General features: G+C 42.3%; 4 protein-coding genes and 2 long non-coding RNA genes across 6 annotated transcripts; 3 read left to right on the top strand and 3 right to left on the bottom strand.

The window, feature by feature from the left end:
* Positions 1-33,054: 33,054 nt before the first annotated feature.
* On the top strand, positions 33,055-43,281 carry LOC136793301 (uncharacterized). Its single transcript, XR_010838431.1, has 2 exons — positions 33,055-33,198; positions 43,138-43,281. It is a non-coding gene; the product is annotated as an uncharacterized lncRNA (long non-coding RNA).
* Positions 43,282-52,081: 8,800 nt separating this feature from the next.
* Positions 52,082-67,504, bottom strand: LOC131747359 (uncharacterized). Its single transcript, XR_010838430.1, has 4 exons — positions 67,357-67,504; positions 59,950-60,095; positions 54,793-54,901; positions 52,082-52,214 (listed from the first exon to the last, which is right to left on the bottom strand). It is a non-coding gene; the product is annotated as an uncharacterized lncRNA (long non-coding RNA).
* A 4,750-nt stretch (positions 67,505-72,254) lies between these two features.
* On the bottom strand, positions 72,255-95,045 carry DCTN6 (dynactin subunit 6). The gene is made up of 7 exons (XM_059049310.2): positions 94,939-95,045; positions 88,350-88,414; positions 79,262-79,367; positions 77,215-77,303; positions 75,911-75,958; positions 74,380-74,522; positions 72,255-72,544 (listed from the first exon to the last, which is right to left on the bottom strand). Exons 1-7 carry the CDS (start codon positions 94,959-94,961, stop codon positions 72,446-72,448), a joined length of 573 nt encoding a protein of 190 aa, XP_058905293.1. The 5' UTR covers positions 94,962-95,045; the 3' UTR covers positions 72,255-72,445.
* Positions 95,046-100,213: 5,168 nt separating this feature from the next.
* On the top strand, positions 100,214-104,947 carry MBOAT4 (membrane bound O-acyltransferase domain containing 4). The gene is given in 5 exon segments (XM_059049537.1): positions 100,214-100,296; positions 101,368-101,433; positions 101,435-101,572; positions 103,985-104,088; positions 104,091-104,947. Coding segments are annotated over 5 exon segments (1,248 nt in total).
* A 7,725-nt stretch (positions 104,948-112,672) lies between these two features.
* LEPROTL1 (leptin receptor overlapping transcript like 1) lies at positions 112,673-122,510 on the bottom strand. Its single transcript, XM_059049259.2, has 4 exons — positions 122,172-122,510; positions 116,344-116,419; positions 113,806-113,992; positions 112,673-112,987 (listed from the first exon to the last, which is right to left on the bottom strand). The coding sequence occupies exons 1-4, from the start codon at positions 122,185-122,187 to the stop codon at positions 112,871-112,873; spliced, it is 396 nt and encodes a 131-aa protein (XP_058905242.1). The 5' UTR covers positions 122,188-122,510; the 3' UTR covers positions 112,673-112,870.
* SARAF (store-operated calcium entry associated regulatory factor) lies at positions 122,295-143,959 on the top strand. Its single transcript, XM_059049266.2, has 7 exons — positions 122,295-122,581; positions 124,836-125,286; positions 134,111-134,289; positions 137,474-137,891; positions 140,172-140,301; positions 141,163-141,317; positions 143,136-143,959. Exons 2-7 carry the CDS (start codon positions 125,184-125,186, stop codon positions 143,159-143,161), a joined length of 1,011 nt encoding a protein of 336 aa, XP_058905249.1. The 5' UTR covers positions 122,295-122,581; positions 124,836-125,183; the 3' UTR covers positions 143,162-143,959.
* The last annotated feature ends 220 nt before the right edge of the window (positions 143,960-144,179 follow it).

Below are 144,179 nucleotides of genomic sequence, written 5' to 3'. Positions count from 1 at the left end.
AACATGACCAGGATGATAAGTAGGGCTGAAACACATGATAGCAGCAGCTCAGAAAAAATATCTATGAGCTTTGGCTCCTGAGGTTCCTGGAGGAGCCCTGGTCCCTGTCCCCCTGTTCTTTCCAAGGCCTAGCTGGCCAGCTCTTCCTTTGAGTTGGTGAGCTCTCCCATGTGCTTCCAAGACAGTCTCCCATCAATCCGTTCCCCCACATCCTCCTTTTTTGTCTTGCTTAATCGGCCTTGATTTGCTTAAAACAAAAGAAACTTAACTGATGCCAAGAACCATTATGGATTATGCCAGAAGTATCTTCGCTCTCTTACAGAAAAATCCAAATGTTTGGCATGGATGGTGGGGTTGTCTTCTTAGCAACAACTTAATCTGAACTGCAGCTGGGTTCTTTAACTTAAACATGTAAGATGAACATTCCCAAGATGTAACCCAGATGGGTGGACCTCCCGTGGGGGCCTGTGGCTCTTACTCTACACTCACTTTGAGGCCATACTCACCACTTTGTCATATCCTCCAAAACACACCCAATACAACAACGTACTAATGAGAAAACTGGTGCCTTATTGAAGATTCTTTGAAGCTGAAAGAGGGATCGCATCTCACACACATCACTGGGCAGAAACTGAATCCATCACGCCAGCGGACATCTTTTCTCTTCCCACCGAAGAGCCCAGCTCTGCGGGTTGTCTCTTCCCTCTTCTTTCTTTTCTCCCACTTAACTTTAGAATTTCTCTTCGTTATCCTAAGAGAGTCAGTCTTTGCCCTCAGCTTGTATATTCCACCCAGCAAGACAGAAACCCTGGTATTTAGCAGACCACATATCGCTTGGGACTGGGGATCTTGGTTTATTTTACCACCTTATCGAACATGTTCTTCCTCAATAAACTTAGTCCCTCTATAGCACTCCTAGCACCTTTCTTTTCCCTCTTTTAAAATTTTTATTTATTAAAAATTTTTTATTGGCGTATAGTTGGTTTACAATGTTGTGTTAGTTTCTGCTGTGCAGCAAAGTGAGTCAGTTATACATACACATATAGCCACTCTTTTTTAGATTCTATTCCCATATAGGTCATTACAGAGTATCGAAGAGAGTTCCCTGTGCTCTACAGTAGGTCCTTATTAGTTATCCTATATACAGTAGTGTGTATCCGTCAATCCCAATCTCCCGGTTTATCCCTCCCCGCTTCACCCCTAGTAACCACAGGTTTGTTTTCTACAGCTGTGCTCCTGCACTTTGAATAGTGTCTGGCACAACAGGCTTTTCAGAGAGCCACTGAATGAATTGTATACATCTTTGTAAATCTCATAGAGCCCAGGAAGGTGCATCACAGGGACTATGTGCTTGAGAATTAGTCCTTGAATAGATGACTGCATCACCACTATTTAGGAGATTGTAAGAGGACTAAAGGTTGTGACACTTGCCTAAGCACTACAATGTATTCAAAGTAAGAGGCAATCAAATTAACAATGGGCATACTAACAATATTAACTCAATTTATCTATTGATTAAACTGTGATGCTTTAGGGTTCCAGCTAAGGATGTGAGCCATATAGAATAAAATTTGGAATTGAGAAGAGCAGTTGAAATTTCCATTTCAAAGATAATGGAAAGGTAAATAAACCATGGGAAAGGCTTCTTTTCAATGGATATATATCTTTTAAAAAAAACTATGGGACTTCCCTGGTGGTCCAGCGGTTAAGACTCCATGCTCCCAATGCAGAGGGCTGGGGTTTGATCCCTGGTCAGGGAACTAGATCCTGCATGCTGCAGCTGAAGATCCCTCATGCCGCATTGAAGATCCAGCACTCAGCAAGGACAATCCCGTGTGCCACAACTAAGACCCAGTGCAGCCAAATAAATAAATAAATGTTTTTAAAAAAATTTTAAAAACCATTATTGGCCTAAAAGTAAAATTCAGACTGTGTCTATACAAGGCCAAAGCATCTATCCTAAGTAGAATTACCAGATAAAATACAGGACACTTGGTTAAATTTGAATCTCAGATAAACTACAAATAATCTTTTAGTATAAGTTTGTCCTAAGTATCACACGGGAAATACTTATACTAAAAAAAGAAAAAAGGAAAATCATTGTTTATTTCAAATTCAAATTTAAATGGGCATCATTTTTTTTTTCTTTTTTTTTTTCTGCTAAGTCTGGCAACTCCAAATCTATGGAAAAAGATATTCAGTCCATGGTCTAGACATTTGACCTGTCATCTGGGTAAATGAATCTCCTTTTCATATAGATGTTAAATATGTTCTGCTACCGTGTATAAAGTGTTAAAAGCTCACTTTCTCCCATCCTTACATCTCTTTGCTCCTTTCTTCTCTTAACCATAAGTGTTGGTTGAAACAAAAGATCTTTCTTGCCATTCCCCCAACTTTCAAGGACTCAAGGAACAGAGGTTCTGGGTAATTCAGTTATTATTGACTTTCGGTGGAGGTGACATTGATAAAAGGGGTCAAAATGACTACTCTGGATATTAAAGATCTCAAAGTGTGAAAAAGCTCAAAGTGAGAAAACCAACTCATCCTTGACATACTTTCTAATCTCAGTCTCACAGCCCTGGCCGTAAGGGGCCATGCCAGAAAAGCCAATCTAAAGAAACATGTTCATAATTTTTCATAATGAATAATGATTAATATGGGCAAAAGAAACAAAGACGCCTTCCACATAGCAAAACCACAAGTGCTGGGATTCAAGGTATAGGATGTTGATGAAAGTGGAAAAGAGGAAACTGGTCAAAATACAAGGAATTTGTACAACCGAAAGCTATGAGGCTTGATGCCTTTTTTTTCACCGGGGGCCAGATATATACACATGGAAATTTCATCAACCAATTTTAGTTGGAGGTAATGTTTATCTAGGTTAGAGGAAAGTTTGATTTTAAGGGTCCTTTAAGAAACAATCAATTTTCTTCCCTTCAAGTATATATTCTCATTGGAATGAGGTTGACCACGTGGAATTATTAAAAATCCTACTTTGATGAACTGGTAAGAAAAAGGTACATGGTTAAAATGACAAAGAACCACCCTAAGTGGTGATTGACTTCTTATGGCACTACTACATAATTCTTTTTGATTAACAAAAATATTAATAACACAGGTTTGTTATAAATTTATTAGATACAAGAGTGTTATACTACTCAGCCATAAAAAAGAATGAAATAATGCCATATGCAGCAACATGGTTGGACTTAGAGACTATCATAAATCAGACAGAGAAAGACAAATATCATATGATATCATTTATATGTGGAATCTAAAATATGATACAAATGGACTCATTTACAGAACAGAAACAGACTCACAGACATGGAAAATAAACTTATGGTTACCAAAGGGGAAAGCTGGGGGAGGGATAAATTAGCAGTTTAGGACTGACATATACACACTACTATATATATAATAGATAAACATCAAGGTCCTACTGTATAGCACAGGGAACTATATTCAAAATCTTATAATAACCTATAATGAAAATGAAGATGAAAAAGAATATGTATGTAAATATATGTATAACTGAATCACTTTGCTGTACACCAGAATCTAACACAACACTGTAAACCAACTATACTTCAATTTAAAAAAAAAAGAGTGCTATAATTCTTGGGGTACCTGCCTGGCTCACGAAGATTCCTCTTTTCTAAAAACGGCTCCAGAACTCAGGGGTGAGCTTCTACTAGAGTCATCCCATTCCCTGGCCAAGCTGATTGGTCCAGGGCAGACCCCTGACCTAGGCTGGACCAATCAGAGTACTTCTCTAAGACTTTTTTCAAACTGCAACTTGAAATCCAGCCCTCTTTGGAGGTGGAAGCCTGGTACGTGAGTATTGGGAGCTAAGTGCCATGCAGAAGGATCTTGACTGCAGCAGGAGAATTAATGTAGAGAGGAGCAAATTTATAGAGCTTGCGTCCTGCTGAGTTCTGGTCCCTGGTTCCAGCTGTCCCCCAGGCCCAGCTGTTCTCCTGTACCTCCCACTGCTGTGTGACCTGCTGTGTTTGTTTATCTAATACATTCTCTCTTTGTTTTTTTTTGCCTGTTAGCTATGTTCCTGTCATTTGTAATAAAAGCATCCCTAACAGTCCAGCATTGTGTGTCATGAGCTGTGCTGCTCCCAGGGGGCATGCAGAGGTGTGTAGACTCGAACCTGTACCCTTCAAAGAACTTACAGTTTTGTGTGTCAACTACAATACAGGGTGGAAAGTTACAAATGTTGCAAGAGGACTCAAAAGCTGTAAGAAAGCAAATGTGGGAGAAATCACTTCTACTGGGAGGGCTTAGGGACAATTTCTTATCTGAGATGGCTTTTGAACTTGCCTCTTAGGTAAGATTAAGATTTGCTCATGTGGCCATGAAGGAGAGAAGGCCCTCAAGACAGAGAAAAGAACGTGAGCAAAGATTTAGCAGCAGCCAGCGTGGGGTATGTGTGGGAAAGAGCCATGCCTAGCAGGTCAAAGCATTCAGCGGCAGTGGGGAAACATGAAGAGTTTTAAGCAAGACAGGAATGTGGTCTTTGGAATAAAAAATCCAACAGTGGGTTGGAATGGAAGAGATGAGGGGCTTATGCAGCTAGGAGGTTATTACAGTGTGCCGAGTGGAAAATAATAAATGTTATTTAAAAAAATTTTTTTTTAATTTATTTATTTAGCTGCTCCGGGTCTTTAGCTGCAGGACGTGGGATCTTCGTTGCAGCACGCGGGATCTGGTTCCCTGACCAGGGATCGAACCCAGGCCCACTGTATTGAGAGCCCGGAGTCTTATACACTGGACCACCAGGGAAGTCCCTAATAAATGTCCTAACGAGGAGAAGGCCAATAGGGAGTGGGGGACAATGAGGAAACTCCTCACTTCAGATAATCACAATATTTTCTGTCCAGAAGGGCATCTGAAGAGCAGGGGACAGGTATGGGCTGGTGGCTCATGGAGTGAAGTAAAGGTATGAGGAGTGAAGAAGGGTTGCAAAGGGTCACTGACATCTTCCTCCAGGCTAAGTAATAAGAAGTAGAAGAAAAACCAGGAACCAGCCTCCTCGGTGGTGGCCTCACAGCAGAGGAGAGAAAGAGGAAGGTGCAGGCTCCCCATAGCAGGGACCTCATGAGGTCTGTGAAAGAGAAACGCACAAGAATCAAAGAACGGGAATGCGGAGGAAGAACCTTGTAGAAATGGTGGAGGCTGGGAACTGCTAACCCGGGGCCTAGCTCAGAAGTGGGGAGTCTCCAGCCTGGGTGAGGATGCAAGGCCAGCCAGCAGGACACTCAGAAAACAGTGAGAAGGGTTTGGTAGGACGGAGGGAATGTAAGATCCAGCCGAGCCGAAAGCAGAATGCCAGGGTTCCAGAATGTGGGCCGGGAGCGATCCTGGATGATTATCTGCTTGTGTCTTGATGACATAAAAGCGGTGGAGATAAAGGTCTACTAGCCCCGAGGAGGCTGAAGAACTGTAAGAAAAGGATATCTCTGGATGTTTCCAGAATGGGGAGGAGCAAGAGACAACTCCCTACAGAGTGGGAGGCAGGAAGAAGGATCGGGAAAGGTGAGGAAACGGAACGGCGTGGACTTCCTTAGAGGCTGCTGAGAGCTCGTGATGCACAAAATAGTCAGGAAAAGGAACTGGGGATTGAGGAATCAGGAGACGCACGTCAGTTTGGAATGGGGAGGGCGGGGAAGGGAGGTATGTGTGTGGAATGCTGTGCAAAGAGAGGAGGAAAGTATCCTCCTGCCGATAAAGTCAGATTTTCATGAAAGTGAGGGGATGAAACGAGCATTCGAAGCAAAGATTAAGGATATCAGATGGTTTATTTCCAAGACATGACTGGTTGCCCCAGGGGCCCAGAGGAGAGCTCAGACTGAGCTGCACAGAACCAAGAATGCAGGAAAAAAGATGAGCACGGCTGATAATTTTTTATAGTAAGTTTAATGAAGTGAGAGGTAGCTCAAGACTCACGGTAATGATAAAGAAGCAGACATAGGAAGGAGTGGGGGAGGGGAGCTGGATGGAGGGTCAAAGGTACAAACTTCTAGTTACAAGGTAAATAAGTTAAGTACTAGGGATGAGATGCACAACATGATAAATATAACTAGCCCTGCCGTTCGTTACGTATGAAAGCTAAGGGAGTAAACCCTAAGAGTGCTCATCACAAGGAAAACAAAATTCCTATTTCTTTAATTTCACATCTATGTGAGATGATGCATGTTCACTAAATTTATCATGATAATCACTTCATGATGTAAGTCAAATCGTTATGCTGTACACCTTAAGCTTATACAGTGCTGTGTGTCAATTACATCTCAATAAAACTAGAAGTGAAAAAAGAAATCAACTCTTTAAAAACTCATAAACATCATTTTTTTTAAAAAAGAAGCAGATGTAGGAAGATGGGTTCTCCCAAAACTTCTTTTAAAAAGATTGTTTTCACGAGTATGGACACAGTCCACCCCCGCCATGCTTGAGCCCTTTATTGGCTTGGGAAAATCACGTGTGTGTACATACGCATGTGTGTGCGTGCAAGATAACAAGAGCTCACCGGACCTTTGCTATGTTTGGAGATAAGGGACCTGTGTCCCCGCCCCCCCTTTTGATCACTGCAGTAGACAGATGAGCATAAAAGATTCCAGAGCAAATAGATGTTTCCCTGACTCTCTTTTTCAGTCTTGTAGCAAAAAAAAAAAAAAAAAAGGGAATGCCAGGGCTGAAAGTGGAAGCAAAGGTTATCTAGGGCCACCTTCTGAGATAAGCCCATTTTCCCTTAATGGCTTGTCTTTCCCAAAGCCTCAGGATCTGAAGATTATCAGCCCTTTTGTCTTCTCGCAGCAGCATGGATGTAAATTAACCCTGCTCCACTCATTCTGAAACCCCCGCGGCAATGCTCTGGGGAGGCTCCAGCTCCCGCATCCCAGATGCAGGGAACCTGCTGGGTGAGGGTAGAGTCCTACATACGGGGAATTAGGTGTGGGTTTCAGAGCTGTGCCGAGTCCACAAAGCACTCTTCCGATCCCTCCTAGCATCTGCCACCTGTGTCACTACTGGGGTGGCAACACCGTGCAATGCTTAGGTTCCTCAGCTTCATCCCCGTTGACTGACCTTTGGCAAGGTTTGGCTCTCAGAGCCTTGCTCCCCTCACCTGGACCGCAGTTACCATGGTCGTCTACCTCATTTGCGTTGACTAATGGACATGGAATACCTACTGAGCACAGCGCCGAGGGGGAGTGAGCAGGTGGTGGTGGTTACTATTATGGATGCAATAAATTTTCAGTGGGAAGCAGGAGGCATGGCGAGCGTGGTGTACCCGGTCCTTGAGTAGTACAAGGACAGGGATGTAGAGCAGGAGCACCGGGGCGGCCGGAAGAGCCCGAGTCCACGGAGAACACGAGGAGTCCTACAAACCCACGGGGGCAGAGGACAAAGTGTTCAGGTGTGCCCCGGGTGGCTCTGTGTTTCTATAACAAGGTCCCCCGGGGCCTCGATACTCAGAGGGTTGTGTGGACCGGAGCACTGGTGTCCCCTGGTTAGAAATACCGACTCTCAGGCCCCACCCCCGGCCGCAGGAATCAGCATCTGCATTTTCAACAAGATGTTTGGGTGATTCGTGCGCACTTCGGAGTTCAGAACTGAGGGACTCTACTGGCTCCGTTTATTAACCACAGCACAACCTTCCCACGAAGGTGGGCGAGCTCACAGCCTCACGCTGCTTCTGGGCTGGGGTGACTGAGAGAAGGTGCTGGTCAAAGAAGAAACCTCTAGGCTAGCTGCCCCCTACTCAAATACCTCTCAGCGGCCCCTCTCCAGGAAGACCATTCATATGGAAAAAGAGTGGGACAGACCCTTTGGAACACTCAGTAGTGCCTGGTGAGCTGAGGCATTGAAATACGTTACAAATTAATGTAGTGGCGAGATTGAAAGCACCACAGCCTAGGTCAGCCTCCAGAGGCTGTGTCTGAAAAGTGCCTAGCCTTACGCCTCTGTGTGTGTGTGTGTGTGTGTGTGTGTGTGTGTGTGTGTGTGTGTGTGTGTTTTGTAAACAGTCCGCTCCACTATACGCATGGCGAGGAGAAAGGTGTGTTTTCTTTCATACACAGAAACACTGTGCCTGTGTACAAGGAAAGAGCGATACTATTTGATTAAGACATCTTCTGAGGGTACAGAACCCTCTCTCTCCAAAGTTTTTTTTTGCTGTGAAGTATAACGGGTCTCTGAACCCAGCTTTCTCTTTCTCACTGCCCTGTTCACAAGAGTTATTCTTTCTGTTTTGGTTTTTTTTTTTTGCGGTAAGTGGGCCTCTCACTGTTGTGGCCTCTCCTGTTGCGGAGCACAGGCTCCGGACGCGCAGGCTCAGCGGCCACGGCTCACGGGCCCAGCCGCTCCGCGGCATGTGGGATCTTCCCGGACCAGGGCACGAACCTGCGTCCCCCGCATCAGCAGGCGGACTCTCAACCACTACGCCACCAGGGAAGCCCCTCTGTTATTATTTTTTAACAGAGAACCTACATTTCCAGTTGACAGAGTACGGGGTCAGCCCCTTCACTGAACATTGCACAAGGGACACAGACCTCTGGCTGTCCCCATAAACAAAAAGGGCGAGGGGACACCAGAGTGTCCCAGCAGCAGCGCTACCCCAGCCCGGTCCCTCCCCAATGCCCCTGCAAGGCACGAGGCCCTTCCTAAGGGTCCTCCTCCAGGGAGCGGTCCTGGTGGGACCTGGTGGGACCCCTGAGCCCGGGGCCAGCCCTTTGTGCTGTCAGCAGAGGCCCCATCCATCAGCATTCCTCTGGGATCTGTCCTGTTTTAGTCAGGAATGTCCCTCAGATAAAGAACCCAGCGGAATGCAGGCCTTCAATCAAAGTGACCCAAGGACAGCGGGTCTTTATCATGCACTGGGCAAGGGCAGGCAGCCACTCAGTGCGAAACCCCGAAACAAGGATGACACTGACTCGGGGAACTGAATCGCAGGAAAAGAGGGTGCCACTGATGCTTCCTCCAGCACACCTTTGACCTGGAGCTGCAAACACCCACTTCTTTCCCGGCCTAGCTCCTCCCCTGAGCCTGACCCCCCCGGGACCGCGGATTACTTAACAGTTATATTTAGCAAGCCCATGGAAGGGATGAGCCTTTCCAGCCAGCCAACAGCCAACGAGTCCTCTTCCTTCAGAGCCCAGGCTTCTTTTGTCTTCTCCCTTCCCCTCCCCTCCTATTCCTTCCGGCAGCTGACTCTTAACCCCTTCGTGGCTTGCGGGTTCACCTGCAGGCCTCACCCTTAGGCAGAACAGACTACGAGAGGTGCCACCCAAGTGCCCTGGGGCCCAAACTCCTGCCTCGGCGGCCTGAAACTCGGCTCCACAAACCTCTCTTGGAGCCTGGATATTTTTTATCATCTGGTGTTTCCTCATAAAATTATGCAAGTACCCTTGGGAAGGGAAATGACTTAAGCTTTTCTTGTATGGGCTCACAGACTCTGAAGAATGGGCACAAGTCAAGGCTTTGGAGGAGAGAAGGCCGACTGGAGACCAAGAAAGCCGACTTCTGGTGAAAAGAAGATTGATGGTTCCCCCAAATCCACTAGCATGGAGTGAAGGAGTGAAAAAAACAAAACAAACCAAAAAAAAAAACCCCATAAATCCACGAGGACCAAGTCAATGGAGGAGAGCTCAGAGTACGTGACTTTGCCTCAGCTGTGAATAAAATGAAAGGTATCAGAATGGAAACCCTAAATATGGATTTAACCAAAATGTGTGAGTCGGCTGAGGGGGGCTGCTGGGTGTGTGGAAGGCAGAGGAAGAGCCCTAGATCTTGCTCTTCCACTTGAAAGGCAAGAGGCAATATCTAAAGCCGAAAACTCAATAGCAGGCTAGGCTTAGATTTTTAACATACGGAGTAAATACCAGAAAAAAACAACTGAAAAGTACAGGCATCAGAAGTGCAGAGGACCACAGCAGAGATTCTTGCTTTTCCTTCCAATTCCCTCAGTATTTAGTTTTTCAACAATTGAACGTGCTTTTACAATACACATAAAATTCAACTTTTTTCAAAATGAGAGAAATAAGAAGGAATAAAAGAGAAATGCCCCCGATTTCAGGTTTCTCCCCGGGGCTGGCTCAGCGAGGTTGTTCTGACGCTTGAGCCATTCAGAGGCTGACTTGGTTGAATTCTCTCCACCGCACCCCTGGGAGGGTATCAGGGAGCCCTGCCAGTGTTTTCCTGAAGAAATGTGACGGACAAGACAGAATTCTGCTTTCTTCCTGTTTGGTTTGAAAGGGGGCGAACCAGGGGTGAATTTATAGGCTGCAGGTCGGGGGGAAAGGCCAATTCCGAAGAAAGGATTTGTATCTCCTTTGCTTCCCAGGGGTTTCCGTTTTCCGTGTTCGCGGACTCACACGCACACACCAGACGGACCTGGCCTTGCTGTCTAATACGTGAGGGCTCAGCCGGCACTTGGAGGCCGGCATCGGGGCGGCTACCAGCTGCGCCCGCAGCCCAGCGAGGACCCGACACGCCGCTTTCCTGGGCGGCTGCGGATCCCCGGCCTGGGTGTGTGAACCGACCTTTGATCTGCAAACCCAGCTCCCCCGTTTGACCTGCGCAGTCCCCTTAACATGCTTGGAAGCGCCATAAAACCCAGGACCTGGCTGCTAGGATCCCCAAACAATAACTCCGAGGCCCCCATCCCGCAGGGTCATCGCACCCACCTGGCTGGCAGGATGTTTAGCAGAGAAAAAAATTGAAACACTCTGTATGGGCAAACCTTGCAAAATGTGTTCAATGAGAATAAAATACGTAAGATGGTATGAACCACTTGGGAAAGCCCCTGACATGCAGTCAGCATTCATATAAAATATCAGTTATTACTCTGATCATAACCGCTATCACCTACTTTGCCCAGGAAATGTGCTAGAAACTGAGATAAATTTACACTGTGTCTCTCACCACAAAAGGTGTTTCATTTCTTAATTAAAAAATAGTTTAATAGGGCTCCCCTGGTGGCGCAGTGGTTGAGAGTCTGCCTGCCGATGCAGGGGACACGGGTTCGTGCCCCGGTCCGGGAAGATCCCACATGCCGTGGAGTGGCTGGGCCCGTGAGCCATGGGCGCTGGGCCTGCGCGTCCGGAGCCTGTGCTCCGCAACGGGAGAGGCCACAGCAGTGAGAGGCCCGCGTACCGCAAAAAAAAAAAAAAAAAAGGTTTAATAACTCCATTGTTTGATGATACACAAATCCCTGGATTCCAGAGGTTTCAGCTTTGTAATGTTGTATGTAAAGCAAAACAGCCAATCCTGCCCAGGCAAACTGTAACCTTCTCCCACCCTCTCCATCTTTGTCCTAAGAAAGGCAGCTGGGAATTCCCTGGCGGTCCACTGGTTAGGACTCCACACTTTCACCGCTGGGGCTTCAGGCCTGAGCTCGATCCCTGGCCTGGGAATTAAGATCCTGCAAGCTGCGGGGCGCAGCCAAAAAAAAAAAAAGAAAGAAAAAAGAACGCAGCTAACTAGACTATCTAATGTTCTGCTGAGTGAACCTGTCACAATTTTTGTAACCATTCCCCAAGTGCTGGATATTTGATTGTTTCTTACTTTTCATTACTTATGATGCTGGCTGAGCATTTTTATTCAAAAGGCTTCTTCCATATTTAAGATTATTTCCTTGTGTTAGCGTCACTACAGGGAAATATTAAAGGGGAATGAAGATTTTTAAAGGCTCTTGAATTTTATTCCCTAGGACTTGTACTAATTTATAGTCTCACTGGGAGTATTCCCATTTTATTGAACTCATTTAAAAACTAATTTTAATTGTTTGAAAATATAGGTATGGCAATTTCTTTTAAGTTGGAAGTATTTATTAGGCTAGCAAGATTGAACATTTTCTTATATGTCTGCTAAGTAGTTGTATGTCTCTGTGAATTTTGTTTTCATATCTTTAAGGCACTTGTGTCTATTTAGGAACAAATATGATAAACATAAATATTGATTATCCAGACACTAAAACATCGTGCTTTTAATTACTTGGGGTTTTTGCATTTTTTGACTCCTGGAAGCAAGTGGTAGATTGTAGGCTATATGGGTGAAGTTGATAGACATATTGTTGACTCAAAGAAGCCAGACACAAAAGAGTACTACTGTTTGCTTCCATTCATATAAATTTCAAGAGCAGGCAAAACTCATCTCTGGTGACAGAGCTCTGAGTAGTAACTCATTGACGGGGTATTGGGCGTGAGGGGGCAAGTAAGTATTTAGGAGGCTGAAAGTTTTCTATGTCTTGATCTGTATGATGGATATATATATATATATATATATATATACACATATACATATATACATACATATATATATTACCCTAAGATTAGAACATTTTACTGTGTCTATATTCCCCTTCCCCCCTACTCATCTCTCTCTCTCTGTCTCTCTGTCTCTCTCTCTCTCTCTCTCTATATATATATATATATATATATATACACATACACATACCTATATGCATGCACTTTTTTTTCCTCATAAACTTACTTTTAGAACTTCCATAAATCATCCTAAGGTCAAAACTCTAAGGATCCTACACTTACGTAGCCCAAGGGCTTGGCTGTGCCATGCAGAGTTTGAGGAAGAGGCAGCAGACAGCTTCCTGGGTTTTTCCCACTGGGTGAGAAACTAAGCAACAAAAGGTCTGTTGTGAACACAGAGGGGAAAAAAAGCTAGATTTTCACGAGGCTGTGAACCAGGAAATATTATGAGGGCTACAAAGTTCCAGTGCTCACCGACCACAAACTAGATCTGGAGTAAATGTGAAGTTAGAACAGACTAGAAAGGGCTGGGAAGAGAGGTGTAGAGCTGGGTGTCATAGACCTGGGTGCCTATGGAAGATCTCAGGTTGGTCTTCCAGGACCTCTCCTGAAAGGAAGCATGCAAGATGCAAATACTCCTCTAGGACATGAGAATGAATGTTTAGAATAATGACCCCCTCGACCCCGCAAGATCCTCCATTAGAGGATCAAAGATTCATTTTGTTAGATTTAGGCAAGGAAAGTAATTTAAATATTTTAGGGGTTTTCGTTGATAAATATTGAAGTCAAGTTTTTTTAAAAAAATTATTTAATTTGTTTATTTTTGGCTGCATTGGGTCTTCATTGCTGTGCGCAGGCTTTCTCTAGTTGTGGTGAGTGGGCGCTACTCTTCGCTGCAGTACGTGGGCTTCTCTTGTTGCAGGTCATGGGCTCTAGGCGCGGGCTTCAGTAGTTGCGGCTCGCAGGCTCTAGAGCGCAGGCTCAGCAGTTGTGCTGCACGGGCTTCGTTGATCCGTGGCATGTGGGATCTTCCCAGACCACGGCTTGAACCCATATCTTCTGCATTAGCAGGTGGATTCTTTTTTTTTTTTTTTTTTTTTTGCGGTACGCGGGCCTCTCACTGTTGTGGCCTCTCCCGTTGCAGAGCACAGGCTCCAGACATGCAGGCGCAGCGGCCATGGCTCACGGGCCCAGCCGCTCTGCGGCATGCGGGATCTTCCCAGACTGGGGCACAAACCCGCATCCCCTGCCTCGGCAGGCAGACTCTCAACCACTGTGCCACCAGGGAAGCCCCTGGCAGGTGGACTCTCAACCACTGCGCCACCAGGGAAGCCCCTGGCAGGTGGATTCTTAACCACTGCGCCACCAGGGAAGCCCTGAAGTCAAGTTTGACCCAAGAGTTCAGTTTGCCAGAGAACTGGAAGGCACCCTTTCCTAAACGTTTGGATCTGCAGGATCTGGGTCTATGTTCGACTGGCAAGAGTCTAAATTTGAGCAGCTGCTTTACACTTGGGCCTTCTTGCCTTCATGAGTAAAATGAGGGGTTTGGACCAAATGAGCTCTCAGATTTTTCTCCATCTCTTGGCATTCTGTGGTTTTATGCAACACATTCTTGAAGAGTATACAGATACAAGGATATGGTGTGTATGAACTTTTTGTCCCAGGAACAGCAGTGTATTTTATAACTGTGATCCAAGTTGTTCTAAAAGTTCTGGGTGGTAAAGGCAGGGATGAAACAGTCCTGGTTTCCAATGAGCTATTTTTCCGATGGCCTCCAGTTTAACTTGTTGTTGTGGTTTAAAAAGAAAAGTTGGAAGGGAGGTTGCAGTTCTTGGCTTTGATGAGAACTGTAGACACTCTCCATAAACAAAAGCAAACATTCACATATTCCAAATTTCATATAAAATTTCAGCCATTCATTGATCCCTAGAGGTCTGTCCACAGAGCCAAGTTAAAAACCCCTTCGACTTGGTGACGGGTGTTAGAATTTATTAATCTCAGTTTCTACTTACCTCCATTTCTGCTCTGTGTATCAATTATAGGCCAGAAAACAATATTGTTTCAACATGCACACTGTCAGGTGAGTCTTTTTTTTTTTTAACATCTTTGAGTATAACTGTTTTACAATAGTGTGTTAGTTTCTCCTTTACAACAAAGTGAATCAGTTATACATATACATATGTTTCTATATCTCTTCCCACTTGCGTCACCCTCCCTCCCACCCTCCCTATCCCACCCCTCTAGGTGGTCACAGAGCACAGAGGTGATCTCCTTGTGCTATGCGGCAGCTTCCTACTAGTCAGGTGAGTCTTTAGAGACATTATTTTGTATATATAAATTAAACACTGCTGGTTGGGGGATGAATTACCACATTGTTACTGGGTAATATAAGAAGGATCAAAATACTTTAAAATCTTTAAGAATTTTGACTTTTGTCCCAATATCCCTTTTGGGGGGAATTTACCTTAAAGATAAACAATTATGGATATGGCCAGTGATTTACCTATAGATAATTTTATTTCTTCTCTAAAATCTTGACAAATTGGAAGTAATATATATGTGTAAAAATAATAGATTGGTTAATGAAAGTATGGGGTCTTCATCTGAAAGAATATTATGCAGTGGTGAAAAGTCATACCAAAGTCTTTCACATTGCTCTCTTTGGGGTCCCTTTAGTTGGTGACTGGTGGGAAAGAGGGCAGAGGTGGAAGAACTGGAGAACATGTACACAGGGCTCTGGACTCCATAAACCTGCTTCAATAAGATGAGCCCCACTGTTCTGTGCTGTAAATATTGTGAATGTGCATAAAATTTTATTAGGAAAAAAGAAAGGATTTTGTAGCTTAAAACGATTTTAAAAATACAAAGTAATAGAATATTTCATGATGTGGATAAAATGATATACTAATGTGGTAAAATGATATACTGATAAGTAAAAAGGCAGCTCTTAAAATAGCATTGTAAAATTCTAGCAAACTGAATTCAACAGCATATTGAAAGAATTATACACCCTGACCAAATGCAATTTATCCCTGGAATTCAAGGATGGTTCAACATACAAAAATATCAATCAATGTCATATAATACATTAACAAAATGAAGGGGAAAAAACCTACATGATCATCTCAATTGATGGAGAAAAAGCATTTGACAAAATTCAACATGTTATCATGATAAAAACACTCCACCAACTAGGAAGAAAGGGGAACTTTCTCAACATAATGAAGGCTATGTAGAAAACCCCTGCAGCTAACATTATACTTAATGGTGAAAGACTGAAATCTTTTCCGTGAATATTAGGAATAAACAAGGGTGCCTGTTTTCACCACTTCTTTTTTTAACATAGTACTGGAAGTTTTAGCCAGAGCAATTAGGCAAGAAAAAGGAAAAAAATATTCAAATTGGAGAGGAAGTAGTAAAATTATCTGTGATTGCAGATGATGTGATCTTACATGTAGAAAACCCTAAAGATTCCACCCAAAAAACCCTATTAGAGCTGATAAACAAATTCAGCGAAGTGGCAGAATACAACGTCAATGTAAAAATCAGTAGCATTTTTATATAATAGCAATGAACAATCTGAAAAGGAAGGTATAAAAACAATTTCATTTACAATAGTATCAAAAAGAATAAAATAGTTCAGAATAAATTTAACGATGGAGATGAAAGACTTATACATCAAAAACCACAAAATGCTGAAAGAAATTAAAGACCTCAATAGAAAGACAGCCATTGTTCATGGGCTGGAAGATTTAATCTTGTTAAGATGACAATACTACCCAAAGCAGTCTACACATTCCCTATCAAAATTCAATAGTTTTTTTGCAGAAATAGAAAACTTTATTCTAATATTCATACAGAATCTCAAGAGGGACCCTGAGTAGCCAAAACAATCTTAAAAAAGAACAAAGTTGGAGGACTCACACTTCCTGATTTCAAAGATTACTGCAGAGCTACTGTAATCAAAACAGTGTGGTACTGGCAGACATATAGATCAAGTCTTTTCAACAAATAGTGCTGCAAAACTGGCTATTCACATGCAAAAGGATGAAGCGGGACCTTATCTTATAAAACATACAAAAATTAACACAAAATGGATCAAAGACATAAACACAAAAGCTAAAACTATAAAGCTCTTAGAAGAAAATATAAGGGAAAATCTTCATAATATTGGATTTGGTCAATATTTCTTGGATACAACATCAAAAGCACAGGCAACAAAAGAAAAAAATAGATAAATTGGAGTTCAACAAAATTAAAAACTTTTGTACACTAAAGGACAATACCAAGAGAGTGAAAAGACAACAAACAGAGGGGGAGAAAATACTTGTAAAACATATATCTGCTAATGGATTGATAAGCAGAATATATAAAGAACTCCTACAACTCAACAACAACAAAAACTAATAATTAAAAAATGGGCAAAGGGCTAGAATAGATATTTCTCCAAAAAAGATATTCAAATGGATAATTAGCACATGAAAAGATGCTAAACATCATTAGTCATTAGGTAAATGCAAATCAATACCACAATGAGACACCATGCCACACCCATTAAAATGGCTAGTATCCAAAAAATGGAAAATAAGTGTTGGTGAGAATGTGAAGAAATTGGAATCCTTGATTATTGCTGGCAGGAATGTAAAATGGTACAGCCACTATGGAAAACAGCCTAGCAGTTTCTCAAAAAGTTAAACATAGAACTACCATTTAATCCATCAGTTTTATTCCTAGGTATAAACCCAAAATAATTGAAAGTAGGGACTGAAACAGATATCTGTAAACCAGCATTATTCACAATAGCCAAAAAGTAGAAGCAACCCATGTGTCCATCAACAGATGAATGGGTGAACAAAATGTGCTGTATCCATACAATGGAGAATAGTATTCAGCCTTAAAAAGGAATGAAATTCTGACACGTTACAACATGGTTGAACCTTGAAAACATTATGGTAAGTGAAATAAGCTATACAGAAAAGGACAAATCTTGTATAATTCCACTTATATGAGGTACCTAAAATAGGCAAATTCATAGAAATAGAAAGTAGAATAAATGTTACTAGGGTTTGGGGTAATGGAGGAATGTGGATTTAGTGTTTAATGGTCACAGAGCTTCTGTTTGGGATGATGCAAAAGTTCTGGAAATAGATAGTGGTGATAGTTCCACAACATTGTGAATGGACTTAATGCCACTTTATTATATACTTAAGCATGGTTAAAATGGTAAATTTTCTGTTATATATATATATTTCAACACAACAAATAAGCTTACAAAATAGCTTTGTGCAAAATAATTCTAAGTTTAAAAAATATGCTTGGAGAAAAGACTGGAACAATTTGGTACATCAAAATGTTAAAATAATACTAATTTTCTCTGAAGGTCAAACTATAATGATTTTTATTATGCTCTTTTCATTATTTTCCTACTTGACCTCAATGAACCCCTCTGGCTTGGCGATCGCAATTTTTAAAATTATGAAATACATCGCGTATAAAAAAGAATATATTATATGTGTATAAGGTATGAAGATTAATTTTAAAATATCACCAGGTTTTCACTTATAGCTATGATGGAATAGCAGGAACCAGACTACCTTAGACAAGTGAAAACCTGGGGAGAAAATATATGGGGAAAAACCCAATCAAACCAGTTTTCAGGCACTGGACAACAGACAGTGCATGACAGAGATTGCTGAGAGAATGCAAAGTCCTAAAATTGCCCGCCTTAGTACCTGGAGAGAATTTCCAGGCCACAGCATAGAGTTGGACACAGCCTGAGTTGAGGAGACAGAATTGAGAATTTGGGGAGGCCAAGGCTTCTGGAATGTTCAGAGGGGAGAGCTGAGTACTGTGAGATCGCTCTGAGATTGGCAGATGGTTCTTCTTTAGGTTTCTCCTGTTTGCTAATCATGGGGAAACACCACCTTATGCTGGGGGCAGGATACGAGGGAGTTCTTTTTATTATTCTTGCAGCTTCTCTGCAAATTTGAAATTGTTTAAAAACCGAAAGGTTTTTTTTTTTTAAGTAAATTGATGGTAAATGGTATATGACGCTAACATTCAACAAAAGAAAGCTAGAGTGTCTGTATTAATATCACACAAAGTAGACTTCAGGACAAAGAATATTACCAGAGATAGTGAGTCTGTTTTTATAATAATAATAATGGGGCAGTTCAAGAAGAGCACATAACTATCCTAATCATTTATGCACCTATAGATATTTAAGTGGTCCCAGTATTCTTACAGCATTTTTCTAGAGGGTACAGATTTTTTTAGATGACAAAATTCACATGAGCAATAAAAAGCAACTTTATTTTTCTGTAGGTGAATTTTGTGTCTCACTTGTCTCCATTCTTTCAGATGTCAAGAGACAGTGCACTCAAGTCTGGATGTTTTTAGTCATTTGAGATTTAAACTGAGTCATTTTACAATTTCCCTTCACTCATCGCCTCTACAGGGATGGCTCTAAGTTCTAGGGCGCTTGTGATATTGCCATAAGGTTGATGTGATAGTGGCAGCTTGACCTTTGTCATGGGTCCACCCAGGTCCCTTCTGAGGAGGACCATTGCCCGGCTGGTCTCGTTGTCAGCATCTATCTTCCTGGCATGCACTAAGCTGTCCATATCTTACCATGGTCTCTGATTGTTGGTCCACATACTCTACACCCTCATGGTCATGACCACGGGCCATTGATGCTGCAGAAAAATTGAAGGGTTACCTCTGACTTTCACTGCCTAATCCTCCCCCATTGGCTTCCAAGGTTCCAGTAGAAAGTGGGACAAAACACTTGTCTATTCTTAGATCTATCTATCTATCTATCTATCTATCTATCTATCTATCTATATATATATATATATACACACACACATATATGTGTGTGTGTGCATGTGTATATATATGGGATTCTATTGTTGCTTGAGCATAAAAAAGCAACAGAGTGCAAGGACCAGTTAAGAGATAAACAGCATCTTATTACCTTGTTGCCTCTCTAACTCTGTTTCCCTCTCCTAGGAAATCCTCATCTGGCCTCCCAGAGGACAAGGCAGTCCAATTCTTTATCTGCTGTCTTTTCACTCTATTGTTTATGACACAAATTTTATCATTCCTTCATGGTTTTGTTTTTGACACTGGAAAACCAAGCTTTTGGAACTAAAACCTCCTTTATCTCTCAAAATGCCTGTCATTTAAAATTTTGGGTTTCCAAATTGGGTCACTGATTTAGTTTCCTATGACTGCTATAACAAATGACCACATGCATAGTGGCTTAAAACAATACACATTTATTATCTTACAGTTCTAGAGATCAGAAGTCCACCACGGTCTCACTGGACTAAAGTCAAGGTGTTGGCAGGGCTGTGTTTCTTCTGGAGGCTCTAGGGGAGAAGCCCTTTCCTGCCTTTTGCAGCTTTTGGAAGCCACCCACACTCCTTGGCTGGTGGCCCCTTCCTCCATCTCCAAAGCCAGTGGCATGGAGCTGAGCCCTGCTCACACTGCCGTCTCTCTGGTTCTCTCTTTTGCCTCCCTTTTCCACTTGTAGGGATCCTTGTGATTTCATTGGGTCCACCAGGATAATCTCCTCCTTCCAAGATCCACTCATCACAAACTCAATTCCATCTGTAACTTTACTTCCCCTTTGCCCTGTAATCTAGCATCTTCACAAATTCCAGGAATTGGGATGTGGACATCTCTGGGGGGGGCGGGCATAATTTTACCTACCACAGTTACCCCTAGCTTCAGCCAATTAGCACAATCCATTCCCCTTACTGCAATCATAGGCAAATAGCCTAATCCAGTCCAATCAGAGTGAATGTCAACTCTAGCCGGAAATGCTGGGACAGAAGGACTCTCCCTCTTCTCTCGATCTGACCTGTCCAGTGCGGGAGCCACTAGGCACATGAGGCTATTGAGCCCTTGAAATGTGGCTACTGTGACTTAAGATGTTCTGCAAGCGTAAAACACACACTGAATTTTGAAGACTTAGTACAAAAAAATGAATGCAAAATAGGTTATTAAGTCTTAAATGATTACACATTGAGATAATGTTATGAATATATTGGGTTAAGTAGAGTATGTTGCTAGAATTAACTTCATCTTTTTCTTCTTTTATTTTTAATTAAAAAAAATTTATTTATTTATTTGGCTGCACCAGGTCTTAGTTGCGGCATGCATGCAGGATCTAGTTCCCTGACCAGAGATCAAACCCAGGCCCCCTGCATTGGGATCGCAGGGTCTTAACAGCTGGACCACCAGGGAAGTCCTACCCTTTTCCTCTTGCTTTTTAAAAATGTCACTACTAGAAAATTTTAAATCACACATAGGGCTTGCATTATATTTCTACTGGGCAGTGCTGTTCTAGATGGTGCAGGGAATAGGTATGAAGCCTGGAATCACTGTAGCAATTTGTGCCAGAAAGCGGGGAGTCAGCCTTGAATGAAGCTGAAACTGACAAAGGCAGAACAGAGAGGAAGAAATCAGCTCCTTCATAATATCGTTGAGTCACTGGTTCAAATGACCTAGACGTTTCCAACCATAATCTTTCCAGTCTAACATCCTCCCAGACTTTGTGTCCCCTCTCTTCAGCCCTACAGGTCAACACTTCCTCAGGCTGCATCTCCTCCCTTTAGTTTCAAATAGAATGTCTAAATACATCTTTGAGCAATAACAAACTTTTTTTTTTAAGTAGTGCTTTCTAAAATGTTAAAAGTAGCACTCATTCATTGTAGAGAGTTTGGTCAACACAGTAAAGTAAGAAGACAACATCCCTGACCTTACCGCTCAGAGATTGCCTCTGCTAATGTTTATTCTTCCTAAGTCAAGCAAATGTTCAATTCTGGAACGTGTAACTCAAATGGTGTTTAAGTCAGAAAAGATAACAATCATGACATCATCCAGTGACCAGCATCCAGAATGAGTTTGCTTGCAAGATGGAGCAGCAGGAGTGATTCCCCACTTCCTTCTTCTGGCACCTTCTCCTTTTCATGGTCCCTCTCTTCATCTCCAAGACTTCTGAGGATTTGGGGTCTCTCTCCTCAAACTATGTCATTGCCAACTCATCCTCATGGCACACAGCTGCCACCTCCTTGAAGATAAAGCTCTGAGGGTCCTCGGGGCTTCCCTGGTGGTGCAGTGGTTAAGAATCTGCCTGCCAATGCAGGGGACACGGGTTCGAGCCCTGGTCCGGGAAGATCCCATGTGCGGAGGAACTAAGCCCGAGCGTCACGACTACTGAGCCTGCGCTCTAGAGCCCGCGAGCCACAATTATTGAAGCCCACGCGCCTAGAGCCCATGCTCTGCAACACGAGAAGCCACCACTGCAATGAGAAGGCCACGCACTGCAATAAAGACCCAACACAGACAAAAATAAATAAAAATAAAATAAATAAATTTTTTTTAAAAAAGCTCTGAGGGTCCCCTTGTCCTTCTGTCTTTCCTTGGTCGTTCAACCCTTTCAGGCCTGTTCTGTGACTCTCATCATGTAGAATTCCATTTGTTGCTACGGGACACGGCAAGTTCATCAGCAGCTAAAGCTTCTCTGTAAGCCTACTGTTACTGATGCCTCCTTCGATTCCAATGGCCATAAAGCTTCGTCTGCTTGCACCTAAGCAAGGTTTAGGATGCCTTAGAAAATTGTAGTTGATTTTTCAAAATTGAAATAAAGTTTGCCAGTAATACAGAAATCCCATAGGCGTAGCGTGAGAATATGCCTCTCACAATTACAGAGACAGCATGAAGCTGAAAGCAAAATGCCCACTGGAGCCGCCTCCTGCTGTGTGCTCCTGCTTATAAGAGTTGTCCAAGCCCAGAAAGCTTCGTGTCTCCAACATAATGCAAAATTCTCTGTGTCTCTAAAATTGTATTATGCACCAGATTAACATTCACCCAGTTTACCAGTTTTTCTAGAGTGGCTTTTTTTTTTTTTTTTTTTTTTTTTTTTTTTTTTTTTTTTGCTGTATGCGGGCCTCTCACTGCTGTGGCCTCTCCCGTTGCGGAGCACAGGCTCCGGACGCGCAGGCCCAGCGGCCATGGCCCACGGGCCCAGCCGCTCCGCGGCATGTGGGATCTTCCCGGACCAGGGCACGAACCCGTGACCCCTGCATCGGCAGGCGGACTCTCAACCACTGCGCCACCAGGGAAGCCCTAGAGTGGCTTTTTTATGTGGGTGAGGGCAGGGTGAATCACAGATCTGAAATAAGGATAATCTAGGACATTTCTGTTCAGTTGCATGCTATTTTTTTTTTTTTTTTTTTTTTTTTGTGGTACACGGGCCTCTCACTGCTGTGGCCTCTCCCGTTGTGGAGCACAGGCTCCGGACGCGCAGGCTCAGCGGCCATGGCTCACGGGCCCAGCCGCTCCGCGGCACGTGGGATCCTCCCGGACCGGGGCACGAACCTGCGTCCCCTGCATCGGCAGGTGGACTCTCAACCACTGAACCACCAGGGAAGCCCTGCATGCTACTTTTTACTAAACATTTTGAGTTACTTTTTAACAACTCAGAGATTATTTCATTCAGAAATCAATTTATAACTAAAGTTATTGAAAGACTTTAGAAAGACTCTATATTACTTAAACAAAGGCAGTATTAGAAGTTGTTAGAAGTGGGAATTCCCTGATGGTCCAGTGGTTAGGACTCAGTGCTTTCACTGCCATGGGCCCGGGTTCGATCCCTGGTCGGGGAACTAAGATCCTGCAAGCCACACGGCATGGCCAAAAATAAAAAAGAAATTAAAAAAAAAAAAAAAAGTTAGAAATGAGATTTTTGCCAGTGTTTGATTGTATCAGGGCCAGGAACATAGGACGACCTCAGTCCTGTGGCCCACACCTCCACGGGGCTTATATGCAGGGAAGAATAGTTAAACGGGAAACAAAGCCCAACTTGGTAATAGTTGGCCAAGCCCTACTACCCCCAATTGTGGTTGCCTTGGGGGAAATGCAATGGGGACTGCGGCTGAGGCCGGAGACCACAGTGGGACTTTCTGCTCTCTGCCCTCTTGAATCCAAGAAGGCTGTCTGCAGAGCAACCTCGAGGTAGTTGATCCACCCCGCTGCAGGCAGCGAGGAGCCAGAACAGAGGCGTGGCCAGGCTTGACTGCTCAGAGGAACTGACCTTGACCCTTTCTGCTCACTATCTTAGGATGCAGGAGGCAGAGAGGGCATGAAGCTGCCTGGAAGATAAAGTCCCTGCAAGGGGTGCTCCCTGTGGGGGAGCAGAAAGGGGGAAGGGCAGCACCCTGGTACTGCCTTTGACCCTCACTAGTACCCCAGGAGAGAGAAAGTCCCAGTTAGAGGTGAAAAAACTGAAACAGAGAGGTTAAGTAATGTGATTGTTAATTTCACGTGTGAACCTGACTGGGCTAAGGCGTGCACAGAGAGCAGGCACACCGTGATTTCTGGGTGTGTCTATGAGGATGTTTTCCCATCAACCGATGGGGATGGAAGGAATCAGGCTGAGGATGAGCTAAGTAGAAAGAAAGGTACCAGCATAGCATCTTATAAGGGAAACGTACACTACATGCAGAGACATAAGTCCACTGAGAAACCAATGATTCCTCTATATGTGTTTGAGGAGGGAAAATGAACTCAGTTAAAAACATCTGCTCCAGGCTTCCCTGGTGGTGCAGTGGTTACGAATCCGCCTGCCAATGCAGGGGACACGGGTTCGAGCCCTGGTCCAGGAAGATCCCACATGCCGCGGAGCAACTAAACCCATGCGTCACAACTACTGAGCCTGCGTTCTAGTATGTAAGTCAGATCATCATGCTGTAAACCTTAACCTTAGCCAGTGCTGTATGTCAATTACACCTCAATAAAACTGCAAGGAAAAAGATGCTAAAGTTTATTTTCCAGAGTTTCTGAACTCTTTAAAACTAGTTGTGAAAATTAAGTCGTAACAGAACTATCACTAACTGGTTAAGTCCAAACTTTAATAACAATTCTCCTGCTACTCAGTTACGGTAAATACTTCTGGGGGCACATACAAAGTGCAAAAGCCACAGCTCCTCATCCTTTGGGAACTTCCCCTGGCAGCTGTGCTCCTATTACACGACCAGCCCCTTCCCTTGCTGTTGCTAATTAGACCAGAGGAGACACCGGGCCCCAAGGTGGGTCCCAGGTTCTCTCTCCTGGGAATTGAGAATTGGGACCAGGAAGATTCTTGTCAGTAGCGTCTCTTGGTTTCTCAAGCTGTGGAAATATTGGGGTGGCCATATTCCCATATTCCTCCTTGAGGGCCAGAGAAGCAGAAAAATCGTGTCTGAATTGAGAAACAGAAAGAAGACTAAAGCACATGCTCAGAGAGAAGCAGACACAAGAGCTGGAGGGGAAGAGTCCTGCTGGCTTCTGGTCCTAGGCTGGCTGCATTGCTCTCCCTTGGTTCCTTGAGACAACCTACGCTTTTCTTTATTCCTCCTGTTGGTTTCTGCTAGCCCAGATTTGTCTTTACCACCTGTTGCCAAGGAACTTCAGCGGATAAACCAGTAGGAAGAGGTAGCTTTTCTTGAGAAAAACTGGTTTAAAACTGCTCACTGATGCTTTACTATTTAATGCTTCTTCATCCAAACCAGAAAATTTGGTTTTGAAAAATTGCCTAGCCCTGTTACAAAATGGACATTCTCAAACTGCTAATATTGTATTTGTCTGATAGCAAGAATAAAACTACTTCCTTAGCATCAGTCTTTCTATGGCAAACCTGAACATTCTCATACAAAAAGACAATGAGTCACCAATGGCCTCACACTGGGGCCGTGAGCTTGACACATAAAGGTAGGGTTCAAGTCCCTACCATTTCCTATCTGTGCACCCTCGGATAAATGCGTACACTCTCTGGCCCTCAGTTACTCCATCTGTTAAGCAGAAACAATTCCTTCCATACAAAGTTGTTGTGATGTTTACATGAACTGCTCTATGCCAAAGCACTTTATAAATCATAAAGCTCTCTACCAATGTGAATTGTGAATACTGAATATTATGTCTGTGTTGAGATATAGAAGAAAACACACACAACAGAAGGAAGATAAAGGTAATACCGTCAGAGAAGGGGCTTCCAAGTGAACAGCGAAAAACTCACTGGAAAATTCGCTTTCCCCCCCAGTTAATCTAAAATAAGAGTGACTGAGATAACAGAAATGAACTCCTTCTTCACCTTTACACTAAGGCAGAGAAGTCATGTCATTCCGTCGCACAAGGCAATCGTGTGGACATGGGCATGAACAGAAACTCTAGCACAGACTTAGAAACACGTTCCTGTGGTTAGCTCCATGAGATGTGGCATGTCATCTAAATACACAAACACCTCTATGAATGTACATAACACCCTATATAGGGTGTACACATATTTACACAGAAAGTGGGGCTTCCAGAGTAACAGCCTAACTGGAGCATCCAGTGGGAATTGAGACATGTTCAGGCATGAAAGAAGGGCCAGATGTGAGGCCACCCAGGATCTATTTACATGAGGGCCTGAGGTGATGCAAGCAAGCGACAATGATGGGACATGCTGGGACAGAGAGCAGACCTCCCAAGGATCAGATCACCTGCCTTTGGGAAACAGAGAAATTTAAGGTGCTTTGCCATTTGGTAATGAAATGAAGGGCAGAAGATTTAAAAAAGGACATGTACCCAAACCTACAACAAACCAAAAATATACACGTGTCCAGTAGTCAGAGTCAAAGAGATCTTTTAAACCCTCCTTGCCCCAGACAAGTCTATGCGTCCTGGAACTTCAGGGTGCAAGGGAGAGCCAGTTCCCTGTAGCACGAATATGCTGCATTGGTGTCACCCAGACGTCCTCAGGGTCACTCTCCTGTGACCAAGAACTAAGAAGACGGCTACATCCCTAGAGTCTGGGCGGGTCAAGGAAGAGTGTAAGAAAATGCTGGTGGATGTCGTTGCCGTCCCCCCACTTCAATATGGTGCCTGATTATTAAAAGCAACGAAAACAAGAAAACAAGAGATGATTGGGAGCAGCACGTGTCACTGTGATGTGGCTCCACTGCCCTCTCTAGTTCACATGCATCTATCTCCTCGCACTGTATATCTGGCCTGTGCCCTTGGCAACTTCCTCCCCATCCAAGGGTGAGGCTGCTTGCACCCTCTAAAATACCCCTGTGACTCAACTCAAATGCAGAGATTTGCATTCACTGGGCCACAATGTCCTGATGTACCATGACCCCCTCACAGAGTGAAGCAGTCTTAACAGGACAGGTGCGTTATGCTTTACTGCCTGAGTCATGTCACCTCTCAATGGCACCTGTAGAAAATGAAAACCCTAATTTGAAAAGAAATATGCACATCACTGTTCATTGCTGCATTATTTACAATAGCCAAGACATGGAAGCAATGTAAATGTCCATCGACAGAGGAATGGATAAAGAAGATGTGGTACATATATACAATGGAATACGACTCAGACATAGAAAAGAATGGCTGAGAAAGACAAATAGTGTATGATCTCACTTATATGTGGAATCTAAAAAACAAAACAAACAAATGAACAAAACAAAATGAAAACAGACTCACAGACACAGAGAACAAACGGGTGGTTGCCAGAGTGCGTGTGGGACTGGGTGAGAGAAGTGAAGGGGATTAAGAATTACAAACCTCCGGTTATAAAATAAATAAGCCACAGGGATGTAAAAATATGCAGCATAAGGGATATGGTCAATAGTATTGTAATAACTTTATACGGGGACGGATGGTTACTAGACTTAGTGTGGTGATCATTTCCTAAAGTATGCAAATGTCAGACCCGCTATGTAGTACACCTGAAACTAACGTGATATTGTATGTTGACATTATTTCAATTAAAAAAAAAGAGTTACAGGGATGGGAGGTAGTGACGGGTGCACAATAACACAAACGTATTTAATATCCCTGAACTGCACACTTAAAAATTATAAAGAAGGTAAATTTTATGATATTGTATTTTACCACAATAAAAGAGAGAAAGAATTTTTCCTAAAAAAACTCACAAACCACTCTAATGGCTTTCTAGCTCACTCAGAGGAGAGTCACAGCTGCCTTTCTGTCTTCACCTCCTACTTTTTTGGTCTCTAGGAGGGGATCCAGTTTTTGAGGGGCCTGAAGCTTATACGATTTGGAGGACTTTTTAAGAGCTGTAATACAAAGTTATGCATGAACATGAATATTTCTTTACAATGAGAAAACAAATCACAATCGATTAAAAATCTTCCCAAGTCCATTTCCCCTTCCGGATCCCCAAAATATCAAATGTCAAATGGCCGACACCATCCAACTCGGGAGGAAGTGTAATGGAAGGGAAAGAGGGTAGAAGGAGATGGGAGTCCCAATCCATCTCAGCTGAATTATCTCAATTGCATAAATTACAAAGTGTGTGACAAGTGAACCCACTGCCAGGCTACTCTCAGGGCTTGGAGGGGACACCTGAGCCAGTGGGAGCCCTGATGCTCCACGGTGGCCCCAGCCCTGCCCATCTCCTATCCTGTCTTGCTCTGGCCATATGGGTCCCCTCTGTACGAACATAAGTCAGCCCCCTTCTCAAGCCTTTGCCCCTGCCAGTCTCTCAGCCTGGAACTCTCTTCCCTCAGATACCTGTATGGTTTCCTTCTGCATTTCCTTCAGGTCTCTGCTCAAATATCACTGTGTCGGAGAGCCTTTCGCAAGCATCCTATACGAAAGATAACCTCTGCCATTTCTATCCCCTCTCACCTGCTCTACTCCTCTCCCTGATATGATATCTACTTGTTTGCTATCTCCCCCACTAGATGTGACAGAAGAGACCCTGTTGCATTCACTGCCTTATCCCCAGTACCTATCACAGTGACAGGCACATGGTAAAAGGTCAGGAAATACTTGTTGAACCAGTAAATATTTTAATAATTGCGGGTATTACACTGCAGATACTTGTTGACAGGCTCTACTAGGTGGTATGATTCTTGAGAATAGGGGATTTATTTATTCTTTTTTTAAAAAGTGATTAATTAAAAAAATTTTTATTGGAGTATAGTTGATTTACAATGTTGTGTTAGTTTGTGCTATACAGCAAAGTGAATCAGTTACACACATACACATATCCACTCTTGTTTAGAGTCTATTCTCATATAGGTCATTACAGAGTATTGAGATGGTTTGATTTTTTTTAATATTTATTTATTTATTTATTTGGTAGTGCTGGGCCTTAGTTGCAGCTCTCAGGCTCCTTAGTTGCAGCAGGCGAACTCTTAGTTGCGGCATGCATGTGGGATCTAGTTCCCTGACCAGGGATTGAACCCTAGCCCACTGCACTGGGAGCACAGAGTCTTAACCACTGGACCACCAGGGAAGTTCTGGGACTTACTTATTCTTTCACTTATTTTTTTCCACAAAAGTTTGTGAGCACCCCATGGGTACTAGTCTGCTATAGGACTGCTATAACAAAATACCATGGACAACAGAAATTGTGGCTTAAACAACAGAAATTTAATTTCTCACAGTTCTGGAGGCTAGAAGTTCAGGATAAATCAGCCGTCAGGGTTGGTTTCTGGTGAGAGTTCTTTCTGACTTGCACATGGCTACTTTCTCCCTGTGCCCTCATGTGGCCTTTCCTTTGTGTACACACATGGGAGAGATCTCTGTTTCCCAGGGTGTTTCTTACTCTTCTTACAAGGATACCAATCCCATTGGATCAGGGCCCCACCCTTATGACTTCATTTATGACTTCACCCTTAATTACCTTCCTAAAGGCCTTAGCTCCAAATATAGTCACATGGAAGATTAGGGTTTCAACATATGATTTTTTGGAGGGACGCAATTCAGCCCATAACACCATGTTAGGCAGTAGAGATACAGCAACCACCAAAACAGTTCTGACCCCAACCTGCAGGGAGACTGCAGCATTTACTACAAAGAGTAAAATTTGACAAAAATGTTCCTAGTTGGGGCGTTGCTGAAGGTAGTGTCAGAAAGCACTGTAGGGGGACTTTCCTGGTGGCACAGTGGTTTAGAATCCACCTGGCAATGCAGGGGACACGGGTTCGAGCCCTGGTCCAGGAAGATCCCACATGCCACGGAGCAACTAAGCCCTCGAGCCACAACTACTGAAGCCTGTGCACCCTAGAGCCCGCATGCCGCAACTACTGAGCCTGCATGCTGCAACTACTGAAACCCACGCTCCTAGAGCCCGTGCTCCACAACAAGAGAAGCCACCGCAATTAGAAGCCTGCACACTGCAACAAAGAGTAGCCTCCACTTGCCGCAACTAGAGAAAGCCCACGCAGAAACAAAGAACCAACTCAGCCCAAGAAAGGAAGGAAGGAAGGAAGGAAGGGAGGGAGGACTGCAGGAAGCAGATGATACCAACAACAGCACCAATAACAATAGCTGATGTTTATTCTGTACATCCTATGGGCCAAGCAATGTTATAAACAAGAAACAACAGAGCGAGGTAGACACCACTATCTTTTGTCTACAGCAAAGGTGCAGAGAGGATACACACCTTGCCAAGTTCATACAACTAGTACTTGGCTGAGATGGGATTCAAACCCAGTCAGCCGGACCCCAGAGCCATGTTTTTAACAATTGTGCTATAGAAGCTTCGAGAACCATCCTGCCTCCTTCACCATATAGATGAAAACCACATGGTTCTTTTTCCATCTCCAGCGTCGGACATGTATGTCTGTTGGCTGAGTTGTGGCAATATCCCTACATGGTGCATAATCTACAAGCTCAGATACAGCCCCTCCTGTACCATTTGGTTACTCACGATCTTTTTATTCATAATAATAACTGGTATTAGTTCAGTACTAACCCGTTTGCAAAGCATTTTCATATGCCTTAGTTGACTTAATCGTCATAATAATACTTGTCGGTAGGTATTGTGACCCCATTTTATAGGAGAAGAAATTGAGAGTAAGAACGAGAGGATAATGATGCCAGAAAAAAAAAAAAAAGGGTTTTCCTTGAATGAGTGAGGGCTTTGGAACAGCCTCACTGGAATCCCTGGCCTTAGGCCTGGATTTCACTAGCTGTGAGGTCTTGAGCAAGCTGCTCTGGCAAGGGAGTGCTTTCCTAAGCCCAGGCTTCTTACCTTAAAGCAGGGTATCTCAGCCTTGTCACCACTAACATCTGGGGGCTGTCCTGTGTGTTGCAGGATATACAGCAGCATCCCTAGTCTCTACCCACTAGATGCTAGAGTGCCCTCCTTACCCCAGTTGTGACAACTCAGAATGCCTCTAAACATTGCCAAATGTCCCCTGAGGATAAAATTGCTCCTGGCTGAGAACCACCTTAGTGACAGGCCAGGGAGAGCCAAGAGTCATAGAAGCTCATCCCCTGAAACATGGCCATATGTAGAGAGGGGGCCCCCAGATCCCCGCAGCCCATCAAAGGCCGCCTTGATCTTCGAGGCAGGACTCCATCCTTTGTGCTCAGTATATGTCTTACTAATGTGTAACTTTATAAATATTTATACCTGGTCTGCCACAGTCCCCTGCACCCCTTGCCAACAGCGAGGGGTCTGTCATGGCTGCTGGGAGGGAGGTGAGGGACGTGACCAGGTGTGGAGTTCACAGAGCCAGCGATGGGCTGAAGGCCTGGTCAACTGGGGCCTCCAGGGATACTTGAATAGTTGAAGAACTGGGTTCTAGTCCTGGATTTGCCTCCAGTGTGGCTGTCACGAAGTCCTAGTTTGGTCTTCTCTAACCTCGGGTCACAGATACCTGTCTTACTTGCTCAGTTAAGATGAAGCCTATGGAGGCTCTTTTAAACTAAGTGTGCTGTGTGTCAGCTCTCAGTATAAAGAACACCTGCTCTGGTCCCACAGGCCTCTGACTGTCGCCAGAAATTGCGCCATAGAGACATTCCTTTGTGTGAAGGCAAGTCCAGAACTAACCTGAAATCCGTGCCAGCTTCCTGGAATTCTATCCCAGCCTCCCAGAATTTGTGACCATTCAGCTCTGCCTTTACTGACTGCTGGTCTACCTTCCCAAAGTTTTCCCAGGGAGAAAATCCACACGAGCTGCAGATCCTTCTAAAATAAGGTCAGGAAAATTTGGAACCAGGACTGGTTCCTGCCACCATAACCCGCCCAGGTGATCAGGAGACAGTGGGCAGCCCTTCCTGGCTTTACTTAGGACAACTGGAGAAGCTAAAGAAGCCGCACTGTTTGTGAATGAGCATACGCAGCATGAACTTAAGAAACAGTTCAAAACACACTTCTAACCTCTCTATATTTCACATGGATGTTAAATTACCCCTTTAAATCTTAGTGTTCTTTTCAGAATACTCAATGTGAATCTGTCCTTCCTTCCTTTCTTTGGAGATTCGTTCTTCTTTTCTTAGAAAACTCCACCAACACCACTTAAATATACCATTTGAAGACGGCTGGAGTGCTGCATTCAGTGAGCGGACTCACACTTACTTTTTTAAAGTTTATTTTTTTTTAAGTTAATTGTTGCTTTGCCCTTGTCCTTCACTGGGCCTGGTATCACCAGAGTGCAAACGCTTCATGGTTCAATATCCCTAGAGACGAAATCTCCCAACTCTTGCATTTTTAAACACATTTTTCTTTGGGACAATTTAATGCCAACTGGAGAAGAAAATTTAAATTCTTGAAATCAATGCTGAAAGGAGTAGAACAAGCAAGAGGAGAGAATCTGTGCTGTGGGGTAGGACTCCTCCCTGGGGACTTTTGAAATTGTTGGTAAAAAACTATGGAAAAAAAATCAACAAAGCAAAATGAAACTAACAAGCGGAATAGGTTGAAATGAATGAGAAATTTTCTAAGTGAAAAATACAACAAAGCTATTTAAAAGCACAAATTGATTTTAAGATTAGTCTTTAATTTCTTGAATTTTGACCTATTTGTTTAACCAAAACATCTGTTTCTCCGAACTCCTGCTTGTTATTCAGGTAACACACAGTTCATTGTTCATCACATTTAACGCTTCCCTCCCTGGATAGCCATTGATTCTCTTCAGAGTCCCTGGCAAAGTGTGAAAGAGTCCATCTTTGGCCTCCCTGACCTCTGCTCCCTCATTCATTCACTCAACAAACATTTGTTGAGAGTCTGCTGTGCTTCAGACCCTATACAAGGGAAAGTGGACCCAGACCAAGAAGAACTCATAATAAATGGGAAACAACAAATAGTACACAGGAAAGAGCTACAGTCGAGAATTACATATGAAATACTGAGTGACCACAGTTGAGGAACCATAAAACTTCCGTTGAGAGCATGGGATGGTTTGGCCATCGAGGTCACAAATGAACTATTTTAACATCTCCTCCACCCATGTTATCTGACTCATTCATCTTCTCCATTACATGCAAACAAAAATAAAGCTTACTTTGCTTCCCATTGTAATAAAAGCATGGGTTGGAGTTCTCTTGTGAGTTACATCTGTTCTTGTACTCCAGGTCTTCCCAGGAGGAGCCTGTAATTGAGTGGAAGGTCACAGACTTTGGAATCAGAAATTAGAATTTCCCACCACTTAATTGCTATGGACCTTGGGCAAGTATAAGTTACTTGACCTCTCTGGACCTTAGATCCTCATCTGTAAAAAGAGATGACAAGAAAAACTCGGTGGTAGCCTGCTGTCTGTCAGGATAGCAATAATGTATATGAAATTACAGACAGTTACACTGATTGCTCCCAGTGATTCAAGCCCACTGGTATTCATGGCATTTATGTCCTTGGGTAGTCTCCTCCTAAACTGACTTTGGGCTTGTCCTTATGAATTGCTTGGCTCATGGGACCTGTGACACAGCAGAGGCTGGATAAGCATGCGCACACTGGGGCTTACATTCTCAGAATCCACGTGCCAAGTAAAAAGAGAGGTCGCGGTTTCCCATCTGTCTCCGCCAAGTGAGACCTTCCAGCTCCAGGCAACCCACCTGCCGAATGCAGCTTCTTGATCAAGCCCAGGCAAGACCAGCAAAAGAACCACCCAGCCAAGCCACAAAATCATGAGAAGTAACAAATGTGTTTTTGTTTTGTTTGTTTTTCTTTTCTTTTTTTGGGGTGGGTTCTTTTTGTGCGGTTTTTTTGTTGTTGTTTTGTTTTTAAAAAATATTTATTTATTTATTTGGCTGCTCTGGGTCTTGGTTGCAGCATGCGGGATCTTTAGTTGTGGTATGAGTTGTGGCACGCATGTGGGATCTAGTTCTCTGACCAGGGATCGAACCAGGGGCCCCTGCATTGGAGCATGGAGTCTTAACCACTGGACCACCAGGGAAGTCCCTAAATCGTTTTGTTTTAAGCCACTAAGTTTTGGGATGGCTTGTTAAGCAGGAATACACAATGGATAAGTTAATTCCTACTACTACGATCTGTTTTTACTCAGAATACTTCTAATACCAAATATGTGAGGGTTTTCCGCACACCAACAAATTCTCCAACTCCCTGGACCCCAACTGCGTGTTTTATAATTTGATTCTGACACTAACTACCTCAATTTAGCACACACCTGATGGGTTAAAGGCTCAGTCCCAAAGAATGCCCCCACTTCAGAGACCAACTGCAAGTCCAAGCCTCCCAAACTTCTGACCAACCATCTGTAAAGTTGGGGGATGGGGTCCCACACCCCCTCCTCAGGCTCAATAATTTGCTAGAATGGCTCACAGAACTCAGGATACAACTCAGGAATAGCCAAATGAGAGATGCATTGGTAGCACACGCTCTTAGCATCTTGATGTGCTCGCCAACCTGGAAGTTCTCCAAACCCTGTAGTTCAGGGGTTTCATGGTGGTTTCATTATATAGGCATGATAGATCAAATCATTTGCCCTTGGTGATTAACTCAGTCTCCCCAGACGTCCAACCTTCTAATCACAAGATTTGTTCCTCTGCCATTTGGCTATCTAGGAACGAACAAGAGTTACCTCATTAGCATAAACTCAGATTTGGTTCAGAGTCTTATTATGAATAACAAAAAAACACTCCTCTCACACCTATCACTCAGAAAATTTCAAGGAATGTGTTATTTAATTTCTTTCCATTTGTAAATGTTCCAAATTTCCTTCTGTTATTCATTTACAATTTCATTCCATTGTGGTCAGAGAACACAAAGGTATATAGGTACTTTTAATGGTGTTCTTTATTTGTGTAGACTGGAGTTACTGTCTAGAGTCCTTTCATTTCAACTTGAGAACCTCCTTGGGCATTTCTTGTAATACAGGTTTGCTAACAATTCTCTTACTTTAAAAAAATCTGTGAATGTCTTCATATCACCTTCATTTTAAAGTATAGCTTTGCTGAATATAGAATTCTTGGTTGACAGTCCTTTTTCTCCCCCAGGACTTCGAATATGTCACTCCACTGCTATCTGGTCTCCATGGTTTTTGATGAGAAACTGTCTGTGAATCTTATTGATGATTCTTTGTGATGAGCCACTTGTCTCTTGCTATGTTCAAGATTCTTTCTTTGTCTTTAGCTTTCAATAGTTGGATTATGTGTCTAGGTGTTGATCTCTCTGACGTATTCCACTTGGAGTTTGCTAAGGTTCTTGGATGTATAGACACCCAAGGGACAGTTTTTATTAACTGCTTTTCCTCCATATTTTTCTGTTTCTTTCAAATCAGTAATTTTTTGTCAAAAACTGGACATTTTAAAGAATATAATGAGCAATGCTGGAAATCAGATTCTCCCCTTCAAGGTTTTTAAATTTTTTTCTTTCCTCTCTCTTTCTGTTTTGCTATTTGTTTGCTTACTGACTTTCCTGAACTAATCATGTAGAGTTTGTGTTTTTTGGTCATGCGTGGCCACTGAATTCTTTGTTCATTTAGCTTAGTGGGCATTTAGCTTAGCTAGTGATTGGATAGATATTTTCTTAAACTCCCTGAAGCAGTACATCTCCCAGTTTTGCGGAGCATTTCTACGTGCATGTTGGGGCTCACAATCAATGCTCCAGCAGTTTACAACTCTGCCTCATTTCCTGCTTGCGCAGAGCCTCAAGTTCAGCCAGAGTGAGAGATTAGGGTCTTCTCAGCTGTCTCCTGGGCATGCGCACAGCCCTGCACATGCCTCTGGCCTTTTAGATTTTTATTAGTATGTCAGAGCTTTTAAAATCTTCTTATGGACATCTCACTTTACAGCTTTTCCTTTTAAGATTTTGGTCAGCCTTTTTTTCTTCCAACTGTTATTGCCACTTCAAGCAGCTGTGATATTAAACAATTGCTGTTGATTGCTTTTTTGTTTTTTGGGGTTTCTTTTGGCTGCATTGGGTCTTCGTTGCTGTGCGCAGGTTTTCTCTAGTTGTGGCGAGCAGGGGCTACTCTTCATTGCGGTGCACAGGCTTCTCATTGTGGTGGCTTCTCTTGTTGCAGAGCACGGGCTCTAGGCATGCAGGCTTCAGTAGTTGCGGCTCACTGGCTCTAGAGCACAGGCTCAGTAGCTGTGGCGCACAGGCTTAGTTGCTCTGCGGCTTGTGGGATCTTCCCGGACCAGGGCTTGAACCTGTGTCCCCTGCATTGGCAGGCGGATTCTTAACCACTGTGCCACCAGGGATGTCCCCTGCTGATTGTTTTTGACAAAATACCCCAGGAAAAATCTGTTCACATTGAGTGAGCTCTGAATTGGTGAACTAAAGACCAGCCCTGAATTTGGTGGTTTCCAGGGAGCTACCAGAGAAGTCAAATAAAGACAATTCTCTGGGAATGGGGATTTAAGAGATCTCTAAACTCCTTTGTGCCCCCTCCACTTGCTGTTATGCTGCTGGTTTTCACAACTACAGTAATTACAAAGTTCTTGGTTTTCAAGACTATTACAAAGCTGGAAATAAGGAATGGAAATTGAGCAAGTTAAAAATGCCATAAAGTTCATTGCTGTTACCAATATTCAGTTGTTTTTCTTGAATAAATGCTCTTAGGATTGTTGCAAGATTTTATTTAATTTCCAAACTTGTGACAAAGTTGATTTTGAAAAAATTTTTTTAGTGTTCTTATTGCCTTTATGGAAGAGTGGACTTTCAAAGTCCGTACTCCACCATTCCAAAAGCTGACTGCCACTATACCACTTTTTATAACCTAGTGTCATAAATCAAGTAGCATCATTTTGTTGAGGCAGTCACAGAGGTGTGCCCAATTTCAAGTGAGAGGCAATAGATTCTATCACTTGATAGGACAGTGTCAAGTCTCTAGAAGAGCATATGGGAAAAGAAATGGGCCATTTTTGGAAAATGTAATCTACTACATTTACTATTTTGGAAAAATCAAGCCACCAATGGCAGTTCTGCTTGTAGTATCCAAGTTACCAGTTCAACAGACTACAATCAGTTTACATTTGTGCTATCACATATATGGAGATGATTTTTCGAAGCAACTAATCAAGTCTCCTGGATTTGTAATGGCCAAGAATTTTTATATTAAACTACTGTTCATATTTTTCCTTTTATTTCTTTTATGTTATAATTAATACACTCTATTATTATTCTGCATTAAGTTGATTATTAAATTTAAAACTTTGTTATTGCGGTACCACTTATATATGGTTAAGTGCACAAATCATCAGTGTACAGCTCAATAAATTTTTTTAAGCAATGGTACTCATTTATTATTTCTCACAGTTTCTATTAGTCAAGAATTCAGAAGAATACCAATGGCATTTTTCACAGAAATAGAGAAAACAATCTTAAAATTTGAATGGAACCATAAAAAAACCCTGAATAGCCAAAGCAATCTTGAGAAAGAAGAACAAACTTGGAGTCATCATGCTCCATGATTTAAAACTATATTACAAAGCTATAGTAATTAAAACAGTATGGTGGGGCTTCCCTGGTGGTGCAGTGGTTGAGAATCTGTCTGCCAATTCAGGGGACACAGGTTTGAGCCCTGGCCCAGGAAGATCCCACATGCCACAGAGCAACTCAGCCCACGAGCCACAACTACTGAGACCACATGCTGCAACTACTGAAGCCCATGTGCCTAGAGCCCATGCTCCGCAACAAGAGAAGCCATCACAATGAGAAGCCCACGCACCACAACGAAGAGTAGCCCCAGCTTGCCGCAATTAGAGTAAGCCCATGTGCAGCAACGAAGACCCAACACAGCCAAAAATAAATAAATAAAAGACATAAATTTATATAAATAAAAATAAATAAATAAAACAGTATGGTATTGGCATAAAAACAGACATATAGATCAATGGAACAGAATAGAGAGCCCAGAAATAAATCTACACAGGTATGGTCAATTAATTTATGATAAAGGATACAAGAATAGACAATGAGGAAAGGACGGTCTCTTTAATAAACGGTGTTGGGAAAATTGGACAGCCACATGCAAAAGAATGAAACTATCCCATTATCTTACACTATACAAAAAATTAACTCAAAATGAATTAAAGACTTTGACATAAGATTTGAAAAAAATCTTAGAAGAAAACATAGACAGTAAGCTCCTTGACATAGGTCTTGGCAATGATTTTTTTAATCTGATGTCCAAAGCAAAAGAAACAAAAGCAAAAATAAGTGGGAGTACACCAAACTAAAAATTTTCTGCACAGCAAAGGAAACCATCAACAAAATAAAAAGGCAACATACTGAATGAGAGAAAATGTTTGCAAATCATATATCTGATAACGCGCTAATGTCCAAAATATATAAAGAATTCATACAACTCAATAGCAAAAAATAAACAATCTGATTTTAAAAAGAGCAGAAGACCTGAAAAGACATTTCTCCAAAAAATACATACAGATGGCCAACAGGAACATGAGAGATGCTCTACCTCATTAATCATCGGGGAAACATAAATCAAAACCACAATGAGATATCACCTCACACCTTTTAGAATGGCTATTACCTAAAAGACTTGAAATAGCAATTGTTGGCTAGGATGTGGAGAAAAGGGAACCTTTGTGCACCGTTGGTGAGGATGTAAATTGGTGCAGCCACTATGAAAAGAATGTGGAGTTTCCTCAAAAAAATTAAAACTAGAACCCAACAATTCCACTTCTGAGTATGTGTCCAAAGAAAATGAAAACACTAACCCTTTCTTTCTCTTGCTTGCTTGCTTGCTTCCTTCCTTCCTTATTCAGCTTTGTTGAGATATAATTGGCATACAAAAAACTGAACATAATGTGTACAGTTTGGTGAGAGGATTCACTTTCACTGTGGCTCATACATTGAGCTAAGATGGTGCTGACTGGCAGCTGGGAGCCCCAATTCCTCTCTCTATGGACCTCTCCATGGGGCTGCTTGAGCGTCCTGACAACATGGTGGATGGATCTCCCAGAGATCCAGGAGACCAAAGTGGAATCTGCGATACCATTTATGATCTAGCCTTCAAAGCCACATGATGTCATTTTCACCATATTCCACTGGCCCCACAGGACCAGCTGTGATTCACTGTGGGAGGGGACCACATAAGGGCATGAATACCAGGGGACTAGGATTCCTGGGAGATGGCTACCACATTGCCAGAATTGATGGGTTCAATTCCTGGTTCTACAATTGTGCCAGTGCCACATCACCTCTTAACTTGCTGAGTCTTGAGTGTTGCATTGGTTTGTTTCAACAGTCACCCCTGGCTCCTCAGGGCTGTGCCTTCCTAAGTGTCTTCAAGAGTTCTGAGAACAGTGTTTATTATTAGCAAAGCACTGACCCCTGTCACTGAGCTAACTGCAAGGCTCATCTGCTTGCTTCTCTAGAGGTTTTTTAATAGACAGAAATGTGTTAATGGCCTAGTACATCATCTGTCTGTTACAGTTTTGACAGGCAACATGGAAATGTGATTTTTTTAAAGAAAAAAATAATATTTTGATTTTATTCTTAAATAACCACAATTACTTGCTAATGGTATGTGTGTGTCTGTTGGGCACTGCACAGTCCCTCAAACCACAGAAACAAATTCGACACTTCCATCCATGTTTCCTGTTCCATGTTGACTTTTGCACAGTATTTTTTATTTTTAAAATTTTATTTATTTATTTATTCATTTATTTATTTTTGGCCACACCATGAAGCTTGCAAGATCTTAGTTCCCTGACCAGGGATTGAACCTGGGCCCACAGCAGTGAAAATGCCAAATCCTAACCACTGGACTGCCAGGGAATTCCTTTTATTTATTTTTAAAATATTTATTTAGTGATTTGGCTGTGCCAAGTCTTAGTTGCGGCATGTGGGATCTTCGCTGCGGCGTGTGGGATCTCTAGTTGTGGCATGTGAACTCTTAGTTGTGGCATGTGGGATCTAGTTCCCGGACCAGGGATCAAACCCAGGCCCCCTGCATTGGGAGCTCGGAGTCTTAGCCGCTGGACCACCAGGGAAGTCCCTCCCTTTATTTTTAAATAAAAGAAAAAACAGATGAACACTTTGTTATCAATATTGTACCATTACTAACAATATCTCAAATAATGTCTCGTACATATATTCTTATTCATGTGTGAGAGTAGAACTGCCGGCTCCCAGGGCATCTACATTGCCAATCTTAGCAGGTAACACTGAACTGTCCTCCATAGCCATTGTACTAATTTATGTCCCTAGCAGCACCGAAGAATTTCCCTTTTCTCCACATCCTTGATGAAATGAATATTATTAAACTTCTCCATTTCTGCCAACCTGATGGGTGTGAAACGCACCTCGTTTTTTAAAAATTATGGCAAGATACACATTTAAAACTTTACCTGGATCTCGCTTTTAATTTAAATTTTATTAGAGATAATTATAGATTCATATGAATTTGTAAAAAATCATACAGAGAGATCCCTTGTTCAATGAATTTTTATATACGAATACAGCCATGTAACTACCACCCAAATCAATATATAGAATATTTCCAACAACCCAGAAGGCTCCCTTGTGTCCTCGCCCATCAATACTCCATCAAAGGCAAGTTATAGTGGTTTATGTCTTTATTTCATGATAATAATATAGTGTATTCATTATAAAAAGGGGGAGTTGTATCCGGTGAGGTTGAGAAGCATTGTGCCTAGAAGGACTTCCTATAGCTGGCGGGTTAGAGATAGCGGGAGATGCCCCTCCCATCCTTTACTTATTCCCATTGTCTGTCCTAGACGGTTGTCTCTGGCACTGTGCCCGGTAAGCCCCGTGTTAGCATGGAATGATGAAGCGTTTTTTGACAATAATTGATGACGGCCTTAGAACCCCACCCTATCCCCACCACGAGCACAGTGCTGTTCCGCGTTCACGCAGCTTTTGTGCTTCTACTGGGAAAGGAGACAGAGGAGGAGCATGGCGGCCCGAGGAAGCCATCTCTGAGCACCAAATGGCAGGCAGGCACCATGTGATGACACAGAGTGACATGCAGGCTGTCTGTGGCCCAGGACCAGCCAGCCTGTGTTCTCTGTATTGTGGTATAGCAGAGGTTGGTCACTCTTGGTTACAGAGAGAAGACTTTCTGAGAATGAAAATGCAGAGTTATGCACAGGGAGTGCTGCTGGACACCTTGTGTTGATTTTCTCATTTCCTTCTCACAACTATAAAGCAGGTGTTGCTATTCCCTTTCTCTGGGTAAAAGAAGAGCAGTTACTCTGAAATCAGGCAGACAGGGATTTGCATCCTAGCTCTGCCCGTCACCCAACCGCGCCCGTGACCTCAGCCGAGCCAGCCACCTGCCCCGAGACGTGGCTCATTCGCAACTCACCGAGTCGTCTCCCATCTCAAACTGGATAACAAACGGGAGGGGCTCTTACTCCATGAAGTGAATATATGTAATGTTACGAATCATTTATAAAATATCTAAAACACAGCTTGCTAGACGCCTAGCAAGGGCGTTTTGGGGTCTAGACTCAATACGTGAGCGGAATCCCTGGATCCAGAAAGGAAAGAAAGCCTCCAGAGTTAGAAGCACCACGGGGCAAACCTGTCCTCTTCCTTGCCCTGCCCTTCCCCAGCACAACCTAAACGTGAAGAGAAACACTCTCGGCCGAGCAGAGCTGCCCCACCGGCAACCCCACCTTGGTAGCCCATCGCCACTGGCTGATGAGAAAGGCTGCTGCTAATTAGCATACTGACACTCCAGGCTTAGCTACACTTGGGGGGCCTGGTGCCCCCTTCCTCTGTGGATTCACCTGTCCAGCCCTGACTAGGTGTCCCTGATGGGGAGACAGCACGTATGCAGTAGAAATATTTTCAGAGCCAAACAGGACGAAATGGTGAAATGAGATTCCTCACCTCTGTCAATGACTCCCCTCCCCTCCCACTCTGCCTGTTCCCCCTGCTTGCTCTCTGGTGGCCCCGGGGCCCCCACGTCAGAGGAGAACATCCAAGCTCACTTTCCATGAGAGGATTTTGGTCTCATCCCCTCAAGGACCTGCTCACTCTCCACTGGTTGGTTCATGTCACTCTTCCCTCTGTGCCCTCAGAGCCTTCTCTTAATTACAGTGCATTCTTCTCTCCCATGACCTAAAGCAGCTAGCCCTTACCCAGGGCCTCAAACTTTCACGTTAGCCCTTTGAGTTCACTGATAAAGGCACTCCCTCTGGGCACACGTAGCCCATTTGCTGTGGGACGTGCCTAGCGGAGCATCAGCTGGATTTCAGCTTAAGTTCCTTCCCTTACTGGCATGTTTGGGCAGTGCACAACTTTTACATCTGTATGGGGAAGCCCTGTGCTCAGCTGCTGTGTTTTACTCATCTCTGCATTTCCCACTGCCTACCATCCTGCTTGATCTCAGTGAACATGTGTTGACTGAATATGTGCATAAATTGATGACCTACTGAGTAACGCTACTAGGCTTTGCCGGCCCACTCACTCTCTTCCCCTCACAAGCATGGCTTTGAGCCCTCTCCACTCTCCTCAGATTTCTTCACTCAGGAGGTGATCTTGCTTGTACTATACAGAGAAATAGAAAGGGCTGAGACAGCAATTGCCCCCTCTTCTTCCTAACACCAAATGAAAGCCTGTCTTTTCTTCTCTGTGTTCTCTTGTTGTGGCAGGGATGCCGTCCCTCCTACAAAAGCAAAGTCCTTCACTCCTGCCTTGAATCTTGGCCAAGAGTCCTTCGGAGGAATATAAAACTGTCCATTATCCCTTCTCTCTCCTGTTCTCAACCTCTGGCTTCTGGATCCTTCCTATTGATTCCATAACATACACAAGTCTTTTCCAACAAGAACAAAGCAACACACACACACACACACACACACACACACACACACACACACACACACACACACACCCTTACCACATTATCTCGGCTCACTGTCTCGTGAGTGAGACAGTGAGGTCAAGTACTGTACACTGGCTGCCTGGAGCCCATCCACATACAGTGACAGAAAGTTTGGGACCTGACCTTGGCTCTTAGACTGGGAAGTACCCCCCAAGCATCTGCCCTGCCAGGTAAAATCCAAGTTCCTTAGTTTGGAGTGAGAAGTTTAGCACAATCTGATTCTACTCTATTTTCCGGTTTCTCTGCTGTCTTCCTTCCCCACACACGTACCCGCACCCAATAACCAACATACCAATAGAGCTGGCCTTGTCGTGACTACAGGCCTGTACAGATGCTAGTCACATTCTAGAATGTCCTTCCTCCTTTCCCACCTGACCAGCCTCAAGAAGCCGACTCAAATGTCACATTCTCATGAGTAAAAAATAAACTGGATTCTAAGTTGCATTTCACTGAGTTTTATCAACTCAGTTGTCATTGTGATAAGACTTTATCATCTCTGATGGGCAGTAATAGATAGGTCTCACAAATATGAAATGTGTATAGTAACAAGTTAGGTTGTATAAAAAAAAGAGATGCTTTCTGACCAGACTGGTAGTTGCAACTTATTGCTAGCTGGGCACGCTGCTGCCTAGATAAAGACTACATTTCCCAGCCTTCCTTGCAGCTAGATGTGGCCACATGACTAGGTACCGGCCCTGGAATGTGAATCAAAGGGTAGGTGCAGCGTCTGTGTTTCCTGCTTAAAAGGAAATTGCCTGTCCTCCCCTTTTTCTCTTCCCCTTTCCCAGGCTGAAGCTTGGATGTTGTCATGACCCAGCTTTGACAGTGGATGATGACGCACAACAAGATGGGAAGCAGCCAGATCCCCAACTGACCAGTCTGGACCACTCTGGTTTCTGGTGTGAGAAATAAATAAATTTAATTTCCTTTGAGCCACTGTGTGAGTGTATGTGAGTGTAGATAGATGTCTCTTTAAGATAGCAGCTTAGGGCTTCCCTGGTGGCGCAGTGGTTGAGAGCCCGCCTGCCGATGCAGGGGACACGGGTTCATGCCCCGGTCCGGGAAGATCCCACATGCCGCGGAGCGGCTCGGCTCGGCTCGGCCCGTGAGCCATGGCCGCTGAGCCTGCGCGTCCGGAGCTTGTGCCCCGCAACGGGAGAGGCCAGAACAGTGAGAGGCCCGCGTACCGCAAAAAAAAAAAAAAAAGATAGCAGCTTAGCCCTAAACTGTTTTCCTAGGTGGGGTAGGCAGTGAGCTTCTCCAGAGCAGAGATGAAATCTCTGTTATCTTTTTCTTTCCAGGCCCCAGCAAAGCACCTGATAAAAAAACAAGTGTTCAATAAGCCTTTCCTGATTGATTAAATGGGTGCCTGAATTGGTAAGAACTAAAGCCATAAAAAGTGAATTGGATTAAATCTGAAGGGCCTGGGATGTCCTGGATAGGAATTTGGACTTTACACTGCCCACATTAAGGTTCCATGGAAAGTTTTCAAGTAGAGAGAAAGAACTTTGCGTTTTCTGGCTGCTCAGAATCGTGTTAGCTGGCGACACCTGCTGGCCATGTGGAACACTGCAGCCTAGCGCAGGCTGTGACTCCAGGGAGGAAGAGATGAAGCAGTTGTTAAATACTGAAAGTTACAAGTTAGAGGGCTAACACCTTGTGATAAATAACCTTTTGGAACTGCTCTGGACCAGTCGGTGTGATGGGTGCTGTCGTGGGGATGCAGCAAACTTTAGACATGGTTCCTGGTGTGGAAATTTTAGGTTTCTTTTTTTTAGCATTTCTGTCCCTTGCTCTTAAGTTTATAAAAAATGCCTCTTCAGCAGCTGGCCCAGCTGACACAACAGCTGGCCCAGACAGAGCAACACCTGAACAGTCTGATGGCCCGGCTGGACCCCCTTTTTTTGCGTGTGACTACCCTGGCTGGAGCCCAGCAGGAGTTTCTGCACATGAAGCTGCAGAGCATCCAGCAGCTGCTACAAGAGAGCAAGAAAAAACAAGGGTGTGGAAGTTCCAGAACCAGAGGCCAGCATACCCTTTCCTAAGGTCTTATGTATAGAGGAGGGCGAGGAAGAGGCTGGTGACAGACCCCAGAGGAGCCCCTAACCTGGAGCACAGGGACAAGGAACCTAGCAACACCCAGGGAAATGGCGCGGGGGCTAAGGAGCAAATGCAGGAAGGCGGCAGCAAGGGCCCCGTCACAGCCCCCAACTGGGAAGGAGGGACAACAGCTGACGGTTTAGTAAAACAATCTGTTCTTATGAAGAAAAAAAAAAGCCTCTTGCACCCTCTCCTCCTTTCTGTAATTCTTTCTTGTCCATTTGCATCGACTTACGCTTTTCTCATGTCTACCAAAGGAGTAAGTTATTGATCCAACTTGTGATTTTGATTAAAAAAAAAAAAAGAACCACAACCAAACTAAAAGCCGCACGCTGTGTACACCTCAACGCAGAGCAGCCCTGCTCACCGCAACTAGAGGAAGCCCGAGCGCAGCAGCGGAGACCCAACGCGGCCAAAACAAACAAACAAGCAAGCAAACAAGACCCCCCACTGTCGTAAGAGATGAGCCATTTTCTCGGATGAGACGGTACACCGAGGTCTTTGGCTGGACCCGCCGGGGAGATTTTTCTCCGTTCTCAGTGTTGAGAGAAGTTCTATTCCTAAAAACCAGTCTGATTACACCTAAAGACGCTGTGCAGTCCCTGCAATGATCCTTTGCCCTTTAACTTTGGCCTCCGGAAAGAGACTTAAGAGAAACTTTCTGGCCCCCTTTTAGCAACTGGATAAGACTGTGCTTTTCTCTGTGCCAACGTCATACCTGAGTTTTAAAAATCTGTTTCACGTTTTTGTAAGCCACTACAGATCTCTAACACAACGTATGACTAACCATCGGAATGACTGGCCCAGATAAAAAGCGTGTAGGAAACCACAGGACCGGAGATGTGAAGGAGGAGGGCCTTAGGAGAGGGTCCGTCCCTGGAGGAGGGGCGGCGAGGTTAAGCCTCGAAGGGAAACGGTACATGGTAGGCTCCTCCCCATTCCTAGCAATTCTCTCACCCTTTCCTTATAACTCTCGTCCTGGCTACTGCAGGCGACAAAAGAGCGGGTTTCTGAGATGACTTTTACAATACTTGATGAACCAGTAACCAGCCACTCCCATCCTCCGCCCCGAGGAGTGGGCAGGTCTAACCGGGGCACCTGGCGTCCTCCTCCACAGGTTGCCATCCGGACGCCCAGCACTACTGGAAGCAAGAGGGTGGCCTTCCCTGAGCGGACTGTACAGAGCTGCTTTTTGTGGGGTTTTTTGTTTTTGTTTTTGTTTTTTTTGCGTCGGGGGAACTCCTGTAGGAGTTAAGTGAATTAAGTTACAAATGGCAGGCGGCTCCAGCGGAAAAGGGCTTTAGTTTTCTGCCCAAGTGTTGCAATCGGTTTTGATGGCCGTGCATCTCTGTGCACGGAAAAGGTGCTTTTCCTTGCTCCCAGCTGCTAGACAAAGGAGGGGAAGGAGCTGTCGGCCGCGTTCCCGAGGCCAGGCTTTCAGACCTGGGTGGGGAGCAAGGCCAGGATAAGTCCTCCCAGACTGTTCCTAGGCCGGGCTCGCTGGGGTACCAGGCTGCTCCACCGGATCGGCCAGGCCTTCAGCTCATCACTGGCTCTGGGACCCCAACACCAGGCCACATCCCTCACCTCCCTCCCCGCCGCGGCGAGAGGCTCCCCACTTTGGGCTGGCAACCCCCTGAGGCAGAAGACTGGTGGAACCGATTCTAAAGATTCAGAGTGACCTTCTGTCTAGAGCAAAGTGTCTGTCTCTGCCCTGAGGCCCAGCGGGCAGTGCGGCTGGGGGGAATAGCTGGGGGCTTGGGGTCGGGGAGGAGGCCCCTTGAGCCTTCCGAGGGCTCAGAGCAATGAGGCTGCAGAGCTGAGAGGGCTGTGGATTTGCATCTGAAGCTAGCATTGCCCCGGGTGGGCCTCCATAGCCCCTAGCTACCTCACCCCGATGGATACTCAGCGGGCCGGGAAGGTGTAGCAGAGAATCAGGCCTGAGTGGGAGGCTTCTGGGTCTGGGCCTGGCGAGCAACCACTGCTCCTCTCCTGAAGTCCTTACCCACATCAACTCCGAGGTGAAAAACGTGTACTGTTGTGTTAAGACAGTTTCGAAGTTACACGGCAATCCATGACCGACATGTAAAATGATGCTGGGACCTTCAGAGCCCACGAAGGTGCCTCTCGGCAGGCGTGGTCCCCCTTCCTGCGGCGAACCCCAGGAACTTTCTCTCCTGCCCACAAACCTCCCTCTCCCTCCGCGTCTTCGTTCACAGCGGGCCACGGGAGAGACTGCGATGTATTTCCTCCTGCCATTCTGACCCCATAGTTGTAGGAAAAGTCATCAAGCTCCTTCAAGACTCTGCGCTCCAGGGCCACCCCTACCCCAGGCCCTCAGGAGGAATTTATTCCTCACCACACGCCCGCCTCAGGACCTCCTGGCAGCTCCTAGCCGCGTAAAGACAGTCACTCCCTGGACCCCTGCGAGGTCCCCAGGTCTCGCACGTTGAAAAGTTGACAACATCCTGCTCACATTTTCCCCGCCAACCTTGAGCCTCAGCCTCTTATCTGAGGAGGATCTCTCCATCAGCAATCAGTTTCTTACGGGCAGATACACCACCACTCTTTTAAAGGAGGTTTTATAAAAATGTTTTCTTTATGAGAGTAATATAAGCTCAATTTCGAAAAAGTGGAAAATCCATAGAGCGATCACAGTTAAGGTGTGCGTGTGCTGTCAAAGCAAATTCACTATAAATAATGTATAAGAAACGAAGTGCTGAAGTCATTTATTTTGTTGTAGCCAAAGCTGTGAAATGAACTGGTTTGCAACCTGGAGGCTTTGTGTATTGATATTTAAGGCATATTCTGGCAGACAACTACTTACATCTTCTAGAAATATAATGGATGCAGATATAAGGGAGGAAAGGGATTTTTGTGGGCCTCTTTCTGTCTGACCAGAAAGAAATGGCCATCAGGTGGGGAGGATGGTGGAGAAAGGAAATGACACAAAACACCTGTGTTTCAATTAGACCTTTGCTCAATGCCTGACACCTGTGATCTCTGTGGATCTCCTCCTCACCCCAATACCTCACTGCCCCTCACAGCGAGAACCACTTTCCCTTCCCCCCACTCGAGTGCCAGAGCTCCAGAGCTCTGCCCATACCCGTGGCCCTCTGAGGCCACAGCCTGCTGTAATTAGTTTGCAAGCACCGCCGTAAAAAACACCAGCACCTGCGTGCCTTAAAACAACAGAAATTTACTCTCTTACCGTTGCGGAGACTAGAAGTTCCAAATGAAGGTATCAGCAGGGTTCGTTCCTTCATGGGGGCTCCAAGGAGCATCCGTCCCAGGCCTCTCTCCCAGTGGCTGCCAGCAATCCCTGGCCTTCCTTGGCTTGTAGACGCATCCCTCCAATCTGTCTCCGCCCTCACGTGGCATTCTCTCTGTGTATCTCTTTGTCTTCACGTGGCTTTCTTATAAGGACACCAGTGATTGGATTTAGGGCACACCTTAATCTAGTATGACCTCATCTTACCTAATTGCATCTGCAAAGACCCTGCTTTGAAATGAGGTCTTGTTCTGGAGTTCCAGGTGGATCTGAATTTGGAAGGGATGCTATTCAATCCCGTACATTAATGCCCAGACAGTCCACATCTTAGTCATCAGCCATGACAGTGCCTGGGTTATCCCCAGTGGATTATAAATCCCTACATCGTGAGAAATAAAGGCAAAAGAAGAGATCATGAAAAAGAAAGTCTTGAAACCCGAACTCTGCTGAAACATGTTGGACTAAACAAGTTTTCTGAAGGTCCCAGGAGAGGCTGGATGAAGATTTTGCTGTCTTCCTTGTTGCTTGGAGAAAGCAGGGGAGCAGTTCTTTGCAGGAGGAAACTCTAAAACATGGGTAATGGAAGCAAATCTCCTGGAAACATAAGGGCTGGATCACAGCTACCTTAGGCAAGAAAACAGCGCAAAGAATGTTACACAACCTATAAAATTGTCTTTAAGAAGAGTTCTTAAGGACACGGGAAAATGCTCATGCTGTAACGCTAAACAACAAAGCCAGGATTCAGAATTGCACTGCGGCGTGAGCTCGACTGTGCAATAAAGAGGAAGTATTTCCAGAAAATAAGACTGGTGCCAACCGTGAGGTGAGGAGATGGAAGCAGGGAGCTATTGCCATTTGTTTTACACACTTCCATGTTGTCCGAATTTTTTTTCCCGAAACATGGATGAAAATGATCAAAAGGTACAAACTTCCAGCTATATGATAAATAAGTACTAGGGATGTAATGTAGTATATGATTAATATAATTAACCCTGCTGTATGTTATATATGAAAGTTGTTCTATATGAACATTTTTAGGAGAGTACATCCTGAGTTCTCATCACAAGGAAAAAACATTTTCTTTTTCTTTTGTATCTATATGAGTTGATGGACGTTCACTCAACTTACTGTGATAATTATTTCATGACATATGTAAGTCAAATCATGCTGCACACCTTAAACTTTTACAGTGCTGAATGTCAATTATATCTCAGTAAAACTGGAAGAAAAAAAATAAACTTTAAATTTGAAAATAGGTTTAGACTTACAGAAAAGTTACAAAGATAATGCAGAGTTCCCATATGTCAAGTACCCAGTTTCCTCTATTGTTAACTTATTTGTCACAATTAACCATTTTTATTAACCAACATCCATTCTTTAACGGGATTTTTAAAGTTTTGAATCTAATGTCATTTTCCTGTTCCAGGAGCCCATCCAGGACACCGCACTATGTTTAGTGATCGTGTCTCCCTAGGCTCCTCTAGACTCTGACGTTTTCTTAGGCTTTCCTTGTTTTTGATGATCTTGACAGTTTTGAGGAGTCCCGGTCAGATATTCTGTAGAGTGTCCCTCAGTTTGGGTTTGTATGAAGTTTACCCTCATGACTAGACTGAGGTTATGAATTTTGGGGGAAAAGACCACAAAAATTAAGTGCCATTCTCATCACATCGTCTCAAGAGATATATTACTTTTTAAAAGATTATTTATTTATTTGCTGGTTGGTTTTTATTTTGGCTGTTCCACACAGCTTGCAGGATCTTCGCTCCCTGACCGAGGACTGAACCTGGGCCACGGCAGTGAAAGTGCCCGATCCTAACCGCTAGAGAACCAGGGAACTCCCTACATTACTTTCTGAATGAAACATACAATAAAATCTATTTTAAATAAGGATTATGCTAGAAAAATAGCAGTGTCTGACTCTGAGTGTCGATCATGAGGGTTTTCTTAATATCTTTCTTTATAGTTCTCTATAAGAAGCACAAAGTATATTTGATAATTAGAAAAAGAACAACAACAACAAAACATCCAACTGTAAATACACAGGAAGGGCAGCAGAGGCGCTTGGCTTTGAGGACAGGGTCAGGGAGGAGGAGTCGGGCCTGGGTCTGGTGCGGGAACAGGGTCAGCGCGCGATGGGGCGCTTGCCAGGCCCGGCTGCTGGGAGCAGTCAAGATTACTAATGGCAGGACAGACAGTAACAGCAACAAAAGGAGAGCGAGGTCCCGGGCTGGGAAGACGGCGCTAATGAGAACACTGAGAAGCATTCCAGGCGAAAGGGTCACCCAAAAATGTAAGCAAGCCTAGAGCCAAGATTAGTTATAGCCAAATAAGTCTTGCAGGATTCAGGGGGTGCAGGCAGCTGGGTGAATGCTCGGGCACCTCTGCGTCTCCGAATCCGGCAACGCAATGCTTTGTGTAAATACTGACTTTTTAGGGAAGACAGAGAGGAGCCTCTTTCTTTTTCCACTGCAGGGATTAAGAAAAGTTTATTGATTTTTAAACAGGCTGTTTCTAATCTGGGCTTATTTTAGATCTAATAAGACTGTTATCATTATTTTTTAATTGGGTACAGGGAAGGGAATTCAACGTCAGTCTGTGGGTAAAGTATTTTTAATTGCTTTGGAAGAGTTACATTAAAGCTGAGATTGTAGGTCACACGCGAGTCCCAGGGCACTGGTCCCACAAGGATATTCTACTGGAAGCAGTACGTCGCCCCTGCTCTCAACCCAGCATTAACATGGCTGGGCAGATGAGCTGGCATCCATATAATGGGGCACATGACCGTGACTTCCAGAGGAGTGACCTTTCAGCTATGCTTGGCAAACTTCTATTCCTCCTTCCAAGACCCAAGTCAAGTGTCGTAGGACATCTTCTCAAATTCTCTCAGGCATCAAAATCTCTCTCAGGTGATACAAATCACCTCCCTTTCTACCTCCTCACAGGTTATTCTAAGGAACGAGTGAGCCCAGTTTTTATGGAAGTGCTTTGGAGTCTGCAAAGCACCATGTAAATGATGGATGATGTTATTATAAAATATCTGCAGGGAATGCCCTGGAGGTCCAGGGGTTAGGACTCTGCGCTCTCACTGCCGAGGGCCCGGGTTCAATCCCTGGTTGGGGAACTAAGATCCCACAAGCTGTGAGGTACAGCCAAAGTAAATAAATAAATATTTTTTAATTAAAAATATAAATAAATAAAAATACCTGCAAGTTAATGGTATGTGCCTGTCAGCAGGCTAGGTAGCTGTACCTTGGTACAAAGATGCTTCTGGGAGGAAAAAAGTCGACCAACATTGACGATGGGTAATTCAACCTATTTGAATTCGGCAGGACATGTGGCTTGCATCCCATATTCCTGACTCTTTCTCCCCCAGCTGCTCAGAGCTGGGACCGCTGACTTCACTGATGCTCACCCCTCGGTGCAGGTCCCTTTGGCGCTCAGGCAGGAAAGGATTATAGAATTTAAGCACCGCCCCCCATACCTGTGGGTTTAGGGACCCTGGACCCCCAGCTGACCCCTGGGCTCCCATCGTGGTGCCAGCTGTGCTTGGCGGCCAATCCCATGGGGTGTCCAGAGCCTCAGAGAAGCCCAGGGCTTCATCACCACTGGGCAGGGCATCTGTGTGGCTCCAGTTGGAATTCTGGACAGGGCATCTAAGATCCAGGCTCAGGACCGCCCCGATCCCTGGATTTCCTGGGCTGCTTCCTCCTCTGCAGGTGGGAACTTGCTGCCACCAGGGACCTAAATGAGGTTTGAGACCCGAGACTGTCAGCGGCCGGACATGCCTTCCCTCTCCTGTTCCATGTGGTGGGCCGAGCTGCACCCCCTCCTCCCCACCTGCCCTGTTTTGCCAAGGAAGCGCCCTGCTTAGCGCCGGTCTTAGGTTTTAACAAGTTTCTTCACTAATTTGTTGTTTGTCTCTACATATATTCAGGTGTGATCTCTCCCATGATACCTCTCCAAACTGCCAAAGCTCTGCCAATATTTGAATAGTGTCCTGCTCTAATTTAGAATCTCTGCTCTCATTTCAAATATACTGAGGACCCACATAACAAGAACAACCGCAACAATCAAATAGCGACTGTTCACAGAGCACATCCTCTGTGCCCGGCGCCGAGCTGAGTGCTGGACCCTCCCTGTGAGCTGTGTGACCGTCTCTTTACAGGTGAGGGCCCTGAGCCCCAGGGTGGACAGCTGGTGGGTGACAGAATTGGGATTCCACCCAGAGCTGGGTGGTCCCAAAGCCTGTGCTCGTGGCCGTGATGTGACACAGGTGAGCAGACAACTCAGGTGCATAAGCTGCGTGGAACGGATAGAAACACAGCCGAGTTCCTGCAACGGACACAGGTTGTGGCACGTACTTTTGAAGGTTTTATTAATTTCCAAGTTACGTGTTATTTTTTTCCTCTGGCGAATCCAAAGGGCCCACGTCCATCCTATCCTGTCTTCTCCTCCGGCGCTTTGCCATTCATATCCAAAGCGTCCTGCCAGGAGCTGTGGGAAATAGAAAGAGTAATCAGATGTAGCTTCCGCGTTCAAAAGGTTTTAATATAGGAGATAAATGGGAAACGACGTGAGAGCCGAATGAAGCTTTAAGTCATTCTCTTTCCTGTTTCCTCTCAGCTATCTAGAAATGGCTCGATTTCTTCTGTGGAATATCTCAAATTGGAGAGAGGCCTTGAATTCAATAGTGAATGGCTGAGTTTCAGGAGTCCAATTTTTATGTGTGCTTTAAGGGGCAAGGGTAAGACTTGAAGGGTGAGGGTATGTGATACTGTCCATTGCTGTGAAAGGTTGCAGTCTGCCCAGGGATTCGGAGAGGGGAATCAATTTTACATTCGGTCACCCTGGAAGCCATTCCGTTTCCCAGTCCCTCCAGCCTGCCTTGAATTATGGTTGGGTTCAGTTAGCAAAGCTTTATTGACGGCCCACTCTGAACCAGAGAGAGCGTGGGGAAAGCAGGGTGCTAAAGTTGCGAAGGACATGGTCTTTGACCCGGAAGGGTTTATCATCAAGATAGGAGGATAGATTTGTCAGTAAAAGCTGGTCAGTTCAGTGACAGAGGTTGGGTGCTAGGAGAGCCCGGGGAAGGGATTTAGCCCAGTCGTAGAGTATGGTGCAGTATGGGGTGTGTGTGTCTATATGTGTGTCTGAGTATGTCGCTGTGTGTCAATGTTGTAAAAATAAATAGAAACCTCAATTTCTTTTCTTTTTTTTTTTTTTTTTTTGGCGGCACTGTGTGCCATGTGGGATCATAGTTCCTGGACCAGGGAGCTAACCCGTGCCCCCTGCAGTGGAAGCCTGGAGTCTTAACCACTGGACCACCAGGGAAGTCCCCCTCAATTTATTTTAAATGGAGTTGGGAGACCAGAAACGGGAGACCTCAGGCCCTGTGATGACAGCAGAGCCCACCAGGAAGGAGAAAGGCTCCTTTCCTGGTTAGCACTCGGCCAATGAAAAGCCATAGACTCTTTGTGGACTGTAGCACCCCAACTTCTCTCCTCCCGCCCCATAAAAGCGATCTCCTTCCCTTGCCCCTGGCTCACTATGGCTGCAGACCCCAAACTACAATTGCTGGGGAGGAAGACATTTTCCTCTGCCCCTCTAGGTTCTTCTGGCTGGTCTAAGAATTAAATGCACATGAGACAGATTAACAAGAGAAAATCAAACAAAAGTTCAGTAACATGTATACATGGGAGAGACCCAGGAAAACTGAGTAACTCATGAAAATGACCCAAGCCCTCACCTTAAATACCATCTTCAGCTAAAGACAAAAAAGGATGATGGCGGTAGTGGTTTGGGACTTCAAAGGGGAGGAAGGCAATGCACATGGAGATGAAAAAGCAAATGTTTAGTAAATAAATGTTTGCTGGGCCTGCAGAGACAGTGGGACCCAGCGTGAACTCTGGTCTCTAGCCATTTCCCCCACCACACGGAGCCCATACTCTCTGCCGATGTCTCTGGTGACAGCTCTATTCCAGGAACAGGCCCACTATGCAAATTCTTTTAGGCAGTCAGGGAGGAGGTCAAAGATTCTGAGTTTTGGGGCCCTTGACTGTTTTCAGCTCAAAATAATCTGCCTGACAAAGAGGCATTTTGGGGTGGCGTCTTGCTCCCCTCCACAATTCTCTGCTGATCCCCAATAAACCCATCTTTGTTGGAGAAATATCTGGCACTCTGTTTGTTTTAGGTCAACAGTGTATGTACATCTTCCTTGAAGACAAGACACGTGACCTAAGTCTTGAAAAGGAGATTCCAAGCAAAGAGAAGGGCAGAGCCAGTCAGTGCGCAGAGGCAACAGATGACTTGCCGAGACCCGTCAACTGGGATGGCAGGTGAAGGGGGGCGGGGGTTAGGACTGGGAAGCACGTGGGTTAGTCCTGCAACAGCAGAGGGCCCTGGGAAGCGAGGGCCAGACAAGGTTACATCAGCCCCTTGGAGACGCTGCTCTGGTGGCAGCCTGGCGGCCAGAGTGGTGGCGGGCACGGCTGGCGGTGAGACACCGAGCTTAGTCACCGGGGAAAGCAGCCCAGGAGAGAGGCAGCCAGAGCCCAGATTCCAGCGGGGAGAAAGTGATGGAGAGAAGGTGCCACATTATCCTGCTGTCCCACCACCCAAATGACATTTCCGTCTCTTCCTCACTGACCTCTCCGCCCCCTGCCAGCCCTTCCCCAGACGTCCATGGCCTTCCGTGATCCAGCCTCTGCCAGGCTCCCCTTAAACAGTGGAGGCGCCGGCAGTCGGGGGTGGGGAGAGGCCGATCAGAGTCGGCCCAGCCTGCCCACCTCCAGAGTCCTTATCTGATCATCACGTAGTGTCATTTGCTCTTTGCAGTTTCTTAAGTCCATTCCTTCTCTATCGGCCTAACAGAACTGTACACCTAGACACATATGAGGAGTTCTTATGCTGTTAGGGGGGTAGGGGTTCTAACCGCGGGAGTCTTTACAGCACTGGTGCCTTTTAATGGAAACAAATTTTCCTTCTCCCTCCTTTCGTTGCCCTCCCCTGCCATGCTCCGGGTTGTCTAGATAAAGACTGACACCCCCCTCCGACCCCGGGGGGTGTCTGTTACCTCCGGAACAGGCTTCCATGGTGTGAGTTTCCTCATAAGAGCTTGTTCTTTGCTTCTAGAAGTCACTTCAATAAATGCCCAGCAGATTAGAGTCTCATGTAAACAGTATCTCTTGTGAGGACAGGAGAGAATGACAATGTAATGAGACTGTGAGGAAACCGATCTGTGACTTTGCAGCTTTCTTTTCCTGGTGGAATCAAGAGCAGCGGCGTTTCTGAGCACCTGGCCCACCGAAGCGTCGCGCCTGGGAGTCGGGTAGGCAGTGGGTGAGGAAGGGAACGGCCCTGAGCTCCAGGAGGTAGGTCCACGGGCCCGTGGGGCTGATGACCCTGCCCAGGGGGCTGGGGGCGCTTGTGTCTGAACTGGGTTTTTCAACGGTAAGTGGGTGTTTGACAGGCAGAGACAAGAGCACTCCAAGCTGAGGAGACAGTGTGACCAAGGGCATGCAGCGGGGTGGGCGCTGGGGCCGGGAGACACAGGGTGTGGCTGGAGACTGGAAGTCATCGTGTGGAGTTGCGGTGGAGTCTGCGTTTTGGGAAGATAACTAGAGACGGGAGAGTGATGAAAAGCAATCTGGAAGCTGTTACAGGGTGAAGGTGATGGAGCCCGCTTCAGGCGGTGGGTGGGGCGGGGAGAAAGGGAGTGTCTCGAAATACTTAGGATGGAGAATTGAGCTGAGCTGGCTGCTGACTGTGTAGGAGGGAGTAACGTAGGACAGAAAGTTTGCTAGTTTGGGAGAACAGGTCCTTAAAGCCATGCACTTGGATGCCTGAGAAGAGGTGATGCTTTCATAAACTGGTGTCATCCCAGGTGACTAAGGATGGAGTTGCCCGAGGATCTGGCAGAAGGCGAAAGGAAGAGCTAAAGGAGGGCACACGAAGAGAGACTTGTTCTTCGTGCCCAGGTGGAATCTGCTAGTTTTCCTAGCATCTGCAATGGTGCCACTGGTGCCAGCTGGTGCATGAACTGGGACGGAATCAAGTGGGACTCACTCCGGAACCCCCACGGGAGGCGCTTCTGGGAGGCTGGTCGGGTGGAAGCACACGTCGAAGGCAGGGCTAGAAGGCCATGGGGGGGGGGGGGTGCTCTCTAGAAGACGGCCGGAGCTTGGATATCAGGTGATAGCCAGGTTGGAAATCCGGGCCACAATTAGCAGACTGGAGACAGCTGAAGCCAGGGGCGTGGGTGACATGACTCACGGGGGGCCCCGGACAGAAACCCAAGGAACAGCATCATTTAGGGAGCAGCCGAGGAGGAGGTGCCAGTGGGAACCGGAGTATGAAGAGGACCAGGAGAGAGCAGAGTCTGGGAGTCTGCTGTGGGATGGACCAGGCTGGCTAAAGGGCCAGTAAAACCAGTAAAGCCAGTGAGGGGAGGCCCACAGAGTGGGAGCAAGGGGAATGGGGTGGGGCGGGGCGGGGCAGGGAGGAGGGCGAGGGGGACGGGGTGTCGGCCCTAGCAACTGGACTGTCGTGCCCCGACCCGTGTACTACTCTGCATCCAGGGCCAGCTTAGTTTGCTCCGGGCCCATCCTTCACAGCTCTAAGGGAGGCCACCATCTTGACCTTTGGGGGCTCAAGCCTCTGGGATCAGAGGTAAAACAAGGAGGGTCTTATAACCTCCCTTCACTCATTTCTTGGATAAGAGCTTCTGGACTACTGGGCCAATGCCACTCTTCCTTGCTTTGCACTGAAAAAAAAAAAAAAATCAGCGTAGATAGCACGTAGTGATATTTCTGAGCGTGGCTTTGATCTTGTGGTAGGAACATTCCAGGAGAAAAGCAAGAAAAAACTTCTTAAGAATCTGTCAATTGTAAACTGAGAGATTGGGTGTTGGGCTGATTGATGGCGGTCCCGCCGCTCAGCAGTCAGGGGAAGAAGGCTCTCCCCTCGCTCTCTGAAGACCGGCGTGGCGTGTTCTAATCCTGGCTGCCAGCTGCTGCCCTCATGGTTAAGCACCTCTAACAACTACCATGTGTCAGCTGGAAATTTTACTTAAAGAAACAAACAACAATCCTAATAGTGAAATAGGGTTTGTGTATCTAGGCTCACATCACAGGTGGAATCATGTTCTATACATGCAAACAAACTTTTAAAAATACATGTATGAAGTTTCATAATCACCTCTGAAGATTTTTAGTGTGGGGGTGTGATAGGACAGGGTTGGAGAATTTAACAATGAGGTAAAGACTCTACAAGTCAAATTGTTCTTTTACTTTCTCCGCTTTGCATAATCACAGTGTAAACAACACATATATTAGTATTAATGCTTATTCCTTTGGTTAAATAAAAATTCCAATAGGCAGGAGGTAGCTTTTAGAGGTTCTTAACTGTGAACGAAGCGAGATAGGGTAGTTTTTTGCCTGAGATAAATCCAAGAAAATTACATTCACCTTGGTGGGTTGGGACCAAATGCAGATTTTATTTTCAGGAAATTAGTATTTTCTATTTGATTAATGATGGAAATTGACCATGTCTACATTGCCTCCTTTCTCTTCTTATCAATTCAGAAAATAGAATATATTCCATCTGCTGTCCCTCCTCTCACCTCCAATCTTCTTAATCTCATTAAGACAGAATTACTAAATAATAATAGCTGATGATAGTTTCTGATCAGATGAGGAGAGGTGGATGGTCACAGAGATGAAGGGGCATCAGGCAGGTCTGACTGAAGGAGGAGGCTGCATATGTGGTGAAATCTAGGGGGTCTCATTTTGACAATTTTATTGGACAACTCATTCTCTTCTTTAAATGCCATGGGGTTTTTTTGTGTTGTTTTTCTGGACTGAACTGGAACCATTAGGGTCACTTTTGTTTGGATGTTGTTTGGTTCTCATTCATTTACTTACTGAGAATGCACCATGCACTGTGCTAGATACCTGGGGAGAGGTAATGCTTTTATAAACCTCCTTCTGGTATCATCTCAGGTGAATCTTAGGATGGACTCACCTAAGGATTTGGCAGAAGGCAAAAAGGAAGAGCTAAAGGAGGGCATATGAAGAGAGACTTGGCCTTTGTGCCCTGGTGGAATCCGCTAGTTTTCCTAACGTCTGCAATGGTGCCACTGGTGCCAGCAACCGTCTGCTGTATAAAGTGTGACACTCGGGCTTCCCTGGTGGCGCGGTGGTTGAGAGTCCGCCTGCCGATGCAGGGGATACGGGTTCGTACCCCGGTCCGGGAAGATCCCACGTGCCACGGAGCGGCTGGGCCCGTGAGCCATGGCCACTGAGCCTGCGCGTCCGGAGCCTGTGCTCCGCAACGGGAGAGGCCACAACAGTGAGAGGCCCGCGTACCGCAAAAAAAAAAAAAAAAAAAAAAAAAAAAAAAAAAAAGTGTGACACTCACTCCAGACTCCAGACCCCGACATGAGGCATTTCTGGGAGACTCACAGGGACTGCACTAGGGCTGTTGGCTATACAAGTTGGTTCTTGAGGGCAGCATCTCACATCCAGATGACAGATAACAGAAAAATCCTGTTTGGTTCGATTCTGTGTCTCTCTGACCTGCACTAGAAATGTTTTTTCAGAGTTTTATTATAGTTGAAACCTTCCATTATATGTGATGGGAACAATGGAACTTACTCTTTTTTCTTATTTGTCATGGCTATCAAGAATCACAGAGATGTTTTGCAGACCAAAATATTGGGGACCTTATTGCCTCCAAATTTTCCAGTCAGAGATGGAAGAGCTAAACGTATGGGAAAAGGACATTGCTAGGTTAATCTTTTTTTTTTTTTTGGCCGTGCTGCTTGGCTGGTGGAATCTTAGTTCCCCGGCCAAGGATCAAACTCGTGCTCCCTGCAGGGAAGCACAGAGTTCCAACCACGGGACTTCCAGGGAGTTCCCAATCATTCTTTTTTAATTGCTGAAATGCAAGGCTCAGATGACCCTGAGTTAGAAGAGCGAGCTTGGCGCTGCACTGTTCCAAAAGACTCCAATCCAATGGCGTCTCGTTCCAAACTTATTTTAAAGCCTTAAAAATAAATGCAGCTGCAACTTCATGCGATGAAATAAAATTGAGTATTTGAGAAATCTAATACTGGTTATGAATTATAATAATACTGGCCACGACTTATTAGCCCTTATCATGTTCCAGGTTTCCTACTAACTGCCTTGTATACTTGCTCTTGAAGCCAAGTCTGACCGTCAGTCACAGTGGTTAGCTAGTTCTCGGGTTAGGATGTCTGCTTCGCCTCATTTTCCCACTTGCTCTGTTCATGTCTACAACCCGTGTCCCCTGCATCGGCAGGCAGACTCTCAACCACTGTGCCACCAGGGAAGCCCCATGTCTACTTGTTAATCTTTTTTTTTTTTTTTTGGCTGCGTTGGGTCTTCGTTGCTGCACACGGGCTTTCTCTATTTGTGGCGAGCGGGGGCTACTCTTTGTTGTGGCACATGGGTGTCTTATTGCGGTGGCTTCTCTTGTTGCGGAGCATGGGCTCTAGGCACACAGGCTTCAGCAGTTGTGGTACATGGGCTTGGTAGTTGTGGCACACGGGCTTAGTTGCTCCGTGGCATGTGGGATCTTCCTGGACCAGGGCTCGAACCTGTGTCCCCTGCATTGGCAGGTGGACTCTTAACCACTGTGCCACCAGGGAAGTCCCTACTTTGTTAATCTTAATGTGTACACATTCTTTACCTTAACCCACTTCAAATTTCTTTTGGAAAAAGGCAGCATTCTGGGCTTCCCTGGTGGCGTAGTGGTTGAGAGTCCGCCTGCCAATGCAGGAGATGTGGGTTCGTGCCCCGGTCTGGGAGGATCCCACATGCTGTGGAGCGGCTGGGCCGGTGGGCCATGGCCGCTGAGCCTGTGTGTCCGGAGCCTGTGCTCCGCAACGGGAGAGGCCACAGCAGTGTGAGGCCCGTGTACAGCAAAAAAAAAAAAAAAGACAGCGTTCTGATGAATGAAATACATTTTGGGAATGATTTTTTAGAGAGTGATTGGTTGTGAAGTCTTTAGTTTGTCTCAAATTCTAAAGAATCTATGGTTTATTGGAAAGACAACCACCATTCTTGTTAAATTATTCTGCTCATGTTTACTTTGTAAAACAGTGGTATTTTATGCAAAGTTGGAAAGCCTTGATTTGGGCTCTGCAGGGGCAAAGGCCTTTCCTCTGTTCCCAAGTACAGAATATGGTCCCCAGCTTAGTTTGACTTACGATTTTTTGACTTTAGATGGCGTGAAAGTGATACGCAGTGAGTAGAAACCGTACTTCGAATTTTGAAGTTTAATCTTTTCCTGGGCTGGCAGCATGCTCTCCGGTGACAAAGGGCAGTGGCAGCGAGTCCCAGCTTCGGGTCAGCCCTGCGATCATGAGGGTAAACAATCAGTACACTGACAGTCATTCTGGACCCGGACAACCAACCTGTTTTCCACTTTCAGTACAGTATTCAATAAAGGACGTGAGATATTCAACACTTTATTATAAAGTAGGCTTTGTGTTAGATGATTTTGCCCAACAGTAAGCTAATGTAAGTGTTCTGAGCATGTTTAATGTAGGCTAGGCAAAGCTATGATATTCTGTGGTTACGTGTATTAAATGCATTTTCAACTTATGGTATTTTCAACTTATGATAGGTGTATCAGGAGGTAACCCCACTGTAAGCTGAGAAAGATCTGTACTGTCTGGTGGGGCTTCAGAGGGAGGCTCTGTCATTTCCACACCTGCCCATGGATCATAAGGGACAGGTGGGGTGGACTGTCATCTAGAATGAAGTCTGGTTCGCTCTCCTTTATAATACAATATGTTTTCACGTACACATTATCTTTACACTCTACTTTATGGACAGTCTATGTGTGTGCATATAAATATAGTATATATGTGATCATTTCTGTAAGTTGTTTCATTTCTCCGTGAGTCACCCTCCGTAATTATGCACAGTAACCTGATTGAAATATAAACTATTCAAAGAGAATTTACAGATTCCCAGAGAGGACAGGTGCCCATTGACAGAGGACTCCTGCCCTTGGCAAGCGGTTTTTGAGGGAGCTGTCAGAAGTCTGAGGGGGTCAACAAACACCTTCACTCAAGGGCAGGAAAAGCCACCTCCAGCTGGCAGCTCCCTTCTGGCACTTGGGTGGTGGTAAGTCAGGATGGACGCTCCCTCTGGGGCTGGGATCCCATTATCACCCCAGGCACACTGCCTTTGGAAGAGGCTTCGGGAAGGCAGGGAGGGGACATCAAGTCAGGTCAAGGCTCAAAAATCTGTATTGTTGACGTAAAGATCTTCTCAGGAATTTCCAGGAGCCTAACAAGCGAGGTTTAAAGGGAACTGCACATCAAAGCAAGTGGTCCTTAGACTCTGAAGGGGAAGGCAATTCAGTATCCCTAAATGGAAGCTTTGTTATTCAAAGAGCCCTAATCCAGTGAGGCTCTGAGGTAAAACCAGTTAAGTCTTTTGACTACCTGTTTTTGTGTTTTAACTTTGGCAAGTTCTTGTTTTGACCTAGTGAGGCTAAGGTGGGTGGGAGGGATGGACCTTAGTAAGTGATGGGAGGATTTTTACTTCTAATTTTCTGATAACCACATTGCCTGCCTTGCCTGGAAAATGCTTCCTTACAGTGTCAAGTAGTACAAAATAAAACCAAATAGTCTTTGTGTATTTACACTGGGGCCTTAGTTATATAAAAAATATGGATAGGAAACATTAGTAGAAAATATGATTAAATGGTACCAGTGGTTTTCTTCTTATTTGGGGATTGTGAATGTTTTTTTCCCAAAAAATTTTATGTACTGAATGAGACATATTTATAATGAAACTGAAATATGGGAAAACAAAACAAAAAAACCCAACCCTACCCTTGTTTTGCAATTTATGCCACACATTTTGTCTGAAAATTCCATCAAATGTGATAGTCTTCAAACTTGGGGGTTGTGTGTCACCTGGGAAGCTTTAAAATTTTTCAGAGACTATGAGGTCTGGCCTGGGGGGCTGATGTACAGCCAAGGTAGAGGACCTATGAGCTTGTAAGCAGATAGGTTAGGGGATCCCGGGAGAAAGAGAACCAGGAATGGCTTTCTTGACATGAGAAGAAGCCATTTGGCCTAAGCCATTTTGGGATCTAAGGCTGGCCACAATGCTCGCCCTTGAACATGTCTCAGTAATTAAGGATGCTAAGGGAACAAAGGAATATAGGAACAGAGAAAAGGCAGTCAAACAATAGTGAAATGATAAAGCAGAGTCCTAGTTCTTCCTCGAGGGATATACATAATAATGTCTTCGAGTTCTGCAGGAACTAAGGCTTCCCGCAGGTAGAGGAGGGAATGACGGTGCTGACCTGACCCTCCTGACTTCAATCAACTAAAGCTTGGACTCCGTTGACCTTTGCCCCAATTCTGTGCTGAATTCTCCTCTGCTCAAGCCCCTTCCTGAATATGCATGTACACTTGGATTAAAACTTCCCCAATTTTGTGGTTCAGAGAGACACTGCTTTGGGAAAGCGCCCCAGTGTTCTCCTTACCTGCTGCAAGTAACAATAAACCCTTCCTTCTCCTGATCTTTGGCTTGGTTGTGTCTTTTGGCTCGATGCCCAAAAAGAGGCAAACCCAGTTTTCAGGTAACAAGCTAATGGTTTCCAGACTTCCTCACTAATTGGGGCAAGATGACCCTCCTGTGAAGTCCATGACAGCAAGACTCTGGCTGGAATCAGAAGCTGAAGGGAGCGTCTGGCAGCCACGGCTACTGTGAATGGTGGAGAACGGGGTGGGTCTCCTGTGTGCGTCCAACTCAACAGATTCCCCATGGGCGCTTCCACGTCCATTACTAGCCTACTGGGCACTGAAAAATGGTCAAACTTAATTCTCAAAGCAACATTCATTTAAATTCATTTAAAAAAAAACATACAAATCTCACAGCGCTCTTGGAAACAGGAAGAGTTTGTGAAATAAAATATATATGCAACACTGCAGGTTGGGATTCACCTCTTCAGATGGTTGATATCAATCAACAGGCCAACCGTGACAACTTTTTTTTTTTTTTTCACCCCCGCTGTGGCCTCTCCCGCTGCGGAGCACAGGCTCCGGACGCGCAGGCTCAGCGGCCATGGCTCACGGGCCCAGCCGCTCCGTGGCATGTGGGATCTTCCCGGACCGGGGCACGAACCCGTGTCCCCTGCATCGGCAGGCGGGCTCTCAACCACTGTGCCACCAGGGAAGCCCCTGTGACAACTTTTAAGCTAAATATTCAAGGAGGCATCTGTCTTTTTAGCTAGTGGGTATGTGGGTGTGTGTGGCAGTGGTGGTGATGGTGGCCAAGACCTGAAACTATAATATGGGAAGTGACACAAATCCCTCAAGGCTTGGTTTGCAATAAAGATAACATAATGGAGATTTTGATCTAAAAGATCAATAAGTTTTCTCTCTTAATTATCATCTCCATAGGAAATGAGAGTATTTCGTTTCAGATTCTAGAGTCTCATATAAATGAAAAGTTCCTGAAATTCAGGCATATGGACGAGCAAATGCATTTTCAGTTGAGTGGAGCAGGAGACAGAGATGGGGTGTCTCTCCGCCTCTGTTCCCCTTTCCTGAGAGGTGTCCCCGCTCAGACCTGGGGCAGAGTCACACTTGCTCCACAGGATGCTGCCTTCCTGGCTAGAGCTGATGAGATTAGCAGTGGGGCTAAGAGTCTCAATCCTGAGAGTTTTGAACTGGGGCTGTGAGACACTATTTAGTCATTGCTGAAGGTCAGTGAACGGAGGACACGGAAACTAGGGAGTGAGGGCAGGCACGCTGGGTCAGGGGCATGCATGAGCAGTGGTGGCTGCTTCGCTGAGAGATCAGCAGAGCGGATAATTTGAGAGAACTCGAGCGAGGGAAGCTGGCTGCCGGCTTCCGGGGCCAGTCCTCTGTTGGTCCCAGCCAGGCTGGGTGCCCTTGGATTCCATTAGCCACATCGAGAGCCTTCCATAAAGTCCTTTTTGCTTAAACTAGTGTGAAGTGATATCTTTATCTTGTGACCCAGAAAGCCTTGACTAGAAAAAATGGTAACCAAAGCAAAAAGCATAACTTAACCAGTAACTAACATTGAGGAAGAAATGTTAACGGAAGCAGACATTAAGAATGCATTAGTCATTTTTTCCCCCGATGAAAATTTTAGAGCAGTCATTCTTAGCTTTTGCCGGGGGTGGTAGTGGTTAGAATTCTTTAAGAAATTCACAGAAATTATGGACCATGACCATCTTTTTAGGGAAAACCCCACAGTTTGCATATAATCCACAGACCACAAGTTAAGTATTTAGGTAATTAGTGTTTTGATTTGAGCCTTAATAAATGTGCATATATAGGTATTATTTTCATTATACCTCCCAATTAGAATATAAGCTTCTTTCTAAAGGATAAAACCCTTGTTTCTCTGTACATTTACTTTAGTTCATTACCTGATGGCTCAATTAGTACTGTTCAATGCAGTTATTATTATCTGTTAAATTATTGGATGTGTATTTTATCAAAATATTTTATAATGGGACTTCCCTGGTGGTCTGGTGGTTAAGACTCCACACTTCTAATGCAGGGGGCTAGGGTTCAATCCCTGTTGGGGAACTAAGATCCCACATGTCATGTGGCCCGGCCAAGAAAACCAAATAAACCAAAACAAAAACAAACCGCTTTGTAATATTGGAACTACTTTTTTCAATTACTAAAATACTTTTTGCATGCAAGCCATGATCTGTGCCCCAAACATCATTAGTCATCAAAGAAATGCAAATCAAAACCAAGATACCACTACTTCACACCCACTAGGATGGCTAAAATAAAACAGACAAATATTAACAAGTGTTAGTGAGGATGTGGAAAAACTGGAATCCTTATTTCTTGCTGGTGGGAAGGTAAAATGGTACAACCACTTTGGAATACTGTTTGGTCGCTCCTCAAAAAGTTAAACATAGAGTTACCATATGACCCAGCAATTCTTCTCCATTCCCAGGTATGTATAAGAGAAATAAAAACTTGTCACACAAAAAAACTTGTGCATAAATATTCATACCAGCATTATTCATAATGGCAAAAAAAAACTAGAAGCAACCCAAATGTCCATCAACTGATGAATGGATAAACAAAATGAGGTATACCCATACACTGGAATATTATTCAGCCATCAAAAGGAATGAAGTATTGATACGTGCTATTACTTACATGAACCTTGAAAACATTATGCTAAGTGAAAGAAGCCAGTCACAGAAGACCACATATTACATGATTCCATTTACATAAAATGTCTAGAACAGGCAAATCCACAGAGACTGAAAGTTGATTAGCGGTGGCCAGAGGTGAGGAGGAAGGAGGAAGGACTGCTAATGGGTGTGGGGTTTTCTTTTTGGAGTGATGAAAATGTTAAAAAAAAAAATTAGTCATGATGATTGTATTACTCTGTGAATGTATTAAAGACCACAGAATCATACACTTTTAAAAGGATAAATTATGTCTCAAGCTGCTCTAGAAAAATCTAAATTGGTGATCTCAAAGGCAGGTGTCCAACACCCAATTCTTGTTCTTCCACATCAGCCTTGTCCTCTTGCTGTGCCCTGTGGAGCTCAGAGTGGACCACATGCATCTACTTACACAAAGTGGGAACCCCACGTCAGGCTCGGCACCTGTCTCTCCCTCCCCCCAATATCTGGTCCATCCCTGAATCCTATCAATTTTATCTCGTAAATCTCTCTTTAGTTTTTCCACTTGTCCATACCTTTATTGCTACATCCCAAGCTACCATCATCTCTTGTTAACAAAGCTTCTTTTCTGCCCTGTTTATTCAACCTTGCCCCTCTTCAATCTGCCACCCATGCAGCAGCAGGCAGTCCTGGGTTGCTCAACAGATGAAGCAGGCTTGTGCTAACTACATGAGCAAAGCAGGCCACCAAAAAATTGAGGCGGGAAGACTGCCACCATGTCCTGCCTGCTGTCCGCAGTACACAGGGGAGTGTTGCTTCAGGAACTTGCTTCAGACATAAACTAAGACCCCCATCCAGTAGAGGATGTTGACTACATGATGACCACAAGCATGTAGACCCCAGACTGGTTGGAACCAGAAGACTGATGATTAAGATTTCCAAAACATCACCCTCTTACCTCACCACCAACCAACCAGGAGAATGTCCATGAGCTGATGACCTGTGACCCTGTGACCCTCGCTCCTAATGCTGCCTTAAACAAACCCTTGCTCCAAAGCATCAGGGAGTTCAGATCTTTTGAGTATGTGTTGTCCATTCTCCTTGCTTTGTGCCCTGCAAATAAATGCTGTACCTTGCTTCACCACAAAAAAAAAAAGAAAAAGAAAAAAAAATTGAGGCAAAATTTCTTGAAAACTTTTGTATTTTCTGCAAGTAATAGAAACCCCAGCTAAGACAATGAGAAAATGTCTCCCCTAACAAGTTCAGGGTTAGGTAGGCTCTAAGGTTAGGCTCAGCCATGTCTTGGAGCACCTATATTTTTCCTATCTTTCCATTCTGCCTCCCCTCATGGTGGTAAGGTGGCCGCCAGCAGCAAAGAGGCAGCCTATTCCCCTATACACATCCTATGGCAGAAGGAAAATCTCCTCCCCAACTCTAAGTTCTTCCCTGAGCTTGAATTAAGCAAATTTAAGTTACATGTGCAATTGTGGGCCAGGGAAAGGGCAAACACTCATTGGCACGGACTGACTGAGGTTTACTTGCGGATTGGGTAGAGAATTGAATAAAATTTGAGGATCTGCTCAGAAGGATGAAGCGGGGATGGATGGATCAGGCGCCTCTGATCCAATACGGCTCTGCTTTTATGCAAAGCTTGAAATATAGGGAAGGGGCCCTTGTATACTACAGAAAGAAGAAGGTGATTTAAGCAAAATGTCATTTACAGCATGAACTTTCCCCCTTCTTATTTCAATATTCAAAACTCAAATGCACTTGATTTTCTGTCATCCAGCACAAACACACTTTAATAATTTATCTATAATTCAGTAAAGAGCTTTCTAATTTTTCTTACTGCATTACGATAAAGTTAAAATATAAAGGCTGACAGCATATGGGATCAGGTGTGGGTCATTCTTTCCCCAATTAAAAAATATATTGAGCATGACAGCAGAGGTTCACTAACTACAGGGGAAAGTATAAAGTTGCAGCCTTTGCTTTGGGGTTGTAAGCATTTAAGCAATATATATCACACATCTACAATCATGCCAGCTTTAAGTAAAACAGAAGCATATTTTAGGCACAGTTACAGGATAAGCTGGAAGATCTGAAACCATCCTTTCAGATAGCAGGCTTAGGCACATGATAAGTAATTAAGTTATAAAAATCCACTATATTAAAATCAAGCACATCTAGGGGACTTTTCTGGCAGTCCAGTGGTTAAGACTGCGCTGCCAATGCAGGGGGTGTGGGTTCAATCCCTGGTTGAGGAACTAAGATCCCACATGCTGCACAGTGTGGCCAAAAGATTAAAAAAACAAACAAACAAAAAAAAAATCAAGCACATCTAACCCAGAAATAAGGGCTTCTGTGTAATCTTTATAAAAATGAGGTTCTTCATTTCAAAATATACTTAAGTCACTAGTAAGCACTGAGATCCAGGTAATTCATTTCTCCGTACCTGTGTACAGTTGTCAGCTCCTGGTTATATTATACTGTGGCAGCTCTCTTCCCCTATCTCGTCAGGATCTGTCATTGGTCAGTTAAAGAGAAAAGCCAGTTAAAATGGGGAGTCATAAAATTATAATAAAAATCCTTATAACTTTTTATTTATTTATTTATTTATTTTTGCAGTACGTGGGCCTCTCACCGCTGTGGCTTCTCCCGTTGCGGAGCACAGGCTCCGGACGCGCAGGCTCAGTGGCCATGGCTCACGGGCCCAGCCGCTCCGCGGCATGTGGGATCTTCCCGGACCGGGGCACGAACCCGTGTCCCCTGCATACAACTCAGGGAGAAAAGTGACTAGCCCATCAGGGACTGGCCTACTTTACTAGCTGTAAAAAGTGGGTGGGCCTTGAGCACCAGTCCTATTCTTCACAGAGATTGGTTCAAAGGTCTGAATCACAGGAAAGTGGAGTTGGTTTAAGAAACAGAACGTCTAAATTCAGAGACTTAGCCCTCGAACTCACATGAAGTTAGTGCGGAAACTCTTCTGTGAGGTATGCTAACAAAGACTTGCGAAACCTTTCTTGGCTATAGGTCCCTGGTGGGACCAGCAATGCTTCTCTGAGGGAGATGCCGTGCCCGAGCCCCCATCTGGATATGTGTAGAGTCACTGGTCCTACCCCCGGTAAATTCTCTAAAATGTTAAAATGTATCTATCTCCCTTTGAAGGGGGCAGGCGAGGAACTATTTCTAGTTTATGTTTAATAAAATATGTTTAAAGTAGCCTTAATATAGGTTGGATTACTAAGGATAATAAAATTCTCAAGGAGAACCCATTTGCTAACCAAAAGGGGAAAAAATGATCCTGTTTCCCTCCTGTGATAAAACAGCAGGCCTACAGTGGAATTATAAAGTTCTAAGATTAAATTGTCTTCATTTACCTTCATTAGTGGTTGGATTGCACACTAAGAAGTAGACACTAAAATGATAAAAGTGGTGGTGCTTTAGGGTGGGCCATGGAATTAGAAGTATTTCCTCTCTACCCTCTTAATGTCTAAAGTGAAATTATATTACTTTTATAAGTAAAAACAAAAATAAAAATACCACCACAATTAATTAGTAATAATAAGCAGAAGTAGTTCAAAGTTTTGGACAGAATGACCTGTAGCCTTATCGTGAGAATCCCTCTTTGGGTAATTCTTACTGAATTCAGTGGGAAGACCAAACAATTCTTTTAAAATTTTCCTACTGTTTTGTCTCATGCGGTTTAAAAACTTTTAAGAGAAATAAAAACTAAGCAAGACAAATCCACAGCTGTTTTTCTAACTAGCATTTAGGAAACTCACCTAGCTATGGAATCTTTAACCAGTCTTCCAAATGGCAGCATTGAATGGGGTTAAGGTTATGAACTCTGGAGCTGAAATGCCACTTACCAGCTGAGTGACCTTGGATGATTACTAAACCTCTCTGTGCCTCAATTTCCACATCTGCAAAATAATGGTAATAAGATTACCTACCTGATTAAGAGTATTAAGTAAGTTAATGTGTAGTTAATAAGTTATGTGTAAACTGCTTTAAAAGGTGCCTGGATGTAATAGGTTCTATACAAGTTTAACAAATACATACAAATTTTTAAAATGTCAGTGAGTTTACTAAGTACATACTTTAGCATTTCTGTATGATTTTCAACATTCTCTCATTCAACATCCTTATCCTTCAAGATTTTTTTTTTTTTTTTTTTTTTTTTGCGGTACGCAGGCCTCTCAGTTGTGCCCTCTCCCGTTGCGGAGCACAGGCTCCAGACGCGCAGGCTCAGCGGCCATGGCTCAAGGGCCCAGCAGCTCCGCGGCATGTGGGATCCTCCCGGACCGGGGCACGAACCCGTGTCCCCTGAATCGGCAGGCGGACTCGACCACTGCGCCACCAGGGAAGCCCCCCTCAAGATTTTTATTAATAATTTCTATTAAGCCTAGACAAGTTAAACTGATGCTTAATGAAATGTATGCTAAATTTAGGACAAGTAATCTAAATGTCTAAGAAGACAGGGTTTATAGGTTATGAGATGAAGATCTTGAATGATGTCATGCGTGTGCCCATCAATAAACAGCAGTCCTTCCTAAAGCTTCCCCACAGCATGGGGGCCCCTAAGAGATGCTGATGGTGCACTAGGGAGGAACCCAGGTGGGAATGATGCGTGTGTATGCTGGCAGTTTTAGAACATGAACAGAAGTTCTTGGATGCTCCTCCCTTCAAAAGGTAGAGCCTAATCACCCCCCCCCTTGAATGTGAGATGGACTTAGTGACCTGCTTCTAGCAGATAAAATGCAATGGAAGTGGTGGTATGCAACGTTAGAGACTAGGTCTTTCCTTGCTTGGATCTGGAGGAAGCTGAAGGAAGCTGAGGGAAGCCAGCTGCCCCATCATGAGGACACTCAGCAGCCATGTGGAGAGGCTCACGTGTGCAGAGCTGAGGCCTCCTGCTGACAGCCATGTGAGGCAGCCACCTTGGAAGTGGACCTTCCAGACCCAGTTGAGCCTTCAGATGACTGCAGTCTGGCTTGAGTGAAACCTGAGGGGCACTGAGCCAGGACCACCAGCTGAGCCGCTCCTAGATTTGACCTGAAGAAACCACGCAAGAATACACATCTGTTATTCTAAGCTGCTATATTTTAGGGTAATTTTCTACACTGCATAGATAAACCACTACAGTATGTGTTAATGGATGAAGAAGACAGCAGGGTAAAAAGTACCCTTTCTAGACCTGACACTTCACTTGGTGAAAACCTCTCATCTTGACCCAAGAACTATCACCAAACTGCGATAATAAAATGGTTTCTTTCTTCTCTCTGCTTAGTTGCTACTTTTTATGTCACCAGCATGTCAGGGTTTGTCCTACCACTTAGCATAATTGCCTAGAATATCTGTGCTGAAGTTTGAGTATTGAATGCGGTCTCAGTGAGACAGAGACTGTCACCAGGAGACGGCTGGGGGCCTGGCTATGGAGAAGCCCCAAAGAGTAAAGACTGCAATAAACTGTCTGGGCTTTGATTCTCTGTCCTGAAGGGTCCTAAACTATTTTATTAGAATATTCAAAACTCACAGACTAAACTGACGGACATGGAGGCAGAACTACACAAACTAAATTCACATGATACTGATGTATAAATCAGAAAGCTTCTCTAAGTTTACTATGTGCAGAATGGAATTCTGATGCTCTCATACAGAGCTCCCCATTTTCCTGAATGATAGCTTAGAGTCCGTATCAGCAAATCAGAAGGTGGCTCAGTTAAGCTTGCAGTTAGAGGACAAAGTGGCAAGTCTTGATGTATGTTCTTCCCAAGCCACAGCAAGTCTTCTTAAACTGATACTATGGGAAGTAGAGAACACCTCTGGTCACTGAATGGCTCACATCTCTTGGATTCAGCACCTCCCCTCCATGGGTTAACACTGTATTCACACTGTCACTTTTTGTTTCTCTAAACTCTTGGTAAATTGACATTTTCTTTCCTCAAATGAGTTAATAGTGATTAAAAGCCACAGTGTACCTGGGAAACGTTGAGGCTCTTCTCACATGATGATTAAACTAGTTTGACCCTCTGGGGATATCTTATTACCAAGTCCTCAGGAGGGATCTCACTGCTGTCTTCACATGCTACCTGTATAGTTTGGAGCACAGGGCATTTATTAGCATATCAGGGCCTGTCCAGAGATAATATTTCAGAACTGGTACAGCATTTCAAGGGCAGTTTTGTAATTTCTGATCTTTTATCTAAAAATTTTCATGATCAACAAAATCCTAAGTTGATCACCAGGGGTTGAAAAATCAATAAAGAGCAGTTATCAAAAACAGGACATTTATGTGATGTTCTCCTTTTTCAAACCCCTATATGTAGTATAGTAGTACAGTTTTCTAATTTGAGTCATGAATATTCTTACCAAAATCAAGTCGTTCACAACTGGAACAAAGGCTAATTTGTACCAGTCAGTTTCAGAAATTCAAAAATACTTTTTTACTATCCACGATTAAAAATTAATCTTGTAATAATTTATAATGGAAAAGAATCTGAAAAAGAATACATATATACGTATAACTGAATCACTTTGCTATATACCTGAAACTAACATAACATTGTAAATCAACTATACTTCAATGAAAAAAATGTTTCAAGATAAAATATTTTAGCATTTAATGTCAGTATTAATCAACATCTACTGATTCAAAAGTTAAAAAGTATGTCCCATTAAATGTATGTACTTGAATTATTAAAAAAACTTGGAATTACAATAAAATCCTCAATATTTTGCCCATTATGTAATTAGGTAAATAGAATTATGACAAGGTTGATAATTAGTGATTAGTAATATGCCAAAATAATTTCATATATTTATAAATATATCAAAATCTCTTCTAGTTTCATTGTTCTCAGAAACCTAAGAATACCACTCAATGGTCATTTTACCTGTCATTTTCATCAGACACCATTCTTTCTGATTTTGTATTCTACTGAATACATCTTTCCCTGATTACTTTTGTTTTACTGAAAAAAAAAATCTTTTTCCTGGAAACAAAATGAAGTCTAAATTAATTCAATAGCTGCTGAGATTTCACATGAAATTTTAAACAGCTACAAATCCACATTAGCTTTAGTATATAGCTAGTACACAATAAAAATTAAAAGAGCTATTTTGGGAAAGTTGATGCAAGTAGAAAAATTGATTAAAGTATATTCACTGAAAGTCCTGTCATCAACATTTTTATTTAGTTTAGTAAATGCTAGACTATAAATACATAACAATATGTTCTTTCTTATCATGGGTAGTCTTTTATATAAGTAAAATTCATGGCCAACATTTTATATAACAAAACAACACAAAATAAGAAATCTGTAAATTATCAGAAATGGGACAAGGACATCAGAAAATAATACATTATATATTATAGAAGACAGTTACAATGAAAACACATTTCTTTCCTCTCTAACTCAATTTTACAAGATAAAGTCAACACATATTATTCTGCGGACTGCTAAGAGTGCATAAACACCGTGACTCTTTCAAAAGACAGTGGTCAAAGACAAATGGTATCTTGATGTCATATAGCATTCTTAGTTCTTAACTGGAGTTGAGCTTCCTTTCATAGTCTTCTTTAGGTGATGGTAGTTTGGCAAGATTTTCATCAGGAAATCCAGCTGTAGTGTCTGGGGCTAAAAAGATAAGAGAATTAAGAACTGACCAGCAGAAAGCAAAGAGTATCAGGTAGAAATGATTATCACTATGTCATCGGATTACAGGTGATTTTCACTGACCTTTTTTTTTTTTTTTTTTTTTTTTTGGCCCTGCCGTGCAGCATGCAGGATCTTAGTTCCCTGACCAGGGATCCAGGGATCGAACCTGTGCCCCTGCAGTGGATCCCATTCACTGACTTATTTTTGCTTCTGTTTTTTAAATTTACAATGAACATACATTAAGTTTGGTAATAAGAAAAAGCCAAAAAATTTTACATATAAAAAAATACGTTAATCAGTTTTCAACCTTGCTTTCGTAGATTTCACCTTGGCCTCTAAGAATTGAAAATGTTCCAATTATAGTAGACAACACAAGTAAAATACCCTGAGTACACTGCTTTCTACACGACCTACAGAGCACACAGCTGTGATACTCACCTGATCTTCACTCTTCATAAAGCAGCTTTGCTCAAACTTCCCTCACTGTAAATCTCACTTGGAGCACTTGTGAAAATTACGGACTTTTAGGCCCCTGCCCTAAGAACTTTGTTTCCAAAAGTCTGGGTGAATCCTTTGTAATAAGGACCTCTACATGATCCTTATGATCAGCAAGATAATGGAAAACAGTGCTGCATACATACCATTATGTATTAAACTTCAGATATTCTTGCTCACTTAATTCTAATCTCCCTTAACCCAACTCCAGCTTCATTTCTCCCTCTTCAATTGTTTTGCTGTTATGCAGAAAGATAGTGAAAAAATACTGGATGTGTTCTTATTTCCTTTTTGGTCTATAGAGGTAATACTTGCTTATAATAATAGTAATAATAATAAAAGCCAAACATTACAGAATTACAATAACCCAGAGAGAACTGGAATTTTAATTTCTGATAAAAATATGGCTAAGAACCAAAAGTGCTAAATGTCTTGAAAAATACTTTCTTTGGGGAAAGGGAAGGAGGGTGGGTAATATACTGAGTGTGCCAAACAGCGAGGCTCCAAACTTCAATAAGAATGCCTTCTGTCCAAAGGAAGTCCCAAATGCCCTTTTTTTTTTTTTTTTTTTTGCAGTACGCAGGCCTCTCTCACTGTTGTGGCCTCTCCTGTTGCGGAGCACAGGCTCCAGATGCGCAGGCTCAGTGGCCATGGCTCACGGGCCCAGCCGCTCCGCGGCACGTGGGATCTTCCCGGACCAGGGCACGAACCCGTGTCACCTGCATCGGCAGGCAGACTCTCAACCACTGCGCCACCAGGGAAGCCCCCCTATCTTACTTATCTCCTACTCTAATGTGAAACTCCAAATACATACTTCCCATTATTCTTGGTTATTAGGAGGGGACAATTTCTCATAAGACAGGAAAATACCCAAATATACCTGCATATTCACAAGCTGTGTTTATTTTCAAGGCATCTCTATGTTAGTAAACTAATAGATGAACCCAAGTTGGCTATTCAGTATAAATTTGGTAGGTTCATTCCTTACCCTCGAAGGTTGGTATTTTTAGGAGCAAATCCATATAGTTTGTAAGGCTTGGTGATTCACCTCCAGTGAAAATACATAAGACTTGGAATAACATCCCCAGATTTTCTTTTCCCATAATCAATGTGTCATTGTCATCTGTGGACATATTTCTGATATTAAGGACTCAATAATTACAAAGAAATTATACTTTTAGGAATGTTTCTCTCATGTTTTATTTAAATTAGTTGCTTTTTAAACAGCTGACTTGCTGCCCCATTAAAACAATTATGTGGTATTTTGGGAAAATTAGCAGCCCTAGAAAAGACTCTTTTTAAAAGAGAGGTTCTAGTACCTGTGGTCGCTCAGTCTGCACCCGACGAAGGCAGTCTGCGCCATAAATCACTGTGTTCTCAGGGATGACTTCAAACGTGTTCAGGTTGCAACAGGCCCCGATGATGCAACCACTTGTCAATATTACGTTTCTGCCTACATACGCTGCAGGAAAGACACACAGAGAACTACCATGCAAGACATTCAACGACTAGAACACTATTTTTTTTCCTAAGATGATGCAAGTCTAAAAATACAAACTGCCCTTAAAAAAATATTAAGAAATCATTTTAGTCCAGAGTTTGTACAGCGCAGAGGCAGGCACCAGACTAGTATCAGGTGCATCCAAAACAGAGCTCTGCTGTTATCTGTGCAATCTTGGGCAAGTCACTGTAAATTCTCTGAGCAAGTTCATCTATAAAATGGAGACCATCCACTTCATAGTTTGCTGTAAGGAATAAATGAGATAGTAAAGTGTCAAGCACAGGTTTGACACATAGCAAGTATACAATAAATAGAAAATGACACTGGGAATCATCATCATAATTGGTAATCCAAATTAAATAAAAACCATTAAGCAGATTAACAAAAAGACTAATTTTTTTTTTTAAAAAGAAAACATTTTCTTTCATGCCAATCAAGACCAAGAAAGGAAAGGCACTAGTCTAAAAATGTCTGATCACTCCGGTTCTTTCTGGACAAGCTCTTGGAGCTGCTTCCCAGCAGTGATGGTGACTTACATGGCCCCTGCCTGGCCCCGCCTATGATAAACTAGCTTACATTTGTTTCTCATGGGCTAGGGGAAAGCAGTCCTGAAATTCAAGAAAGCAAATTGCTAGAGAAACTAATTTTTTTTCTTTAATTATATAATAACGTTAATCAACTAAATTACCACTGACTCTAGTTTTTTTTTTGTTTTTAAAGGAAGAAAGGAAGTTGTTTTTTGGTTTTTAAAAATCATTTGTTTATTTATTTTTGGCTGCGTTGGGTTTTCATTGCTGCACACGGGCTTTCTCTAGTTGTGGTGAGCAGGGGCTACTCTTTGCTGTGGTGCATGGGCTTCTCATTGCAGTGGCTTCTCTTGTTGTGGAGCATGAGCTCTAGGTACGCATGCTTTAGTAGTTGTGGCATGTGGGCTCAGCAGTTGTGGTGCATGGTCTTAGTTGCTCAGTGGCATGTGGGATCTTCCCGGACCAGGGCTCGAACCTGTGTCCCCTGCACTGGCAGGCGGATTCTTAACCATTGAGCCACCAGGGAAGTCAGACACTAGTATTTAGAAGAAATCGTTTTCAAATCTTTTACCTGAAGTTTATGGTTTAACTCAATCCTGATTTAAATGTACATAGCTAGAATTTTAATGTATGAAACACATTACTAGATTAGTTTCCTTAAAGGCAAAGAATTCGTCTCACAGCTGTGTTAGCCCACTTCCAACCATGCCTTCCTTCCAAGCACACCACTTTGCCATGGTCTGTACTTAGGTTGTTTTCTGGAACACCACAAAGAGAAAGGAGGTAATCAGTTTTCACAGTAAAGTTCCAAACATAACTTACCTTTTGATTCAATAACATTATTATCTCCTATTTTCATGGCTTGGGAATCTGTAAGCCAGAGTTAAGTAGACATTGTGAATATGTTCATCTTTCTTCCCTACTAATTCACTCTGTCCTTATCCTGCACTGGGGCAGAGACAGAGGCATGGGAGGGGCCGCGCAGGCTGGCCTGGCCAGAACTCCTTGCCCAGGGCAGTCTTCAAGTAAAGTTTTAATCTTTATATAGAAATATCTCAAGTATAAATAAATGTCTTCTATATTTTTAAAGAAATGAGCACCTTATACCCCGATTTTATGAGTAACATATTTTCACAGTTGTTTTAAGAAAATGAAAACTAACACCCAATCACTTAAGGGTAGCACTGTTAATGGCTTGATATATCTTTATGTAAATATGCATAATTTCCTTTATATAACTGGAAATCAAACTGTACAAAATTAAACCGTATAAACGTCTGTAGCTCGCTTTATTCGGGTCACTTCCATTTGCAAGCCTTATCCCATACCATCAAAAATCCTTAAAAACATAATTGTAAATGACTGCTTAATGGTTCTAGTGGTCCATTTTATGCTTGCAGCTTTATTTAAATATTTTGCTATTGTTAAATCTTCAGATTTTCTCCTTCAAGTAGTTTCTATTATAAAATAAGGTTAAGCTGACATCTTGAAAAGATTTTACTATCTTTTTAGAGTATGAAATCAGCAAAGGCACTGGTGACACTTGGGGGGAAAAATGCACAGAATGAAATATTTTCATCTGCATCCACCACTTCCTTGTATCAGACAACAACATTCTGTCAACCGAAAACTACACAGGAATCAAACGGACAGAGTGTGGTTCTTAAACCAGGACTGCAGCCAAGGTTACTCTGTTTCACGTCTACTGCCACTCAGTCACTGTTACCTGCCAACAAGATGTAGCAACAGGAGCAAGATGGTTCCTAACGGTGAGTGTGAGTTTGTGTGTGCATGCATGCACACCTGAAAACAGCATACTTCTTGTACTCGGGTGATTCAATGGAACAGAGGGGATAATTTTTTTTGATATACTGTAAATAAGTCTTTTCAAAGAGCTGGATAGCCTAGTCCTAAAAACATAGTTTATATATGTTTATATATACACATAATATAAATTACATAATATATTACATATATTATATACAATTATATTATATGTTAAAAAATAATTATATATATATATAATGTAAGTATTTGATAGATAAACTACAACAATTTCTACAGAGGAGATTTAGGTACCAAAAGACAGCTGGAAATGATTTATCTTAAATTATGGCAAAGGATACAACAGCCAACTTCAAACACATTATTGGTGCCAATAATCATAGGTTTGGGCTCTGTATCTTCAGCATCAGGAGTGATATTTTCAGGGTGACTGTAAAAAGAAGAGACAAATTATCAACAAGTCAACAATGCAGTAAGCAATTCTGCTGTTTTAGAATTTGGGTTCATTCTCTCAATTTTACCTCCATCAAGCTTAATATATGTAACGATGTAAGTAATTTCTTAATCCAAGTGAATTACTTATCCTCTATGCTGTAGAAGACTTTATTCTGAGTTGAAAAAGAACTACTGAAATGTAAAGAAGTCATAGGTGTGTACAGAAGGTCAGCCTTTCTTTGTTTATTTTTTAATCTCAAAGCCCAGTGCGCCTTTCCCAGGACAAGGTAGAAAAGATGCTGGCTAGCACTTTAGGCTTGTTGAAATGGAATCAAAATCATGCCTAACTTGAAAAATTTCCTTTCTTAATAATCATTCAAGATCGTGAAATGTAAACAGATATTCACATAAAATAATCATTTTGTGCTGTTAGGTGGGTAGCTGAAACATTTAGAACATAAGATGTTTGTGGTCTAAGAGGAAAAAGCCATTTAAAAAACAGTGCTTTATCTCTGACAGCTGAGTTATCGCAGAATATAACTGTTGTTAATTGACTTACACTAAAGGTGCCAAAATATATTTTAAAAAGAAACTACTTAATATAGTAAGAAACTCCCAAATCCTAAGTAAGCATTAAGAGGAATCAATCTCTTTATCACAGTTAAGTATTTTCCCAAGGTCTTTATTAAAAATTCCATACACTGTTGCTATAAATTAGGTATAACCTTGAATTTCCTGCCAAACTTTTACCTAGAAAGCTTTACAAATGCTTATAAAAATTTCATAGGTATTATAGTCTAGTTCACTAAATCATGTACATGTTCTAATATTTTATAAAGTTTAAAAATTGCCTCTAGGACCCCCAATTTTTAAAATATAATTCTGAGTGTTATCCCCCAAAGCATATGAAAATATATATCAGATTTAAGTTCACATGTCTGGGTATGAGTAATAACATTGCAGCCAGAACCAAGACATCCAACTAAAAGGCTATTTGAGGCAGTGAGCACAGCACTGGGCCACCGGGGGTGTCCTCGGAAATGTCTGCTTAAGGAACAGAAGAGGCTGTCATACGTAAGGGTAAGATTATCATACCGAGACTCGGAGATTCTAGTCATCCACCTACGCGCTATCTCACCTTGGACAAGTCTCTTTACCCCTCTGGTCTTTGGTTTCTTCATTTACTAATTACTTGTGTTGAAAAAGATGCTTAAGATGAATGAATAAAGAAGATGTGGCACATATATACCATGGAATATTACTCAGCCATAAAGAGAAATGAAATTGAGTTATCTGTAGTGAGGTGGATGGACCTAGAGTCTGTCATACAGAGTGAAGTAAGTCAGAAAGAGAAAGACAAATACTGTATGCTAACACATATACATGGAATCTAAAAAAAAAAAAAAAAAAAAAAAAAAGGTTCTGAAGAACCTAGGGGCAAAACAGGAATAAAGATGCAGAAGTACAGAATGGACTTGAGGACACGGGGAGGGGGAAGGGGAAGCTGGGATGAAGTGAGAGAGTGGCATGGACATATAAACACTACCAAACGTAAAATAGATAGCTAGTGGGAAGCAGCTGTATAGCACAGGGAGATCAGCTCGGTGCTCTGTGACCACCTAAAGGGGTGGGATAGGGAGGGTGGGATAGGGAGGGTGAGAGGGAGACGCAAGAGGGAGCAGATATGGGGATATATGGATAAGCATATCTAATTCACTTTGTTATAAATCAGAAACTAACACATCATTGTAAAGCAACTATACTCCAATAAAGATGTTAAAAATAAATAAATAAATTTTTTTTAAAAAGAAAAAGATGCTTAGTGTTTCCCTAGTTCTCAAACAGTGGGCTTTCCAGATGTCAGTTGTAAAAGATCCTTAGAGATGGGGCTGAAATGAATGGAAACACTCTCTGTGGCACCTGATTCAGAGCATCTGTAAGAGTCTCACTCACGCATTTATGATGAGCGCCTGTTCTTCTATTAGGTTACCTTCGCCGATCACTATGGGCCCGGCTTCTGCAATGATTCGCGCTTTAGGGTGGATCACTGTCCTGGGTCCTGTTAAAAGTATGGTGAAAAGAAATTACTTTTGGGCTTCCCTGGTGGCACAGTGGTTGAGAGTCCGCCTGCCGATGCAGGGGAAACGGGTTCGTGCCCCGGTCCGGGAAGATCCCACGTGCCGCGGAGCGGCTGGGCCCGTGAGCCGTGGCCGCTGAGCCTGCGCGTCCGGAGCCTGTGGGAGAGGCCACAGCAGTGAGGCCCGCATACCACAAAAAAAAAAAAGAAAAGAAAAGAAATTACTTTTGAAGGCTGCGCTTCCAAGGAGGCTGGCTGTTGGGAGGAACATTTCCTCAGGTAGGTGCCAGGCACCACACTAGGCACGTTACAAATGTTATCACTGCCGTTCGTGCCAAATCTCAAGCCAAGGTGAGTGGAGACAGCACACGCTTTGGAGCCGGACAGCCCTGGCTCACCCTCCGTTCGGAAGCCTCTGTTATCTCAGCGGTGAAATGGGGGCGGTGATAATACCAGTCTTGCAGGGCTGTTTTAAGAATTAGATGAAATAATGTTTGTAGACATAGTATTCCGACACGTAGCCAGCAATAAAAATTAATTCCCTTCCTTCCTTTCCCTCCTAAAGGTAAGGCTCTCTTTGCTTACAATGTTGGTGCTTTCTTATGCTAGTGAGTTACAGAATTAGTCCTTTTAATTAGCTAATTAATTTATTTTAATTAATTTATTTTTGGTTGTATTGGGTCTTCGTTGCTGCGTGTAGGCTTTCTCTAGTTGCGTAGAGCGGGGGCTACTCTTTGTTGGGGTGCACGGGCTTCTCATTGCGGTGGCTTCTCTTGTGCAGCACGGGCTCCAGGCAAACGGGCTTCAGTAGATGTGGCACGTGGGCTCAGTAGTTGTGGCGCACAGGTTTAGTTGCTCCGCGGCATGTGGTATCTTCCCGGACCAGGGCTCGAACCCATGTCCCCTTCATTGGCAGGCAGATTCTTAACCACTGTGCCACCATGGAAGCCCAGAATTAGTCCTTTTATTGAGGGATTAAGAGGATATAGGGTGAGATGAGAGTTAGAAAACATGGAGACTAACCTTAGCTTTGTTACCCTGTCACCATCCCTACTGGTCTAGGATGTGATTTTAACCAGTTGAAAGGGTAACAGCAGGCAGAGGAAGGAGCCAAGCATGGTTACTGGAATCCTACAACTCTGATAAAGGGAGACCTGAGGCAGTGACTCCAACCTCAAGCCTAGGGGCAGGAAGGGCTCTCATCAAGCCCATTGGCGGTTGGGGTGGAGGAGGCACCGTACTGCCTAAACCGGGTAACATCCCCTCCCCCTGCTTTATTTACCCATAGGCCTAGCATTTGGGTGATAATGAAACCACTAATGAGAAAACAGAATCTCTCACAGCAGCTGCTCCCTCCAACACCGCCCACCCACCAATACCAAGGCCATTTTAATCTGTAAACAAGCGGACAGGAAGTAACTGACTCTGAAAGTAAGGGAGGGTTGGCGGAAGCGCTGACAGAAGCAGGCGGGGAGTCAGACAGATGGCACTGTCCATGAAGTTCATGTTCTATTGTTTTAATAAAGTATACTAATAACTTGTTAATTTATTCAGTAATCATCATCTGCTTTTGACAGGCAGGGCTGTATGTTACAGGGAAACAAAAAGGAATGTGTGCTATATTTGCCCTTTTGAGCTTGTTTATCTTAAAAATTGGGAATACTTAACATGCTTGCTCAAAAATGTATTAAAATAAAGAGGCATTCCAGGTGCCCAGAGAATTGGAAGGAATCTCCATGCAGCTTATTTTTTGCCCTAACAATGAAGAGCTGGGGATTGATAAAGAGGGTGGGGCCCAAGTCAAAGGATGCACAGAGAGTGGCTTTGTTATTTCTGTCACCTCTGGCTCCCCAAATTCTCAGCTGCTAAAGTACAATTTCCCTGGCAAATTCTCCTGTTCAGGATAGGAGATTTCAAAATAGAAGATGGGATCACTGAGATCCCTGGGAAGCTTCTGAAGGCGACCATGACTGTGACCACGTGTGCCCTTTTTCCTTTGTTAAACACACACACATTTATAAAAGGAATACATACTCATTAGAAAAACCTCAATCAAAGCCAAAAGTGAAAGATCCTCTCTCCTCTTGCTAATCCCATTCCCTAGAGGTAACTATTCTTAAAAATTTGGAGTATATTATTCCAGACTTAAGTACTACTATATACTGAAAATCTGTAAATATCACTGTATATAAAATATATTTCATTAGAAAGTTAAAAAATAAAGGAGAAAAAATACAAATTACAAGTACACACTTTTTCAAAAAAACAAGGAAGAGTACTTATTCTGCAATTTGCTTTTTCACCTAATAAGTCATAGTGATTTTTCCATATAACTACATCTAGCTGGCTATTCTTTTTAATGGCTGAATATTATTTCACATCATATGAATATACCATAATTTATTTAACCAATCCCTTAATAAGGGGCATTTAGAAGTTACTACTTTTGGGGAGAGGTGCTAAAACATTGCTGAAACGAACACTGGATTCCTTTGAAATGAGAAACTTCTTACAGGTCTTCCAGCCATGTGAACCAACTTAAATCTGTAGCTTGCACAATACCAGATTTACATTTTACGTCAAAATATTCCATGATAGAGGGACACGATCGTTCTATTTTAGGTTCTTTATAATTAAAGCCCCAGCTAGCACCCCGCCCCTTGTCTAGAAAGTCCAGGTTCTGGCCTTTATCACTTAAAGGCTATGTGCTTAATCTCTCAAATGCCTCAGTTTTCTCATCTATAAAAAGATGAGTATGATAACCTTCCTCACTGGGCTGAAGTGTGGATTATATAAAACGATGTTTGAAAAGGAGATCACAGTTCTTCAAAATGGGAAGTTCATCACTACCTGACACTAAGAGCTAAGAACTTTATCACAGTAAACAAAATAACTCCTTCTGGTTTGAGAAACAGAAGAAAAGGGAGTGCTTTACTTCCCCGATACTCAGGTACTGGGGTAAAACCTCTTTTTAACCAGGGAGGAATATTCTTCACCATACTGTAAGATAGTGAAAAAGATTAATAATTAATAAAATTAATAATTTTCCATTGCTAGCATTAAAAATCTGACAGGAGTAAGAGATCATCATGGCTGTGACAGAAAGCAGATCCTTTGCCACAGCCAGATAAGTAGCCAGAGGCACTAGATATTCCGCTGGTACGCAGGCTGCAGCTTTTGACAACAAGCAGCCTTGTAAGAAGCTACCTGAGAAAGGGCTAATAAGACAAAAGTACCACTGGGACCTGTGCTTCTTTAAAAGTTCCTCTGAAGTACAGCTTTGAAAACAATTGGTATTTTCATCTTTCCCTTTCAAAAATAATATAATACATGTTAATTATACAAAAGAAACCCAAAGAGATGAGCACAAATTTTTAAAAATTAAATAATCCCAAATCCCATGTCTTCTGACACAATATTTAAAAATAATGCTGGGGTTATTTTAGCCAGGTGTTTATTATTGTTATTGTTTTTATCATTATTAATAAGTTTGTTAGTAAGTAACTGGAAAACTGGTTATAAATCTGATGGCCTTGCCCGGGGATATAAAGCATTATATGAGACCTGTGAGCAGCTGCTGTGAGACCTGTGTTTAGGACAACACCTCCACCTGGTGGCTGCACTGCCAAACTACAAGTCTTGGAGTTGGGGGCTGAAATGACTTGAAAGGTGAAACTACTTCAAGTCGTGATGTTAACAAAAAGGTCATGGGTGACAATAAACTGAATAGCTTCCCTTAACCTCCTGTAGGTCTTTTTTGGGCAGAGACTAGAGAGGTTAGTATGTGTATTTGAACCACAGGACATGTGACTGCTAAGACTTAAGTTTGGTGAACTCCTTAAAGGAACTTTCTGACTTAGGTGAGTACTCGAGGCTTTGTCTCTGCGCAGCGCTGGAGGGCGGCAGCAGACAGCCCGGCAACCTGAGCACTAGGTCCAAGACACTGGAATGTGAGCACAGTCTGCTCCATACTTTTCTGCACGTAAGAGGCATTTTTACCTAGAATGGGTCTGAATTCAAACCAAGCTGAGGGGTCTTGAGGTTAAAATGCTTTAACAATAAAAATCTGTCACCATGGAAAGTTTTTTTTTTAAAGGCTGCTGTGAACTTTCTTGGCGCTCTTTCTGGCGGGGCAGTTTGTATATTTTCTTACCAAATGTGCTGAAACCCTATTTGGCTTATCTCCTTGTTTGGATAAGTGTGTCTAGAGTCGGAGCTGCCTCACTGGCTGATGAATTATTTTTCTAAATGGTTGGCCGGGCTTGACGCAACCCAGCCAGAAAGACATTCCTTGCATCAAATTTCCATTCCCCTCATTTAGTAAAGGGCATTTTTCCTGTCTATCTTTGCCACAGAAAGCAATCTTTGTGGACATTTTCATATGTCAATAAATAGCTCCAAAAGCCACAAGGTCTCTTTTGAAAATGAAAACAATTCCTTTGACCTGTAAGCTGAAGTACCTAAAGAACTGCTTTATATTCCATGAATTTCTCAAGTCAAAGCCACTGTTCTGCTTTAGTGAAAAAGATTTCCATATAATGTACATATGAAACTTACATAATGTTATAAACCAATGTTACCTCAATTTAAAAAACAGATTTCCACAATAAAAGGGAAGCTTATATTAAAAACTCCAATGGAAAGAACGACAGAATAAGTGGGACAAAGTGCTTCCATCACAAAGCTTTGCCACTGTACTCAGTTCTGCCTTCACATTACGATGTCCCACAAAGCCCTGTCCTGACCCCAGAAGTCTGCCTTCACCCTGTAACAGGACTACAGGACTGTGCTCAGAGCTTTCCAAACAAAATTTTCAGGAAATAATGCATGGCCCATGAATCAAGGCAAACTAATTAAAAACAGGCTTCATACTATGAAACCTTATTTACCCAAATTATGATTAACAAGAGTGCTGTTATTTTCCCCAAGGTCTGTTTCCTAGCTGCCTCTCAGGAAGGGGTCAGGCTCCTGCAGAGCCACAGCCATAGGGTTTCTGGTTAAGGACAATATTTCAAAGCTTTGGACTAGTTACTTTGATAAACCAATACCTGATTTTCTAGGAAAACAGAAGATCAGGTTTAAAGTTCTACTAACTGAAACATAGCAAAGGAAAAAATTACTTTCCTCCTCAAATATTTCAGAATGGAACAATTTGGTAAGAGTAAAACTGATGAGGGAATGAAAAGTTATGTAAAACATCCTGAAAAATCTATTAATTAAACTACATTTAAATTTATTGCCACTTAAGCCGGGAAACGGAGCTTATTAAGTGCTCAAATCTCATACTGTAACAGAAGACTTACATTAGTTATTCTGATAAATTAAGCAAAAACAAAAACAGCCGTAAGTTGAAAAACAGTCCATTGACAGAGGAATGGATAAAGAAGATATGGTATATATATACAATGGAATATTACTCAGCCATAAGAAAGAATGAGATAATGCCATTTTCAGCAACATGGAAGGACCTAGAGATTATCATACTAAGTGAAGTAATTCAGAAAAAGACAAATATCATATACTGCTTATAGGTGGAATCTAAAAAAATGGTACAAATGAACTTATTTTCAAAACAGAAATAGAATCACAGATGTAGAAAACAAACTTACAGTTGCCAGGGGGAAAAGGGAGGCGGAGGGATAAATTGGGAGATCAGAACTGACATATGCCACTATATAAAACAGACAACTAATAAGGACCTACTGTATAGCACAGGGAGCTCTACTCAGTGCTCTGTAATGACCTATATGGGAAAAGAATCTACAAAAGAGTGCATAGATGTATATGTGTAACTGATTCACTTTGCTATACAGCAGAAACTAACACAACACCGTAAATCAACTATACTCCAATAAAAATTATTTAAAATAAATAAGAAAATAAAAGTTTCCCTAAGAAGAAAATTCCACCCTCCCCCCCCAAAAAAAAACCCACCACAACACTAAAAATAAAAAAAACACAACATGGTAGGGAGAGTGAGATTTAATCAGATAACTTATCTCTACTCTCAGCTTTGATTTAACTTTATATCTCCCAGGAGCTTTTTTAATCTGATGTATTACATCAGAAAAATGAATTAATAGTATCAAAAGATAAGAGATAATTTTATAACAATTATAACATGATAGAAATGACTAAATACCAATACTGGAAAATTTCGATATTTATATATAAAATTAGAGATAAGAAACAGGCACAATGTAAATGAGATAAGAATTGTGTAACACAGAACACTGGGTAACTACATCACTTCTGAATCTTTTCCTTAATTTTCTTTAAAAATATTTATTTATTTATATTTTTGGGCTGCATCAGGTCTTAGCTGCAGCACATGGGCTTCTCTCTAGTTTGGGCAGGGGCTCAAGAGTTGCAGCGCGTGGGCCTAATTGCCCTGAGGCCTGTGGGATCCTAGTTCCCTGACCAGGGATCGAACCTGTGTCCCCACCTCTGGAAGGCAAACTCCCAACCACTGGACTGCCAGGGAAGCCCCTTTCCTTAATTTTAAAAATTGAGATGTTTCTGTAACATGAGCAAATTTTCTTGTTCTAAAAAACTGGATCAAAAATAAACCCAACAAATATTAACTTAGATCCATTCTATGATAAACTTCAAATCACTAGTTTTAAAAAAATTACCATTTCTTATGCTATAATCCGTCACTGAAAAATCAGTGTTGAACAATCATTTTATATTTTAACCATCAAAGTTGTGCATGATCAGATGGTAATCAGCTTACATGGAAAGTAGATTTAAATACTGTATTTCTTCACATAATTTCAACATTTACAGAAGGCAGGAGGATAAAAGGGGTAAACAAAGGGGAGAAGCACAAAGGAACGAAAGACAGAGGGAGAACAGAAAAGCGAGCGCTGGTTCCTGAGACCCCCAGGCCCCAGTCCTAAGTAGTGGCCCAGCTCTCCTTTTCACAGGATAAAGCCTTTACTGCTATTCTAGGGATGCTCTGCAAGGACAGGACCTGTTATTTCAAATCTGAAACATGCATACACACACACACACACAAGCATATATGTATACCTGTGTGTACATTTATGCCTGTAGAGACATTCATACCATCTATATATCTACTACACAGAAGATACTGAACACTAATTGTTTAAAGTGAGGAAGAGGGCTTCCCTGGTGGCGCAGTGGTTGAGAGTCCGCCTGCCGATGCAGGGGACGCGAGTTCGTGCCCTGGTCTGGGAAGATCCCACATGTCGCTGAGCGGCTGGGCCCGTGAGCCATGGCCGTTGAGCCTGCGCGTCCGGAGCCTGTGCTCCGCAACGGGAGAGGCCACAACAATGAGAGGTCCGCATACCACACACACACACACACACACACAAAAACCAAACAAATAAAGTGAGGAAGAAGTAGAAATGAGAGAGAAAGTTAATTATTTTAGTCTTATTTTCCTTCTAATTATAGAAGACCTTGTGGGCTATTATTAGATGTTATTCCTCGAATCATGAAGAAAACCATAAAAATACTAGAATAAAAATGCAGAGGAGGGACTTCCCTGGCGGTTCAGTGGTTAAGACTCCGTGCTCCCAATGCAGGGGGCTCGGGTTCAATCCCTGGTTGGAGAACTAAGAGCCCACATGAGGCCAAAAAAAAAAGGCAAAATGCAGAGGAACATTTTGATAAACATGTGACCATCATAATTTCTCCTCATAAAAAGTTTTCAAGTGGTTTAAGAGTTAACAAAGAGTTAATACAGCACTGGAAAGAAAGAGCCATCATATAAACTTTGAAATTCTGTCAATTTAAAATATTATAATTTAATAAATCTAACCTGGCAAATTCCTAATGATTCCATAATACTGGCATGATTTTTTTTTTTTTTTTAGTAATTTAATGCTGTATTTCCTTTATTTATTTATTTATTTGGTTATGCCAGGTCTTAGTTGTGGCAGGCGGGCTCCTTAGTTGTGGTTCACGGGCTCCTTAGTTGTGGCTTGCCGGCTCCTTTGTTGTGGCATGTGAACTCTTAGTTGTGGCATGCATGTGGGATCTAATTTCCTGACCAGGGATCAAACCCAGGCCCCCTGCATTGGGAGCGCAAAGTCTTAACCACTGGGCCACGAGGGAAGTCCCCAATACAGGCACAATCTTTTTTTTTTTAAAAAAATAAATTTATTTGTTTATTTATTTTTAGCTGCATTGGGTCTTCGTTGCTGTGCACGGGCTTTCTCTAGTTAGGGCGAGAGGGGGCTACTCTTCCTTGTGATGCACAGGCTTCTCATTGCGTTGGCTTCTCTTGTTGCGGAGCACGGGCTCTAGGCACACAGGCTTCAGTAGTTGTGGCATGTGGACTCAGTAGTTGTGGTACACGGGCTTAGTTGCTCCGCGGCACATGTGGGATCTTCCTGGACCAGGGCTCGAACCCGTGTCCCCTGCATTGGCAGGCGGATTCTTAACCACTGCGCCACCAGGGAAGCCCAGGGAGTAAACCTTTGAGTGTGTAAGCCACCACTGCAAGCAGTTGAACCTAATTCTGATACACACAATTACACAGATGGGGAAAATGAGACAGGTTAAGTGACATGCCAGAGGTGACTCAGCAGGTTAAGAGCGAGGATGCTACCCCAAGTCTGTCAGACTCCGTGCTTTCTACTCTTAATAGAATGTAAGCTCTGTGAAGGCAGTACCTTTGTCTGCTGTGTTTACTGCTGGGTCCCTAGTGCTAGCACAGTGCCTGGCACATAGTAGGTACACAATAGCTGTCTCTCAGATAAATAAATGATTTTTTTATATTGCCTTGTTAGTTTATCAGACATGAGTTTAAATATAGACTCCATCACACTAAATTCTTTTAGAAATATTAAACACTTAGAGAAATACACTGTTTCTCAATAAAATTAGGATATCAGTTAAACATAGAAAATAATACCTAATGAATTGTAAAGCACTGAAATAAATCAAACCAATTCTTGAGAAACAACACTAATAGGCTATTTTTCTTACCTATAGTTACATCACCCCTGATTTCACTCTCTACACACACAACTGCTCCAGGTGCAATCTTCACACTGTAGGAAAAAAAGGTAACATTCATCACGTGTAAAGTTTAAAAATACTGTTATAGAAGCTATCTTGACACTGCAATGAGAAAAAGGTTAAAACAAATTGAGGGAAAAATGAAAAGTAAACTGTAAGATTTAATATAAACTTCTCAGGTGGCACACCATCCACTGAGCTAAAATTATTTATCATGCATTCTTAAAATATCTGAGAGGAAAAGAGGCTTTGGACTCTTTTAACACCAACATTGTTTCTAAATAACAAAAAGCTCAAAACAATCTAGATATTCATTAGTAGGGAACTGTTAATAAATTATGGTATACTATGAACCAATATACAGCATAATAAAGAATGAATAATCCTGTATGTAAAGAGTTGGAATGATCTCCAAGCTACATTGTTAAGTCAACAAAATCAAAGCCAGAAGATGGACAGTAACATGCCAGTGTTTTGGTTAAAAAGAGGAAAAAGAATGTTCATTCAAAATATTTAACAATGCATCAATGTAATATTAATATAGAAATCAATGTAGAAATTTAAAATGTACAAATATTCCTATTTATTCTCTATGTATATGATAAAACTGCTGATCAAGTGATATAAATTGTAGTGCAAATTATTCAAAAAATTAATAATTTCTGAATAATTTATTAATGTGTTTGATATTCTGCTGTGATCTTTTGTTGGACACAGCTGAATCTAGCTAAATGCTGCCCTAGCTGAGCCAGGAGCTGACATGAAGAACGGTACCAAATGACTTCCCCAATAAATTGATAATCATTAAGTAACTCGTAGTCATTAATAATTTTTCTCAGTAGTAATGATATTATTCATGGTGTTAAATCTGCTCTCAGTTTCTATGAAATAACAATACCATTTTAGACATTTCTATTTTATATCTGTGTGGATTTTTCAAAATTTTGATTTCTAGTTGTTCATTCCAAGTTTATAGGAATACAATAATTTTGTATATTGACCTTGTATCTTGCAACCTTGCTAACCCCACTTAGTTCACGTAGTTTTATAGATTCCCTGGGATTTTCCATGTAAACCAGTTTCATGTAAACAATTTTGTTGTCTGTGGATAGGGACAGTTTTATTTCTTCTTTTCCAATTTGTATTCATATTATTTCTTTTTCTTCCCTTATTGTCCTAAGACTTCCAGCATGATATTAAGTAGAAGAGTGATGAAACCAGACATCCTTGCCATGTTCTAGCTCTACAAGATAAACAAAACCTATCAAAATTTCTTCTAAGACATGAACTTTGCATTTCAAGTAAATTACTAAAACCTGGTATATAAAACAGTTGAAGTTTTCTTGACTTGCGTGTTACAGCCTTGATTTATAAATTTTCCAAAAAGTAGTTTTCTCATTTCAGTAAATATCATATTTATATTTAAATAAATATTTATATCACCACCAGCAAGGACTAGAAATCTAGAGTGCAATGATTCACTCATATCAATATCATCAAGTTCTATAAATATTCATGTATGAAAATACTTGCTTATTTATTTATTTTTAATTAATTAATTTATCTATCTATCTTTGGCTGCATTGGGTCTTCGTTGCTGAGCGCGGGCTTTCTCTAGTTGCTGTGAGCGGGGGCTACTCTTCACTGCGGTGTGCGGGCTTCTCATAGCAGTCGATTCTCTTGTTGCGGAGCGTGGGCTCTCTCTAGGCGCGCAGGCTTCAGTAGTTGTGGCTTGCGGGCTCTAGAGCGCAGGCTCAGTAGTTGTGGCGCACGGGCTTAGTTGCTCTGTGGCATGTGGGATCTTCCCGGACCAGGGCTCGAACCCGTGTCCCCTGCATTGGCAGGCGGGTTCTTAACCACTGTGCCACCAGGGAAGTCCCTACTTGCTTATTTTTAACATACAGTAGATACTATAAACAAATTTAATGGTACTTTCTATTTGTTTTTCATGTCTTTTTTGGATACTTCTTTGATTTTAAAAAATATTATTGCAAAGTTTTATTTTTTCAAATGTTTCACTGTGAAACAGATTCATGTTTTTAAAATTTGTCCTCCTTGATGACTGAAAATTTTCATTATATGTAACATGAACTTAAACAAGACAACCTTACCATTCTAATAAAATACTTAAGTGTTTAGCACATTAAGCTTTTCTGAAATGACTTTTGAGCATCATTTACAACTGGTGCAACCTGTACAGTAGTACTAGTGTGTAACTGCTTAATATTTGTATTTTCTTGAATATTTCCAAGCTATCTCTGGAAGAACAGGTAAGAAAAAAATCAATACTCACTGCCTTCAGAGAGAAGAGCTAGATAGCAGGGACACAAGGGTAGATGGAAGATTTTTTTCATTATATATCATTTTTTTAAATTGTTTGCATTTTGAATCACACAAATGCATTACCTATCCAATCAATCAATCAATAACTGATCAAATTTTCTTAAGGCCAGGTACTAAAGAAGTCCCAGATATGTTTCCATAATCAGGGTGAAACTTTATCCACTTTCCTGAAAAAGTCCCCCTCAAATCATAATCCCTAAAAGTGTCTCCCCCTTTATTTTATCTAAAAATACTTTCATGTAACTTGTAAGTATCATTTAATGAACTTTAGACTCCTTAGTTTCCCTTTAAGACCAGTTTTTCTGTTCTTCAAATCATTTCTCCCACTGCTTCAGCAACAATTCTCTTTAACCAAGGAAAACATTATTTTTTATTAACATTACTTCTCATTACTTATAGTCTCCAAATAAATAAACTGCTATCACAAATATAACCTGATTACACCATATTCATAATGGCATGGGTTAGAATATTTCTAGACCACTGTTCATAACTGTTCTGTGTCATATTACACCCAGGATGCTTGATATCATACTAGCAGAAACATGACACAAGTCAATGGAGGGAAGAAATGAAAGGCTGTGTTATGAGATAAATGTGAATACTTGGAATATTCAATATGGTTATATTCTGGTCCATTTCTTATCTCATATTAGTTTGTTCAGGGTGATGAGGTGTTTTGTTTTTCCTTTAATGACAGCCATCCAATGATGATGCAGCTGTAATTTAACTGAGACACTAGGACATTTCTGGTGGCACTATCAGGACACCTCTTTGAAATTACTGTACCAATATGCATCAGGAATCATAAAAATATTCATAATGTGTGATCTAGGAAATCTATTTCTGGAGTTCTAGCATCAAGAATCCAATAGGAGGAAAATATATGCACAAATTGGTCATTATAATATTATTCAGAACAGTGAAACATTGTTAATAACCTTGATAGCCATAAAAAGGGAGAGGTAATGAAATAAAATATTGCCACCAGCTTACTGGAACACTATGTACTCCTTAACAATAAAAACAAGGTAATACTAGCTTTTTACAGAAAAAGTTTGCCCACCCCTGGTCCACATGGACAACTTATCTCTCCTTTCAAAATACCACTAAAACAACAGTAAAGGAATAAAAGAAGTACTATCCCCAAAGAGCAAGGGAGAAGAGCAGATGAAAGGTGTCAAGACTTTCAGAAGACTGAAAGCAGCAGGAGAAGAGTCACTGAGAGGCTTCGCTTGGAGGCACCAGGTACTAGGGAAGGGGAGAAAACGCCAGGCAGCCAAGCAGTCAGATGTCTGCCCATGTCCCCGTCCTCAGGGGCACAGCCGGGTGATGCCTGGCCCCTCCATGAGGCGCTGCGCTTAAGATATCAAGCCAAAGCCAGGTGACAATGACGGGCAGAGCAACAGTGAGACCACCAGCACTCCTTCCCCATGTGCCTTCCTGGCCTCATACACAATTTCAGCTGGCAAGGAGGTAAGAAGATGACTCTTTTCTACAGAAACTACCACACATCCTGAGTTCTTCAATGAAAAGCTCAGCTTCCTGCCAAATTCACTAGAAGGATGGAGGTTAAAAAAAGAGCTCTCCCAGAAAGTAGAACAAAATGTAAAAAAAAAAAAAAAAGAGAAAAGGCAAGACGGTTAGAGGACCAATACATGAAGTATAAAAGTAATCCCAATAAAAGTAATCTTTTATTGGGATTAGTAAAGAAATTAGGTTAGAAAAGAAAATAGATTAGATTAGAAAAGAAAATAGAGATATTGGTGGAGAATAAACTATGAATAAACTATGAATAAACTATGAAAGAATAATACAAGAAAATTCCCCAGGACAAAGGCTATCAATCTCCACTCCGGAAGGACTCCGTGAATTCAAAACATCCATGGCAAGTACCATTATCATAAAATTTTTGAACACTATAGAGAAGAGCCTCAAAAGTTTCCAGGGGTGGGGGGTGGAACAGTCACACACGGAGGGGAAGAAATCATCAGAATGGCATCAGATTTCTTAAGAGCAATACTGGATACTACAACACCAGCAAACAATCCCTACAGAAATCTAATTGAAAACTACTTTTAACCTAGAGCTGTTTATCCAGCCAAACTAGCAAACAACTACAGAAGGAACATAAAGACATTTTTAGACTTGCAAGGACTAAAAAAAAAAAAAAAATCTCCTATGCACTCTTTATTAGGAAGCTAATGAAGGATGTACTTAGCTAAATAAAAGTAAACCAACAGACAAGACAGATTCTAGAAACAGAGGCTCCAGCGTGCAAGGACAGAGGGAAACATCAGGATAACAGTTGTGCATCAGTCTCAGAGAGCAAAGTTGACAGGACTTCAAAGATTTCTAGGAAAAAAGAAGAAAACCAGAAAGATTATGTAATGAGCATTTGGAAAAAAATTTTACGAGGCATTTGACATATCTGTGGGAAGATATGAAAAACATCAGTACATAGAAAAGAAAGAAAATGAAAAATGAAGTTATTTGGTTAAATTTTAGATGAACTCAGCTTGAGGTATCCATGGAGAAAAGGCCCAGTATATCCAGATCTGGAGCCATGAGAGAATTCTAGACCAGAAATACAGCTCTGAAGAGTCAGAAGGGTACAAACTCTTTAATATGTTTCTCCATCATTCATATTCCAGAATCCTCCCAAATATTCCCTAATATAAATGAAAAGTAACACCAAAAATAAATATTTTTTAAAAATCACCAATTCCTTACTGATGTGAAAAACTAAAATAAGATGTGCAAGAATTTTTCTTCTATAAATTTCTGTGAACAAACCTTCCTACCACAAAGTATTTTTATAGCTCTAAGTAAAAAGAATATCAAACCAAAAACTAATAATCCCTGGGTCTATCTTCAAGAAATGTTGAGATTAGACACAGCTATGTCTGCTCCCATCATTTTGACAGACACAGACTTTCTGCAAGGAACAAGTTAATAAAATTTAAAAATGATCCATCTGGGTTACTACGTGTCACTTGTCTGCTGAAATCACAGAAAATATAAAACTTTTCTACTGAATAGAAGAAAAAACTTCAGTGACATGAAGTAGAAAACAGAAAATAGTCCAAACCTCTCATTTTCTAGATGAGGAAACTGAAGCCCAGAGACTTTAAATGTCTTGAAGCAAAGTTCATTTCCGGGACATCGTTATCCTAACACCAGTCGTCTCTTTTCCGTTAGCTGAAAGTTTCCTGGAAACATCCTGTCATTTTGGATATTCTTTGTGACAGCTGAATGATGCTGCCCTTGAATGTATCAACATTTGTAAATGTTTTTTCAAGTTGGTTTGTGTGTTTAAAAAAGCAATTTTATTAAGCCCTGGACAAATAAATTAACCTCTATAAAACATCTCATTTTAGACATGATTTCCCATCCCAGTTTTCCATTCCCTCAGCCTCCCTCTCGCTATGATTTTATGAAAAAAGTATTATCTAACGTTTAACTTATCCTGGGCAAGCGAGAACAGGTGAGACTCAAAAATGCCCTGTCTTCAGTTTTATGCAGAAGGAAGAGGCTCCAGGCAGTGTGTGTTACAATCAGCACACTTTGTGAGGCAGGAATAATTAAAGTCACCGCTAGATCAATTAAAACATCTCCACGTAGACCTCATCCCAGGCGCTCCTTTCCACCCAGGGTGCCCAGCCAGTAAGCCCACTGGAGAAGCAGCCCCAGGGCCTGTCCCCACGCGTCTACAAAGCAGCTAGTTCTGGTCCAGGCACGGCCACCCTGGAGACCGTCTACACAAACAGCACCCACGACAGGCAGGAAGGGATTGGGGAGCGGCCGGCACTCCCGTGTGTGTCGGGGACACAGGGCAGCTACTGGCGCCCCGAAGGCAGCGGAAAATAAGGGGACGGTTCCTCTGTGTCCGGGGCGGGGGACAACACCCTCCTTCCCTCGCAGCCCCGCCTGAGACAGCTTCCGCGCAGGCGCGTGGCGGAGGAGAGCCGGAGAGGTCGCGGAGGGACCGAGAACCAGAAGCTTCCCTGCCCCATTCCGTATACCTTCCCGGGCCGCTCTACTGCTACTCCGTCGTCCCCTCCCTCCGCGGACGCCCAGGTCTGGGCCTTAGGAACTGTCTAAGCCGGGCGCCCGGGATAAGACACCATCTAAGTCCCCACCACAGGCGACCAGGAACAGGTTCCACCCCTGAGGAGACGACAGAACAGGCGTTTCTCAGACAGCAACCCACCTTTTCTGAGTCTTTTCCGCCATGGTTTGGGCCTGACCTCCAGTTGGATCTACACAACCGTCTGGGCAAAGCGACGATCTCTACGAGCGATTGCAGAGCCTGGCAGGATCGGGAAGGGGCGGAGCCTGGGGCTGCTCGCGAGGGAGGGGCGGGCCCGGGGGCGGGGCCGGCTCTAGTTTAAGGTTCCACTTCGCTGGGGTAAGCGGGCTAGTGCCAGGGGGCGGTGCGTGGCCACCGTCTGGTTTTAGCGCAATCCGGGGATCGATGGACTCGGATTTAAAACAGCCGTTTAGTTTGATCCAACGCTAAACCCTGGGCCCTTTTCCCTTTCAGTGTGAGCTCGTTATTCCCGTAAATTAAGTACCCTCTACCTGCTGTAGGTCTCAGGTTAGTATCTCCAATTCTGTCCTCCTTGCTGAGCTGATTATTCCATTGCCTACTTCACGTGTCCACTTGGGTGCCTCAAGGTCTTATGAAACCTAAAATGTCCAGAACAGATCTTTTGATTTACGCCCTTGCCCTCTCTCCAGAGGATCCAAGTTGGTCATTTGATCTCTATCTACTAAAGGAGTCCGCCATTCACCCAGTTGCTCAAGCAAGAAACTCAACAGTCATCCTTGGCAGTCCTCACCTCTCCATACATAATTCACCAACAAGTTCTGCGGCTCCTACATCTCATTCTCACACTTTGCATCATTTACTCTGCCAGCTCTCTAATCTAACCTCCCCCTGTAGCCTGCCCCTTCCACCCTTGACGTCTGAAATCACACCCCCATCCAAGCCACTCTCCTGTAGCTAAAATCATCCTTTAAAAACCAAATTCAGTTATTTTACTTCCCATTCCTTTTAAAATCCAGCCCCTGCCCAGTTCTCTCTTCTTTAATTTCATGTTCTCTTCCTCTTTCTCTAATCACGCTTTCATTCTCCAGGAAGCCAGGCTGAATCTCAGACCCAAACAGCTTCCACCTGCCCTCGGCCCCACCCCCGCTTCTGACTCTAGTCTCAGATAGATGTCATATACTGGGCGTATCAGCCAGGGTTCGACCACAGAAACAGAACCACTAGGAGATGATATATTAAGAGATTTATTTCAGGGAATTGGTCAGCGTGATTGTGGGGCTGGCTAGGCAGGTGAGAAATCTTCAGGGCAGGCTGGAACTCCAACACATGGAGTGAAGCCCTGTCTATAGGTGGACTTTCTTCAGGAAGCTCCAGTTCTGCCCCAAGGCCTTTTAACTGATTGAATCAAGCCCACCCAGATTATCTAGTATAATCTCCATTCCTTAAAATCAGCTGGTTATGGCATTTAATCACATCAACAAAATACTTTCACTACATCACCTAGACTGGCGTTTGACTGAATAACTGAGAACTGTAGCCCAGCTCAGTTGATACAAGAAACTGACCTTCATTCTCAGAGAAGCCTCTCTGACCACTGAGTCAGAAATAGGTCACTCTTATATGTATATGTATAACTGAGTCACTTTGCTATACACCTGAAACTAGCAAAACATTGTAAATCAACTATAGTCCAATATAAAATAAAAATTTTTTAAAAATAGGTCACTCTTGCTATACTGTTGGTTATCTCCAAGGGATAAGGATAGCATCCATCACCAGCTGTACTTCTTTTACTACCTCCCCAAAAGACTAAGTTCCATGAAAGTAAGGCCATATGAGTTTGTCCCTACTCTTTACTCACCACAGTACCTGACACATAGTTGATACTAAAAAAATAATTGTTGTATAAATACATGGATGAATTTAAAACATCCTGTTGTCTCCAAGCATGTAAACACCTATTCATTTTTAAGCAATGTCTGTCTAAATTAATTTGAAAGACTTCCATGGCCCAGTCAGAATGGCCATCATCAAAAAATCTACAAACAGTAAATGCTGGAGAGGGTGTGTGCACTGTTGGTGGGAATGTAAATTGATACAGCCACTATGGAGAACAGTATGGAGGTTCCTTAAAAAACTAAAAATAGAACTACCATACGACTCAGCAATCCCACTACTGGGCATATACCCTGAGAAAACCATAATTCAAACAGAGTCATGTACCAAAATGTTCATTGCAGCTCTATTTACAATAGCCAGGACACGGAAGCAACCTAAGTGTCCATCGACAGATGAATGGATAAGGAAGATATGGCACATACATACCATGGAATATTACCCAGCCATAAAAAGAAACAAAATTGAGTTATTTGTAGTGAGGTGGATGGACCTAGATTCTGTCATACAGAGTGAAGTAAGTCAGAAAGAGAAAAACAAATACCATATGCTAACACATATACATGGAATAAAAAAAAAAAAAAAAGGTTCTGAAGAACCTAGGGGCAAGACAGGAATAAAGACGCAAAGACGCAGAAGTACAGAATGGACTTGAGGACACGGGGAGGGGGAAGGGGAAGCTGGGATGAAGTGAGAGAGTGGCATGGACATATATACACTAAGAAATGTAAAATCGATAGCTAGTGGGAAGCAGCCGCATAGCACAGGGAGATCAGCTCGGTGCTCTGTGTCCACCTAGAGGGGTGGGATAGGGAGGGTGGGAGGGAGACGCAAGAGGGAGGGGATATGGGAACATATGTATATGTATAGCTGATTCACTTTGTTATACAGCAGAAACTAACACACCATTGTAAAGCAATTATACTCCAATAAAGATGTTAAAAAAAAAAAAAAAGACCTCCATGGCATGGGTGCTAGTGTTCTCCAAAGAAGCAGAAGCCGTGGGAGACACACATTTATTTTAAGAAACTGTCTCACGTGGTTACACAGCCCCCCAGGCTGGAAGAAGTTGATCTTGCAGTCTCAAATCCAAAATCTACAAGTGGGAAATTCAGGCAGGGTTTCTATGAGGCAGAATTGCTTTCTGCGGGTGGTGGGGGAAACCTCAGTCTTTGCTCTGAAGGCCTTCAGCTGATTGGATGAGGCCCACCCACATTTTGTTTATTTTATTTATTTATTTTTGGCTGCGTTGGGTCTTCATTGCTGCGCGCGGGGGGAGCGGGGCCTACTCTTTGTTGCGGTGTGCGGGCTTCTCATTGCGGTGGCTTCTCTTGTTGCGGAGCACGGGCTCTAGGCACGTGGGCTTCAGTAATGGCAGCACGTGGGCTCAGTAGTTGTGGCTCGAAGGCTCTAGAGCGCAGGCTCAGTAGTTGTGGCTCATGGGCTTAGTTGCTTCTCGGCACGTGGGATCTTCCCAAACCAGGGCTCGAACCCGTGTCCCCTGCATTGGCAGGCGGATTCTTAACCACTGCACTACCAGGGAAGTCCACCCCCCACATTTTAGATGGTAATATGTTTTACTAAAAGTCTACTCATTTAAATCTGATTTTAATCTCATCTTAAAAATACCTTCGCTGCAATATTTAGACTGGTGATGACCAAACAGCTGGGCAGCATAGCCTGAGTTGACATAAAATTAACCACCATGGCATGCTTGTAAAAAGGACCATTTATCAATATTAGCTACAGTGTCTAGGGCCTATAAGCCTTTCGGGGAACCTATAAAATGTTTGAGACCTGCAAATAAAATGTGCTGATTCCAAAATGCAAAAAGTACAAGTAAGAATTAATAAATATTTAATTAAATGACAAAAAGCATAACCTTTTCCCTAACAAATTAAGTGCAACTCAATTCTTCTGAACCTAACAAGTATATTTAATGGGGGTTGTGGTTGCATTTTCATATGTTTACTATGATGTGAGCTTATTCATTGCTTAGGGAGCCCTTTTCTCCCATTAATTGCTCTACTGTTTGTGTAGGTCTTTGTGCCATCTGTGGCCTGGAGTAAACTATCCATCTGTTTGGAAACATCCTTCCAGAGCCAATTTAAGCATTCCCTCTTCTCCACTTCCCCTGAATTTCAAAAATTCCTTTTCTGTGCGCCAGTTGCACCTATAGTTCTTTTTTTTTTTAAAGAAGATGTTGGGGGTAGGAGTTTATTAATTAATTAATTTATTTTTGGCTGTGTTGGGTCCTCATTTCTGTGCGAGGGCTTTCTCTAGTTGTGGCAAGCGGGGGCCACTCTTCACCGCGGTGCGCGGGCCTCTCACTACCGTGGCCTCTCTTGTTGCGGAGCACAGGCTCCAGACGCGCAGGCTCAGTAGTTGTGGCTCACGGGCCTAGTTGCTCCGCGGCATGTGGGATCTTCCCAGACCAGGGCTCGAACCCGTGTCCCCTGCATCGGCAGGTGGACTCTCAATCACTGCTTCACCAGGGAAGCCCACAGTCCCTATTTTTACAAAAAGGTTTTATGGAATATCCTTTTGTAAAGTGAAAATCCATTGCCAAAATTCTACCTCTTAATAATTCACTTTTTTTGGAAACTAGGATTTTCATATATTGGGGATTTGTAAGTAAAATTTAGCTGTTTGTAGCAACCAGGATGGCTGAGTTTGATTAAAATATGGTAGGTTATTACATCTTCACAACTGGTTGATGGCGCTTTACCTTTGTTTAGGAGACGAGGGAAGCAGTTGTTAAAAAAAAAAGTTTCCTATTGAGAAAGAATCACAAACAATAAAGCAAAACAAGTGCAAAAATAAGGGCTAATTCCCATAGGTTAAGATTGCTGGCTTTGGGAGTTAGCCTGTTGAGTCCTGGTCCCTCACTTCCTGAGTGTCCTTGTGTATGTGAATAAACTCTCTGAGTTCATCTGTAAAATGGAAATAATAATGCCTACCTCATTTGATTGTTTTAAGGATTAAATGAAGATATTTCATATAAAGGAATTATTGGCCCAATACCCAGAATAAAATAAGTGCTCCAAAAAAATCATGCATCCTGCATTGTACATGTGTAGACATAATAATGTTTACAAATCCCCAGGTCAGTTGCTTTGGGGTAGAGCACTGTTTCATGTTTCACCTCTGCTGTGTAAGGAATAAGTGTTCTCCCCTATTTTCCGATGGCAGGGAGGCGAAGGCTTGGGCGGGTAGAGGAGGAGTCATCCCAAGCATAGGCTGCAGCTCAGGAATGGCCAGGGCCTGTGGAATAGAGCCTCGCACACTGAAGCACCTGCTGTCTCCCTCAAGAAAGAAAGAAATTCTTGCAAAGGTGTGTGCGTCACAGGCCAAGAAGCCGTGATCTACACCCTGTGACATAGAGATTCATTCACTTTTCCTGGCCCTGACGACTCAGTCCCTCTTTCAGATTTTTTTACTGGCCTCTTTGTTCAGATTTATTAACTAGGCACCAGTTAAAAGGAAAAAACAAACAAATCTCCATATACTGTGGAAAGAAGAGCCGAGTCCTCATAATATGGAAACTCTGGTGCCTCTGCAGATCCAGAGGGCATCCACTGGCTTCCAAAGGAGACATGCTCCACAAACCGCTTCACTCATGTAGGTATTTACAACATTACAAAAAACACCAAGTCATGAGAACTTTAAGTACAGTAGAGAGGATTAAGGGTAGATATAAAGACAAATAAATATCATGGTATCACTTATATGTAGAATCTAAAAAATGATACAAATGAACTTATTTACAAAACAGAAATAGACAATAGACTCACAGGCATAGAAAACAAACTTATGGTTACCAAAGGGATAGCTGGGGAGGAGGTAGAGATAAATTTGGAGTTTGGGGTTAACATATACACACTACTATATATAAAACAGACAACAAGAACCTACTGTATAGCACAGGGAACTACACTCAATATCTTATAATAACCTATGATAGAAAAAAATCTGAAAAAGAATATACATATGTATAACTGAATCACTGCTGTACACCTGAAACATTGTAAATCAACTATACTTCAATAAATTAAAAACAAAATATTATACTAATGATAGAAGCTTTACTCAAATAAGCAAATACTGTATGATTTTATTTGTATGAATTTGGAGAATAGGCTAAACTATGTATGCAGACGACAAAAATTATTAAACGATACACTTAAAGACTTTGTAATTGAGTTTTCAAACACTATCAAAGGGAGGCATTTGAGGGCCAGGGGGTGCAGCTCTGTGGAAAGAGAAGAGACTCATCTGTATGAGATGATGTCTAGAGTCCTCCTAGATCCTGGATCCTAGATTCCCATCACTTTGATTGGGCAGCAAGCGCAGGGCTGGGTGTGGCCCTACTGGGAAACATTCCAGACCGGTCCCCACGGGATTGTTGGAGACAGGTATCTCCCCACTGGCCTGGCAGACCTCAAAGAGGGTTTGCCCAGGGTCCCAGAGGCAGAAATCAAGATTTGTCTCCTGCAGAAGTGGTTTACAAATGGACTCTGCCTCTACCCTCCATGTTTCTCTCCTTCAGAAGAACAGGAGGAATACTTCAGAGTGACAACAGTGTGACTTCTGTAGGGGTGAGGGGGCGCCCACCTCCACTGGGTTCCACAGATGGGCTGCCACGGGAAGGGACTCATCCGTCGCACCGCTCCAAGGCGTTCTGTGTTCCAGGTACCTGTTCCTTCTGGTGGTAGGAGGAGTCCTGGCAGTAGCTGCCATGGGCTCCTTCGCTGGGCTGCACCGTGGTCCTGAACCACTCGCTGGGCCCCCAGGACGTCCACAGGCTGACTTTCCTCTTTCAGATGAGCTGGCAGATGCTGTGCCAGCTGGGTCTGCACTATACACAGTATTATCTGCAAGAAGCTCCTTCCACGAGGTAAAGCAGCCCGTTCCCATGTTCCTACGGAGCCCACCAGGGTTTGCTTGCACCGGGGTGCTGCTGGGGAGAGCCTGGGCATTGAGTCTGAATCCAAATTCTTCCATATCCCAGCAGTGTGACCTTGAGTGAGTCAGTCAACCTCTCGCAGCCTCAATGTTTTTTTCTGGAATAAAGGGTGTGTGTAAGTGTGTGTTGGGGGATAGCAATACCTATCTTGCAAGCCTCTTGGGTCAGAGTTAATGAATGAATATAAGTGTAATTGTATGACGAATCTCCTAATCACTACCATGCGCTGCCTGCATGGCACAGTGCCTGGCACGAGCTGTAATTCACATTGTGCCCGAGAAAGGGGGTGAACCCGGAGTCCCAGGGCCCACAGATGAGGCCGGCCTGCAAGTGACTAAGCAGAGTACACACGCCTCAGTGTAGGTAGTTTAGACACATAGCCGGCAGCCTCCCCGCTGTTTCAGTAGGACAGGGAAGGTATAAATCTGCCATAAACCTTTGCCGCCTTCCCACACACCTGCTCTGCAAGAGTTTTACTTTCACTGACACTCCGCTCTTCCATCCCCCAGAAAAAGGGAAGTCATTCAATCCAGGAAAAAAAAAAGGGGGGGGGCGCTAATTACAGTCTAGGGACGTGTTTACCTGAGTCAGTGAGGTCACCAGGATTCGAGGGAAACAGGCATCTCTGCCATCCTTGAAGCCTGTTGTCGCTGGCTCTCGCTGTGGTCACCACTGGCCTGGCTTCGTGGTCGCTCGGTGAACTGGCGCGGTGGCCTGTCAAGGGGGTCCCCTCTCTGAGTCTAGCTGCCACTGGTTGCCTTACTCTGTCATCCCTCCCACACCCAGGATCCTATTCTTTATTCTGACTGTTTTCATCAGAGGCTCCAGGGCTTGCTCCTCTGAAGAAGAGGCAAGATGGTGGGTGGAGATAGGGACTGGGATGTGGTGGCTTAGGATTTCAGGAAGAAGCCGGGACCTGATAGGGGCTGCAGGGGCAAGTTGAACAGAACCCGGCTGGACGGGAGGGAGGCTGAACCTGAGCTGAAGCGGGAAAACGTGTTAGTTTGCTCCGGCTCTCATACAAAGTACGGCGGACAGGGTGGCTTCAACAGCAAACATTTGCTTCCTCTGGAGGCTGGAAGTCCAAGGTCAAAGTGTTGGCAGGTTCAGCTTCCCGAGGCCTCTCTCCTTGGCTTGTAGATACCGTCTTCTCCCTGTGCTTCACATGGTCTTCCCTGTGTGTGTGTCTGGGTCCTCATCTCTTCTTACGTGGAAACCAGTCATCGTGGGTTAGGGCCCACCCTCATGACCTCGTTTTACCTTAACTACCTCTTAAAGACCCATCCCCAAATATACACATTCTGAGGTATTGGAGGTTAGGACCCCATCATATGAATTCGGGGTGGGGGAGGACACTTTCAGCCCTTAACAGAAGAGGACTGAACAGGGGTTAGTGGCATTTGGTGGCTACTTCCCTTACTGTTTGATAGGTCAAGTAAGGAGGTCAGTTGTCCTTAAGCTCTCAGACACAGAAGCAGCAAAGGTTGGGAAACAGAGCCATTTTCTCCCCACAGGACAGTGTTCCTGATTGTACAGTGTGTCACTGTAATTTTCATTAATTTTCTCCTTGGTCAGCAGGATCTTCTCTACCGTGTGATGGTGAAGCAGGAACAGGTCAGGCGACTGGTTAAGAACACACCTCAAATTGCTAATGACTCAGCATACACCCTGAACCTCTAGCTTGACTCACTCTTCCTCAGCCCAGATCCCAAAGCCTTCAGAATCTTGCAGTCAGGGACTGGTTCCTAGCCCAAATCTCCAACTTCCTATAGTCTCTATAGGAAGAACTAAGACGAAACAGAACTAAGGTCTTGTTTCTTCTGTGATAAATTTCTCCCTGATCCTCGATCCTAATCCTTATAAGGTATTCTTAGAAATGCTATAATCAACATTTCACTGTAATATGCCTCGTCATTCTTTTATTTGCCTCTCTAATGATTCATTTCTCCATTTACCTTTCCATCCTGCTCAGAGGAGCCTGTGGTTCTGGATTAATCCAAGAGTCTTTGTGGGGGAACTGCAGGCCATGAGATTGGTCTTAATTGTTTAGAGCCACCCATTTGCCACTGGCTTTTTTTTTTTTTTTAATATTTATTTGGCTGGGCTAGGTTTTAGTTGTGGAACATGGGATCTGTAGTTGTGGCATGCAGACTCTTAGTTGTGGCATGCATGTGGGATCTAGTTTCCTGACCAGGGATCAAACCCGGGCCCCCTGCACTGGGAGCATGGAGTCTTAGCTACTGGACCACTAGGGAAGTCCCTGCCATTGGGTCTTGTGTGAGGCACTGCAAGGGGGTAAAGTAAATGTGGAGTGTTTTTACATTAAAAAAAAATCTCTTTCAGGTTCTGTGTCACTCTTACTTCCCTCATGCTCTTGACCCAGAGGGTCACATCCCTGTCTCTGGACATTCGTGAGGGGAAAGAGGCAGCAGCAGCAGAGGCATCAGGGACAAGAGCTCTTTGTCTGAGCATCTGTGGAAGGCTCTGCCCTATTTCAGCTACTTGCTCTTTTTCCCTGCTCTCCTAGGAGGTCCCCTGTGTTCCTTCCAGAGATTTCAGGCTCGTGTTCAAGGGCCCAGCGGTTTGTATCCCAGGCACTGTTTCTGGGCTCTGACCCGGAGGGGTCTGCAGATTCTGGGACTAGAGTGTCTGAAGGTCGTGGTGAGGCGGGCTGTGAGCGCAGGAACGGGACTGACGGACTGCCGGCAACTGCAGTGCGTCTCTGTCACGTGGTCCACTGCTGGGCTCTTCAAACTCACCTGCTACTCCCACTGGCTCCTGGATGACTCCCTCCTCTACGCAGCGGGCTTTGGATCTGAGTCTGGTCAGAGCCCTGGTGAGGAGGGTTACATCCCTGATGAGGACATTTGGACGCTGGAAACAACCCACAGGATAGCCCTGTTCACCAGAAAGTGCAACCAGAGCACAGCTCGGTGGCTCCGACGCCTCATTTTCCAGCAGGGCAGGACCTGGCCCTTGTTGCAGACATTCGTCTTCTCGGCTTGGTGGCACGGACTCCACCCAGGACAGGTGTTTGGTTTCCTCTGCTGGGCTGTGATGGTGGAAGCCGACTACCTGATTCACACCTTTGCCAATGAGTTCATCAGATCCTGGCCGATGCGGGTGCTCTACAGAACTCTCACCTGGGCCCACACCCAGCTCATCATTGCCTACAGAATGCTGGCCGTGGAGGTCCGGAGCCTCTCCTCTCTCTGGCTGCTGTGGAAGTCTTACAACAGCGTCTTTCCCACGGTGTATTGTATTTTGCTTTTTTTTTTAGTGAAGAGAAAGCATAAATTTAACTGACATCTTTCCCCAACTTTCATCTTATACACCCATGAAACAGACTTCAGAAAGTAACAGATGGCGCCTTGAAGATGCAGGTGTTTGCACTTTTCTGTGATAAAAGTTTTTTTTTTTTTTTTTAAGTATTGGATGTATGTACCTGAAGTATTGTTGACTTAAAATGTTGTATTAGTTTCAGGTATACAGCAAAGTGATTCAGTTATACATTCTTTTCAGATTCTTTTCCCATATAGGTTATTACAAAATATTGAGCAGAGTTCCCAGTGCTAGGCAGTAGGTCCTTGTTGTTTATTTTACATGTAGTAGTGTGTATGTATTACTCCCAAATTCCCATTCACCTTCCTTTTTTCAATTACTTTGTAGTCTTGGTGTCTGGCTCCAAAAGTCTGTGGAATGAATAAATGCTGATGGTGGACCATGTAACATTTCAGGTGGGAATGCAAAACACCACATGAGATGTAGAGTGTTCGGTATACTTTTCCCTTTCTTCCCATCCATGCAGATAGCAGGTTCTAGGTTCACTGTCTCAGGACAGTAAGCCACAGGGAGAGAACACATTGTGGAAAAAGGTTTATCAGTAATAAGATTATTCTACGTGTCTTTGAATCAAATCTATCGTTATAAGAAGAAGAGCCTTGAGGAAAAATAAAGTAGTGTTTTCTCCAATGTTCGGTCCTGGGGAATCGTAATTGGGTTTGGGTGCAAAAAAAGTAAAATGTTCTGTGACTTGACTTCATCAGCCAGATTTTGTACAGCACTTGGTGTGACCTTCTGGGCCAGTGGGTAGCTCCAGTGCTCAAAAGGGTAAGCATGGAGCATCTTTGTTTCTGTCAACTGTTTCCTTGGTGGTAAATTCTGTGAACTTGTTTTCTTCCATTGGGCTCTCCTGAACTGTTTGGTTATTCCTGCCTGGGAGCTCCCCGTTGCTACTGAGATGCCCTGGGTAGGCCACCTGCTGCTACTGCTTGTGCAGCCCGCCTAAAGGGAGAGGCAGTGTTTTCACTGCCAGAAAAGATGTGCCACTAAGCAGGGTACCTTGATGGCTGGTCTTCTGGACTTGGGTATTCTCATTCTTGCTACTGGAGGATACGGGTTTTCCCCACCCTGAAGGGCGTGAGACGGGAATGTGTGTATATGCGATGTAGGTGGACCTGCCGGCTTGGCTGCTCCCACCACAGCACCCCATGTAATCCACCTGTGAGTTGCCCGAGCCCGTCCTGGCCCCAGGTTCCCCCACGTGCAGTGGGGCGGGGCCTCCTCGGCACGGCTGCCGCCTTTTAGGGTAGTGTTCGCTCATGCACCTGCCACCGGTGTTTCAGGCTGCAGCTTCTCTCTTCAATTTGATCCATGATGTTTTCATTTTCTCAAAGATTTCTTAGTTTCAGATCCACCATGACTTCCCCTTCTTCTTTCAAGTTTGGCAATATATTGGTATTTCTCTGTTCTAGAAAAAAATGTGTACCACCTCTCAGCTCTGAGGCAGTAGGGGGCGGATCTTGTGTCCTTAGTGCATTGGAAGCACGTGTCACAGCACCAGGCAGTGTCTATTAGATAGTCACCAGGCCCTCTTGATTACCTTGAAGTACTGCAACAGACAGGGAACAAGGTGGTTACAGCATTTCCAAGAGATACTATGAGGCTGACAGTGACTTGTGTCTGTAATATATTCTCTAAAGAGACTGGATTGGTAAAATGTATTATTATTATTATTTTATTTTTGCGGTACGCGGGCCTCTCACTGCCATGACCTCTCCCGTTGCGGAGCACAGGCTCCGGACGCGCAGGCTCAGCGGCCATGGCTCACGGGCCTAACTGCTCCGCGGCACGTGGGATCTTCCTGGACCAGGAGTCAAACCCATGTCCCCTGCATTGGCAGGCGGACTCCCAACCACTGCGCCACCAGGGAAGCCCTGATCAGTTCCTTGGAAATATACCCTAAGTCTCACCACCTCTCCCATCTCCCTTGTATCTGGGACCCAGAGATGAGGGTGTCAGAATCGAGAAGCTCCCGCGACCACTGCTGCTGCGCTCGTCACCTCCCGAGCCCCAGGGAACTGAAGAACCATCACCAGGACGTTGCTCTGGACACGCCCTCGTGTCCATGACCCTGCCTGCCAGCAGAAGACGGGCCAGAGCAGAACGGGAAACTCCCTCCACCTCACTTTTGTTTCCCAAATCGTTTCCTCCTGTGAACCCTCAAACTTCCCCTTTGGCATGTATAAGAATCAGCTTCCTTTGGTCCGTGTGTCTCGTCTTCGCTCACTAGACTGACAGCTCAGAGAGGAACCATGTGTCCCCGTCTTTTTCTGTTCCCCAACAGTACCCAGGATCGGTCCTGTAGTGTATAACTGCCGCTGCGAACAAAGGACTTTTCTAGGTACGGAGTATGGCTCAAACCCAGCTTTTCTCTTCTCTTGGCTGTGCCACGTGGCTGTGGGGGTCTTAGCTCCCTGACCAGGGACTGAACTTGAACCTGGGCCCTCGGCAGTGAAACTGTGGAGTCCTAACCACTGGACCGCCGGGGAATTCCCAAAGCCAGCTTTTCTTAATCTTTAGGAGACTAACACCCTCTTCTTCACTACTATACTCATAACTAGGTTTTAGAGCTGATTCTTACCTATGTTTTGGAGCATGATACAAATAAATAAAAATCCATCCATCTTAGTTCAATCCTAAGAAATTGTTCAATTGTGAACACTTTTAGAAACAATTTTCAAATGTTCTATGTTAAGTGTGCCTAGCTTTCAGGAAAACATCTGTCCTATTTTGGAGAGGTTCACAAATCTACACAAGTACACTGACACTTATTTCACACTATATTTACATAATATTAAACAATAACTGATCTGATAAGAGAAAAAGACATTTCTGATATGAAACACCAAACTATAAATCAGGATAACTAAATTATAAAGTAGTAATGCTCTTAATGCTCTTATTAAAACACATATGGAAATACTCATGTTTGTTCTATAATATTTTGTTCTATTTGATGGTTCCTATGGTTGTAAACTGCAACAAAGTTTCTCTTTCATAGTATTAGCCATTCTACTGGCTCCTGAAATAAAAAATTCCTGACTTCCCCTTTTAGTGCTGCCTCTAAATACACAAAAGGAAACAGAACTATAATTGAAAAAGGAATGTTTTATGGTCTTAATTTCTCAGCTGTGGAAACATTTTTTGACTTTCTCTGTTTTATGCCTTCCAGCTGGAATTTACAAAATTAAGAGTTAATATTTGAATTGCTGTGCCTACAGCATATAGTCCTATAGTCCTAAACCCAGGGATGAATTCAAATTATCTTCAAGAAATTGGAAGCAAAATATACAGTAAGAAGTTTCCTATAAAAATAAACAGCAAAACTGTCTCTATCTCTAGACTTTCTGCAACCGAAACAGACGGTGAAGAGAGATGTAAGACCTCAGAAGTCAGACAAAGGTCTGTGAGGACCTTAAGCTCAGAATAACTCCTACATGAAAGCGTGGAAAACTGAACTCTAACGCTTCTGCTCAGCACTGTGCCATCTCCTCCCACCCCCCTTATCTGTATACAGTTAACAATAACAGTTTTTTAAAGAGCCATTTCTGTCACAAAGCATTTCATTTGTGTAAGAGGTGGGAGACACCCTAGTTCACTCCGATGATGCTGTATTGTGTGCAGAAATGTTACATACTTGATTCTGTCAGCTTGGTTGCCTCATTTTTTCCCCCTGACCACACTCCATTCTTATTAACATACTAGAAAATCAGAAATAAAAGAAGTTAAGAAGTGTTAGGAACACTCAGTTGTAAGAACAGCTGGCAAAGACACAATTCCAGAAAAATACACATTAGGGGCCATTTAAAATAGGGGAAAATAGCACAGGGAATTCTGCTCAATATTATAAAACAACCTAAATGGGAAAAGAACTTGAAAAAGAATAGATACGTGTATATGTATAACTAAAATCACTTTGCTGTACACCTAAAACTATCACAACACTGTTAATCAAGTATACTCCAATATAAAATAAAAAGTTTAAAAAAAAAGCTACAAGGATATACTGTACAAACAGGGAGTATGGCCGATATTTTATAATAACTATAAATGTATAACCTTTAAAAATTGTGAATCACTGTATTGTACTCATGAAACTTATATGATATTGTACATCAACTATCAATAAACAATTATAAAAATAAAAATAGGGGAAAAATAATTTATGATAACCCTAAATTACCAAGGAAAAATCAAAATGTTTAATATATGCTAAGAAAGTATAAAAGTATATGATCCATTTAATACTTAGGTCAAAATAGTTAAAACAAACATAGTTCTTTTTTTTTTTTTTTTTTTTGTGGTACATGGGCCTCTCACTGCTGTGGCCTCTCCCGTTGGGGAGCACAGGCTCTGGACGTGCAGACTCTGTGGCCATGGCTCACGGGCCCAGCCGCTCCGCAGCACGTGGGATCTTCCCGGACCGGGGCACGAACCCGCGTCCCCTGCATCGGCAGGCGGACTCTCAACCACTGCGCCACCAGGGAAGCCCAAACATAGTTCTTTTTGAGTTAAGCTTTAGTTGTCTGGAATATTTATTTTACAGGATATGTTCTCTTCCCTGGGACTGCATGAAAATTAGGAGTCCTGCAATAAAACAAGAGCTCCCTAATCTTTTCTGACAGAAAAGATAATACAGGCTTATACAGAAGAAATATGAATTTGAAATTCCCACCAATTTATGCATCAAAAAGCCTCCTGAGATCTAAAATGTACATACCACTTAATAGTAATGTTGCATGGCTTCTTGTTAATAAATTTGATGTGATTTAAAGTTACCCGAAACTTATAAATCTAGTCACATTCAATATAAACATTCTAGAGCTTACCTTAAAAGTATGGATTATTTTCACAATGCCCCCAAAATCATATTAAAGCAGACACTAAGAACCTATGATTTGAATTTTTTTCAAAGTAAATAATGAGATTATAATTAGGACAACTTAGGACAAGATTCATGTTTGATAAGAGAACAGTACTTTTCTCTGTTCACATTGTACCACACAGATGAATTTTTTTTACCTTTAACTGTTTGAAGTGTCTGCAAAAAGCAAAATGCTCTAATGATGAATAATAATAAATATATAACAACGTGCAGTCATAAAAAAAAGTTCTGAAAATTTAAGAACAAGTACAACCTTGACTTTTGATGGTCAGTAGTCTTTTTATGTCAACAAAACCTTCTATGGCTACTTTTCTAAAAGGTCAGTAAAAATTCTACTCCCCCAGATTACCAATCCTTTTACTACAGCTCAAAATCATACAGCTTCACTGTAGTATTTATTACTATGTTTTCACTTTTATTTTGGAAGTGAAACTTCTGCAAGACTAACCTTATAACTAACGTCATCCTTGTTTTATATCACATTGTTAAAATGGATAATGCACTTCAACAGAAGTGTGTTGTATATTTTCATTTCAAAAACACCCACAAACTAACATAGATATTTAAAATCTTTATTGTTTCATCATCAAAAGTTCTCTTTCCATAGAAGAATGGCAATGCAGGATCAGTGCACATTCTATGGAAAATTCAGACCTCAAGTAACTAGCCTAGAAATCAGAGACAGCACTATGTCAAGCTAGTGTGCAAGGTCAAAGACACAATGCTGCCAGTGCGATTAGTATACAGAAGAAATACCCAGCTCTCAGAAAAAGAGTCTATGGCCAAGTAAATGAAACAGTAGCAGTGCACTGCACTGACATTCTAGAACAGCAAATGGATGGGGGAAGACCAGAGAATGTACTTTCGGCAAAAAAAAAAAAAAAAAAAAAAAAAGAAAAAAGAAAAAAAATTGAGTAGATCACAGGCACTGAGTTCCCAACTGTATCACCAGCTGCTTAATCCACGTGTGGCTGCCCCTCCGTCTTTACACCTACCATATCCTAACACTGCAAGCTGCTTTCAGCCTGTGTGTAAATGCGACAGCCACACGCACGCATTTTTATTCTGCTTCCCATCTCATGGCTCAAAGTAACAACTTGAGTTGGGCGATAAAGACCGTGGCCTTGAGGCATCTTTAGTAAAAAGCTGAACAAACCCACAATTTGTTCCCATTTTTTGGAGAAATCAACTTATAGAACAAGACAGTTGTCATGATTACTCCATTTCGTCTGAAGGCAGAACAGATTTTATGTAAGTATACTGAATAAATATATAAACAAATGTCCTTAACAAAATACTGTCAGACCAACTTGAACACTTTCATAACTAGCTCCTGAAAAAAAGCACTAATAATTGTGAGATGGAATGACCACTACAATTTTTTTTTTTTTTTTTTTGCGGTACGCGGGCCTCTCACTGTTGTGGCCTCTCCCGTTGCGGAGCACAGGCTCTGGACGCGCAGGCTCAGCGGCCATGGCTCAGGGGCCCAGCCGCGCTGCGGCATGTGGGATCTTCCCGGACTGGGGCACGAACCCGCGTCCCCTGCACCAGCAGGCGGACTCTCAACCACTGCACCACCAGGGAAGCCCGACCACTACAATTTGATCATGCCTGGTTACTGGGAAATTTTTGGTCAGCTTTGTGTCTGAAGCTGCTATACAGCTGGATTTGGCTACTTTGCATTAATTCACACAATCAAGGCCATTTATAAAAGGAAACAGCAAATCTATGACAGTGAAATAAAAATCAAAACAGTTGAGAGGTATACAGGAAACTTGCCTTAAATATTTTTAAATTACATATGATATAACCTTAGGGTATAAGAACTACAATTACCGTGGTCTAAATCTTGAGTTGTTAATACACGAATTATTGGCATAACTAACAAGTCACTTGTTAATCACGTCAAGGCCTTGCGGGGCTGGGGCACTCTGAATGTATGGTGGAGCAATCACTCTCCAGGTGCTTTAAAACCTCTAATTTAACGTGTTATTAAACCGTATTGGAAAAGTTATTTTACTTAATATATACAATGTATAAAATAAGTTATAAGGAGGAGGCAGGAAAAGGTTTTCTAGTATGTAGGATGCAAACATACACTTTCCCGTATCAGTAGTAATTCTGTGTGTGTCCCTTTACCCATGTAAAACATGAAAGACTGAAAGAAGATTAAACAGTTCACTTATAAATAGAAACAGGATTCAAAAAAATGGAATTTCTACATCGTTTCTTCCCACAATGCAACTCAAATTATAACATAAATAAAAACCATATCTCAAAAATCTGTTTTTACACTCTTACCTTTAACAGTAAGTTCTTCTAACAATTGAGAATAAAAGCACTCCTTTGTAGCAATTCCATAAAATAATTTTCAATTCACAAAACACCTGCTTTCCAGCAAAACAAGCAACCCTTATGGAGGGCGTGGCATTAATACTTGGCCCCTCTGAGGTATAAATGCAGCTATATTTGCACTGAGTATATCATCTATAAGGTATGCTAAAAGTCTGCATGTTTGCATAAAATTGGGAGTGATGTCATCCTGACTGACTGAAAAACTTATCTTTATAACTTTGTGTAGTAATGGAGGTTAAATAATTTTAAGAAAAAAAAAAAGTACTTTAGCCCAGTAATAGCCAGCAGAACTCTAGCTTGTAACCAATGCAAATGGTTATTAGATTAAAAAAATATTTAACATTGCATACTGGTTAAAAAAAAAACTGAACAGGGAAAACACATAAATATTTAAATTCAGCAGGACACCACAAAAAGCATACTAGAGATAAGTGTGAAATCAGTCAAGCTTTTCCAAAAGAGAAAATCCTTTTAATCCTGTAGCAAGTCTCTGTGAAAATAGTATGCTTACAATACAAGAGAGAAGGAGCACCTAGAGCACCCCCAGAGGCTTGCTCTGTCGCTCAGCATCATTGCCCCACCTCCTGTGTGCACGGACGGCTGAGAAATGACGAGAAGTCCATCTGACAAGAGTTCAGTAATTCTTTTCACCACTGCTGCCAGCTGAAGTCATCATTGCTGCCGAAGACCAAGAAAAAGCCCAGGATAGTTGCAAAGATGACAGTGTTTCCGGTGAGGACAAGTGCACAAGCTCCCCACTCGATCTACAGATGAAGACAGAAACGCTCAGTTAATAGACATGAAAAACAACAAGGAAACGAAAAGTGAATCAGGCTCTAGTTGTAGCCAATCACGATCCAAAACAAATACAACTTGTAATAATAACTTTGCCGCTGTTGAACATGTAATGCTCTTCTTATGTATTGCTGGTTCCTTTAAAGAGACAGAAAGTCATGGAAGATGATAATTATTCAACAGCAAGCCTAACTTCCAGGCTATGAGGAGGCAGCACAGAATTCTACAATTTTCTGTTTACAAAGCAGTTTGCTCCAACTCTTCATTAGTGAACCTAAAAATTTCATCTAGAGAGCAGATTAAATTTAAAGTATCAGAGATGCAAACACACTCGTGCACATTCTTTTCAAGAGGCGGGGAGTCATCGCCCTTTCCACGTGGAAGGGCAGCCAGTCCGTCTTCTCTGCCATCTCCACCCGCCCAGAGATGGAGGAGTGAATCTGACTGGTGAGTCTGGGAGGCCTCTTCTACCCTTTGGTACTCTCCCACCTGCAGAGAACACGGATCTCCTCGGTCTTCCGTGTTTAAGCTATACAGGGCAGGCCTGTGTTGTTCCGCACTGGCCGAGTCCACGTGCCCAATTCTGACAGTGAAGCCAACTGTCGCTGCCCATGCTCTCCAGTATTTCCACCAGTTAACAACAACAAAAGTAAGATTTTTCTCTCTCATCCTCTAGGCTCCTGTGTCTCTCGTCTCTTTTTCATGTCATTTAACAAAAACTATTTTCCTGAGAAAAACTGAACACAATCTAATGTAAAACCATTAGTAGAAGAATGCTTTCACTTACCAGGTGTGCTCTGGCAAATACAATAGGGAGTCCAAAAGCTGAGACTACAATGCCTGTTGTAAGAAATATGGCCAGTTCCTTACAGGCATTACTCATAGCGTCCGTATCATCCACTAATCTTCTTGCTATGCAGTATGGAATAGGTGAAAGGATGTAAAAAAACAGAACAAAGAGAGGCCAGTATTGGCTAGAAAAAGAAAAATAAGTTAATGTAGTTTTTGCTCTCTTTGTCATTTTCCTCACACAAAATCCACTCTTTTTAAAAATAAGGACCGAAGCACGTTGCAAGGTACAAAATATAACACACTTTAAAAATAAGCTATAACCTGAACACTGAAAAGAGAGACATTTAGAGTCACAGTATTCCTAAAGTTATAATACACTGATTAAATATTTCTCAAATTAATATAAAACACTTTATGAATTTTAACAGTTGGAATCAAAGCCCAAAATTAAAAAAAAATATTTTTTCATTTTAGGTTATAAATAAAAAGGGATTATTGAAAAATGGAATTATTAACAGTAATTTTTAAAATTCAAGATTCATGCCCTTGACTTCTAATATCCTGCCTTAGCATGAGGCTGGAACACTCCCAAACTTTCCACAGGTCACTAGGAACTCCCAAAATACTGAAATCAAAATACAGAAAATGAACTGACAGTAACATTGAAGATTTTCAGTCAGAATATCAACTTTATCACAATAAAAATAGATGGCTTTAAAAAAAAAAAAAATAGATGGCTTTTAGCCTACAGTCTAGCTATTGTATTGTGCCAATGTCATTTCCTGTTTGTGATCATATAGAACAGTTGTGTAAGATATTAACACTGGGAGAAGATGTGTGAAGGGTATAAGGGACTTCTCTGAACTACTTTTGCAACTTCTTGAGAGCCCATAGTCATTTCAAAATAAAAAGTTAAAAAGAAATAGACAGCTTTTAAAACTGCCATAAAATAAAGCACACATCATAATGGAGATTTGCTTGTACTTAGACACTCATGATAAGCAAAGATTTATCTATATGTTTTTTCTAAAAGATCTTTTCCTAAATATTTTGAGAAAAAAAAATTACAAATGGACATAAGTTTAAGGGAAAAAACGTGCAAAAAATATAAAAGCACAAAAAGTGAAAAACCAAGGATGCCTGTGTCTTCCCCGCTCCTACTGATCTGGCTCCTTCCATATTCCCATATAGATAAACTTTAAAGATATGAATGAATCACTGTACTTTTAAATTTAACAATATATCTTATTTTACGTATTAGCAATCCAGCTCTTATTATTTTTAAGACTGCCTAGTATTTTCATTGATGATGTACTATAATTTATCATTTTTCTTCTGACAGACCTTTAGGATGCTTCCAGTTTTTGTTGTTGTTGTTGTTATTATAAACAAGGCTGCCATGAACATCCATACTCTGCCCCGACTACACATATCTTTGCAGACATCTGTAAGTGGATTTCTATGAGTAATTCTAAGAAGTGGAAAAGCTAGTTCAAAGAATATATACATTTTGAGAGGTAAAGGCAAGCTGGCCTCCCAGAGGACTTGCACCTATTTAAACTTCCACTCAGAGTACATGACAATGCTTGTTTGCCATATCTTTTATCTTTGCCAATGGATTTCATTTAATTTTGAGTGAGGTTGAGTATATTTTCATGTTCTTAGTAGCAATCTGCAGTTCTTTTTTCATATTTGTAGTTCATTTTTCTATTGCATTGTCTGTCTTTTTCTTTTTTTTTCTTTAAAAAATTATTTATTTTGTTTATTTATTTTTGGCTGTGTTGGGTCTTTGTTGCTGCACGCGGCCTTTCTGTAGTTATGGCGAGCGGGGGCTACTCTTCGTTGAGTGCGCAGGCTTCTCACTGCAGTGCCTTCTCTTGTTGCGGAGCACCGGCTCTAGGTGTGCAGGCTTCGGTAGTTGTGGTACGCAGGTTCAGCAGTTGTGGCTCGCAGGCTGTAGAGCGCAGGCTCAGTAGTTGTGGTGCATGGACTTAGTTGCCCCGCAGAATGTGGGATCTTCCTGGACCAGGGCTCCAATCTGTGTCCCCGGCATTGGCAGGCGGATTCTTAACCACTGCACCACCAGGGTAGCCCTGTATTTTTCTTACTAATTTATCGTATTAATTAAAAAAAAAATTCTCTCTGTCCTAAGGAAAGTAATTGTTTACATGACTTTTTGTCAGTTGCTCTTGACTCTGCTTACAGGTTTTTGTTTGTTTTTGCTCAAAAGACATTTTACATGTTCTTGTATTTAATTTAATCAATTGGTTCTCAAAATTAAGCAGTAGTGCTGGGCTACTGTGTTGCTTTCCTGCCATGAAAGACTCAGCAGTAGTCAAGGACAGCCAGTCTTTTTTGCATGCTGCTGTCCTAAAATCTTTTCAAACACATTTTAAGTGAAGACTTAAAGTTTGTCCTTGGTAAATGACCATTTCTCAGGATTACTTCTATTGTAGTAAAAAAAATTTTTTTTAATTTTAAAAGTAGAAAAATTTTACACTTAAACACTCAAAAAGACAAAAATTTTACATACTTGTATATTGGAAGGGCACATCCAAGCATCAAAAACATCAGCCCAATTGCTCCTCCAAAGGACAAACTAATCAAAGCTGCAAAGTAAATAATAAAAAGACAAATAGAAATAGTAATTAAATTAAATTAACACTATTTTTATTAATATTACTATTAGCAGTCTGAACATTACCTGTGATCCCAGAGGCAAAAAGCAAACAAAACACATCAAAAAAGCAAATGTATTAGTGAATCATCTTCAAAAGCTGAAGTTATCTGGTTTCAGAGTAAGTCTTTTGTGGCATCTGCAAAGCAAAATACAGTGATACTGATATTCAAAGCCCTGACCTATCACCAGCACAACACCACATTCCCAAATTACTGGTTCCGTGTCAAATAAGCATCCCAGTCTGCGAGATCAATGCTCCTCCAGGCATTAGTATGATATCACTCCTCAGATCATTACAGTTTATGTGGAGAAACTCTGCAGTCAACTTTACTGTACTTCAGAAGCCTCAACTATGGGAAACCCTCTCCTGAGCAGTTCCTACTTCCTGCACACACACACCCCAACAGGAACAGGTGAAAAGTGTCTGAGGATATCTGTAGTCAGTAGTCTCAATCAATTAATTCTGCTACAGATATTTAAATAGTTTGCAAAACAATAGCTGGGTTTCTTTCCCTAAGCTCCTATACATTAGAAAATCTGCAAGATAACAGATACAACCCTTCGGTGGTATCACTGTTTTAAGACATTATCACAAGCAATAGATGCATTCTATAGCTGAAATATAGTTTCTGAAGTCACACACACACTTATACAAAGCATTGTGTGTGTGTGTGTGTGTGTGTGTGTGTGTGTGTGTGTGTGTGTGTGTGTGGTACACGGGCCTCTCACTGTTGTGACCTCTCCCATTGTGGAGCACAGGCCCCGGACGCGCAGGCTCAGCGGCCATGGCTCACGGGCCCAGCCGCTCTGTGGCATGTGGGATCCTCCCGGACCGGGGCACGAACCCATGTCCCCTGCATCGGCAGGCGGACTTTCAACCACTGCGCCACCAGGGAAGCCCAAGCATTATGTTTTATAAAGTGTTTTCACACAGATAAGTGAGTAGAAACAACTTCCCTGAATATACATAGTTAATCAATGGCCTAGAATTAAGGAAAGAAACAAATTATCAATTTATTTTGAATTCTATACAACCTGTATTCCTGCAACTACAGTGGCTAAGAGAATAACTTACTTTTTAAAAAAAATGATGCAGTCCACTAACCCTAACAGAAACATTAAAATTCAAAAGAGCTGTCGAAGGTCTACAAATTACCAAGACAAAATCCAACATATACAAACCAAAATTAACACAAGGGGTTAAATGCTGCTAAGAATTACTGATATACTTCTCTGAATTAAGATGGTCATAATCAAGGGCAGCCACTGACATGGGAGCTGGGCAGATTTAGTTTTCATTCAGATCAGTGATGTAGGTCATGTCAACCGTGAAGACATTTACTTAGTCCTTAATGCCATTAGATTTTCAGTTGCACAAAGAAAAAGATACATTTGCACTTTAATCTGCAGCAAAAGAGGAACTTAACGTTTACAAGGGAATGCCATGTAAGCCGTAAGGAAAATATCAAATTTACCGTTTGTTTTGTTCAGTTCAAGACAGGTCTTCATAAACTGACCCCACTTCCTTGCTCGGACACACATCACACCAGGATAGCACCCCTTGGTTTCTACACTGCAGCTGTACTGGTCCCCTTTCCTCTCCTGGAAATCAGCTGGCTCCCTCACTCACAGGGCCTTTACACATGCTATCCCTTCTACCTCAGACGCTTTTTCATTCACTTATTTCATTCAATAAATGTCTACACAGAACCAAATAACTAACAGGTGCTGGGGACATGTTAATGAACAGGCAAGGCCATGTCACTCACGGAGCTTGAATTCTTGTCCCAGTCCTTGCCTCTTTCTGCCAAGATTAACTCCTACTTTTCCTTCAGGTCACAGCCCAGTTATCTCTTCCTCAGTGAAATTTTTGCAAAGCCCCTGACTAGACCGATTCCCATTATGTTTATTTATTCACTTATTCCACAAATATCTACTGAGTGCCTACTGTGTGTCACACACTGTTCTTGACACTGGAGACAGTGCAATGAAAAGAAATCGAAGCTCTTGCTCTCATGCTTACATTCTGGTGGGAGAATAAAGCAATTTTTTAAAAAAGTAAGCAAATAAATATCAAATGTTATGGGGAAAAAATCAAGTAAGGGGGTGCTATTCTAGATGCATCAGCTGGGAAGGCATCTCTGATGAGGAGACATCTAAGCAGAGATCTATATAAAATGAAGAAGTGAATCAATCTCGTGGCTATCTGGGGGGAACATCCCAGGCTGAGGGACGTGCACGTGCAGAGGTCCTCTTTGCTCTGGATGCCTCCCCTGTGCTCATTTATCACAGCTGCAATGTTATACTGGTTTGTATGTCTTCCCTTGTAAGCTGTTCACACAAGAGCAGGGAAGGAGCTCTTCTGTTGCTGACGTTCAGGCCTCAGCTCTTAACACTCAATAATAAACATGTGCAGAATGAACGAAAGGAAGCAAAGGGAAGAGAGAGAGAGGGAGATGAAAAAAGAGAAGAGAGCCCAATGCAGCAGAGCAGAAAGAGCTGTAACTGAGAGTCAGGAGGCACTGGGTCCCAGCTCCTACCAGCCACTTACTAGCTGACTAAATAAGTCATCTAAGTGTCTGTTCTTTCTTCTATAAAATAAGGGTTGGACTAGATCTAAAATGCAAATAATTCTCTGAACGCTAAAGATACTTGTTATAAGACATGCTGAAGAAGTAAAACACCATCTCTGCTTTGTGAAATATAACTGCCAAACAGCTAAGTTCATCACTATAGTAACACCTTATTTATTCAAAAGCCATTTATGCAGCATAGAGCTTAGACTCCTGAAGGAAACAGATAACATAGATACTACAAAGCCCAACACTAAAGCTAACATTCTTTATAAGCAGACACTTAGGCTCTTACTCAGAAGTTATTTATTCATTTTTTGTGACAACTGTGTGTGAATTCCAGCGGAATAAAACCTTTTTATTTTAAAGGATCACCTATGCTCACTTACACATATATATTTCAATAGGCAACTCAGGCACCCAGAACAAAGTTAAGTGAAAAGTAACTTTTCTTTCCTGGATTACTGTTATCTGTATCTTGTGAAGACAAAATTTTGTAAGCTTATTTTGCTTCCTATACTTAAAGAGATGAGAAATAGGAGGGAGAGCTGCATACAAGCAAGAACTGCCCTCTGATTGGGGGGAAGAGACTGAAAAAAAAAAAAAAAAGATTAAACCAGGCATAAAAATCTCAAAGAGCATACCAGATTTGCGATAGATAATCTTGGCCAAGAGATAAGTAGCCTTAGGACTTGGTTGCTGAAGTCAACTCTGTTCTATGACAGAGAAAAATTACTTATGTTCCTTTTTAAAAAAAAAAAAAATTTATTTATTTTTTGCTGCGTTGGGTCTCCGTTTCTGCGCAGGCTTTCTCTAGTTGCGGCGAGTGGGGGCTACTCTTCATTGCGGTGCGCGGGCTTCTCATTGCAGTGGCTTCTCTTGTTGCGGAGCACAGGCTCTAGGCGTGCGGGCTTCAGCAGTTGTGGCACATGGGCTCAGTAGCTGTGGCTCGTGGGCTCTAGAGCGAGGGCTCAGTAGCTGTGGCGCATGGGCTTAGTTGCTCCGCGGCATGTGGGATCTTCCCAGACCAGGGCTCAAACCTGTGTCCCCTGCATTGGCAGGCAGATTCTTAACCACTGTGCCACCAGAGAAGTCCCTACTTATGTTCTTATCCTCAAAAAAGAGTCTAAAGTCTTTGAGTACACTCTTAAAAAGTTAATGAAAATGATTTCTTAACAACAACAACAACAACAACAACCCAAGGAACTGAAATAAGATTCAGGTAGCAAAAAATAATTTTATGTGACATCTCACCTCCCAGTCACAATGGATAAGATAAATGCCAATGGGGTTAAATAAACTGCTCAAAAGTGTTATCAAAAGTTGTAAAGTTTCTCCAGTCTTATGAAATCAGCAATTAGGCTGATTTATATACAAAACTCATCATTTGTGTATAAATGGTTGTCCTAGATGACACATCAATGAGGCAAAATTTTATGCTGTAATTGAGTGATGTGACATCCAGAAGGCAAAACTTAGATGAGTCTGGTTTCTACTCCCAAAGCCTCCAGGCTGGGGATGGAACAGCCCGATTTATCTAAACTCTCAAAAGACTGGGTGCTAGTTTGTGATTAGGAAGAGACTACAGTAGGAGAAGGGACCACTTCCCTAACCTGGGAGTTACCAGAAAAATCCAGTATATAACAAAGTAACAGGCAAATGGCTTAAGAAATAAGTCGTGGATTAAATCATAGCAACACTCCCGCCTAACATAAAGATAGGCCAACAGGAAGAAAACATCCTGATAAACAATCAGAAAATCTTACTGAATCCAAAAGTTTAAGTACAATCCCATGTGAGACACTTTTTGCTGATTAATATTCACCTAAGTCCACAATCACAAAGTTATTTTCTTGAGAGAGACTCCTGCATTTATTAACAGTAAAGAAATGGGGAAGAACTGAGAAACTGGCAACATCCTAAAAAACTCAGCATTCTACCATAACTGCCTTTCACACAGGGATTTTAAAAGGTCTGTTAGAGTTCAAAAGGAGACTGGAAAGTAACTCAGCCGGTCAATTGACAAAGTTTTCTGTAGGAAATGAAATGTCTTCATACGTTACAAACAAATAAAGTAAAAATGTGACTCTGGGGAAGCAGCTCAGCAAAAGCTGTCCTTAAAGCAAATAAAAAACACAGAAAAAACACTGTTATTGAAGTTCTTCACTTCCTGCTTGCCTGCCCCTTCTACAAAGCCTCAGGTCAGGAAATCAATGTAATTGGTTGTCAAGAATTAAGTTGAAAACGTTGTTTTCAACGTTGGAAACGTTCCAAGTTGGAAAGCATGCGACATCCCTTATTTCTAAAGGAAACTGACTAATAAACGAGTACTTTTCCATTGAGTTTTAATGAAAAACTCTTTTACCTTAAAAAAAAAAACCCAACTAAATAAAAACTTTGAAATGTGAAAAAGCCTCAACGTGCAACTGTGGAGAGGGCAGGGAGAAGGAGCCCTCTGGGGTCGTTCACAGGGTCTACCCTATCAGACCAACACCGCAAATCAAAATGCATCCGTTTTAGGAGCGTTAAAGCTCTGAGCACGGGTCCTGAGCGTGGATGTGATCGCCGAGGTTTGGGAAAGAACCATCCCTAAGGCCTTCCAGGGCGTTCTTGGGGGACTCGGTTGGGCTCAGCGCCCGAGGACCGCACTCGTGCCTTTAAATGGGAAATGACACTGATTTTCCGTAACTGGCATCTCTAGCGACCCCCTCAAAACCACCCTCTGCCCGCCTCGCTCGCGGAGGCAAACTCCTGCAAAACATGTGTGATGGCCCGAGCGGCTGCGGGACTCCGAACACCCCGCGGGCCACTTTATTCTCCGTACGGGGCGCGACGAGTGGGAGCGACGCTGCCGAGCTCAGCATAAAGTGGGGGGTTGGCGGAAAAGCTGCCGACCCCGCCGTCCTTTCCCCGAGGCCGCCGCGCCCTCCTCGGCTCCGAGCGCGCAGGCCGGGGATCGGGGTCGGGGGTCGGGGCTCTGCAGCCAGCGCAACGGCCCCGCGGCGCGCGCCCGGCCCCGGGAGGCGGCGTGCGAGGCCTGCGTGGGCCCCCTCCCCGTCTCTGGGGGCGGCCGCGCATCCCTCCGGCCGCCCAGCGCCCCATGCCCACCTTTGATGCCGGCCATGGCGGTGACGTAGCTCCTGCCTCCGGGACCCAAGGCGACAACGGCGGCGGCGGCCAGGAGACCAGAGACGCGCGACGGCGGCCAGACAACACCCGGAAGTGCGCGACACAGCACTTCCGCCGGCGGCTCGCGCTCGCGCTGGGGCGCTGGGGCGTTGGGGGCGCGCCGGGCTGGGGGCCTTCGGGCTGACCCCTTCCTCCCCGGCCCTGCTCCCGTGGGATCGCCTCCCTGAGAGGCTTCCCGCTCCCGCCCCGGTTTCCGGGCCGTGGAGACTCCAGCTCCCGTGTTCCGTGCAGTGTCCGGGAAGGTCCATCCCGCAGCCCCCAACGCGCATCCCGCAACCTCCCCATCCTTGGGAAGTGAGCGGGGTCGACGCGGTCCTTTGGGAGGCCAGGTGTGATGCCTTTGGGGGATCCTTATGCGTCCTTCAAAGCGCACCCATTTCTTTCTCCTCCCTATCTTGTAATAAAGGAGGAGTAAGGCCAGTTGGGTGGTCTGCACTAGGCTTCTCGCTTTCCGAAACAGAACTAGGGTCTGGCGAGATCCACCTCCAGAGGGAGGAGCGGCAGGACTCTGTAACAGGTGGATTCAATACAAATCCGAGCTCTTGGGAGTTTGTGAGAATTTTTTTTTTTTTTTTTTTTGTAGTAACAGGGCTAGGAAAAAAGTAAGCAGAGGTGCAAATACATTTAGTTAAGTAATCCTACAAACTGATTGAACATTTACTGATATTATGTGTGGGGAACACTGAGGTGAGCAAAACTAGGTACGGTTTCTGTCCTCAAGGAACTTGTTGTTGAGTGAGACAGACATGAAAAAGCGTAACATTGTAACAATGATAATTGCAAAGAAAGTGGATAGATAGTCCTGTGACAGTCTTTGATTTAGATCAGTCAGGTGAGATTTCCCCCGAGGGAGGGACAACAGCAGGATGAACAGATGTGTAACTACGAGAGAAAAGGGAAAAGCCATCATGGGGAAGGGACTGTTTACCGGGGTGGGGGAGGTGAAGATCACATTTAGGAAGCCTTTTGGGGCACAAGCCCTGGTGGCTGAGGGAAGTGCTAGTCCCCTAATTTCCTTTCTTTTTTAAAATTAATTTATGGCTGTGTTGCATTTTCGTTGAAGGCACTTATTATTTATCTGAACTATATTATTCGTTGGCTGTCTCTCCCACTAGAGTGTAAACTTGTACAACGTTTTATGTTTGTTCACCACTGTCTAGAACTGTACATGGCAACTGATGGGATCTCAAATAACAGAAATTCTCTTTTTAAGGTAATTAGTGACCTCTACCTTTCAACATCCAAAGGTCACTTTTTGATCCAAACTTTCAACAACAGTGGACACTGGTGACCATTCTTTCTCTCAACTACCATACCACTGTTCTGTTTGTTTCTTATGCCTCACCAGAGACTTCTTTTCAGACTCTTTCTAGGAACTTCTGCTCAAATTTCAAATGTTAGTGTTCTCTTAATTTGGTCCTGGGCGTCCGTCCTTGCTATATCTAAATTCTCTCCCTATGAATTGTATCTCTTCCTGTGGCATTAAATACTGTTTTCTTTTTGATAGCATAACTACCAAGTTTACCTTGGCTTTGAAATTCAGACTTGTATATCCAAGTGTCTATTTGACATGTCTACCTGGATTCCTAAAAGTCACCTCAAACCTAACATGTGGAGACCAGAATTCTCTATTATCTTTATTCCAGTCCCACTTGGTCCCACTCCAAGCCACCACTGTTATGCCTCCTCTTGTTCCACGCTTCCCCAAACTTACTTTGCTTCAGTTGCCCTGGCTTTGTTTGCCTCTCCCAACCCCTAAGTTTTGTTTTATTCATTGCTGTATCCCCAGTGCCTAGAACAGTGCCTGGCAGGTACTGTTAGGTGCTTAATAGTAAAGGTGTTAATCAAATTAACGAATGATGTTCCTCAAAACAGAAACTTAGGGCTTTTGCATCCACTGTTTCCCAGGCGGTGAAGGCTCTCCCCCGATCTTTGTATTTTCTCATCATTCAGGTCTCAAAGCTTCAAAATCACTTCCTCAGCAAGGCCCTCCCTGAAGCTGGCTCCTAGTCTCTACTGTATCACCCTGTTTTATTTCATCAATGCACTTATCACTATTATCTTTGTTTATTAATTTATTATTTAATTTTGTTTGTCTTAGTTCTCATCAGTGTAAGCTCCATGAGTACAAGGACCTTGTCTGCATACTCCAAGCTGAAAACAGCGCCAGAAACATACTAGGCGTTCAACCTATATTTGTTGAATTAATGAATTAAGGAGAGAAATCCAGGACTGTCAGACCTCAAAGATAATGCCTATGCACTCTTAACTGTTTTCCCTGGCTGGTTCTTTATTTAGGTGGTAGTTTCTCCTCCGGATATCTTGTAAATTCCCACTGTCTCCACGTGGAAGGAAATATGTAAAGGTTCTGAGCTTCTGAAACCAGACAATATATTTCCGTGCTGCCTCTCTCAAATCCACTCTGTATTTAGCAAACTAATGGAACACAAATCATGCGCCAGACGCTATGTTAGTTGCTGAAGACGTGAAGTTGAGTAAGGCACAGTAGCGTCCCTCGGGAAGGTTATTAAGGTTTTGTAAATAACGTGACTACACTTACATTTTGCGTTGTGATGGTTTCAGTCTTCTTGCTGAACCTTCAGGAGGGTGGCCCTAGGCCCCGCCCACAGCCTCTGCGTCCCGCCCTTGGCTCCGCCCTCAACGGCGGCACCCCGCCCTAGATTCCGCACGCAGCCGCGCTGGCCTCCAGGGGCGGAGACAGCAGCGACCGCTCCAGTTACCCCACGCGCCGCCGCCGTAGTGACGTCAGACTGGCGCACGGACCTTCCCTGCAGCAGAGACCCTCTGGTAGGCCTTCCTTTTTCCACGGCAGAAGCTGCTGGCGTCGGTGCTTAACGGTGCGCGGCCTTCCGCAGCCAGGATTCCGGCCTGCGAGCTCCCGGCAGCCGCGCGCCATCTTCACCGAGCGCCATGGTGGCGGCCGGCGGGTCGGAAGCGGCTGGACGCTGCGCTCTGTTCAGCCTACTTTTGCTTCTGCTGATCGCGGGCCCTGCCCGGGGCTGGAAAGACCCTGGTGAGTGCTGCCTTCACTCCCCACTTCCTGCTGCCTTCAGGCAGCGCTAAGAGGCTCCACCATTTCTGTTCGCCGCCCCTTGAGCCCTTCTACCCTAATTCCTCATTTCTTTCCTCTTCGCTGTTCATCTGTGCCCTGCCTGGCCTCTTTGCTCTTCCCAGACGTCCTCCTGGACCAGTGTGGACTGTTGGGGAGTGGGCGGGGCGGGACTACTCTAGTGTTGTTAACGTTCCCTTCTCCCTTGCCTGGACTCCCAGAATTTGCCCACCTTCTTCTTTCTCGGGCTACAGCCCTCATCCCTTGGGGTCTGGCTGGAAAGCTCGACCCTCACCTGCGCATCTTGCTTTGTTGTCAAGACTGTCTGACGTCATCGTTGCTGACTGTTGTCATGGCTGCCTGTTGCTGTACCTGGCAGTTGCCATGGCACCGGCAGTCCTTGAGTCACACTTAGTGGACAGGGCTTCAGACCTTGGAGGTAAGTTAGCAGAAAAATAGACTGTACTATTTATGTGAGCAGAGCTCACGCTGCTTATTCTGACCATTACAGTGATGTACATTGTGTTACACCAGCTAAAAAAAATTTTTTGTGTGTATTGGTACACAATAAGTGATTTCTAGGAAAAAAAGTTCTCTTATATCACTATGTTATTAGAATTGTCTAACGAATTTTTATGGGATCGAGAATATTCCATGTAATTAATACATATGTGTGTGTATATATATGTATACATACCTACATACATACAGTTTTCCATTTAATAAATGATGCATGCTGTTAAGTTGGAGTGATGTAAAAAATGACTTTCAAGCAGTGAAAACATCATTTTTGTTTTGGGGAGTAAAGAGATGTTAAAGCATGGAAAGTGTACCCATATTGCAGTCGTGATTTGGTGATAGGAAATGCCTGTGTTTTTGAACTTAAGCAACAGATTTATTTCTGTAGCTTCTTATTTTTTATTCTTAAATGCTAAAATGAGAGAAGGTGCTATTTGTAAGTACTTGATTTTGAGTACTCCTTTGATGTGGATGTTTTATTACTAATTAATAAAAAGCCAAGTTGGATTTAAATGTCTGTACATTTTCCTTATGTATTTCTAGAAAGTTTTATATAGATAGGAGACTTTGATCAGAATTACAGTTTAAAAACTGGATTAAAACATTAGTTGAACCCTCAGTCAATTCTAGAATAAAAAAAGGAGGTTTAAAAAAAAAAGGAGGTTTACAGATGAAGAAGAGTCAGGGGAATAAAAAAACGGAGCCAGATTTAAATTAATGAGGAACCTTTTCCTGGTAGCTCTTTGTCTACCTACTCTATAAAACTATTGTTTTGGAACAAAAGGCACAAAAGTATTTTGCAGAGTAAACACAATCAAACTACTTGGTCTTAAATTTCTTTTGAGGAACTATTTTATGAAGACATTTTATTGAGTTAGTTTTTATCAAGTAGTTTTGTCAAGCAGTAGTCAGTCCCTCATTTGTCTTTTGTTTGACTTTGGTTGTACTCACTTTGTCATTAGCTAACATAAAGCAAAAATTGTACAGAAAAAAAAATTGTACCAGTTCTAAAGAGATTACCTAAAAATTTTCACAATTCTTTATCGAGCTACTTTGTATTTGTCACTCTTCTGGGTGTTGGGAATATTGCAGTGAACGAAACAGTGTTTCACCCTGGAGTTTACACCTACTGAGGAGAAATAGAAAATAAACAAATCAGGTAAATAGCGTGTCATATTGTGAATAGTGGTTAGGACATTGATAAAACAGGGTAAGGAGGACAGGGTATGCAGGCAGAAGCAGGGATTTTCAAAACATCCATTAGTCAGGGAAGAAGTCACTGTTAAGGTGACATTTGATGAGAACCCTGAAGGGATGGGTCTGCTATGACCTGTATTCTATCCCATTCCATTCTATATTTTTTTAATATGATCTGTATTTTAAAGGCACATTCTGTCTGCTCTGTGGAAAACAGACTGTGGGAGCGAGAGTGGGTTGGGGGAAGCTGGGAGGCCAGTGAAGGGACTGCTTGTACAGTAAGACCCGAGGGTGGTGATGGTTGGTGGAGGGGGGAAAGCAGTGCAGGTGGTGAGAGTGGCGGGCTTCTCAGCTGTTCTGAAGGTGGAGCTGACGTGATACTCTGAGGGATTAGATATACGGGTTAGAGGAGGAGAGAAGACAAAGATAACTGCAAGGTTTTGGGTCTTGAGTGACTAGAAGGATGGAATTAACGTTTCCTGAGGTGTGGGGTTGTGGGAGAATCAGGCTTGGGGGAGTTTGGTTTTGTTCATCTTAAGTTTGAGACCTGCACGTGGATTTCGATTTGTGCGTCTGGACTTCAGGGAACTCTGTGTCACCCTTGACTGATGTACTAGTGGAGTAAGGTTGTGAGCATTTTGTTCTTCGACCTTGTCTTAGTTTGAGCTGCCATCACAAAATACCACAGACGGGGTGGTAAGCAGTACTTATTCCTCGCATTCTGAGGCTGGGAAGTCTAAGATCAAGGTGCGAGCATGTTTGGTGTCTGGAGAGGGCCCTCTTCCTGCTCTGCAGATGACTGTCTTCTTGTTATGTTCTCAGATAACAAGAGCAGGGGTGGGGTGGGGTAGGGGTAGGTGGGGGTGAGTGGGTGGATGGGGGCCCTGGTCTCTTCCTTTTCCTACACAGGCACTAATCCCATCACTGGGGCTCCATCCTCATGAGCTCATCTAAAACTAATCACCTCCCAAAGGCCCTGCCTCCAAATGCCATCACATTGGGGATTAAGGCTTCAACATATGTATTCTGGTTACAAAACATAGTAACCTTTAGGATCTCTAGGGAGGAAAGATGCTGTAGAGTCATGGTAATGATAACACGTAGGCATATGGCTCCTTAAACATTCTCAATAATATTTATCATACTTGATCACCTATTATGTGTTGAGTACTCTGCCAGATAATTTTAGTAAATCATATCTAAACTTCACAATCAATTTTAAGGTTGATATCATTTTAACTTTACAGGTAATTTCTATACAGATAAATTGACTTGGCCAAAGTCATATAGCAAGTTGGTGGTGGAAATTTAGTTCAGTGTTCTTTGCATTATCTCAGCCCTGCTACAACAAATTCAAGTTGTTATTATTCCCATTATTTAGTTTAATAATATTCTGATTTTTTAAACTATTGAACATTTTCATTGTTATAATTTTTTATTTATTAGGAGGTAGTTTGAGTTTAATATAGCATATTTTATTTTAGTATAGTTCTTGGAAATTTGGATCATGTGGAATTAAATTTTTATATAGCTTTAGGTGGATTTTATTCTAGCTGTGTAGTCAGTTATGACAAAACCATTTATTAAAGAAGACATCCTTTTTTCCACTAAATTGAAAAGCCCGCTTTTGCTGGTTGGAGGAGAGTTTCCTTTCATTTAAGGAGTAGTCTCTCAGAATCACTATTCTGTACAGTATTACTGAGATCCCACTTGAGGCTACTGCAACTCGTTGTAACTCAGACCCAGTTTACTCTACTTTTTAAGTTACTTGTGCGTTTGAGATGCATCATTTGTCTTTCCTCACACAGGCTAAGCAGGGCAGAAAGAGTTATGCAGAATATTGAGTTTTGTCAACGGTAAAGGATGCTATTGTGCTTCGTTTTATAAATAAAATATGGCGATGCTTGATAAAAAAAAAAACACCTAGAACACAAAAAACCCACTTTATCTTGTATTTCCACATATATCTGGATTTATTTCTAGACTTTCTTTTGTTTCACAGTTCACTTGTCTGTTTCTGTTACTATCCCATACTATTTTGATTATTTTAATTTTATAGTAAGCTTTATTATTTGGTAAAACAATGCATTTTTAAAAAATTGACGTATTGTTGACTTACACTATTAGTGTCATGTTTACAACATAGCAATTTAATATTTTTTATAGATTATACTCCATTTAAAGTTATTACAGAATAATGGCTCTATTTCCTTGTGCTGTACAATATATCCTTTTTGCTTATTTAAGCAATGTTTTTTTTTTTTGCGGTATGTGGGCCTCTCACTGTTGTGGCCTCTCCCATTGCGGAGCACAGGCTCAGCAGCCATGGCTCACGGGCCCAGCCGCTCCGCGGCATGTGGGATCTTCCCGGACCGGAGCACAAACCCGTGTCCCCTGCATCGGCGGGTGGACTCTCAACCACTGCGCCACCAGGGAAGCCCGCAATGTATTCTTTTTCAAAAATTTTTTTGTCTGTTTATAGACATTAATTTTTCCATAGCCTTTAACAAAATTTCTTTCTAGTTCCAAAAAAGCCCAGTTGGGACTTTCCTGGTGGCACAGTGGTTAAAAATCTGCCCATCAATGCAGGGGACACGGGTTCAAGCCCTGGTCCGGGAAGATCCCACATGCCACGGAGCAACTAAGCCCGTGCGCCACAACTACTGAGCCTGTGCTCTAGAGCCTGTGAGCCACAACTACTGAGCCCACATGCCACAACTACTGAAGCGCATGCTCCTAGAGCCCATGCTCTGCAACAAGAGAAGCCACCGCAATGAGAAGCCCGCGCACTGCAACGAAGAGTAGCCCCTGCTCACCGCAACTAGAGAAAGCCCGCGCGCAGCAACAAAGACCCAACGGAGCCAAAAAAAAATTTTTTTAAAAGCAAAAAACAAAAAAGCCCAGTTGGGCTTCTGGTTGGAAGTGCATTAAATTTATTTAGGTTCTGTTTTTTATATATATATATATATATATATATATATATATATATATATATATATATATATATATATATGTCTTATATAGATCACATATTGACCCTAAGTTGATTTCTAGATATTTTATGGATGTATGGTTTGTCACTAATTTGAGATAGACTTTACATTTTCTTTTGTAATCGGACATTACAATTATAGAAAAAGCTTTTGCCTTTGGGTAATTGATAAAATATCCAGCCGTTTTATCAAATTCTCTTAATATAGCAGAGTTTTCTTTTGGGAAGTTCTCTTGGATTTTGTAGGTCCAACAACTCTAAATAAAATGTTTATTTCTACTACTCCTTGTACCAAGTGTGACAGACATTGTTGGATGATTACTCAGAAGCTGTTCTCTACTTTCTCCTCCTTGTCTTCCTCCACATAGATACTGGAAAAGCCAAATATTCATTTTATTATAATCCCTTGACACTAAGTCATTCTTGTCAGTCTACTGGAGGAATTCTGGGGAAAATATTTTAAGTTTTGATGGAAAGTTATTAATCTTATGTTCTCTGTTTTCTTTCAACTCTCTTTTTTAGAATGTTGATATATTTTAATGTAAGTTATAGGCATCATGATAGGCCATAACTAAATCCTTCAGTATAAGCCTTTTTTTAATGAACTTTTCCCCACCTAGTAAAAATAACATTACATGTAACAAAATTGACCCTAATTTCTTAATATCAACTAATTACTCATTCCATAGTCAGATATCACAGTTGTCCCTAAAATGTCTAAACTAGTTTGTTCAAACCAGGTCCCAGTCCAGGACCAGGCATTGCATCTGACTGAATTATCCCTTAAGTCTTTTGAAAATGTAGAATGGTCTCTTTTTTCATGCTACTGCTTTGCTGAAGGGATTGGGCCAGTTATCCTTTAGAATATCCTACGTTCTGGATTCTGTTTTCTCATGACATTGTTTTAGCTTTTTTTTTCTTCCTTGTATTTCTAGTAAACTGAATGCTAGGTCCAAAGGATTGATTAGATTCATATTAAATACTTCTGGGGATTACATCATAGGAGATGGTGTAATATTGATCTTTATACCGTTAGCAGTGCTAAGTTTGACTAGTGGATTACAGTGGCTTATTTTTCCCCCATGAAGTTACATTTTTCCCCTTTTGTGACTAGAAAGCACTCCGTGTAATGTTACTTGGCACCATACCAATATCCATTCACTTAATGATTTAAAAACTAATTAATTCTTTTCTGAATCTGTTTCTTTAGGGGTTGTAAGATGGTGATTTTTCTAATTCTATCACTTCTTCTGCATTTATTGATTGATATTCTTCAGTAAAGTTGAGATTTTCCTTATCAACTGAGGCTGTTTCAGATTATGGTTCTGGCTGGAAAGTCAGGATAAACATTTAATTTAAAATCTTTAATTGCTAGTTTTCAAAATAAGGAGGTAATTGGTAGCCACTTTAAGTATAGATAAGTGAGTTTTTGGCTTTCCCTTTGAGTATTATGGATTCTTGGGTTTTTATAGATTGAAAGTATAGTCACTATCTTGCTGGTCAGTCTTGCTTTTGGTGTCTTAAGATCTTTCCCATCCCAGGATCAAAAACATATTCTTTCTTTTTGTGTTTTCTTCTAGTACTTTTAATTTGTTGTTTGTTTTGTGGTAAGTGTTTAACCATCAGGGATTAATTTTTATACATTTTGCACATGATCAATTTTCCTAATCCTGTGTTACTGTTTACATTATTATAGATTTAATTACAGATATGTTTTGATTGCTGTAACCCAATTTTCCTTTCTTTGTTGTTACTGGTTTTCAGCTGTCTTTTTACTCTTTTATATGTTATTATATTACTTTATGTTGTTATATTTCTAGTTTTGTTGTATTTTGGTGAGAGAAGGGTGACCAGTAAGTCTCAGCTTAGTCAAATTTATTAAGCTCTTTTTTTGGTAAATAGATATAAATAAGATCTGTAGTTGCTGATGTGAGGGAATATCCTTGATGTCTGATTAAGTGCAAAAGCATGTGAAGAGTAATGTGCACTGTATGATTCAATTTTATAAAAATAAACTAACAAAAATCAAAACAACCCCTGTATATGTATCTGTTTGTGTGAGCAAGAAAAAGGTACTGACCAGGCTGCTAATTTTGGTTAACACAGAAATGTGAAAATGGAGGAAGAATGGATTTCTCCTTTTAGATTTTAAAAAATTGTGAAATATGTATATGTATGTATGTGTATATATATATATGTGTGTATGTATATATGATTTTTAAAAATTGTGAAATATGTATATGTATGTATGTGTGTATGTGTGTGTATGTATATGTGTGTATATATATATATATATATATATATATATATATATATATATATATGAATGAAAAGAGCTGGGGAGACCATCTAGGGATGTAGCTTCTTCTCAAGCAGCTTTCACCTTGTACTGCTTACTTTAGTCAGCTCCAATTCAAGAGCTGCCATTTCCTGTTGCTTTTAGGGATTCCATTATGTGTGTCAGGTTGGTTGTCAGTTTTCACACCTGCTGTTCTGGCACTTGACTTATATTTAGGGCTAGTCACCTAGCTATTGGTCCATCTGCTTTCACCTTCCAAAATTCTGTTACCATCTCCTTTTCTGTTTTGCCTGACTTCGTTCACATCGGCAAAACAATTCATTTATTGTACTTTCAGTGGAATTTGAGTGGCAGCAAGTTTTGCTAATTTGACATGTTGAATATAGGGAATTGGGTGCTAACAAAATGGTGGAAAGTGATGCCTGCTACATCTGCAGCAATGAACACTGGATGGCTCACATCAAGCCTCTTGGCATCCATGACGCCAATTACGGAGCACTGGACAGTGTCAGGAAAACCCCAAGCCCCCATGACTGCCTGCTAGCCTGGGCACAGTCTGAGTTTATGCTCTGATCTCCGGATCTCGCTTAAGTCCCTCCGGTTGACAGAACCGAAATCACTTTTGGGATTTGTAGCTTCAAGAGGTTTTAGGAGTCTTTTAGTTTTGCAAGAAGTCATACCAGTTTGAGGGCAAAATGGATGTTGAGTGAACCAATCAACAGTATCTTCCATCATAATCTGAGGATGATAAGTAGGAAGACTATTCATTTTCCAATAACACTTCATAATTCACTTGTGTATCGATACATCAATGCTGTCCATAATTTCCTTGTTTTGACTTCTTTTTAAACTGCTTTGTCAATAGGATTTTAAATTTGTGAAATAGTTTAACTTTTTAATTTTTAAAATTGTGAAATATTTAAACCCACAGAAGTACACAATGAAAACCCACGTACTCACCACCCAGTTTTATTGAATCTTTACATTGTACTATATTTGCAAGCAAACCTCCCCCCTGCAAAGTAATAAAACATTAGGGATAGAGAGCGAAAGTCTCTGCTCTCCCTCTCTCCTCAATGTTGCTCCGAATTTGGTGTTTAGTCATTCCTATGCATGTTTTCATACTACTGGTATATACACGTATAGACCTTAACAATTCGTAGTACTGTTTTGGCAGTTTTCGCGGTTTATGTAAAGCCATCCTACTAAACATTCTACAACTTGCATTTTGCTTAAAATGTTTTTACTATTTCTATTCTGATACATGAATTCTAGTTCACTCATCTTAACTGCTGTAGAATATTCCACTTTGTGAATAGGCCAGAATTTTATTAAACCGTTCATCTGTTGACATACATTTAAGTCATTAAATGTGCTTCAGGAACATTCATGTATATGTTTTGCTATTTTAATTAACCATTGATATTATTGTCAATTGTCATATAGTAGTACAACGTTTCAGGTTAATGAACTTTTGGTTCTGATTTTGCAAAAATTATGTAGAACTTACAATATAGAAGCAGCTTAGGGGACATCAATCCTGAAATGAAGGGAGACCTTGAAGTAGTGACTTTTTGACTTTTGTGCAAAAGGCCTGAAGGTTGTTGCGATGGCTTTGGGATTTGGGAAACTGTTCCATCTTCTCTTCCTTAGTCATCCTCAAAAGGCAAGAAAGACCCTTACTTTTGAAAGTATTTTCGATGACAAGAGTTTTACTAGAATGAATCTTTCTATATGACAAGATATTTACCATCTGTTTATCTTTGTTCTTACTGTTTCAGACAGAATATTGTTGCGGGATATAAAAGCTCTTACCCTCCACTATGACCGCTATACTACTTCCCGTAGGTTGGATCCGATTCCACAGTTGAAATGTGTTGGAGGCACAGCTGGATGTGATTCTTATACCCCCAAAGTCATACAGTGTCAGAACAAAGGCTGGGACGGTTATGATGTACAGGTAATACTCTTTATGTTGATGGCAGTCTAAATGGAATCCTTTTCAGTGAAGTGTTTATTGAGATATTATTCAGTATTTTGGGGAAGTACATATAGAAAATCTCAGGTTACCTAAAATATATAAATATAAATCAGCGATTCGGTCTCTGAAAGAAACATCCTCTGAAAGGAATGAACTGATTTTAAAGCCTGGAAATATTCATTGTAATCTTTATACCAAAACTTTCTCATAAGACATTAGTAAATTTTCAAAATTTTTCATATACTTGGCGGTGGGGGGTAGAGGATTTCTTTTGATTGTCATTCCTCAAAGAATACCAACCTATCCTTAAAAAATAAAGTTAAGATTATAAAAAAAAGATTATAAGGAATTGTAGATTGTAAGTTGGGGTGGGGTTCATGTGTCCCTATTGTGCTTCAAATGCTTGATTTTAAAAAGTTGTTTTAGAACTGAGGGTGGTTACTTATGAATGAAAGCATTTCAGTGGGCTTTATTGTCTTCAGGTCTTTGGCATTTTGTACTTAGGATAGACTACCTCCTTGAAGTTCCAAAATTTATTATCCTTTAGAAATGGAATAGATTTTAAGTGAATTCAGTTTAAATCAATACTAATAGATTTCTACTTTGTATTCTGCCTGCTTTCAGAAAGGATTTAAGATGGTTGGTCATTCGGCCAGAAACTTGCTTTGACAGTTTTCCCTTCCATCAGAGTGATATTCTTGTTTGATACAACCTTTGTGCCTAGTGTATGCATTTCAGGGAGAGAGTTCATATTTGCTTGGTGATATGTATTTCACAACATTTTTTCCTAGTCTTGCTAACCAAATCACAGAATCTTCAGGTTAAAGCTGAAATTACTTTTACTTTTATATTACTTTTCAGCCTTGATGGAAAAAAGATACTAACGGCAAAGTCATTCATTAAACATATATTAAACAGTATTATACAGAAATGAATGATGGAGTCACAACCCTCAAGAAACTCTCTTCCTAGGAGAAAAGATAAGACAAGCACTCACATTACATCTAGGTGCCAACAAAGTATTGTAACGTCACGTCCAGTCGGGGGGATTGGGAAAGACTTAAAGAAGAAAGTATTATATGTACTGTGTTAGTAAGGAAGGATAACATTTTTAGAGCTGAAGAGATAGAGAAGGGAGTGAATGGCATGAGCAGAGAAGTATAGAGGATGTCATATGTTGACTCATGTTTAGTAGCAGGAGAGAGCCTCTTCTAATTCCAAGAGTATAAATATAATAATTAGAAGCCACTTTTAGTATATGCTATTAAGGAAATTATAATTAACATGAAATACCGATAGAGATTGAGTTTGTTTTATTTACCTAAATCAACAAGCTTATAAATCTTCCTCCAAATAAAATTATTTAAAAAGTGGAATAGTGTAGAACAACAACAACAAAATAGAAAAATTGTATATTATCCAAATTAAAAACTTTTAGGCTTCAACAGACACCATCAAGAAAGAGAAAAGGACACACACAATAGCTTTTGCAGTCATATATCTGACTGGGGACTTGTATCCAGAGTATGTGAAGAACTATTACAACTCAGTAAGAAGACATATAACCAAATTTAACAGTGGGTAAGGCATCTGACTAGACATTTCTCCAAAAAAGATATGCAGATGGCCGATAAACATGTGAAAAAATGTTCAGCATCATTAGCTGAAAAAGTGTGTAGCATCAGGGAAGTACAAATCAAAACTACAGTAAGATACCAGTTCCTAGCCAACAGGATGCTTGTAATCAGAAAGGCGTAGTAGCAGGTGTTGGTGAGGATGTGGAGAGACCCTCATACACTGCCATTAGGGATGTGAAATGGCGCAGCCACCTTGGAAAACGGGCAGTTTCTCAAAGGTTTAAACATAGAGTTACTGAATGTCTAGTCATTCGACTCCTAGGTGTGTACCCAAGAGAATTGAAAATGTGTGTCCACACAGAAACATACTAAATGTTGTAGCAGCATTATTCATAAAAGGCAAAAAGTAGAAACAACCCAAGCATCCATCATTGATGAAGAAACAAAATGTGGTATATCCATACGATGGAATATTAGCCATAAAAAGGAGTGAAGTGCTGATTTATGCTACAACATGTGTGAACCTTGAAAACATTCTGCCAGGTGAAAGAAGCCAGTCATGTAGGACCACGTATTGTATGATTCCGTTTACGTGAAATGTCCAGAGTAGGGAATCCTTGCAGACAGATTGGTGGTTGCTTAGAGCTAGGAGACTTCGGGGGAAACAGGGAGTGACTACTAAAGGAGATGAGATTTCTTTTGGGGGCAATGAAAATATTCTAAAATTGATTGTGATGATGGTTGCACAGCTCTGTGAATACACCAAAAACCACTGAAATTGATGAATGTCTAGTATGTGAATTATATCTGAATAAAGCTGATAGAGTGTACCTGAAGTTTGAAAGAGGAAGATAATTTGTCCAAAAAAGAGAAAAGCAATAGAACCAATCAGATCTATTTTGGCTTATATCTTTTTTAATATTGTTAGAGAAGCATATTACCTACTCAGCTCAAAATAGTTATAGAATTCAACCTAGACTTGGGCTTTTTTAAGCTGGAAAATTTTGAGGCTAGCATAGATTCTTTCTGTGGTTTTTCTAAATGTCTTTTTAAAAAAACTTAAGAAAATTACTTAATGGATTGGACCTTGGGAAAGGTAGTCCATGGTTTTTATAGAATTTGTGTAGGAAGTTTTTCTCAGAAGGTTATATCAGTAGCTACCAGATATTCATATATGATGCTGATATTTGATCCTTAATGTTGAAAAAGCCCCTATTTTTAAAGAAAGCATCTTCAACAGTGGTTAAAAAGTTGACATTTAAAAAATTTGCTTAAAGTTAATAAATTAGGGAATGCTTAATATGTACAAAAGAATTCTTTACATCTATATGTAAGGAATAAGGAATAGTAATAAAATGAGCACTCATGTACCCACCGCCTAGCTTAAGTAGAACGTTAGTATCACCAGTATCTTGAAAGCCCCTGGTTTGCCCTCCCCCAACACAGAAATACTCGTCCTGAATTTTGATTATCATTCCCTTGCTTCATTTTGCTGTTTTATGACAGCTGTTTAGCCCAAATAATGTATATTAAATGAAGAAAAAAATCTTTTGGTTCTAATAACCTGTTTCTACTTTTCTTCACAGTGGGAATGTAAGACCGATTTAGATATCGCGTACAAATTTGGAAAAACTGTGGTGAGCTGTGAAGGCTATGAATCCTCTGAAGACCAGTATGTACTGAGAGGTTCCTGTGGCTTGGAGTATCACTTAGATTACACGGAACTTGGCCTGAAGAAATTGAGAGAGTCTGGAAAAAACCATGGCTTTAACTCTTTCTCTGATTATTATAATAAGTTGTACTCCCAAGACTCTTGTAGCATCAGTGGAGTGCTTACCATCGTGGTGCTACTTGCTATTGCCTTTGGAGTTTATAAATTCTTTCTTAGTGATGGTCATGATTCTCCTCCACCATATTCTGAGTATCCTCCATATTCCCGTCATTATCAGAAATTCACCAACTCTGCAGCACCCCCTCCTGCAGGCTTTAAGTCTGAGTTCACAGGTATGTTTTCCTAGGCAATGGCAGTAAGTAGGATAGAAGTCAGGTAGTGAATCCTGTGCTGGTTTCTGATATAGAAAATGGTTGCATTGGGAAACCAAAGCAGCTTTGTCTTATTTTGTTACTTTCAACTTCTTTTACCTTTTCTGTTCTGTTTCTCTATAAGGTTAATTGTGATTACTATTTTAAGGATGCATGATTAAATTGCAAATCATCTCAATCAAACTTGATCACATTTGGTAATAATTTACCTTGAACTCTGTCTCACACCATACACAAAATTTTATTCACTGAGTATTAACAGAGCTCAACATAAAAGTAAAACAATTAAGTTTCCAGAAGAAAACATAGGAAAAATATTTGTCAGGGTAGGCAAAACTTTCTTAGAATGCAAAAAATACCAGCCAAAAAGAAAAGAGGGATAAATTAGATTTTATTTAAATTAAGAATGTCTAGTCATCAAAAACATCATTAAGAGAGTGAAAAGGCAAGCCACAGACTGGGAGAAGGTATTTGTAAAACATTTTCAACAAAGCACGTGTATCTACAGTACATAAAGAACTCCCACAAATCTGAGAAAAGACAGACAACCTAATTAAAAAAATGGACAGAGGGTTTGAACAGTCATTTTATAGTAAAAGAAGATATCCAGATGTCCAATAAAAATTTGAAAAGGTACTCAGCATCATTAATCTTCAGGAAAATGCATAGTAAAACCTGAGTTCTTAATTAACCACCATTTAATCATCTTAATGGCTAACATTCAAAAGACAGAGTACCAAGTAATGGCAAGGATGTAGTTAACTGGAACTTGCTGGAAGGAGTTAAAAGGATAAAACACTTTGGAAAACTGTCAGTATCTACTGAAACTAGACATATGGCATCCAGTGACCCAGCAATTTCATTCCTAGATGCATATCTAAGAGAAATGCATGCATGTATGTACAAAAAGATTTGCACAAGAATGTTCACAGCAGCCAAAAACTGGAAATAGAATGTCCATAAACATGAGAATGAGACAAATTGTTTTTTTTCACACATTGGACTACTATACATAAATTTAGAAAAAACAAAAACAAAACTGATACATGCAGTGGTGGAGGTCGACTTTCATGGACATAATGATACACCAGAAGAGTACCTCCGTATGATTCTATTTATAAAAAGTTCAAGAATGGGTAAAACCAAAGTGTGGTGGGAAAAGTCAGAGTTGGCTTCTCTCTGACATGGGTGGGTATCTATTGAGAGTTGTCGTGAGGGAGTCTCTGGGTGCTAGAAAGGTTTTACTGATGTGGGTAGTGATTACATGCATGGGTACATACATACAGATTTATTATGCTGTACATGTGGGATGAGCACAGTTCCCTTTACTTATATGATACAGCAATTTAAGAAAAACTTCCTCTGAGCAGAAGATATTTCTTTTTTTTTGGTCCCTTTTAAGACCCGACTTCCCAACTAACAAATATCCTCCATTTGGATTCCTCCATTAGACACTCAGGTACATCTCTCAACCTGGAGCTTCTAGACATGTCCACACAGTAGAAAGGAAGTAGCTCTGACGCGTGGGGTCATCTTCTAGTAGCTGATCTGGAGCAGGGCAGATGTGACCTTATGGGAAGAAACCACCCTCCCCTGCCTTAAAAACATATCCCTCCTTTTCCTTGTGTGTGGGAAAGGCAGGTGCTCCTTAGTTATAAACCAGTATTTTATAAATACACTTTTTGAATACAACTTGTTTATAAGTTGAAGTATTATTATTTTTTATTTTTATTCTTTTAAAAAATAAATTTATTTTATTTATTTATTTTTGGCTGCGTTGGGTCTTCGTTGCTGTGTGCAGGCTTTCTCTAGTTGCAGGGAGTGGGGGCTACTCTTCATTGCGGTGCACGGGCTTCTTATTATGGTGGCTTCTCTTGTGGAGCACAGGCTCTAGGCATGTGGGCTTCAGTAGGTGCAGCATGCAGGCTCAGTAGCTGTGGCTTGCGGGCTCAGTAGTTGTGGCTCACAGGCTCAGTAGTTGTGGCTTGCGGGCTCTAGAGCACAGGCTCAGCAGTTGTGGTGCACAGGCTTAGTTGCTCCGTGGCACATGGGATCTTCCTGGACCAGGGCTCGAACCCTGGTCCCCTGCATTGGCAGGTGGATTCTTAACCACTGTGCCACCAGGGAAGTCCCCTGAGTATTATTATTAAAGCATACAGATGAAACAATTGAAATGTCATATAATCTTTAGTTCTGTAGACTATGGTTTAAGAGAGGATACATAATCATTTTTATTTTTAGGACCGCATGGTGCAACTTCTGGTTTTGGCAGTGCTTTCACTGGACAACAAGGACATGAAAATTCAGGACCAGGGTTCTGGACTGGCTTGGGAACTGGAGGAATACTAGGATATTTGTTTGGCAGCAACAGGTAGGCTTTGCATTTATCTCACCTGCTCTTTAATTCAGTCTTTCTTTAGAGGCTTCTTTGTTTTACTTATAATTTTTTTTTTTTTTTTTTTTTTTTTTTGCGGTACGTGGGCCTCTCACTGTTGTGGCCTCTCCCGTTGCGGAGCACAGGCTCCGGACGTGCAGGCTCAGTGGCCATGGCTCACGGGCCTAGCTGCTCCGCGGCATGTGGGATCTTTCTGAACCGGGGCACGAACCCGTGTCTCCTGCATCAGCAGGTGGACTCCCAACCACTGTGCCACCAGGGAAGCCCTTACTTACAATTTGACTGGATTTGTTTTGCTAAAGGAAAATAAATTATGGTGACATTACCCTATTAAATCAGATTCTCTGGGAATGGGAAGGAATGCCATCTGTGCTTTGATCAATATTATATGTATTTTTTTCTTTCACATGTCATGCTTATAGATATGAGTTAGAAGCAAGACTGTTGACTCGACATCTGAGAAGGCAGGAAAGAACACAACATTTGGGCACAGTTGGCATTCTGGTTTGGTTGGAGAACGGCAGAAGCAAGGGTGGAAAGAGCTTGCGACCAGATTTTGGAATGTCTTCAGTTTAAATAGTAGTTTAAGTTTAGATTGTATTTGAATGTGAATTCAGAAAGAAAGAACCTTTATTCCCTGTCATTTTCTTTCCTCATAGCAATGACCATAAGAATGGCAGAAATATAAAACAGTGTTTATTTTATGTTAATCCTAATATACCAGAACACTGAGGAAAAAACACTTGATAAAAATTGTTTTCTGATGGTTTAGGAATAGGAGGGTATTTAAAAATCATAGTCACAAGAAAAATGCCTGACACACTTTTGTCTTTATAGAGCAGCAACACCCTTTTCTGACTCGTGGTACTACCCATCCTACCCTTCCTCATACTCCAGCACGTGCAATAGTCGTGCTTATTCACCACCTCGTGGAGACCCAGGAAGCTATTCAGCGTGTTCAAGCTCAGAGCCAAGAACCAGAACAGCATCAGGTGAGAGCAAAAAATCAAGAAGTTCCTATTCAGTAAAGTACAGAAACAATTTGGAACTTAGATGATTAACTATACATTTAGCAGTCATGGTTTTATGTGGTATACCCACCAGAAATATTAGTTGCACGATTAACTGAGATTAAAATATACTTCAGATCTACTCTTTCCTCCCACTTCTGTTCTTTAAAACTCAAACAGAAATTTGGTTTAGACTCATGTCTGTCACTAACCAAGGTTTTAACTTAAACCTTCCTGGATGTTGGCTTCCATGTATATTTAATTCTGGTTAATCTGTAGGGGTCCTTTAAGCTCTAAAATGGGAATTTTCTAGGTAGAAGGTTGAACTTTTCAGTTTGGTAAAACTCAATAAAAATGTATTGAGCCATTCTTTAAATCATTGTCAAAAATATGTTTATTGCAATGGCTAAGAGGAAATTTTGTAAAGAAGCAGAGATATCATATAAAAAACCAAATTATTTGGAGTTAAATATCTAGCTAATTAGCAGAGAATTGGAGGTAGTGGATAATGAGGCGGTGATAGATTGCTGTGGGTTGGATTTGTCTTCAGCAGAGGGAAGAAGTTATAGAACAATGAATAATTCTTGAAATTGACAGAAAATATATTTAAGTATGTTTAAAAATGTCAGAGTGGAATTCTCATAGTGCTGGTTTGAATGAATTGGTATGATCACTCTGAAAAGCTGTTAGGCATTACCTACTAAAATTGAACATACGCATACTCAAGATGCAGCAGTTTCACAAATACATAGTAACAGAAGTGCATACACTTTTACACTTAAAGATAAGTACAAGGATGTTTGTAGCATCCTTATTCATAATAGCCTTCAACTGGAAGAAATCCATGTATCTTCCAGCAGTAAAATGGATGAATAAATTGCGTTGTATTCATACAGTGGAATACTGTGCAGCAGTGAGAATAAGTAAATAGTTGTATGCGATAATGTGGATAAATTTATCAGATGTAAAGAAAGAAGCCAGAAACACAAGAATATGTACAATATGATTGCAACATTCATGTTTTATAAATATACATGTTTAAAAACAAGCAAAACTAATCTGTGGTGTTAGATGTTAAGATAGTTGGTTGCTTTGGGGGAGAAAAAGAGGTGGTAATAGTTGAGAAGATACATAAAGATGTAACTATGTAGGACATAATGTGACAAAAGAAACTTCATTCTCAGTGGAAATAATTGTAAGAAACTGTATATATCAACTAGAAATGTATGGGACTTATGTGAAGAAAATCATAAGACATTACCAAATAACCTATAGGAAGATCTGCGAAAAATTGAGTTTCCAGATGGGAACACTGTGGTCTTGTAACCTGTCTGTTAGCATGTTTGCATCTTGGGGGAGCTGGGGGTGCTTAGGTAACCTTTACCATCAAAAGTCTGTGACCCTCCCCCATGTTACTTCTATTTACCGCTGGAGTCGTGAGAGGTAGCAGGGCCTGGCTTAGGCTCCATTGGCCTCTCTGCTGTTTGGCTCAGACTTTGGGTCTTGCCTGGGGCCACACTGGCCCCAGCACAGAACACATCTTTGGTTTCCTGACTAAAAGTTATTGCCAGCAAGCGTGTGTGTGTTTAGCAGACTTGATGCTGATTGGATGGCTGGAAGGGCTTTTGTGGGGAGTTGATGCACTGAGTCCTGCAGCCCTGGTCCGCAAGCTCATTCTCTCCTTCTTCCCTCGTGTCTTGTATCATTTGCTAACAATAAACATGTATTACTGTTGTAATTTTATAAGCAATTCTAATGCATTTTAAAAAACTAATATAAAATTTACTCTTCTCATTCTAGGATATGGTGGTACCAGAAGACGATAAGAAAGTAAAAAGTTGGGGTCAGACATTGGATGCAAAACTTATGATTTTTCATCACTTTCTCTTATAAAATCGTGCCCCTTGCTAACAACTGGGGAAAGGGAATATGCAAAAGTTCTGTGGTGTTTTGTCCTGTATAGCTTTTTGTATTCTGTTATTTGAGGCTAGGAGTTGACATATGACAAAATGCTTATCTAGAGAATCATATGTTTATGTAACATGCAGATGTATATTATAGTTTTTGAAAGTGATGACTACTGTAGAATGCTGAGAATGTATTGTGTGGTTTCTGACACCTGTGATCCATAAGAACCATTAAGAATGAAGGCTTTATACCAATAGACACTGAGTACAGAAATTTTCAGTCTTAGGTGGTTTTAGTTGTTGATTCATTACATCATAGAAGCGATAATAATCTATTTGGTTTGTGTTATTGGGTGTCTGCTGTTCTTCAAACATTTAAACCAAACTTTGGACTACTAATTATACTTCCTTGTGTGTTTTGATCACTTCTGAGCTGAGGAGCTTTGAACCTGTCAGTGGTGTGTGGGGTTCTGGTAAGTGAGAACTACCTTTTAAGGAAAAGGTAGAAAATAAGTATCTAGAAAGTTGTTGTGAATGGCAGTGAGCTGACAAAAATGCTTGAAGCCTCCATATTCATTTTTTTAAGAAGTAAAGTTCAAGTGCTTCAGCAGAGGTTTTCTAATAACAGAAGCATGTAGTTCTCTGTGGAATCTCAGATGTTGTAGCAGTCTGTGTCAATCTTACATTAAAATGACAGAAAAAATAAAAACAAACAAAGGGTTTTATTCTTTCTTTCTACCAGCCTTGACACAAATTGGTGTTACTTTTTTACCTTTTTTTTTTTTCCAAAGGAAAGGGGGTTCATGCAGAAGATCTCTCTCCCTAAACAGTAATTTCCTGTGGTAGTCTTGCCTTAGCTACTGGTCACACAAAAAACCTAAATTCAGGAGTTCCCAGTTATACTCATTAAACGTCATTATTTTGCTAGGAAAGACAA

This window comes from Kogia breviceps, chromosome 20 (assembly GCF_026419965.1).
Source record: "Kogia breviceps isolate mKogBre1 chromosome 20, mKogBre1 haplotype 1, whole genome shotgun sequence".
NCBI classification, from domain to species: domain Eukaryota; kingdom Metazoa; phylum Chordata; class Mammalia; order Artiodactyla; family Physeteridae; genus Kogia; species Kogia breviceps.
Note: the sequence above shows the minus strand (reverse complement) of the source record. Positions and strands in the feature narration are given on the sequence as shown.

Excerpts from the sequence above, each read along its gene's own strand:
- DCTN6 (XM_059049310.2), bottom strand. The coding sequence starts at position 94,961 with ATGGCGGAAAAGACTCAGAAAAG. Across the intron at positions 79,368-88,349 it reads CAGGGGTGATGTAACTATAG|GACCCAGGACAGTGATCCAC; the intron begins GTAAGAAAAATA and ends TACTTTTAACAG. Across the intron at positions 75,959-77,214 it reads TGTGTTTGAAGTTGGCTGTT|ATTCCCAAGCCATGAAAATA; the intron begins GTATCCTTTGCC and ends TCTGGCTTACAG.
- SARAF (XM_059049266.2), top strand. The coding sequence starts at position 125,184 with ATGGTGGCGGCCGGCGGGTCGGAAGCGGCTGGACGCTGCGCTCTGTTC. Across the intron at positions 125,287-134,110 it reads CCGGGGCTGGAAAGACCCTG|ACAGAATATTGTTGCGGGAT; the intron begins GTGAGTGCTGCC and ends TTACTGTTTCAG. Across the intron at positions 140,302-141,162 it reads TATTTGTTTGGCAGCAACAG|AGCAGCAACACCCTTTTCTG; the intron begins GTAGGCTTTGCA and ends TTGTCTTTATAG.
- LEPROTL1 (XM_059049259.2), bottom strand. Across the intron at positions 113,993-116,343 it reads TGTGCCCTTCCAATATACAA|CCAATACTGGCCTCTCTTTG; the intron begins GTATGTAAAATT and ends TTCTTTTTCTAG. Across the intron at positions 112,988-113,805 it reads TATTTGCCAGAGCACACCTG|ATCGAGTGGGGAGCTTGTGC; the intron begins GTAAGTGAAAGC and ends CTTCATCTGTAG.